General features: G+C 39.9%; 1 protein-coding gene across 1 annotated transcript; it reads right to left on the bottom strand.

Annotated features, from left to right (window-relative positions):
- Window positions 1-1,436: 1,436 nt before the first annotated feature.
- On the bottom strand, window positions 1,437-85,004 carry pdzd7a (PDZ domain containing 7a). The gene is made up of 17 exons (XM_069899475.1): window positions 84,927-85,004; window positions 80,861-81,344; window positions 74,382-74,531; window positions 73,934-74,108; window positions 67,686-67,859; window positions 65,100-65,247; window positions 61,190-61,250; window positions 59,016-59,513; window positions 56,013-56,192; window positions 50,633-50,674; window positions 49,125-49,288; window positions 45,274-45,365; window positions 43,186-43,277; window positions 33,594-33,665; window positions 32,139-32,801; window positions 29,439-29,539; window positions 1,437-3,554 (listed from the first exon to the last, which is right to left on the bottom strand). Exons 2-17 carry the CDS (start codon window positions 81,057-81,059, stop codon window positions 3,411-3,413), a joined length of 2,955 nt encoding a protein of 984 aa, XP_069755576.1. The 5' UTR covers window positions 81,060-81,344; window positions 84,927-85,004; the 3' UTR covers window positions 1,437-3,410.
- Window positions 85,005-111,560: the final 26,556 nt, after the last annotated feature.

Raw genomic sequence — 111,560 nt, 5'->3', positions numbered from 1 at the left:
ATCCATCTACCTTTGTATGATCTGCATATAAGATGTAGTTACCAGCTGCAGCATCTCACTATGGCATTGGTGAAGCTATTGGCTGAGAACTAGTAGTGGAAGGAGAAATATTGACATCCTTCGGGAGAACTGAGCTTTCACACTCCACCATCCTAGTGGAATTCTTTTTGTGATCTGGCTGACAAGGAATTGCAGCTTTGCTGTAATCCAGATCCACATCTGCCAATTGTGGATCCCACAATATAGTTTTCTGTTCACTGAGGGCTGCACTTTGCTCCTGATGGACAGTAACCTGTACCATAATACCATTTCTCTGGTCCCACTGACCCATTAGGAGTGGAGGTAATGGCATTTAAGTTGCAGGGACAACAATATCTAACTCTTTTCCTTAGTTGTGTGTCTTAACCATTGGGTTGATATAATTAATCATCAAGTCAACTTTTATGATCCTAACTACAGTCTAAACATCTTAGTTAATGCACTGAAATTCACAGCAATATCCATAGCAAACACCAGAGGAGATCTATACAAAGTTCAGGGAGGAAAGTTTAGAGGAGACATCTGGTTTTACATAGAGAGTTGAGGGTGCCTGAAATGGTTTGCCAGGGGTGGTGGTGGAGGCATGCAATAGGGACATTTAAGAGACATGCATATGGATGAAAGAAAAATAGAGGATTTCAAGTTAGAATAGTATTTTTTGGTAGGAATATATAGGTCGGCACAACATCGAGGGTTAAATGGCTTGTAATGTTCTATGTAATACAAAATGCAGTTAATACACAAAAGTGCTGAAGAAACTCAGCAGGTCTCGCAGGATCCATAAGAGGAAAAGATTATATAACCAACGTTTCAGGCCTGAGCCCTTCTTCAAGGTATGAACGAAAAACAGGCAGGTGCCGGAATACAAAAGCGAGAGTAGGAGGGGAGAGGGAGGAGCACAGGAAAACAGGCAAGAGGCCATGGATGGGTGTTGATGCCATCTGCTTGGAGGGTGCCCCGATGGAATATGAAGTGTTGTTCCAACAATTTGCGCGTGGTTTCAAGTTTGGCAATGCATGAGACCATGGACAGACATGTCAGCATGAGAATGGGGTGGGGAATTGAAATGAGTTGCCAGTGGGAGATCATCGCAGCAGACAGAGCGATGGTACTCACTGAAGCAGTCTAATCCTCCCAAAATTTATCCACTCACATTGCATCGGCCATGGATCTTCCCATCATGTAGTCTATTTTCCATTCTATGAACTTTGGTCATCATAGAGAACTTCTCCATAACTCTTGGACTACCAACTTTCATATAATCTGTGACTTACTAATCAGACTGACAGTCACAGTCAAATCATGTAATGATGTTTATTGCCTCATACATATGCACCAAAATTCTTATGTGCTGCAGACAAACACGTAGTTTTGTAAAAAAAAACTAATAGTGTATAACAAATTACTCCAATATAGAAAGGTTATAATAAATAAAAAAGATAGATAATAAATATCCAAATATAAGAGTTCCTGTCTATCACCTGCTTTCAATAGCTAGTGGTGTTTCCACAGGGGCCGGTGACGGGGCTGCTTTTTAAAAAAAAAGTTGGATATTAACGATTTGGATTATGTAATGAACGGCTTTGTAGCCCAGCTTGCAGACGATACGAAGGTAGGTGGAGGAGGAGGTAGTGTAGAGGAAGCATGACAGTTACAGAAGGACTTAGATTGGGATAATGGGCAGAGAAATGGGAAATGAAAGATGATGTCAGAAAGTGTACACTTCGATACAACAAAAAATAAACAGGGCAGACTATTTTTTTTTAAATGAGGAGAAAATTAAAAGTACCCAGATGCATAGGGGCCTGTAGATTAATATGCATGTTGAGATGGAGGTGAAGGCAGCAAATGTAATTCTGGCATTCAAGAGGAATAGAATATTACAGCAGGGATGTGATGTTGAGGCTTCCTAAAGTATTGGTGAGACCTTACTTGTGAGCAATTTTGGGCTCCTCATTTAAGATGGACTAATGTTGGAGTGAGTTCAAAGGAAGTTCACTAGGATGATTCCAGGAAAGGCGTGGACAGAGTAGATGTAGAAAGGCTGTTTCGCATGATGGAAGAGTCTAGGACAAGAGGGCACAACTTCAGGATTGATGTTAGAACAGAGATGGATAGGAATTTCTTCAACCAGGCGGTTGCCAGAGGTGGTTGTGGAGGCCAGGTCATTGGGTGTATTTAAGGCAGAAGTTGATAGATTCTTGATCAGCCAGGGCATCAAAGGCTATGGGGAGAAGGCTAGGCAGTGGGGCTATGTGAAAATAATCAGCTCATGATTAAATGGCAGGGCAGACTATGGGTTGAATAGCCTATTTCTGTTCCTATGTCTTATGGTCTTATGTAACAAGAGTAAGAGCCCCAGCATTGATCCCAGTGTTAACAGGTTTTCATTCACAAAAACACCACTTCCTTCCCCATCTACTATTATCAGGCTTATTTTGGCTCCAATGTGCCAACTTGCCTTGAATCTCTGGGCTTTTTCCTTTTGGACCAGTTTCCCACGAGGATTCTTGTCGAAGGCCTTTTTGAAGTCCATCCAGATCACATCAACCACACTTCCCTCATCAAGGAATTTCTTTTCTGCAACAATGTTGTCAAGTCTTCATTGAGGTCCAATGTGAACTGCAGGGGCAGGAACAATGTGGAGAGGGGGAGCTTCTACCAAGATCAACATTTCTCTGCCCAAAAGAGCATTTGGTAAATAGCATTGGCTCATGTTTCTCTACGAGTTCTGAATAGCTCAAGATGAGATCTTAACTGTATCCATACAAATGAAGTTTTTTTAAGTGCCACAGGCAAGTGGAATAGTTTTCAAAAATATGGGAGTTACTGCCAGAACTATCAGGCGGTCTTTTGTGTACACGAACTAAGTCCTAGACGGTAGATCAACAGTTCCCATAAACCATCCAAATTAAGCTAATCAATAAATCAATAGTTTGAGTCCAACCTTTAAACATTTTGGTGCTCTGTGATAGATGTTATACTCCATTATAACATTATACATAAACTATTTAGCCTTAATGGCGGAGCAGGCTTGATGGGCCATTTTTGGCCTACTCCTGTTCCTACTTCCTATTTACAAAAGTGTAATATATTTACCACAAAATGATTTAAAGACCGTGCACCTGTGAAGGATCTGTACTATGTATTTACAGAGTATTCCTTTACACAGTGTCCATCCAATGTATGGAATTTTAGCAAATTCTTTTAAATCCAGATGGTTCTTAATTGAAGGTTTCAGCATTTGAAGAGGCTCACAGATTCAAATAAATTGAAACTCTTATCAAAATATGACATTTTTCATTTCTGCACTGAGTGGCAGTCAGGAATTAGACTCCTAGAAATCTATCATGTCCTGACAGATTTAGTCTTCAACTGTTCTTGGGTACCTTAACCACAAACACCATTGGCTCCAGCGATTTGTTACTGTAGGATCGGCGAATTATATCCACTGCTTGTCGGTGTGTGACATTTTGTAGGCTTTCTTCATCCACTGAAACCAATTCATAACCAGCCTGCACCAAGGTAACAACAGATTGCAGTTAGTGTTCAATCTTATTTATTCAACTAGTTCCGCATAAACAGCACCTGGAACAAAAGCTTGAGGAATACTCTTTCATTGAAGAATCAGGTCAAAACCAATGAAGGCTTCAATAAGACAAGTAAACACACCAAAATGCTGCAGGAACTCAGCTGGTCTTTTCAGCATCTAAAGAAGTCAAAGATATATTGCTGAAGTTTCAGGCCTGAGCCCTTCTTGAGGAGAACTTCTTCAGGGCAGGCATCCCTTGAAGAGGGATGATCTTTGTCTCCTTTACATGCTAAAAAGACCAGCTGAGTTCCTGCAGCATTTTAGTGTATTAACAACAATCACAGCATTTGCAGCCTATTGTGTTTCAGTCACTTTAATAAAACTACCTGAAACAGAAGGAATTGAGCATTGGTGTCACTTTGATGGAAGCACAGGGAGCCCATAGCAGGAGGAGTAGACATCGTTCACCACCCCCCCACCCCCCACCCCCATTTGTGCTGCACTTACAGAGTAAGGATCACAGTCTAGAGTCCTTCCATCACCGGGCATTGAGAATGAGGAGAAGCCCACCAAACAATTGAGAGGGAGTAACAACAAGGTGCTCCAGTGGTGGCAATACTGCTAAATAGAAAATAAACGTAACAATGTACAGTAATGGAAATGTATGGACATGACAGCAGGCTGCAAAAGGACCTTGGACGGAGCTCTTTTTCTAAATAATTTATCGCGAATGGTCTACTTTTGATTTAAAAAGTCTGTGGATCCAGCACTGTCTCCACCAGCCACATCAGAGCAGCGCAGGTTAGTGCAGCGGTTAATGAAATGCTATTACAGTGCCAGCAACCCGGGTTGAAAACTGGAGTTTGTACGTTCTCCCATCTCTGTGTGAATTTCCTCTTATGCTTTGATTTCCTCCAAAAACATGCTGGGCTGTTGGTTCATTGGAGTTTTGGGGGGTTTGTGGTGGAAGAACCCGTTACCATGCTGCATGTCTAAATTAAAATTAAATCCCTCAGGACGAGAGCTGTAGTGGAAGCATGTGACCCTCCCCCAAAGGTCTGCCTACCAAGAGTAGGCAATGGTATTCTTTTTCAGGTTGGATTAGTGGGGTATAACATGGATCATTACTTTTAATCCCATTTTTAAATCAGGGATTTGATTTGGGGAACCAGATGTGTTTTTAAAAAAATTCCTGAGGACTATAAATGGGGAGGAGGATATAAAGAAGGTTCAAGAGGGCTGATTGAGTGGGTGAGAGCATGTCTGGTACGATATAATGTGGAAAAATATGAAGTTTCTTTTGCAGCAGAATATTTTCTAAATGGTGCGAGTGGGCAACTGGGACAATCAGATGATAAATGAACTCGACTCCCACTGCTGCTCAAAGGGACCTGGGTGTCCTTCTATACCAGTCATTGAAAGTGAACATTATGGTGAAGCAAGCAATTAGGAATGAGCAAACAATACACCGGTTTTTTAATCATATGACTGAAGTATTACAGCAAAGATGTCTTACATGGTCTTGTGAGAGCATTCCTGAAGTAGTGCGTGCGGGCTTAGAAGAGTACTGCACAGGAACAAGTCCTTTGGCGTACATCGTCCGCACCGAACATGATACCCAAATTAAACTCAAACTCTGCTACGTACGCATAATAGATATCCCTCCATTCCTCACATATTTATGGATCTATCTGGAAGCCTCTCAATTCTACTACTGCATCTGCTTCCACCACTACTCCAGGCATCTACCATTCTCTGCTTGAAAAACTTGCCCTGTACATCTCCTTTAAATGATCCCCCTCCCCCCCCCACCTTAAATGCAATGCATGTCCATAAGTATGTAAGGTTTGTATTTTGGGTTCCTTACCTTAAAAAATGAATACACTGGCAATAGAGGGAGTATAAAGACAGTGAATTAGATTTGTTCCATGGATGATAAGAAACTGAGTCGACTAGGCCCATGCCCCCTCCAGAATTATATAGAAAATATTGAAACTGTAATGATACACCACTAGCCTACTGCAGGGGGCGATCTCTGTTCCTGCAGGAAGACCACACCTGGCCGGCGGTCAATCAGCCAACCTGAATAGACCCCTAGGGGGCTAACTCCACCCAGCCGACTGTCAATCATCCAACCGAGCTATAGTCCTGAGCCATCCTCTCCTGAGCAGTCACTCGGGGAGCCACCATCACAGCCACTACTGTAGCAGAGACTTTAAGACAAATAAAGCCTGTTGTACAGTCTCCGAGTTTGTGTCTGCTTACTGTTGCCGCAGCACATCACAGAAACTAACAAAACTCTCACAAGGCTCAATGTGCTAGATACATGCAAGATATGAAATTAGCTTTTTTTTTAATGAAAATATGGTGAATCTTTGGAAGCTCAGTCATTGAGTTCATTCAGATCTAGATGGGTTTCTGGGGAATAATAAGGGAATTGACACAGATGGAGATTTTGTAGAAAATGGGTACAAAGTTACATGCTGCCACAATTTTAAGGAACTGTTAGATTGAAGGAACTCACTTCCAGTTTCAATTCCATACAGAATATTTTGGAGGATCAAGAACTGAGGGCCAAATGGCCTCCTGTTGCTGCTATAACTTTTAGAAAGGAAGGAACGTGAATAGATATTAAGGTCTCTTACTTTTTCTCTTTACTGGTTTTTTTCTCTGTATTGCAGTTTGTTTGCATTTCTATACGTTGAGTCAGTTTATTTTTCGCAAGCCAATAAGTTGTAATTCTGCCTCACCTGCAGGAAACACTATTTCAGGATTGTATGTGATGGCATGTAAAAAATCTGACAATAAATCTGACTCTGAATCTTGATGACACTGTTTGGAACTGGCTCTGGCAAAGCAGTTGTGGATCAGTCGTGTGAACAGGAGTGGGCTGAAAAGCCCTGAGGCATGCGAGTATTCAATGTGACAGTGCTAGACATTCTGCTACTGACCCAGGCAGACTGAGGTCTTCCTGTTAGGAAGTCCAGAATCCAGTTACAGAGAGGAGCATTGACTCCCATTGAGGACAACTTCTCCTGAAGTGATAGCATTAAATGCCAAGCTGAAGTCAATGAACAGCAGCCTGGCACATGAAGTGTCGTTTTCTAGATAGACCAGGACGGAGTGAAGGGATAAGGCTGTAGTATCGTGTGTGGAACGGTTTCTTCTAGAGGCGAATTGAAATGGGTCCAGCATCTCTGGGAGGTGTGCTTTGATGCGTTCCATCACCTGGCGCTTGAAACATTTCAGAATGGTGGAGACCAGTGGCATAGGACGGTAGTCATTGAGGCCAGTTATTGCCACCCTCTTGGGTACCTGGATGATGGTGGCTGTCTTGAACCCTGTGGGAACCACTGCAGTGAGGTATTGAAAATGGCTGTGACATCCTACACTCTAACGCAAATATGGCACTGCTTCCAATATAACATGGGCTAGCAGTTCTAACCGAAACCCTGGGAATCCATAAATCAACAGAATTGATTTCATCAGAATCTATTTTATGGTTAAAAATCAATTAATGGAACAGTAAACGAAAATAAGAACAAAATATCTTTTACAGAAGTTGTAAAACTTCATTTACTTAGAAGAAGGATAACAAAATTAAACAAGAAAGTCTGCAGATGATGGGGTTGACCGCTGTACACAAATGTGCTGAAGAAACTCAGCAGGACACACAGCATCCCCTGGAGGTAAAGGGTAACCAACATTTTGGGCCTGGGCCCTTTTTCATCTGTAAGCTAAAGCAGGGAGGCACCCGAATAAAAACATGGGGGGAAGGGGAGAGGAGAAGTGGAGGAGAGAGAAAGATGCAAGGGGAGGAGCACTGGATACAGGTAGGAGGGTAGAAACGAAATATGAACTTCTACTGGACTTGATAGTCATTGAAGGGATGGAAATTCAAGTATGATCCTCTTGGGAGAGATTCCCAATCTTTTGGTCAGAAATACAGGTACTGGAAAAATAGCTAAATATCTCTACAATATACATTGTGCATTCCTTTACCTTGAAGTACAGGGTCTCAATGAGACGTACAGTAAAACCTCATTAGAAAGCAGTAGTTGTGGTCCAAGATTTCAAACCGCATTACAGCCAAGTCGCGGAACAGATGCATTTACAGCTGGAGACCCACCAAAGTGGTTACCATCTTTACTGCCTCCTCAGTTCAGGAACAATTCATACCCAGTCTAGCCTCCATGTAGTAAAACTGCAGATATCGTGGTTGAAGTAAAAAACACAAAGGTGGTGAACATGAGCAGGTCAAGCACTTTCGTTTATAAAGTTTGGGGTCCACAGACACCCGCGCTATAAGCGATTCCATGGATTAACGAATCGCATTCTAACAAGGTCTCAGTGTACGGTTTAATTTGATAGAAAAGAGCTCTGGATATTTCAAAGGATAGAGAACAGATTCAACCCCCCCCCCCCCCCCCGCCCAATCATTCATATTTGTCAGCAGGATGTCCTTGAAAGTAGAGTGAATTATGGAAATTACTCATAATATTGAATGAACATTACTTCACCTACCACTCTTAAATCAATCCAAAAACCTAAATTGGAGCATGGCCCAAAGACTATTAATGCCTGGTTTCTTTCTCTATAAATCAGTGCCTCAACCATCATTGTAATTTTCAAAGTTAACAGAAATCCTATTTCCATCCATTTTATTTGTTAGTGATGCATTAAAACAAGGAATGCAAAAATGCATTAGCATCCATGGTGACAGATGGGCCAGGCTGTTAAGAACGGCTGGGTTAAAGTGCCAATTTCCATAATTTTTCTGATTTGGAAGTAAAATCTGTTCTGTGCAGTACTATCACTTCACCGGGGAGGCCTGTCAGGGGCAATTATGGTGGAATTATCAGATCTTCATCGAGTACCAATTACCCAAGAATATTTTGGCCCAAAATAAGTCTGCCTTTGCCAGACATTTTTACACCCGAGTGTTTAAAAAATCCAAATTAGGAGTATGTAATGACAAGAGTGCATTAATAAAAAGACTACCGCAATGTGACGCAGCGTGAAACCAGGGCCCTCTGTTAATCTATTGTCTACTGAATGATGGTTCCCAAATAAATAAAGGGGACAGCTGTTGACTTGAGCTTCAAAAAGAATCACGGCTGATTAAGCCTTGCTCTCAATGTGTCAGGCACCATCCTTCTGAGTGCTTCTGCTACCTCCCAGTCCACTTTGGGGCAAAAAAGGATTATGAAGCTGCTCTATGGGTCCAAAACAAGGTTCAAGATTCCTTTTATTGTCATTTAATAATACATTAAAAATATAATAGACTCTATAAACTTTTGTCTGCTCAAGGCAAACAAAGAGACTGCCAGGAGCATTGCCTGGCGCCCCTAACAATAAGCAGAAGCAAAAGACTGTGTCCATGGATTTATCTCCAATGCTCCTGCAGCCACACAGACTCCAGTTAAAATCCTGAACCCCAGATTTAAACCTCCGATACGATCAGGAAGCCTTCAGCGCTCGAAGTCCTTTGAGAGTGCTCCTTTTCCTCAGCACCCGCTTGAATCCCAGTTCTGATAACTGGTTCCCTCGAGCCTGTCTCCAGCAGCCCAGAGCCTGTGAGGATTCTTTGATCACAAGTCGCCAACAGACCACAGCCTCTGTGGGTCCTCCCGCTGCTGAGCCCCTCACTAGCCCACTGCCATGGTCACCTTCCTGTAAGGTTGTCTGCCATGCGTCTTCTGTGTTCTCCCCATTTCTGGTGCCCTGCGCCTGACCACTGCTCCACTGTGCCTGCAACTGCTTGTGGTATGCTGCACACCTTCAGCATTGATTTAAAAAAAACAGGATTTAAAAAAAAGCCAACTCCTTTAACAGGCCACTTAAAGCCTGTACTGATCTGTCAGCATAAGTACGAGGAGGCAGGACGCTGTGGAACAGTGCTCTCTGCTCCCTGCTCTCCCAAGTATCTACCAACACCAGCTGCCATTATAGCAGCTCCACTTTTTTTTTTACACGATGGATACAGAAGGGAGTTGTAGATTTCAATCTATGGGGGGTCCAGTTCCGTCTTAAAGCCAAAGTTATGGGAACTTGACATAAAATTGCCTGTGCGAAAGCTTTATTTAATGGACATTCCAGATTTTATTGACATGCTGTAGTCCTTTGTGACCCAGCAAAGGGAAACTTATTTCCAACTTGCAGGTGACCTGTTCTTGCACTTAAAACTGTTTATTTTCCCCACACAACAGAGGGTTGCAGAGTGGTGCAGCAAGTAGAGCTGCTGCCTCTGAGCTCCAGGTTCGATCCTGACCTCATGCACCCAGTTTGTGGAGTTTGTATGATATCCCTGTGGTTGGCCCTTGATTCTCTAGTTTCTATTCACATAAAAAAGACAAGAAAATTTATAGATTAATTGGCCAATGTTAATAACTCTATTTTGCAGGTGGATAATAGAATGTAGTGGAAGTTGATAGGGAATGAGAGAAAATAAAACTAGTCTAGGATTAGTGCACTCATTGACCAAAAGACTGGTCTGTCTTCTGGATGATACTATGAACTCTTCCTCATCAGTGCTTTGCCAGAGCAAAGAAGAAAGTGTTGCCACAGATAAGGGTGACACAGTTAGAGTAGCGGTTAGCACAACACTATTACAGCACCAACGACCTGGGTTCGAATCCCATGCTGTCTGCAAGGAGTTTGTACATTCTCCCCATGTCTGCATGGGTTTCCTCCAGGTTCTCCAGTTTCCTTCCACCCTTCAAAACATAAAGGGGAGGGGGCGGGGGTTGTAGGTCAATTGGGTGTATTTAGGCGGCAAGGGCTCGTAGATCAGAAGGGCCTGTTACTATGCTGTACGCAAGTCTATATAGCAAATCAATTCCTAAAGGTTATGCAACAATAGTAAGAGCCCCGGAACTTTATCCCCAAACCACCTTCCTGCTATTCTTGTACTTCAAGTGATGTAGTGACAAAGATCAAATACAAACTGGAAATATCTTAGGAAATGATGTTAGGTTTTGGCTGAACAAGAATATTCAGCAGTATCTTGCCTCCAAAGGAAAGCTTTAAGAAAAATATTTGATTAATCTGGGTTTACATTGCAATACTGAGATAAATTGATTAATGGCAGAGAAGGATTTTGCAGTGTGAGGGTAGAGGATGTGATCTCAGCCTATTTTTTAAAATCTGAAAGTAGAATGTTACAGATGGAACAGCAATCTCACAATAGCAATTTAAGGGGTACTATTCTTCTTGGATGTTGTAATTTAAACAGGATGTCAGGGTTAATAGGCTTCTTTACCCAGCACTAATGCTTGTTGATTTATCCCTGTTCTTCAAAAAACCTTGGGTCAGACAATCTCTAATAATAACAGAATGAAGTGCATGGAACCATTATCTACAGTTCTTAGAATGCACTGAGATATTGATAATTCAAGTCACAAATCTCTGGTCAGTTTTAACCACAGCTATTTCAAGCAGCTGCAGTGAGGTTATCAAATTAACTAAGTAACAGTCCTGCACATCAAACAATACCCCCAATGTAATTTTCTGCCTTCAGACAAATACATACAGGATAATGATTCTTCAAAGGGAGTTCAGGTTTCCTGACAGCCATAGATCCCCTTGGGATCTGCAGGGCTGTTATCTTCCTTTCCCAATAGTTATAATTAGCTAACATCCACAGGCATTATCATTTTAATCTAATCTTTTAATTGTGAGCAGAGAGGTAATTTTACCTCATTGAAACAGCTCTCAATTTGATTAAATTACTGAGTGTGGCTGCCAGTCCAGAGAATCCCTATTTATACAATGCGGTTACAAAATGTGCTATTTTTCATTCTTATTCTGCCCTTTTTGCTACCGCACTATTTAAATTATATTACAATTTAGATATTGCTGTTGCCCAGTTTAATTCAATGATTATTTTGGTTTATGTAGCTAACAAGTATTTGTGGATTGATCCCTGTCCTTCAAGACCTTAGTCAAGCAGACTCCAAATGTTAACACAGATTATATTCCTTCAAGGGGAGGTAACTGCATCCGCAAGCAAATGGGCCTGCAGTAATTAAACAATACATCTTCTACTCCCAACCTTTAAAATGGCACTGCCTGAAATTACCATCATGAATAATTGATAAATATTTAATCATTCTTCTTTTGTTAATAAATTGCAATCTGTCATATTTGCATGTAGAGTTCATAAAGCTGCAAAGACAATAGCCAAATGATTCAACCTCATTTCATTATTTGCAAAAATAAGGACATGTCTTGTTGTGGTCTGTATCTACTTCTGACTCCAGGACTGATGGTGATAATATGACCGATAATCTATACCAATCAGGAACGTCAACGGACTGCATTTTTCTGTTTCATTCACTCCATTTTTCTCCTTTGCAGCATCAGGTTTAAGATTTATTGTCAGAGACTAGTACATGTATGACATCAGAATTGCCACTTATTGGTAATGTAAAAAAAAACCAAACAAATCAACAAATGTAAACAGATAAAGAAATGTAAACAAACTCACTGTGTAATAAAAAAATCAATAAAGTACAAAATGAGTCCCTGATTGAGTTTGTGGTTGAGGAGTCTGATGATGGAGGGGTAGCAGCTGTTCCTGAACCTGATGGTGCGAGTCTTGTGGCCCCTATACCCCTTTCCTGATGGAAGCAGCAAGAACAGAGGATGTGATGAGTTGTGGTCATTGTTGCTGCTCTCCAACAGCAGCACTCACTGTAGATGTTGTTGATGGAGGGGAGGGTTTTTGCCTGTGATGTGCTGGGCTGTGTTCACTACCTTTTGAAGGACTTTACGCTCAGGGATATTGGTGTCCCTGTACCAGGGGGACATCAATATTGGGGGTATTGGTATCCCCATATCATCCACTTTAACTGCAAACTCTAATTCTAATTTTAAAGCTAATTATTTATCTTTTTGTTTTGCTGATGACATGTAATTAAATGGGAATGCAAGCAAAGAAGAGGACACAAAGAGGAGCTGGAAAAATGGAGACAAGGTGAACTATTGGTAACTATGTGGCAAGTGGAGTGAAATATTATCACTTAAGCAGAAATAAGAGTAACATGGAGTGTTTATTAAATACTGAAAGATTTGTTAAATGACGAGAACAGCTCAGGTTCATAGGAACCTGGGTTTCCTTGTGCACAAGTCACAGAACGCTAACAATACAGGTATTGTTACAGAAAGTTGAGAAAGAAAATGGAATGTGTCTTTGATTACTGGTGGATTTGAGTACAAGAGTAATTTCTATAATTATAATCAGGCTGTGGTGAATTCAAACCAAAATATTAGTACAATTTAGATTTCTGAGCTGAGAAGTATGTACTTGCAAAAAGAAAAAAAAAATCACATTGGTCTCTGAGAAGGCAGGTCTGCAATAGAAAAAAATAGTAGGCTAGGTCTCTTCTTTTGATTTAGAAAAATGACCTCTTTAATTCAGAGGGGTAGATGGAAGGAGGATGTTTCCTCAGCCAAGAATCACTGTCAGAATCAGGCCATTTTGGACTGAGGAGAAATTGGAGCGAATCATTGGAATTTTCCACTCCCTGGGGCTGGGGACGCACAGCAGTTCCTTGCTTTCAAAGTTGGGACTGATTGGCTTCTGCGTCCAAGTACAATCACAGGATATGGGACAGGATAACAAAATTATTTTGAAGTAGACGATCTGCCATGATCTTGTTGAATTGAGGTGGAGAATGACTCTGATCTCATTTTTTCTGTTCCCCCTATACATTAGATTTCTTTCAGATTGCTCAATAGTCCATGAAAATAATTTTTATGGATACCACTCACAAATCCTTGCACTAGAGAGGCATCAAAGTCCTCATCTTAATCTTTAAATATCTATCAGCTCACAGTATTATTTTCTTCATGTTCATATCTCAGTCTCCATGCTGTTTACTCCTTTAGCTGTTCTTTCAACCAAGCAGCAAGCCCAAGCATCTTCATAAAACTCCTGGTTTATAAAAGGCTACTACTAATTCTATTCTATCCGATTCTTCCCTCTATTTGATCTTCATCACTTTCTCCTTCCCTCTGAATAGCTGTTCAAATATGTCTTGAATTGAATAGTTTACTGCTATGTGTACTAAACTACAGTGAAATACTTTTTTAAAAATGTGCCGTGAAGCCAACTCACAAAACAGTGGCCACATTCTGGCACCACCTTGGATTTACAAAAGTTCAAGATTATTTTATTGACATGTAATAAAGCAGAAAATGCAATATTACATGAAATTTCCTTTGGTCTGCTGTAAGACAGACAAAGAGTCACCTTTAATATTCCCCAGTGCCCCTTACAGTAAGAGAAAGAGAAGCTCTTCACATAGGAAACCACAACCTTTGTTAGACCCCACTTAGAATACGGTGTTCAGTTCTGGTCACATTACAGCAAGGAAGTGGGTGCTATAGAGGGTGCAGTATAAGTAATAAGCCCAAACAGGCTTGGCTGAAGGAGAAAGATGTTTAATCGTAAAATAAATTGCTTTCCAACTGTAACAAAATTATATTCTTTCTCTGAATATTTTCTGTATTTTGTCATTTCTAATTTACGAGACCCTCATCCAATGTTGTGAGCATGGTTTTAGAGGTAATAACAGCTTATATATTGTTACATATAACAGAGGCAACTATTAAGCCAGATTCCCAGAGAATCTACTATTATTTTTAATTTAAATGTGATTTGCCTCTTCAAATTAAATGCAGCGCACATCCATCTCTTACCTCAGAAATCCACAGCCCAGTACAGGCCCTTCAGCCCAGTGTTGTGTCCACCAAAAACCTAGTCTAACAACTGTCTAGCATTTCCCTACTTTATAGCCCTGCATTTTTCTCAGTTCCATGTACCTATCTAAGGAGTCTCTTAAAAGATCCTATTGTACCTGCCTCCACCACTGTTGCTGGCAATGCATTCTATGCCCCCTCCACTCTCTGTGTGAAGAACTTAGCTCTCATACTCAAGCCTAAACATCCTAAATCTATCCCACCCCGCCCCATGTTAGCCATTTCAGTCTTGGGAAAAAGCCTCTAGCTTCCTGTCATCTTGTATATAAGATCACCCTTCATCCTTCTCCAAAGAGCACATTCACCAATGAGCAAACTTGTTATGCATGCAAATAACACCATACTGATTGCAGAATAATGACTAAATCATAAAGCAGATTGGTCTTGGTGTTACACTGGGATCTGATAATCTGAACATTTATTCCTCTAATTGTTCAGAGATGTTGAAAGGAGCTTGGCAAACAGAGTCCTCGCTGGTGAATTTAAAGAGGGTGCAGAAACTGGTGAGATAAAGGATCTGGGGGAAAAGTCCTGGTGAGTTTAAAAGGACAGTAAGTAGAGCCCCCAGCAAGTTGAAGCAAATATTTAGTTTAAATGCCAGATAATCTAAGTAGTAAGTGATCTAATAATAATAATTTAAATATATTCTTTGTTAGTCAAATCAAACTATAAGCACCTGCTGGCATTACTCATCTGAGAAACAACCTTATTCAAACATACAAGATCCAGGCAGAGTTTCATCTCCCGGCCAACTGCAAGTGACAGAAGTGCCATTAGCTGGAGGAGTTTGAGCGCTGTGTACAATAGCTGATGCCACAGTGGTTCACAAATCAGGTCATTTGTGGCGTGGACTGCACATTTCAGGACAAGGTCAACATATAAACTGAAGAGGGAACAGTCAGAGGGGAAATGGTTAACAACCAGATCAAGAAAACAACCAAGGAGATAGTTCAGGTGAGAAGGTTTACTATTACAAGACGTCAAGATCAGAGCACCATCAATGGGTATTACTGTTGCCTCACAGTTCCAGTGCAATGGATTTGATATTAAGCTTGGGTGCTGTCTGCTTGGAGTTTACCTGTTCTCCTTGGAATCCATGTCCCAGAGAGGTGTGAGTTGGCGTGGTTATGCACCCAGTAAGAGGAATTGATACAAAGATTATTATCTAAGTACAAGTTTCAGAGGGATGTTTGAGCAAGCCTTCCTGGAACAAATGCTGGAGGACTTCAGGCTCTTGCTCATGGACGCCGATTTCAGTGACCGACATCCTCTACCGCACCAAACGTGAGACCTCCGAGATGGTCAATCAGGTGACCAGGCCGCAGCACGAGTCCGCCCAGAAGACAAGCCTCCAAGATCAACATCTGTGTTTCTATCATCAATGTTGGGGGGCTGAGGCACGAAAATGTTGACAACCCTGCTTGTTTCAAGGAAATGAGCGGGACAGCTGCCGTTAGTGGCCGTGACGGATGGCCAGCAGAACAGCCTGGTTTATGTATGGGACAGCATCTCAGGCCGCAGGTTCTTTGTTGATACAGGAGCTGAGATAAGCGTCATTCCATAGACTTCACTGGAAAAGCGCCAGAGACCACACGTTCTCACTCTACAAGCAGCCAACAACTCGACCATTGGAGAGACAGTCTTTCAATGGCAGTTCACGCTAGCGGCAGTGGACAAACCCCTGCTGGACACAGATTTCCTTCAGGTGCACTCGCTACTGGTGGACCTGCACTGCAGACGCCTTGACCATGTGGAGACCTTTAAGATGGTACCCCTCGGAACATCTGATGAGCCAGCAACCCTGCTAGCTGCTGCGGAGACCTCAGGTAACCGCTACACCCACCTGCTCACTGACTACCTGACCATTCTGTGCCCACAGTTCACCGCCACACAACCACAGCGTCCAGCACCACATTGCGACCAACTCGAGAGCTCGCCAGCTGGGACTGGACAAACTCAGACTGGCCAAGGAGGAGTTCTCTCACATGGAGGAGCTTGGCATTGTCCATAGATCCAACACCCCGTGGGCTTCACCCCTTCACATGGTGCCTCAAGCCAAAGGCAGTTGGTGACCCTGCGGCGACTACTATCGTTTGAATGTGGCTATGGTTCTGGACCGCTACCCAGTGCCTCACATTCCGGACTTCACGGCCAACCTTCATGGCACCACCTGTTCTCCAAAGTCAACTTGATCCGGGGGTATCATCAGACCCTGGTCCACCCAGACGACATCACTCCATTTGGCCTTTTCAAGTTCCTGAGGATGTCATTTGGCCTGAAGAATGCCGCACAGACATTCCAAAGGTTGATGGATGTGGTAGGATGTTCGATCTCACCGTCAACCCCGCAAAATGTGAGTTTGGCCGCGGGGAGATTGATTTCTTTGGCAACTGTATCACCAAAGATGATGCGGTGCCACTCCCAGACAATGCCATCCACCAGTTCCCAAGGCCATCCATTCTCAAAGGCCTTCAGCAATTCATGGGGATGATGAATGTTTACAACAGATTCATCCCTGCAGCAGCTGCTATCATGCGCTCCCTCTTCAACCTGTTGACTGCCTCCACCAGAGACCTCGATTGGACAGATGAGGCGTCAGCCACTTTCACAGGTACTAAGGAGACTCTGCTGCGTTTGACTATGCTAGTGCGCCCACGGATGGATGCACCCAAAACACTCATGTTTGACGTATCTGGGACTGCTGTGGGTGCGGACCTCGAGCAGTTAGTGGATGACACGTGGACGCTACTCACAATCTTCATCCGCCATCTCCATCCACTGGAACGCAAGTACAGCACCTTCAACAGAGAGCTGTTTGCCCTTTACCTTGCAGTTCGCCATTTCTGCTATTTCCTGGAAGGCCGGCCCTTCACGGTCTACACCAACCACAAGCCGTTAACCTTCGCCTTCCACAAGGTTTAGAATTCATGGTCCGCCTGCCAACAGCGGAACCTGTCGTACATCTCACAGTTTATTACCTCCGTTTGCCATTGCTCCAGAAAACACAACATAGTTGCAGACGCCCTCGCCAGGCCAGCAGTGTGCGCCCTTTTGCATCTTTTACGAGCTGGCCCGGCCACAACAATTCAACCCCGACACAGAATGTTTCCGCACGGCCATCAGAGGCCTACAACTGCAGGACCTCCCCTTGGACGAATAATAATACCATCCTATGTGACGTTTCAACAGGAACCCTCTGACCAGTGGTTCCAGCTAAGTGCCAGAAAAACGTCTTCAACCTCATACACGGTTTGTCGCACTCCTCCATCTGTACAGAGTGGGCAAGAGCATGCGTGGACTTGCCAGATGAAGGTGCAGACGCACATGAGTACCTATCCAGCAGTAGAGCCTGCCTCACGCAGATTCAAACGTCCACGTGGACATTGTGGGCCACCTGCCTGTCTCAAGGGGATACTGCTACCTGTTCACCATGGTGGACATATTCACCCGGAGGCCAGAGGTGACCCACCTTCCCAACATAGCCACCGACACATGCGCCAGGGCTTTCTTGTCCACCTGAATCTCCTGTTTCAGTGTCCCAGTTCACATAACCACTGACTATGGTGCACAGTTCACATCCGCCTTATGGGGTGAACTTTCCAAACACCTGGGGACTCAGCTACACCACACAACTTCCTATCACCCCCAGTCCAATGGCCTGGAATCAGCCCTAATGACAAGACTCAAGGGTCTGAACTGAGCAGACGAACTCCCTTTGGTCCTCCTGGGTATCCATAGAATCCCCAAAGTCGACCAACACACCTCGACTGCCGAGTTACTTTATGGGGGAGCCCCTCACCATCCCAGGTCAGTTCCTGTCCCTGGCCCAATCCAGGACTCAGGGAGCACCCTAGAGTGCTTAAGGGAAAAGCTGAGGTCCCTGTCACTTACTGCACCGTCACAACACTAGCAACTTCCCTCTCATGTTCCCCGCAACCTAATAAATTGTGCTTATGTCTTTGTAAGAAGGGGTGGTCACAGACCACCTTTTCAGCCCCATCTTCAAGGGAACCTACATAGTGTTCCACAGAACAGGTTCCATTTTTGCCTTGGAAATTGGGGACAGAGAGGAGCTTTTCACTGTGGTTCACCTGAAGACTGCACACTTGGACATTTCCCAGGCGGTCAGAGTTCAGCAGCCAGCACGCAGAGGCAGGCTGTCGAAGCAGCCACACCTGCCATCTGCTGGTGCTGGGTGGGGTTTGTGTGGCAACATACAGATGTGCTGGGATCGAACCAGCCCTGCTTGTTACGCGTGGTCAGCGGGACAGCCATGGCAAAGATGGTGGAGCATATCCATCTCTTCTGGTCCAGGCCTGAAGTTGGAGTGCGCGCATGTGTCAGTGTGACGCAAGCGGTGAGACGTATGCGCGGTCTGATTCTTAGCCTGAAAAGCAAGCACGCGGGTTTTAAATAAACATTCCATTGTGATACCCGAGCTAGCAGCCTGCATCTCCAGTCTGTACAGCCACTCTCTCACAACTCATTACGTGATTACTTAAAACTGAGGTGTGTTGGAATTTACTCTCTCATAGGATAGTAACTCAAGAATTGCAGACATCAGATTTTTGGACATATTAGAAAGATTGAGGAGTTGAGAGTCATGGGGAAACTGGCATGAAGAGGAATTGAGATCAACATAGATCAGTCTTGATCATATTGAATGGCAGGGCAGGCTGGAGGGGTTTGCAGGACCACTCCTGCTCCTATTTTCTTGTATATTCTGACCTCCCATGCAACAAATTTAATTCCAATGCAAAATCAAATTGCAAAATGGTGAAGAAATCACTAATTCTTCCAGAGACAAAATATCATTGTGTAATTTAGATTTTACATCATTTATTATAATCTGATTCACCTTTGGAAATTAAAGGACAGAGATAAAAGTAGAAATGTGGTTCATTGGTAGAAAGAGCTCTTTAATACGAGCCCATATTTTCATTGTGCATTACTTTTCTATCAAAGTTCTTTGTTACTTTGCATTTTCCATCCGAAGAGATGCTCAGGCATCTCTACAAGTCTTTTTTTTCGTCTTGTACAATATAAAAAAATATTTTCTCTGAAAAACTGTTGATGTTTAGGTGCACAATTGAAACCAAAGTCACAGGCACACTTGGCATTGGTTAAATCATATGTAAAACAATCACTGATGTAAAAGTTGTCCAATTAACTAAGTATTTACTTTATCATCGACTGTGAATGTATTTTTTTTTGGCAAGCTTCAGGTTTCTTTCTGGTTTTGGCCAAGGTTGCTGGAGTCCTTACTGAATTTTTTTTCCTTTACTTTTGCCAATTTATATATATTGCATAAATTAATACAATAGATTTCAATGCCACAGTCAGGAGATTAATTCTATTTAAGAAAACAATGGGCTAATGTTAAATCAGCTTTTTTTCCCCCAATTGAGACTGAATGGAATTGGCCTTGATATCATTAAAAATGAAGAGTGGGAGATCAGTTAGGTAGTGTGATTAACAAACTGAATAGAATGAACACTCGAGTATTAAGAAAAAATACACAGTCATTCTGATTATACATAAAAATTTGTTCTTGTTCTTTTTCTTTAAATACATATTTCTAAACCAACCTTAATATACAACAATTTGGTGCAGTCATCCATGCAAATGTTGAGGAGAATCGGGACATGAAATGATTCATGATGAAAGCTGATAATGTTACTCATGTTGATTGTGGATCTGCTGGGTTTTCCCTGTGTGGTTTGGAAATTTACCACAAGCTGCCTTATTTTCTGTAAGTAAAACCCCTCTCGTTGATTGCTGGCCAATCTCATTAAATATAAAGCTTCAAGAGACTAATGGTATTAGGGTTGTGAAATATCTGCACTCTATGCCTTTCCCAGCTACCTCAGGAACTGTATCGTTACATCTTTGAAGAAAAAAAGAAAAGAAAAAAAAGAAATCCTTAAATTTTATTTTCTTAGGATCCTTTTGTTTTTATATTTTTTCATGATCATAATAAATTTCTTGATAAATGCTTTGTATCATGTCAAAGACTTTACATCAGCATACCACTTTACCCGAAGCAAAACTATCACTGTCAGACATATGTGACATTTGATTAATCCAGTGGAACAAAGACGTAAGGGCACTCCAATTAACTAAGTATTTGTTTTAAATGCCAAATTTGTGAATCTTTCTTCGACATAGATATATATTTTTTTAATTAGCTGAAAATAGTATTCTAAATTGGAGATTTCTTATTAAATTTGCATGCATCCTGCTATTCAATCCACCCTCATTGCTGATTCACTTCTTACCGAGCTTTCAGTGACTGTGAATTACATCCACTGTATTCTTAATTAAGTAACCATTCAATGTGTCAAGATAGCCAGTTAGATACTAATTATGTTGTATAAAATTTGAACAAAGGCTTCGCTATAGAACAATTATTAGACACACTGACTCCTCAGTTATTGAAAGAAAATTGAAGCTCGCAGAGAGCAATATTAACTAAGTTGTAGTCTCGTTTGAAGCCACATTCCTTTATTCATGGGAGTCATGTGATAGTTTAACAAACCATCACAGTGATCTCAAGTCACAGGTTTGACTCCAGACAGTGTCTCACCATGACTTCAACCAAAATTATTTTAGTTCTTTTCATCTAGTATAGAGTTTATTTATTAAAAAAATTGTGTAACTATCCAATGCAGTTTCTTGCCAAAGACTTAGTTCTTAGCTTATAGGATGTGCATAACCAGAAAGAGTGGCACTGTACTTAAACAGAATGCAAAAGAACTGTTTCAGTGCTGGCACAACTCCAATCAAAGGTCAAACACATTATACATACTGTACAATGCTAACCTAATGTCAGTGTCTGCTACACTGACATTCTCAGAATACTATCTTCAATAGTAGATGGCCACGATGTATTTACACAATACATGCATGTCCATCATGACCAGATATAATTTGATAAGCTTCCAGCATTCAATGAGCTTTCACAGGGAGTTTAATCAGGAAGAGCAATGGCCAAGAAAATTTCAGGTCAAAAAGGTAGAAATAGCTAATTCAGCTTGAGAGATTATTGGGAAGAGGACGAAATTGGTGGCAGGAGTTTTGTCCTTCCAATAGTTTTTGGTTTTCCAGAGATTTAAATGTCCAACCTAAACACGATATCTTTCCTTACAAAAGCTGTAGGTGAATTCAGCCAAGTTTTTCTGAATGTAGGAACATTAACTCTGATACTGGAAGGTAGACTTTAACATCATCTTTTCTTTCAGAGACTGGTGCCAGTTTTGGTGCCTCAGTGGGCTGTGGATACTGAAGGAAATGGCCTCCTCAGGTGAACTTTGAAGATGGGGAGGTTCCACCCTGCAGTAAATTTGGTGCAAAGAGAAGCTGAATGGAGACATCTCAACAAGAGGTGAAAGGAAATGTGGCATATTTTTAAAAATAATTTATGAAATTGCTTGATGGAAAAATTGGAGAAATATAGAGATTTTGGTGATGAAAATTTCTAGAAATCTTTTAGGATCTTTCAGGAGTGGCAGAAATGTTGTCAAAGGATAATAAGTTAGGAATGAATAGAACAAGTTGGGAGCTGGAGATAATATGCAGTAACTACTGTTGTTTGGATAAGAGCAGGGAGCCAATTTTGTTACAAGTTATAGCATAAAGATTAAGGTTAGTAGGATGGCCAGATGCTATGAACAAAGGAAACAGGAAATAATTGGTTAAATGTATAAAATGGTAAGGGTTGTAACAGAGTGGCAGTACGTATTGCCACTTTTGGAGAAATCTCAGTTTATGGGCGTGGGAAGGGGAAAAGCACCTTCATGATCATCATGGTGGCTCTAGCTAAAGAAAGCAGCACTGAGGAGATTGACAGTGGAACAGCAACATTCAGGGTTAAATGGAAGTGACATCATTTGATTTGGTTAATGCTGGGTAAATTTGATGCAAGAGTAAATTAATATCTGGGAAAATTGTTCCTGGATCCAACTCACTAATAGCATGATGAAGAAAGCATGTCAGTACCTCTACTTCCTCAGGAGTTTGCAGAGGTTTGGAATGAAATTGGAAACCTTGGCAAATTTCTATAGATATATGGTGTCAAATGTGCTGACCAGCTGTATCATAGTCTGGAAAGGGGACAACAATACCCTGGAGTAGAAAGCCCAGCACAAGGTAGTGGACACAACCTAGGACATCACAGGCAAAACCCTCCCCACCATTAAGACATCTACAGGGAATGCTGCCATTGGAGAGCAGCAAAAATCAATAATCACCCAGCACATACTTTTGTTCTCGCTGGTGCCATCAGGAAAGAGGTCTAGGTGCCACAAGACTCACACTACCAGGTCAGGAACAGCTGCTCCCCCTCCACCATCAGACTCCTCAATGACAAACTCAATCAGGGACTCATTTACTCTCTATTGATTTTTTTTTCCTGTCTATATTGCACTGTCAGTATGTTTACATTGTTAATCAACCTCCTACCTGGGCTAAAGTGGAATTAGCAGAGATTGCAGATTCTATTATACTCATATTTATATTTAGATGAACTCTTCATCTTTTGCAATATTATAACATGCCAGTACTATGACAACTAAGTGATATTTGGTATAAAAGAAATTTGGCAATTGGGACTGGAGATAAGGTTTCATTACAAACTCCATTATATCAGAATAAATTAATATCCTTTTTGATGAAAAATCAGCATTTAAAGATTTGGCAGTTGAAAGGTATTAAAGTATTAGTGGATTGTTTTAAAGATGGGATTTTTCTTTTGATAGGCTTCGGGAAAAATTTAAGATGAAGATCTACCGGGACCAATGCCTGAAGAGGGCGCACAAAATCAGTGAACTGGTGCGGACTCGAAAGGCCAACATGGCCTGTTTCCGCTCCGTAAATGGTTATATGGTTATTTGTTAACGTGTTCATCGAGTATAGTTTTTTTTGCACTACCGATAAGTGGTAATTCTGCCTCACCGACAGCTAAAAGAATCTCAGGGTTGTATGTGATGTCATGTCTGTTCTCTGACAATAAATCAAAAATTAATAGAACTGGTAGTGAAAAAAAGAGTCAGTATTGCTGATATGGGATACACTGATCTGGGAGACGAAGATAACGAAGGCTGGTTTCAGCATCATCTCACTTTGGATTAGGTCTGCCTTGTAGTTAAGATCTTGGACTTGGATGCACCGATTTGAGAATATTAACAAGTTGTGAATGGAAGAGACTCTTGACTGTCAAGAACGAGCAGTCCAGGATGCAAGTGATCAACAGTTTTCTGGTAGTTTTACCCAAGGTTTCCTTTTAGTGCAGCAAGTTTGGATGAATGAGCAGGCCGGAAGGGGGGATTAATAGTTGATGATCAGTGTACTGAGGAATTGAAAGCACAACTGAGGTACTTCCAAACATACTGCCGGTTATGTCTACCCTACTGAAGAGGGGAACTTTGTAAGCAGTTTACAACTGAAGTTTTCACCTACTCCAACCTAATTGAAAAGTTGGCATTTGCTGTTGGAAACCAAATTGCATTGGCAAAAAACAAGAGGATCAGTCAAGAAGGATGAAGATGTACAAGTGATTCTTATGCAATAACAAGCACTTGAAATCAAGCGAAGACAATATTTAAGTTACCTTCACTTTTTTTCATTTTCATGAATGCATTTTCATTACAAAATTCACAGGAAAGCAACATTTATCACACATCATAAAATCTTTGTGCTATCTATTAGAATTTAAACAAAAGAGCATGTGGATGCTCAGTGCAACTTGAATTCTATTTTAAGTCCAAGGTGCATACGGGCACAAGCTTGGAAGAAGCTATGTATAGCAACACCAAATAACATTAAATCCTTGTCTCAATGTCATTTGGATGATAACATATCACAGTGTATTGCAGGCCTGCAACTGGGTGTGCATTTTTCTAAGTGGCCCAATCTTGTGTTGGGAAAATCACAGGCATTCATCCTCTTTTGAGAAGGTCTTTTTAAACTGTTCTTCCTTGGTGATCGCTTCTGTCATCCACCTTGCTGAACTTTTTATTCTTGCACCACCTGTTCTACTGGCTATAGGCCAATTTGCTTGGATAGCATGCAACACAAAGCTTTTCCACTGTTTCTTGGTTCATGTGACAATAAGTAATTGAGCTGAGATTGTTCGCGATAATTTTTTTCAACTTTTTCTTCCATATTTTCTCCTCAAATGAACCACTTCTTCCATCAGCACTCCCTATCACCTCCATGATCAGCCAACTGTTTCTATTGATTATCTTCTTGAATGACCCCAAGCAAACCTCTTCCTGTTGATCAACTCTCTTTCCTTGTTCCTGTTACAGTTCAGGACTGTAACTTCAGCGCCACCTGAAATTCACTCTTTGCGAATTGGAGCCAAGAATTCATAGAAGACAGTTGATTTCTAAAGGTTCCATTATTGTCACATAATACTAGATATAAAATGCAACATACTGTAAGGAAGACAGAGTGTTGCCACTGCACCCAGCGCCCCTCACAGAAACCTACAGCACCTGGTGTTCCTAGGTCATCTCCCCTCGAAGTACTGACCAGGCCTGAACCTACTTAGCTTTGTGCCTGATGCCTTTTGCTTCCTAAACAAATCTGGCATGGATGCACCTAAACAGTAATACTTTATGCTTTGCAATTTCTAGCCCATTTTCTTTCTGCTTTTTTAAAAAAAGAAACTCTTATATTGATTCCACAAAAAAAGTCACCGGAAAACCATAAAATACATTTTGTGATCATGGGGCACAGAGAAAAAAAATCTTGAACCTTAAACTTTTGTTTAAAAAAAAAAATTTTTAGCATTTGAAAAATATTCCTTCTCTTTTGAAAATGTAACTGAATATATCTGCTCTCCTCAAAATATAAGGAAGGGTCAGTTAGTACAATAATTAATGTCTTTATTAAAAATACCTATTTAGAATCTTATATTTGTAAAGTATTTTTCTCCCTCTGAACAAACTTCAAATAAAAAATTCCCTGTTCCAATACAGAGCTGTAGCAGTTGGACCAACACTGTTACAGCGCCAGCGACCCAGGTTCTAACCCAGTGGTGTCTGAAAGGAGTTTGTTTGTTGTAGGTTAATTGGATGTAATTGGGTGGCATGAACTCGTGGGCCAAAAGGGCCTGTTACCTTGCTGTATGTTCCGTTAACTACCATCAATGCTTCCAGTTCTCAGTTACCCAAGAATTTTGTAGGAACAAAAGGATGAGTTTTCCTCGTTGAATGATGTAAGTGAGCAGGGTGAGGTAAAGTGATAATCAGAAAGTTGGGCTGTCACAAGTATGTCCTCTTCAATTATTATGTTATGGGCTTCATGGTTATTAATCAATAAGCTGCATCACAGGTTGGAAGATGCATGTGAACCTCACTTAGCCATAGATACAAGACCAGGCATAAATTCGAGAGCTCTTTGGAGATCCAGCATTCCGCAAGCTGGAGATGGAATTGGCCAAGAGCACATGGACTCCCATTGGAGCTGGGAAGTCAGCAGTTATTAGCCTGGAAATCTTTCGACCAGCTGTAAGAAGTCAACGCAAAGTCAGCTAGTTGGAGTCACAGAAAGAGGTGCACCCACTGTGCAAATTGATAGATCAAATGTTAGGCTGTCATTCTACATTACTGACAGATGCCACATAGATTGCAATTACAACATTGACATTTCAGAGCAACGAGGAGTTGAATTGGAATGCTTTTGTCTTGCCAGTTTCCATTACCAGTGAAAATTGCTCTGCTGAGGACCTGAACATCATAGGGGAAACAGTAACTTGAACATTTGCAGTGTTCCAGCCTTCCCTTGTGACTATGCTTGATGGTTTCAAACTCGTATAGTATTAATGGTCTGCGATAGAATGGTGTTAGCTCTAATTAAGAGCATCAATGCTTTGAAGTTCTTCACAGCAATGCAAAATTAAGTGAAGTAAGCAGTACAGCTAATACAATATTCTAAAAACTCCAGGATATGGAAACTAACATCTGTAAACAAAGCCTCTCTAAAAAAAAGGTCAGATTTTTGACAGGTTCGAAAGTAGAACAATCAATTTCCTTAACAAGCTCAATCTCTGACTGCATCAAATTAATACAACTTAGCACCCTTCATGTTTTATTGCATAACTGCAGAACACAAAGGAGAACCAAAATTAACAAGAGATTCAAGTTCTGGAACTTTCAGTGTCCCTGATTACAGTTTATTCATTTTAATTTTGTCTCCTAGAACAACTAAACTTCAGACCATGGTTAATAACTTCATTGCTTCCTTGACTGATGACTGATCGGCAGGCAGCTAAAGCTGAAAAAACATCAGAGATGGGAGATGCTGGAATTTGAAGCTAAACACAATCTGTGGCAGGGACTCGGTGGGTCGAGCACAGAAAAAAGCCCTGCAATTCGACTGTTCTCTTTCTCCCACTAATGATGTTCGACCCACCGTGTTCCTGCCTAAGCTTGCCACTGAAACCCAGTCTTAGCTAGGAAGCTGGGTACCAGCTGATCAGGAAGGCTACTGCTTTCAGAGCTGGTTAATTCCTACACTCAGACTTACTGATTGTAAAAGCCATGAAAGAGACTGAATGCTTGTTCATATCCAGATATTCACAAACATTTAAATACATCCAAAAATTAAAAACAGTAATTTGTTAAAACAAAATTGGAAATTTCAAACATATACAATATAAAAAAAGGAAACCATCGCTACTATATTCAAATCAGCTTACTGCAATTACATTTAAAAAACAATCCCTTTGGTCCATAACCATTTCTTCCTAATTGAAATGAATGGGCAGTGCAAGATTTGCACAGGCTCAGTGGGGGTCTTGGAAATTGTGCCAGGCAATCGAGAAAGTTTGTGCTCTTCTGCAAGATTAAACAGGGAGTCCAACAACAGAATGCAGTTGTACTGGGATCTGCAATCCTCCGAGTTAAAGCTTCGGATTTTTGCTTGTATAATTGGATGGAATACAGTGGGAGCATGTGGTCATGCACCTTTAGCAGAAGGAATAGATTATTTTCTACATGGGGAGATTCAGAAAGCAGAGGCCCAAAGGGGTGCAGCAGTCTCTTAAGGGTAACTTGTAGTCGGTAGTAAGGAAAGCAAATGCAAGGTTTGCACTCAGTTTGAGAGGACTAGAATATAAAAGCAAAGATGTAACGCTGAGGCATTATAGGATATTTGTTAGACCACATTTGGAGTTTTGTTAACAGATTGGCCCCATATTCAAGGAAGGATGGGCTGGTATTAGGAGAGTGTTCACAGGTTGTTTATGAGAATGATCCCAGGGATGAGAGGGTTAAGGTATGAGGACCGTTTGATGGCTCTGGGTCTGTACTTGCTGGAATTTAGAAGGATGTTGGTGGGGTGGGGAGCGGTCTTATTGAAACATGTTGAATATTGAAAGGCCAACATGGACTGGATGTGGAGAAAGCGTTTTCAGTAGTGGGATAGTCTGGAACCAGAGGGCATGGCCTCAGAATAAAAGGAATAATAGAACAGAAATGAGGAGCGATTTCTTCAGCCAGAGGATAGTAAATCTGTATAATTCATTGCCACAGACTGCTGTGGAGGCCAAGTCATTGAGTAGATTTAAAGCAGAGGTTGATTAGCAATAGCATCAAAAGTTATATAGAGAAGCCAGGAGTATGGGGTTGAGAGGAAGAAAACATCAGCCACGATTATTCAGTTCCGATCTCTAATGGTCCTAAGGACGTTGTAATTTTCTGCCCAGTTTCAAGTGGAACCGCCAGTCTTTAATTCCAAAATCTAGGCAATTTAACTCAGTACCATCTGGACTAATATCTGGAAAATAATTTTACTCGGTGGTATCCATAATCCAATCACATCACCAGTTAAAAATTGGCCACAAACTATTCTTGCATGTTGGAATCAGGACTGATTAAAATCTAAAATTGTCCCTTTTTGGTAAAACATCGTTCGGGATAGAAAGATTTTCACAATGTGTGATAATAGGTGTAAAGACATTTTATGTAACTGATTTATGTTACTTTAGAGTCTGATTTGTTAATTTAGAGGTTGACTGCTAGATAATTCTAATTTGCACTTATGTGACATTCAGTGATGGAGAATGAATTGCAAAGATCAATGAAATGGGGCTAAGTTTAAAGCTGGAGTTGTACAATATTTTTTTTTAAAGACAATTGAGGATGCAACAAATATTCACTTTGGTAGAAGAAATAGATGGGCAGACTATTCAAAATTTGGAGGTGCTAAAGGTAACCTCCAGGTGTAGAGATTGTGGGGTTCATGCTGTAGCAAGGAGGCTAACAATTCTCTACACAGGTTGCATCAGTGGTGAAGAGGGCAAATGCAATGTTGTCATTCATTTTTAGAGGAATATCATAAGAGCAGGGATGTAATGTTGAGACGCTACAAGGCACTGGTGAGACTTCACTTGAAGTACTGTATACTGTTTTTGGAACCTTATTTGAGAAAAGACATGATAGGGATAGGGTTCAGAGAAGATTTACTAGAATGATATCAGAAATGAAAAGGTTAGTATATTAGGAACGTTTGTCAGCTCTTGTACTGAACACGCTGGAATAGAGAAGAATGAGGGGGGCCTAATAGAGAAATTTTGAATATTGTAAGATGTGGCAAAGTTATTTCCCATGGTAGCGAGTCTAGGACAAGAGGGCACAACTTCAGGATAAATTAAAACAGAGATGTGGAAAAAAATTCTTTAGTCAGAGGGCTGCAAGTCTGTGGAATGCTGCCCCAGGCGGCTGTGGAAGCAAGGTCATCGGGTGTATTTAAGGCAGAGATCGATAGGCATTTGATTAGTTAGGGCATCGGTGGTTATAGGGTGAAGGCTGGGGAGTGGGGCTGTGGGAGGATGGATCAGCTCATAATAGAACAGCAAAGCAGACTTGATGGGCTTACTTCTGCTCCTATAATCATGTGATCTTGTGATTAATATTTTATCTTAAACCATTCATCCTTTAATGCAACACCAACACATGTAATACATGTTTTTTACTGTGGGAACAGATTCTACAAACCTTGTAGAATATCACTATAATTGTACAATGTATCATTAATCTTTCAAAGAACATTCTAACAGACATAGATTTGGTTTATCTCTGTGTAATGATTGTGTTACCTTAAGTGCTTCACTGACAGATGCAGCCCCTCCTGGGAAAATCTTTTCTATTTTCACCACAGGTTGAACTTTAGACTCAATGCCTCCTGAAATGCTGATTCCTAAAATTAAATGTCAAAACAGCAGAATTATTTTATATTCCAAATGTTGTATTCATGAAAATAAGCAAAATTGTTATAATTTTTGAACTCAGCCAAATGGAACATAAATCAGCTTGAATATTGTTCTAACCTCATTTACCTGTATTTTCTATGGCCCGAAGCAGAACTTTTCAGAAAAACAGAAAGAGGATGCCAAGGTTTTATAGAATAAGATAAAAATTAAACAATTACTATGTCAAATTTCTAACAAAGTGAGACAAGCAATATGGGAAGGATGTTTCCTCTGGATGCCACACAAATCTGTGGGGTTCATTTACTGAACCCCTTGTGTTCCCAATGGTTGAGGGAGATTGGATGCAAACTGGGAGATTATTTCATTGAACACCTTTGCTCTGTCCGCGGCAACAGCAAGAACCACTTTAATTCCACACACCAGTTACACACTGAAATATCTATCCATCGGCTCATGTACTGCCAAACTGAGGCCACCTGCAAGTTGGGGGAACACTGCCTTGTATTCCATCTTGGCAGTCTCCAATTAGGTGGCATCAATATCAACCTCCAATTTCTGTTAAACACTGCCCCCTGTTATGTGTTGATTGTGGAAAAACATGTGGCCATCCTGCATGTCTGGAATATTGTGGATCATGTGTGGTCACGTGTCCTCCCTTTCTGACACTTATTTGGAAGTCACATCACCTGTCAATCAAGGTAGGAATCCAGCCATCCACTAGTGCACTCCTTGCTGTTGGCTAATTTGAAACATCCAAGGTCATTATTGGCTAGACACCCAGATCAGAACTGTATAAAACATCGATGCATAGCACATTTCTTTCTCTCTGCTTCATGGTCCAAGCCCCAGACATCACTTCATGCCAGGTCGCTACTGTGGACATCCACTGAAGCTGAGCCATAGCACTGTGATCGATCAGGGAATGAGTGAGTGAGTGTGCGCATAGGCAGCCATTGGTATTAGAGTCCAACCTAGATCCGATGTGAATGTCTATATCATTATTTAGGTAATATAGTGAGCGAGTACTGTTTGACATTCTCCCTTTTGTCTCCTGTGCGTTCATTAAAGTTACGTGTGATTGTCACTCTGGTGTCCAGACTCATCTCCTTGTGAACCCAATGAACCTGATACTCTTCCAAACACAACAATTTTTATATCCTGCCTGGCAGTCTCCAACCAGACAGCATCAATATCAACCTCCAATTTCTGTTAAACACCCGCTCCCCACCCCAGCCTCTCTATTTCCCTAACCCTTTGTCTCCCTTCTTCCAGCTCCTCATCCCCATCCCTTCCTTCTCCTATCAGGAGTTATCCTTCTTTGACCTCTGCTTTCTCCCCCATCACTATTCAGCTTCTACCCTCCCAGCTGCATCCATCTACTATCCCTTTCCTCCCCCTTGCCCCACCTATTCAGACATCTTACTGATTTTCAACATTCCCGACAAAGGGCTCAAACCCGACACGTTGACTGCCTTTTTCTTGCTGCGTGACCGACTGAGTTTCTCCAGCACTTTTGTCCACAGTAATTATTTTCACCTCCTTGGACTTCCACACTTCACAAACATCTCCCTCAATTCACACAGCCAACAACAGAAAGAACAGACTGGTACTTGGATCATAGACACTGCATCAAGGTTTGTTTTAGCACATCAGCAGAATTGCAAATAGCAAACGACACCATCTTCCTGTAACGATAGCTAAGATTATGCTTTTAACTTTATAGAAATAAGTAGATCATGGAGCTGAGTTGCTGCTACTTGCCACTCCTCTCAGAATTCATTGGGCAAGCATTTAAAAATTAAATCTCTTTATAATTTATCTGGTACATCTATTCCCCAAGTAAAATGCACGACAGAAACTGCTGTAACAATTAGATATTAAAACGAGCCACGTCACTGTCAAATACCTCCACAAAGAAACAAGATTTTCTCCTAATTTCCATGAATTTAAATTTATAATTAAATTTATAATTGGAGCAAGAGTGGCTATCCTTAATCTTCATTAATATTTAGCCAAAGTCACAGTGCATTGCCAGAGGTGGTAGATGGGCACTCATCAGTCATAGGCTGAAAATCAAGCAGAAACTCTAGCCAAGAAACTACAAAAAAAAACTCACTGTTGAGCAAGCAGCCTTAAAATGACAAATAAGAGCTTAGTTTCTACTCATGCCATTCAGCAGGTGTATGAACAACAAACTCCAGATGATTGCGTCTCCTTTTGAATGGCAAGGTGTGGGTTTATTATATAGCAAACAAAGTCCTACAGTTAATTCCTGGTCCAAATTTCACTGGGACAGCAGTTGGTACATGACATTAGACCCAGAGGTAGGACAAGAAAATAAAATTGTGTGGTGCATTTGGTGTGTGGATCGGTGAGTGTGGTGTGCAATGCAAGAGAACAACTTATTTTTTTTTCACCATTTAATCCTATAGATTTGCCACAAGTACTTGGATAAGGCACATGCTAAGATGGACAGTGCTCGTGGAATGACATTCATCAGGATCAAGCTCTTGCAATGCAAAAATGTATAAAATGCAAAATGTAGAAGAAATGAGCAAAGAATAATTGAATCGCTTAAGTCCATACCTAATGATTGTTTCATCTTGGAGACTTTGACTGTCACCAGGTCATATTCTTGTATTTTATTTTCAGTACTTTTTTCTATTCTTGTTTCTGTTCCTTCATTGACACTTTTTCTTTCTTCATGACCATTTTCCAAGAATTCCTCAATCTCTGTTTTGACTAGTTCTTCCTTGAGATCATTTTGACCATCTATGGTTGTGTTCACTCCTTCTAAATTTCCACTGCAATTGGGCGGAACCTCTCTAAACAACTGATCCAAAACAGGCCTTGTTTTTTTAGGTTTATTCACCAGTGAATACAACTGTGAGTCTTTATTTTTCTCTTTTCCAGTTTTGCGATGGCTTGACATTGTCGCTCCTCCAGTTTTGCCCAACATCTCAGAATGGGTTGCATTGGCAACTTGCTTTGCAGTTGAAGCTAGTACTGCAGTCCTGTAGGACTCTGCCAGCAGCCAGTTTGACCTCACTGGACTGTGTGATACATGTTTAAATGAAGTATTGTCTATGTCACACCTATCCACGGGGACATCTTCCAAAGCTGTGAATGGTTTAGGATTAATTTCTATTTGGGTGGCAGTGGAGATCTTTAACCTCTCTATTTCCTCCATCATCATTCTTTCCTTTTCATAATCCTGATATGGCTTTAAGTGGAAGCCACCTCTGTAATCTATAGGAAGAAAATATTTTAGATAAAAAAAACATGAACAACTGTAACAGTTGAAGAATATGGGAGAGTAATTGTTTACTTCTAAACCATTGTTCAGTTAAAAAAAAATGGATAGTTATTATTAGAATTAGAAGCATATTATTTTTTTTCTCCTCAGCATGCCACGTACACTATACCACGTACACTATAGATGCCTGCAAAATATCTGACATCATTTTGACCTCAGCTAATTTTCAAACATCAAAGGGAAGTCACTGACAGCAAACTTAAGCCTACTGTCTGTAGTAACGAGTCTCACTGCACGACTCCAGCAGCCTTCTGAGAAATTGGCTTCCCTGAATGGAGCAGCTGTTGGACCTGTATTGTTCAGATAAATCAGGCGTCCATTTGGATGAAAAAGGAGCTACAACCAAAATGAGTAATTTTATTTTTGAATTTGATATGAAACCTGAGGAACACGAGTGGTGTGGCACAAGATTTCAATCACACCACTGCCAAAAGCAAACAAAATTTGTGGAAGTGTGCAGCAATTTTAACCCTATGGTCTCTGGCCATTTTTAACCTTTCATCATATATACTCCGGACTGGGTCAATGGTAAACCATTACAGTCACAACATACAATACGTGCTTGGGTATAAAACCAGTTCTTGAAAACCGTGACACGGAGTATATGCTCTCATTAGTAGCCCCGGAAAACCGGGACTTGGAGCCCAAAGCGTTAAATTAAGTAGCTGACATTAATGATGCAATCCTACAGATTGGACATTAATTAATCAGAAATTGTTACTAACCTGGAACTGGTGTAATCAGATGTCTCTTTGGGGTGAAGCCATAGTCAGCTTGCCTAAGCACTGGAGATCTCCCTGGAAGAATTTTAAAAATTGATCATTGACAATTAATCAACATCACAAAAATTTCATGAAGTGCAAAAGTTATTTCATGGGTGTTAAGAATGTGCTAAAACACTCAGTAATATTATGCGAGGATTATTTCAGCTCTTGAGTTCCCTTTATTATTCTGTTACAAATGCACTTTTATTCTAATAATCATATAATTAAAAAAAATTTAGACATGTTCCGGCCCATGAATGGCTGCCACCTAAATATCCAAATCAACCTACAAAACCCTGCACGCTTTGAACAATGGGAAGAAACTGGAGCACCTGGAGGAAACCCACGCAAAATACAGGAAAAGCATACAAACTCCTTACAGACAGCGCCAGATTCAAACCCGAGTTGCTAGCGCTGTAATAGTGTAAACACAGAGTGCAAAATTTAAAAACACAAACTTAACTTTAAAATTCACAGTGAATTGGAGCTAAAGTTATTAAAAAATTTAAAGAAAATAGATAAAAATTTCACAACATAGAATCTAACTCTTTGGTTGTTATTTCTTTTCATTCTTCACATATTTTTCTGATTTCCTCTTAGGATTTGCTTCTACTATTTCTTTGCCCTCTCCAATTGGCATTCTTCCCTTCTTTGGAAGTTGAATGTAATTTGTATTAGATCCTACAGCTTATGCATAATGTTAACAACACAATTTTAACTTAACTCAGAGAAAGTCATACTGGAGACACTTCCTGTTGCATTCTTCCAGCAATGAAACAGAATTAGCCAGCACTCACCCCTCCCCCACATATGTTTGGACCCTTATCTTGATTTGTTAGGTTTCAATTGATTTGGGACATTTTTTTCCAGCTGTTAGTTTTAAAACAATTGTTAGCTTCACCGTCTTGGTTGGTACCTTCTGGAAACACCCAGCAGATAAGTCAGCACTTGTCAAAGGTCGAGCTGACATGGTGACTGCCAGTTGGAGGAACGACATGCTATTTTTGTCTGGGCACTTTCCAACCAGACAGCAGTGACATAGACTTCTCCAATTTCTGTTAATCCCTCTTCTCCAAATCTCTCTCTTTCCTTGTGCTTGTCTCCTTTCCACTCCCCACCCCTTCCCCCTCCATTCGGAGAGCTACCCTCTTTCCCCCTTTCATTTCTCATCTATTTTCCCTCTTTCACCCTTCTCCCTGGATCCATCTACGTTGCCCTCTTAACTGCTAGTCTGTGCTGCTCCCCTTGCCCCTTCCTCCCTCCTCCTTTTTCATTCAGGAGCCTGCCTGCTTTTGCTTGTAGCTGATGAAGGGCCCAGGCCCAAAATGTGGGTCACCCTTTACTTCCTATGGATGCTGCGTGACCTGCTGAGTTTCTCCAGCATGTTTGTGAATTGAACTTGACCCTAGCATCTGAAGACCTTTTTGTATAATTTCATAGAGAATACTATGTTTATGGGAAGAACAGTCAGAATTCTTGGTATATGTTGGTCCCAATGACATCGGTAAGTCAAGTCAGGAGAACCTGAAGAGGGAATTAGGGAGGAAGCTGAGAAGCAGATCGTCCAGGGTGGCAATCTCAGGATTACTGCTTGTGCCACATGATAGTGAGATCAGGCAGAAAGATGTGTGGCTGAGAAATTGGTGGAGAAGGCAGGACTTCAGATTATTGGATTATTGGGATCTCTTTTGGGGAAGGTACGACCTTTACAAAAAGGATGATTAAAGCTGAACCCAGAGATACCAATATCCTGGCAGGCGGGTTTAATGTAGCTGTTTGGAAAGGTTTAAATAATTTGGCTGGGGGATGGGAAGCAGAGTGCTAGGATTGAAGAAGGGGGAAACATAGTCAAGTGAAGATAGTGTGCAGCAAGAATGACCGGCACGTGACGAAACAAAATAATAGCCAATGTATTCAAAAACTAGTCTAAAGGTATTCTACTTAAATGTGCACAGCATTAGAAACAAGGTGGATAATCTTGCTATACAGCTACAAGTTGGAGGGTACGATGCTGTTGCCATTACTGAGTCATTGCTAAAGTATGCATGTCATTGGGAGCTGAACGACAAAGGATATACAGTGTATAACTAGTCTAAAGGTATTCTACTTAAATGTGCACAGCATTAGAAACAAGGTGGATAATCTTGCTACACAGCTACAGGTTGGAGAGTACGATGCTGTTGCCATTACTGAGTCATTGCTAAAGTATGTATGTCATTGGGAGCTAAAAGACAAAGGATATACAGTGTATTGTAAGGATAGGCAAGGAGATGGAGGGCAGCGTGGCTCTGCTAGTAAGCAACAATATTAAATCATTGGAAAGAAGGGACTTAGGATCAGAAAAGGTAGAGTCCTTATGGGTTGAGTTAAGGAATGGTAAAGGCAAAAGGGCACTAATGGCAGTTATATAAGGGCCCCCCCAAACAATAGGCGGGATGTGGATTACAAAATACAACTGGAAATAAATAAGGCGGTCAAAAGTACAGCATTATGATAGTTATGGGTGATTTTAACATGAAAATAGATTGGGAGAGTAAGGTCAGTACCTGCAGGACCTCAGGAGAGAGTTTGTTGAATGCCTATGGGACAGCTTGTTGACGAGCCCATCAAAGGAATTAGCATTTCTGGATTGGTGCTGCATAATGAACTAGAGGTGATTAAGGATCTTAAGATTAAGGAAGGCTTAAGGAGGCAGTGATTACAATATGATTGGGTTTGAAATTTGAAAAGGAGGCTAGAGTCTGATGAGTCGGTATTTCAGTGGAGTAAAGGAAATTACAGTCGCATGGGAGAGGAACTGGCCAAAGTCGATGGGAAAAACTCTCAATGGGGAAGGCAGCAGATCACCAGTGGCTGGAGTTTCTGCGTGAAATGAGGGAAGTGCAGGGCAGGCACAGACCGAAAAGAAAGTTGTGAAAGGGAAAATGAGATAATTGTGGCTGACAAGGGAAGTTAAACCCAAAGTAAAAGGAAAAGAGAGAGCATACAAGGAAGCAAAGATAATAGAGAGGAATGGGAAACTTTTAAAGAAGGTGATTAGAAAGGAAAAGAAACAAGATCAAAGAGGACACTTAAAAAAAACTTTAAAAATAAACATATAAAAAGAGTAAAAGAGTGACCATACGAGAAATTGTAATGGGAGACAAGGAGATGGAAGAGGAACTGAATGAATGGATCAGTCTTCACTGTGGAAGACATTAGTAGCATACTGGATTCTCATGGCTCCTCTTGTAAGAGAAGTGAGTGCAGTTAAGATTATAAGAGAGAAGGTACTTGGAAAGCCGAATGGTCTAAGTCTCCTGGACTGGATGGAATGCACCCTTGTGTTCTGAAGAAGGTAGCTGCAGAGATTGTGGAAGCATTGGTAATAATCTTTCAGGAATCAATGGAGTCTAGCATCATTTCAGAGGACTGAAGGATCATGAATGTCACTCCGCTGTTTAAGAAAAGAGCGAGGCAGCAGAAAGGAAATGATAGAACCATTAGTCTGACATCAGTGGTTGGGAAGCTGTTGGAGTTTTTGTCAAGGATGACCTTACAGAATACCTGGAGGTGCATGGAAATATAGGTCCACGTCAGTATGGTTTCCTTAGAGGAAAATCATGCCTGATAAACTTCTCACAATTTTTTTTTAAGAGATCATAAGTAGAATAGACAGGAGATGTTGTGCATTTGAACTTTCAAAAGGCCTTTGACAAAGTGCCATACACAAGGCTTCTAAAAATGAGAGCCCATGGAATTATAGGAAGGATACTAGCATGGCTAGAGCTTTGGCTAGTCAGCAGGAAACATTGAGTAAGAATAAAGTTTGGTATTCTGGTTAGCTACCGGTTTCCAATGGTGTTCTGCAGGGGTTGCTTCTTCTCTTTACGTTGAATATAAATGATTTGGATTTATGGAATAGATGGCTTTGTGTCTATATTGGCAAATTATACCAAAATAGGTGGGAGATGAGGTGGTGCTGAGGATACTGAAAGGCTGCAGAGAGACTTGGATAGATTAGGAGAATGGGCAAAGAGGTGGTAGATTAAATATAATGTTGGAAAGTGAAGTCATGGACTTTGGTAGAAGAAATAGATGGGCAGACTATTATTTTGATGGGGGGGGGGTGGGAAGATTCAAAATTCCAAGGTGCAGAGGGACTTGGGATAGGATATACTAAAGGTTGACCTCTAGGATGAGTTGGTGGTGAAGAAGAGCAATGCAATGTTGCCATTCATTTCTAGAGGGATAGCATACAAGTGCAGGGATGTAATGAGACTCTATAAAGCACTGGTGAGACCTCACTTGGAGTAATGTGCACTTTATTTGAAAAAAGATGCATTGGAGAGGATTCAGAGAAGATTTACTAGAATGATACGAGGAATTAAAGGATTAGTACATGAGTAACGATTATCATCTCTTGGACTGTACTCGTTAGAGTGCAGAAGAATGAGGGGGGGATGTTATTGAGGCATTTTAAATGCTGAAAGGCCTGGACAGAGTAGATGTGGCAAGGATGCTTCCCATGGTAGGGGATTCTAGGACAAGAGAGCATAATTTCAGGATAAAAGGGCATCAATTTAGAACAGACACAGAAAAATTTCTTTAATCAGAGTGTTGTAGTCCGCGGAGCTTGTGGCCACAGGAGGCTATGGTAGTGAGGTCGTTGGGTGTATTTAAGGCAGAGATTGACAGATATTTGCTTAGTCAGAGTATCAAGGGTATTGGGGGAAAATGCTGTGGTGTTGGGCTTTGAGTGGATGGATTAGCTCATGATTAGAATGGTGTAGCAGACTTGATGGGCCAATGGGCCTACAATTGCTCCTCTCTCGTGATCTTGTGAACACAACTCCTCCAGGCTAAGGCAACTTTGCAGTTGGCAACTCAAATACAGTATGTTGGAATATGGGCGAAACCCAGAGTAACCAGGTGAAAACCCACATAGTCACAGGGAGAACATGCAAACTCCTTATAGACAGTACCAAGAGGTCAGTATTGAATATGCTCCCTGGTGGTCTAAGAGTTGTGCTACTGTTCTGCCCAGTTGATACATTTATCTGAACTCTTCAAAACTGATCCCACAGGCCTTTAGCTTTTTCACAATTCTTAAATTTCTATTCACTGCACTATTTCATTCTTTTCATTTGAAATTCTTTGGTTTATTTCATGTCCATAACTACTTGCAGTTACCTTTAGGTCTTGAAATGATTTACTATGCCACTGAATTTCAAATTAGGTATAACTCTGCCACAGAAAACTGTGAATATCTTGCAAGGTTTCAGATGGAGCGCTCCCTTGAGTTGGAAAGTTAAGAGTTCAAATCCAACTTCAGACACTTTAGCACAAATATCCAGGCCGACATTCTAGCCAACATTACACCAATGTTTTACGCCAGAGGTTCTATCTTTCAAAAATGATCCATTTTAGAAACATGAAAGATCCCTTTGCATTATTTTAGAGACAGACGTTATCTCCAGAATCTAGGCCAATATTTATCCCTCAATCAATATCCATAAACCAGATTGAAACTGGCTCCAGTCATGAGCACTAAATGGATGTAGAATGCCAGCTGCACATTGTATTCTGCTTCAGGAATTCAAACCCATCGACTTCACACATTGAGAATAAATTACCAGGCATCAAGTTCCACGAGTACCAGCTTTGCGCAAGGTAACCTGCCAGTGAAATTCTCTCCTATCAAAGTTCCAACAGTAAAAGCATCTTAAGACAGACAAGGCCTTTCTTCTGCTAACTTCCAATAGTGATTCAGACTGAATTTGCAGTTGGAAGGTGCATGCATGAAGCAGCCAGTAATAATTAGCACACATCTTTAGCTAAAATTAACACATGAAATCACAACATGAGAGTATTCCTAGTCCAACATTTTCTGAAAGTCACATAAGTCATCAAACAAATTAACTGCTTCATTATGCAACTTTTTCCAAATTTGTTAAGTATAGTTTTCATTTTGTGAAATCTGTATCACTGATTCTGAATCTTCTCCTAATTAATAATCATTTTATCTTTAATTAAATTTCCAACATTTTCCTCACCCTGACTATTAATATACCTGACAATTTAGGTTTATTTCCCTTTTTGAAATTGAGCATTCCTTCAGCTACTGTCAAAACATTTGATATACAAGGCACAATATAGTTCCCAAGTACAATTTTTAGGGCTTCCATTTCGTCCTCTATTCACTTAAGGATCTTTGAATTTACCTCATCAGATTCTAACACTGTGTTGTCAACTTGCTTAACTAAGGCCACATAAATTGGAGGAGCACACTTAATTTTCTGTCTGGGGATTCTGCAACAGGATGGTATTAACATAGATTTCTCCAATTTCCTGTTCTCCCTCTATCCCTGTCTCCTTTTCTTCAGCTCTCCACCCCCTTCCCTCTTCAATCACAGAGCCACCCCCCCCTCCCCTTGCTTGTTGTTGTGCCTTCCATCCCTTATCCACCTATTACCTTTTGCCTGTGGGCCTATGCTCCTATCCCTGCCCCTATCCCCACTATTTCATTCAGATGGCGAGGTTGGTGTAGCAGTTAGCATAATGCCTATACAGCGGCAGTGATTAGGACCAGGGTTTGAATCCTGTGCTGTCTGTAAGGAGTTTGTACGTTCTCCCCATGTCTGTGAGGGGTTTTCCCTGGGGACTCTGGTTTCCTCCCACCATTCGAAATGTACCAGGGGTGTATGTTAATTGGGCAGCACAGACTCATGGGCTAAAATGGCCTGTTACATTTGATCATTTGCAATTGTATAGAACGATTCTGAAACAAACATTTAAAATAAAATTAAAACTTTTACATGGTATTTTTTGGATGTTCTCCCTGTGACTATGTGGGATTTCACCTAGTTACTCTGGGTTTCGCCCATATTCCAACATACTGTATTTTTAATTAAAATATTGTGGTTTGCTTTTAACTGCATCCACTGGTTAGCAGCAAGAGCCAGATTTTTTTTTGTGGTGGGGGTGGGTCATCATACAAAGAATATTGCTCAAAACCTACATTTTAGGTGGAAATTTCAGGGTCATCCTATTCGCCAACCAAAACGGCATCTTGACAAGGGGATCAAGCCTGAAAGGTTAGTTATGTATCTTTTCCTACGCACGCTGTTTAACAGGCTGAGTTTCTCCATCATTTTGGTTTTTACTTCAATCAATGCACCTGCAGACTTTCGAGTTTTACTCCCTTCTTGCTTAACCTGTTTTTTGATCAATTATGTGAACTTTAGTCTGATTCACACTGGACTTCAGAAAGAAGCACGCAAAGAGAAACACAAACCAAAAGGGAAACTGTGACTTGACTGCATGTTTCCATTAGTTTCTAATGGAGGAAAAACTGTGACCTTGAGGATATGTTCATTTCTTTTTGCCTGCTTAATTCACAGATACATTTAAAGCATAATTTCTGAAATAGGCATAAAATCTCATGCTGTTTCAGTTGTTGGAAAGATAACCCTGCAGCACAGTAATATATAATATGCAAAATTCATGCAGCGTCATAATGAACATGTTCAAAACAACCCATTCACAATAAAGCAGTTAAGGTCAGAATTGGAATAATGGGTTTGTGTTGAAAACTATTTTGTTTCTTTTTATAATCAGGAATAGAAATTAATTGACCCAGAGAGATTAGTCTGGGTCCATTTTCAGCAAAACCCACAAAAGTCTGGTTGAAATTTGTCCCTGGGCTTGGGGAGTCAACACTCATCATACTTCTCAGATGAAGATATCAATGACAGGCCTTGGCTAAGTTAGCATAGACAGGCTGGGCCGAAGGACTTGTTCTGTGGTGTATGACTAAATCCTGAGAAAAGAATGGGGGAAATTGGCCAGATCCTGCTGACAAATATTAAAAAGTGTCATCGAGACAATCTGCACCTCTTCTTTAGTAGACTCTCCAAACTTTAAAACCCATAGCATGTCAGGAAACACTCCAAGGATCTAACCCCCAAATGTCTTGACCCTCCACCTGCATGTAATGACACAATTTTTCCCAACTTCAACTAGGATTCTGTTACAGGGCTTTGAGTTATAATCTCTTATCCTTCATGGTGTTCAATGCTGGACACTTCAGTGCCTGTCTAAGCACCAAGACACACAATTTAATATTCCAACCCCAAATCTGTTAGCTGAAACTGGATACAAGTATACAGTTCCCAGAAAGTGGGGGCATAGAGAAACAGTATGGAAAAGAGGAACTTGGCATACTTGCTTTCATCAGGCAAAGCATCAAATACAGGAGTTGGGCCATCATATTACAGTTGCACAAGATGTTGGTAAGGCCCCATTTGGAAGTAGTGTGTGCAGTTCCAGTAACCTTGCTATTAAAGGATGTGACTTAATTGGAAAGGGTGCAAAGAGAATTCAGAAGAACATTACCAGGACTGGAGGCTTGAGTTATAAGGCGAGACCAAGAAGCTGAAGACTTTTCTCCTGCAGTGTAGAGGCTGAGGGGTGACCTTATAGAGGTACTCAAAATAGCCAAGGCATAAATAAGGTGAATAGCACAGTCTTTTCCTCAGAGCATGAGAGTCTAAAACAAAAGGGTATAGATTTAAGATGAGAGATGAAAGATTTAAAAACAACCAGAAAGGCATCTTTTTCTTACAAGACAGTGAATAATTGAGGTAATGAATGAATGAACTGCCAGATGAAGTAGGACAATTGTAATGAATAAAAGTCATTTGGACAGGTAAATGGACAGAAAGCTCAAACAAAAAGATTTCATCTGCGAGCAGTCCAGCTGATCAACTCACATACATTTAGTAGTCTAAGAGCACGAACACATTACTGTGAAATGTTATAGTGAAAAGACTAATTGGTATATTGCAAAGGCAGGACGGAACATTATTCTGAGGTTCATTCAGAAGGCTGTTTGCTGTGGATCTGTTTTTGTCTTTGAACCATTTGGTATGTGATCTCACACTCTTGAATTTTCTTCCCAACAGTATCTGGAATGGATGAGTCCTCCAGAATATTGGTTTCCTTTCCGAGGCAGCGGAAAGTGTGAATGAAGCTGATGGAGGGGAGGGAGGTTTGCATGATGTTATAAGCAGCTTTTTCTGATCTTGGGCAGAGCAGATCTAGTGAGATGCATCCAAACAGAATGCTTTTGATGGTGCACTCATACAAATTATTAAGGTAGATAGGGGACATGCTGAACTGGCTTATCCTTCAATGAAAGTGGAGGTGTTGGTGCACTTTCTTGTTGATGTGATCAGTCCAGGTCACTGGAAATATTTACTCCCGAGAAATTGAAGCTCTTGGAAGAAGCTGTAGAAGATAGTTAATCATCCTATGGTTTAAAAAGATGTGTTAAACCCTCAATGTGGATGTATTGACTTCAACTTATGCACAATAGACTCAAAATATATTCAGCCACAGTCTTTTTTTTTTGTTTTTTTTTCTTTTTTTTTTATTCCATATGCAGGCTGCCCTTGGAGTCCCTCTGCCACATTCAAATATAAAATGAAACTATGTGCAATTCTGGAGAATTTCTAATTCTCCAAACTCATAATAGTGATCACTCTTTTGCAACTTATCACCACTGTCCCACCTGCTCGGATCTTCAGAATATCATACGCTTCAAGTTCATAAGGCATCACCATGCTGTCAAATCTCCCAAGGTCAGTGGGTCCGATGATAGTTCTTTGGAAACAAGACAATAAAATGCATACTTTACAAGAATCTGAAGGATATTTATTTAAAAACACATGCAGAATTAGAAGCTGTGATTAACAACACAAATCAAATCATATTTATGACAGATTCAAGCAATATTTGCATGGTGAGATAGTCTAGGACGGGGTGGCCAACCTTTTAATTTTTAATTTAGACATCCAACATGGTAACAGGCCATTTTAGCCCATGAGAACATACCGGGGGTGTAGGCTAATTGGGCATCACTCCTGGCAAGAGGGCACAACTTCAGGATTGAAAGGTGTCCATTTAGAACAGAGATGTGGAGGAATTTCTTTAAGCAAGAGGGTGGTAAACCTGTGGAATTTGCTGCCACTGCAGTTCTGTATTTAAGACAGAGATTGTTTGGCTCTTGATTAGCCAGGGCATCAAAGGCTATGGGGAGAATGCCAGGCAGTGGGGCTTAGTGGGAAAATGGATCAGCTCATGATTCAATGGTGGAGCAGACTCGATGGGTTGAATGGCCTATTTCTGCTCCTATGTCTTATATTTCTGGAGTGCTCCAAATTTTAAGATTGTACAATTGCTCCAGCCTGCCACACACTCTGCTAAATGTTTTTTTTTCCATCCAGACACAAACAGAATGTTGGACACAGCAAACTTAATAAATAATCTCTCTTTGACCCTTTTAAAATCTCACAGAGATCCTGGAAATGGTGTCTTAGGCTATTCAATTTTCTATCATTTCATTGACAATGGCATTAATCATTTACCCAATGAGTGGTGATATAAATTGGAGCAATTTCACACTGCATCAGTTTTCTAGTGGAGAGGACAAACCCTGCTGAAGAGGTAACACACCTATATTCCCTGCTGAATTACTTTCAACCATGGTTGACAAGTTTGAGTGACACACATCTCTTAGACACAAAGAATCAATCAGTGCTCTCTAAAATGGGTATCTTTATTAAGTGAAGCAAGATTTGCAGGCAAGGACCATCAAAAAATTCAAACAAAAAGAAATTTGCTTGGTTTAATAATGCACAGCAAGTTCTTGGAATCAAAGTCAAATATTTTCTTCAGTAATGAGGCAGCCTCAAAATTATTCAGTTGAAGAACACAGGCATTTTGTACATCTTGTCTCATGGAAAATGTATAATGCTAACATTATCAATGCTCTTTCATAAATTGGCCTTTAATTGATGAAAAGGTGCAGGTTTCATAATTAGATCGTCAAAATGACCAAGACCAAAAATGTTCACATATGAAAATTCAGGATATTTAAAATGAGCAATCAGACAAGGCATTTTGGTATGCGATATGCTTGAATAAATAAATACTGCCTTAAATTATTGGAAGAACTCACTGACTGCACTGTCAACTTTACCTGAGTGGTAAACACTTCTGCCTCTGGGCCACAAATTTAAGGTTCAAACCGAACCACATCTACACGGACACCATTGAGGAAAGTACATAGACTTTTTAATGATGCATTTAGGAAGAGAACATCTAATGAAAATGGCTAATGGAGTTTTTCATGAGCTGCTTTCTACATCTGTACTTAAAAACAAATAGACTGCATGTCTCACCACATTACTTATTTGTAAATTTATTACTCAGATAGGATCTTAAAAAAAAGCTTTCAGTTCGGAAAAAAATGAATCCCTGAAAGCATCAACCTGCAAAACTTATTCCTTTTTCAACTTATTACAGTTGTTACCTGTTTCTACACAAGAAAAACTCAAACCACTTCTGAGCAGGATGTAGCAAAATGACTAAGAATTTATCGTATTTGGAGTTATGAAGTTCAAATTTTGCATGGTCCACTGGTCGATGAGCATTCTGATGTGCATGCAACTTCTGATGATCATTAAGTCACAAACGTTTACATTCAGTATGGAGGTTATCCTCTTACAAATAAATATTATTCAAGACTTTGCCCTTTTTAAATACAAAGATGACATTTTTTGTAGAGCTGGATCTTACATTGCATTTTTCCTCTTACCTGATCTCCCTCAGGGTCAGCAGTTTCTCAGGTTTATCTAATATATACAGTAGAGGCCTCACCAGATCTTCCACCCCACCACCTGAAACATACTACACAGGGAATTAATGCAAATTTTTGTAACTTTGCACCAGCAACAAGAAGTACAGTACCACTCCAATTACCCAAAATCAGATTCTCCAAAACTGGCAGTTAACCCAAAAAATTTTTGAACTTCAGATAAATGAGGATATCTAAAACGAATCAGAAATCTTCATTTATCCAAATTTTTTTTGGAGCCAAACTGGCTGGGGTCCTTGGGCTGCTGGCGGCTGGAGTGTGGCCTCGGTGGGTAAGTGTTGGTGATTGGCAGCAGCCAGTAATTTATTTGGTGAGAATTAAACATTATTTTAATGCTTAAAAAGCCTTTTGTTGTTTGTTGTTGTTTAAACACTGTTGCGAGTGATTTGCTGTTCTTACTGGGCTGTTTTTTTTTAAAAATAGCCAAGGCATAAATAAGGTGAATAGCACAGTCTTTTCCTCAGAGCATGAGAGTCTAAAACAAAAGGGTATAGGATTAAGATGAGAGATGAAAGATTTAAAAACAACCAGAAAGGCATCTTTTTCTTACAAGACAGTGAATAATTGAGGTAATGAATGAATGAACTGCCAGATGAAGTAGGACAATTGTAATGAATAAAAGTCATTTGGACAGGTAAATGGACAGAAAGCTCCAATAAAAAGATTTCATCTGCAACCAGTCCAGCTGATTAAGGAGATAAAGTTAAAAACAACTTCCTAATGGAAGAGGTATTTGGGATAAGAATTCAAGAAAAAAAAACACTGTAGCGCGATCAATGACCACTCACAGACATGAAGTAAGGGCCAAAGGCCAAAGACTGGCTCAAGTCCAAGGGCAGGTATGAGGGAGGAGACTAGGGCCCTTGGCCTTTATTGAGGGTCTTAAGGGGAGGAATTACCAGTTCAGCAGGTGGGCCAACCTGCCCAGATCAGTGGAGAACATGCCCACAATACCACGTTCCACCACACACACTGAAATGCTAGAGGATCTCAGCTGGTCTTTGAGTGTCCAGAGGAGATAAAGGTATATTGCTGACATTTCGGGCCTGAGCCCTTCTTCAAGGAATAAGCAAAATAAAAACCCAGGAAATCTCATAATGCTGATCAAGAAAAATGTTAATTGGATGTGATAAGGGGAGAATTGATTATGTTTGTACTAGCATGGGGATAGGGAAAAGGGAGAGAGAGAGAGAGAATGAGCTGAGGGAAGGTGACAGGAAAAGAAGTGAGGGGGGTTTAAACGAAAGCCAGATATTAATGCCATCCATTTGGAGGGTGCCCAGTCAGAAGGTGAGATGTGGTTCCTCCAATTTGTGGGTGGTCTCAGTCTGGCAGTGCATGAGACCATGGACAGACATATTAGCAAAGGAATGGGATAGGGAATTAAAATTGGTGGCCACTGAGAGATCTACGCTATTGTGGTGGATGGATTCTGAGGTACTCAACAAAATGATTTCCCAGCTTGCGCTCAGTATCTCCAATGTAGAGGAGACCACAACGGGAGCACCGGATGCAGCAGATGACCCCTGCAGATTCACGTGAAATGTTGCTTCACTTGGAAGGAGTGTTTGGGGCCCAGATTGGTGGTGAGGGTGGAGGAGTGGGCGCAAGTGGAGCATGGGTAGGTTACAAGGTGATGATTGGTGGGGAGGGAAGACTGGACAAGGGACTTACGGAAGGATCTATCCCTGCGGAAGGTGGAGAAGAGAGGAGAATAAGTGTCCAGTGGTGGGATCACAAAGCAGGTGGAGGAAATGGCGAGGAGGATGAATTGGATGCAGAGGCTGGTGGGTGGAAGTTGTGAATGAGGAATCCTGTCCATGGAGGGTGGGAGAAAACCCATGCAGACACGGGGAGAATGTACAAACTCCTTACAGACAGGGCTGGACTCGAACCCTGGTACTGATTGCTGGTCCTGTGTCAGCTAATCACTACACTAACCATGCAACGGAGATGGAGGAATTCTGAGATTTCATTTTTTTTGCTCATTCTGCTTATTTGGGCTCAGGCCCGAAATGTCGGCAATATATTCTTTGTCTCCTAATGACACTGAAAGACTGGCTGAGCTCCTCCAGCATTTGAATCACAGCTTCTGCAGACTTCCATGTTTCACATAACAATTCAGGATTAAGGCCCTCAGAAGTTGAAAGCAAGGACACTAATGGTTGGGTAATTCAATCTGAGGGTGCATTGACCATAGTTCCCATTTTGACTGGGGTCAAACAATGCACAGGTCAAGATAGTTATAATCTAGCCCTATACATCGTGATAAATACAGCAAAAGCATTAACAAAATACTTGATTTGGTGCAGAGACAAAGGAGAAACTTTGCACTCTGCAATGTGGAACATACCATGGGATTAAGACATTCACATAGAAACGTCGAACGCACACTTGCCACTATCATGTTGCTGGAAGTGCAGTTGAAGTGATGTTTTTTGTGAAAAAATTGGCTTTTTACTTTGTAGCCTTTACAAGAAAATCTGTGCTCTGTCTGCTGCAACAGCAAGGACTTCCCAGTAGTTAACCATTTTAATTCCACACACCACTACAGCACTGACATGGTGGATGATGTACTACCAAACTGAGGCTGTCTGAAAATTGGAGGAACAACACCTTGTATTCCATCTTGGAAATCTCCAAACAGATGGTAATAATTTTTACTTTACATCCAGCTGTTAAGAATGACCCAGGAGCAACTATTTTCAGGTGTCATTCAAGAAAAGGGAGGGAGTTGTAAAAGGGGACATATTATTCTGGCACTGAATGCAGACTAATTCACAGCACAGTCGCTTTGACCTGAATGTCTATTTTATATTTTTTTCCCTATAATCCATGAAATATTATTTTAATGCCATCTAGTGGAAGATTAGACAATAATAGTAAATTTTTAATGTTAAGGTTTCAATGAAGTCCTCTCTATATTTGATACACACCTGAATAAAGAAGTTATGATTTTATTGCATGTCCATCAATGGCTCCGTCTATGGTACAATTTGAAGAGGAGAGCATGTCAAAATATTTGTGTGTGTTTAGCTGAATATTCAGGGTACTACAAGAGTACATTTTGCAGCAGATGGATTTCAGAGCTTTGATTAACTTTCTTCTGAAAATATTTGTAGCAATACTTCTCAGCATTTTATTCAACAGTGTGATACTACAATACTAAATTTGATATGTATGAATAAACAAAAATAGTCATTTGTTGCAATGTTCATCTGTGTTCTCTGTACATTATAGTAATGGAAAAATACAAATTTTTCAGCCCACTGAGCCAGCACCATAACCCATTTATGCTAATTCTAGATTAATCCGATTTTATTCTCCCCACATTCCATCACTCACCTCCCTGCTAGGGGCAATTTACACCTGCCAATGAATCTACCAACTCACAGGCCTTTGTGATGTGTAAGTAAATGCAAGAATATAGAGGAAACCTACATGGTCACACAAACTCCATGCAGGCAGCAAGCAAGGTCCAGATTGAACCTGGCTTTCTGACGCCATGGTACTGTGTGCCTGGAGAAATTTACGAGATAAAGAGTTTTCTATTTAAAATGATAGGTAATCAGCAAGGATAGGAAGATACAATTTAATTGGGATTGAATATAATTGGGATAGTTGCCCTTTGGGTATTTTGAACTTCAGAGGGTGCATGTGGGAGACCAGTACAGAATGAGAAGAGTGATAAAAGGTTAGGAGCTTGGTGGTGGGGACAGTGGAGGAAGAGGAAATAATGGACAAAAGTTGAATCTGTAGCTCATCTTAAGACTGACATTTAAAGGAATTACCTGCTTACAGTGACGCAAAATGGCATTGACTTCATCTTGATTCAACAGTTTCCTTGCAATGTCTTCAATCACTGCCAGGCAGTGACTATACATTTCTGTCATGGAGACTCCATTCTGATCTTTGTGAGAGCTCAAAATTTTAAAGCGATGGCCCCTTTCTTTATCTCAATTTAGAAAGAAAAAATAATCTAATTAGATTCACGAAGAAAAACTCATATGAAAGAAAGACTTAAATCACTTAATGATCCAAAAGGGATCCATGCATAGATTCACCCAACAGAGAATTTGCCAGATTGAGAAAAGCACAAAAAAACCATGTTGAGCAAAGTTGATGCTCATTCATTGTGAATTAATGAATAAACAATGGAGTAAAAACAGAATTCCTTCACAGACAATATTTCTAAAAATTATATACAGGTTATGCCCTCTTTTTAATGGAACCACTAGTGCTTTTATATTTTTGAAGAATAATGAGAAAACTGAACATACTTGGACATACTTTATGGTTACTTAAACAAACTAAGTTTGAAATTTTACTTAGAGGGTGGTAAGAAGGGATTTATATCTGAGATATATTCTTTATTATAGAATAAAATGATTAAGATGGATTTGCATAAATCTCAGTTGAAATGGGAAAAAGATTTAGGAATACTTATTTTTTTCAGGATGATTGGATGAGTTTATGTAGGGATAGTATGACTAAAATTATAAATGCAAGGTATCGGTTAGTTCATTATGATTTTATTCATCAATGACACTTAACCCCAGAAAAATTAAGGAGATATAATTTAACTCTTTCAGATTTATGTTTTAGATGTCATAAGGAAGTAGGATCTTTTTACATTCTACTTGGTTATGTGAAACAGTTAAATCTTTTTGGAATAGACTTAAAGGAACTCTTAGAAGTTATTTTGAAAGTGAAACTTTCATTAGATCCTTTATTATTTTTGTTGGGTAATATTAAGAGGTTGAGTTTAGAATTAAGATTAAATAGATTTCGTCGCATTTTTGAGATTACCATTAGCAGTAGCTAGAAAATATTTGGCAATTACTTGGAAAAATGAGACTGATTTGAGCATTCAGAGATGGCATATGGAATTGAGGTCTTGTATTTCGTTGGAGAAGATAACATATAATCTATGTGATCATTATTTTTTTCTATCGTAAAACTTGAAGCCCTTATTTGGATTATATGGGCTTGAGTTTTTGAACCCCATAGTTGCACAGTCTACCCTAATGTACTCTAATCCATGGTTATGTTCAATCTCTTCTTCTTTATTTCTTTATTTTTCCTTTTCTTGGGATAGGTTAGTGGGGGGAGGGGTTAGTTTAAATATATCATGAATGTATTATTTTAAGTTTTACCTATTAATTGTAGGTGTTTAGATCATATGCATCATGGTTTTAATAAACAAAATATTAAAAAAGAGAGAAAACCAAAGATTTCACAGAAATTCCAATGATTGTAAAAGCATTTTTTTGACACCAGGGATACTGCAAATATTTACCCCGCTTAAGACTTCTGATGACAAACTTCTGAACAGCAGTTACTGAAATGAAAAGAATAGCAAGTAAAAACAATTGTCACTTTGCACTGTAACAATAAATGAACAAGCAAGAATATTCATTTGGATTTCTAGTTCAAGAATTTACAGGAATGCAAAAGAGTAGAAGCTGGGGATTTTAGGAAAAGAAAGTGATGTCATTGATATGAGAAAAAATGGTGCTGGCGATATTGTGGCACATAAGGAAGGATAAATCTGCAGGGCTTAATCAAGTCTATCATAAGACATCGGGAAGCAGGGAATAAGGGCGAAACACAAAAATGCTCAAGGAACTCAGCCCATCTCACAGCATCCATCGAAGGTAAGGATATTTTAGTGACGTTTTGGGCCTGAGCTCTTCTTCAAGGTCTGCAGACTTTCATGTTTCACAAGAAATCATTGAGGCAGAGATTTTTGTACCTTCCTCAGCTAAGGGTGATATACCAGAGAGTGGCTAATGTTGTGTCTTCATTTAAGAAATACTGACAGGGAACTACAGGCCAGCGAGCCCGACATCAGTGGTGGACAAGTTAGTCGAAGGATTCTGAGAGGCAAGATCTATCTGATTTGGGAAAACAAGGACTGATTAGGGATATTCAGCTTAACATTGTGTAGGAAATCAAGGCTCATGAATTTGTGTTTTTTTTTTGAAGAGGTAACTAAAAGAATTGATGAGAATAAGGAGGTAGATGCTTTCTAATGGACTTTATCGAGATCCCATTTGGCAGTCTGTTCCAAAAGTTGAGATCACTTGGGGTCCTGGCTGAGATAGCCAACTGGATGCAAAGTTGGCTTGTTAGAAGGAATCAGAGGGTGGTAATGGGATATTGTTTTTCCAGAATAGAGGTGGATGACTTGTGGATCGGTGCTGGGTCCCCTGTTGTTCGTCAAACTGTGCACATTTGAACTCGTCTGCACCTCTAACATACTCAGAGGTCTTTCCTCTTTCACTGAGTGGAAGGAAACAAGAAGATGCTGAGGCTAGTTTTTTGGAGGGAGGGTGTGGGGGAAGGGCTCAGTGAGAAGCAGGGTCAATCTGGAGCTGCCATCACGAATAAATTTTCCCACTTGAAGCCTGTTTCCAGAATCCCTTTAAGTTGCTCCAAAGCAGGCTTCTGGTATCGCAGTCCTGTTTTGACATGTGTGGCTCATGCCATCCTTAAACCAAGCAAAAGCCAGTCGTGTTTACGGAAGCTAATCCAGGCATGTGTCGTTTGCACTATGAGAGCTCCAGATGTTTGTGCATCATACACTGCAAAAACCCAAAAAGAAAATTCTGGATTTTTGGACAGTACCTTCTAGCCAGTTTTCCAATGAAATCCCATGGTACAACTTACATAAATGTATCTGGGCATTTCAAGAAATTCCAAAAGCACTATATTCTTCTTGTGTCAAAATCTCAGAGGACTGGTGGCAGCATCTCCTTCACAATCACCCTTAACACCAGTGCCTCGCAAAGTTGCATACTCAGTCCCCTACTGCACTCCATGTACACCTACAATTGTGTGACCAAACACTACCCTGACTCTGCCTATAAGCTCGCAGATGACACTGTAGTTGAAGGCAGTATCCCTAACAATGATAAGTCAGAATATAGAAGGGAGACAGAGAGTCTAATGGCTTTGTGCTAGGACAACAACTTCTCCCTCAACATCACCAAGATTAAGGAGCTGGCCATTGACCTTTGGAAGAGGGGTGCAGCTTACTCCTTGTGACTGGTTTAATATGCTGAGGTAAAAATAGTAGAAAGCTTTAAGACCCTAGGAGTAAACATCTCCAATGACCTGTCCTGGTCCATCCTCAATGCAATAGCCAAGAAAATACACTAGTTGATGAAATTACACATCATCTGCATCCCTCAAAAATGTTTACAGATGCATGTATTCAAAGGGTCCTGTCATGATGCATCACTACGTGGTATGGGAAATGATCCACCCAAAACTGCAAGAAAGTGTAAAGAGTTATGAATGCAGCTCAGCTGATCACACAAGCAACCCCTCCCCTCTAGTGATTCCACCAACATTTCCCAATGGCTTGGAAAAGCAGTCAATGAATTAAACATATATAAAAGCTATATTAAAAGTATATATTCTCTTTTAAATGTTTTTATTGAGTTTAACATATAAACATATATAAAATTTTGAGAAAAACACATCATCTCATACAAGTACAAAAAAAATGGATGGATCTACATTTCTTCTTTGGCTTGGCTTCGCGGACGAAGATTTATGGAGGGGGTAAAAGTCCACGTCAGCTGCAGGCTCGATTGTGGCTGACAAGTCCGATGCGGGACAGGCAGACACGGTTGCAGGGGAAAATTGGTTGGTTGGGGTTGGGTGTTGGGTTTTTCCTCCTTTGTCTTTTGTCAGTGAGGTGGGTGGGCTCTGCGGTCTTCTTCAAAGGAGGTTGCTGCCCGCCGAACTGTGAGGCGCCAAGATGCACGGTTTGAGGCGATATCAGCCCACATTAGACAGTCTCTTAATCCACACATGAGAAACAAGTAACGACCCGCCGTTGTTGCAACTGCCGCCTGGCCGCTCTCTTTTTTGATGAGAGGTTGCCGGTGTGCGCGTCTCTTGCTGACCTGTGGAGCAGCTGGCTGCCAGAGTTCCGCAGTGCAGTGCTCCACCACTTGCTGGCCTGCTTCAAGCCCTGGACCCAGGAGCAGGTCACATTATATCTGATTTCAAGTTAAATTGGGTCATGTTAAATTGGGGTTTCATGTCCTCTATGAATGGGCCCCACATTTTTACAAATTGAAACTTTCTATCTTTAATGTTGTATCTAATTTTTTCCAAGCTTAAATAGGACACTACATCATACAACCATCGAGTATGGGTAAGTGAAGAGTCATCTTTCCATTTCAATAAAATTGCTCGTCTGGCTATCATTGTTAGTAAAGTCTAAAACTTAGATTTAAGATCAGCCTCAAAGGCTGGGATTAAGATCGATTGGGAACAAGATTTGAGCATAACATTTTCAGATGAAGATTGGTACTCTACTCTCAGCTTGACTAATGATTCCTCATTTTGTACAAGTCAATGCTTATTACAATTTAAGGTGGTACATAAAACACACATGTCCAAACTTAAATTATCTAATTTTTATGCAGATATTGATCCACTGTGTGAGAAGTGCAACATTTTTGAAGCTTCACTGATCCATATGTTTTAGGAGTGCCCAAATTTAGAGGGAATATAGAAAGACATTTTCCAAACTTTACCAATGATTTTTAAGATCAAAATAGAACAATGTCCATTAATTGCTTTGCTTGGTTTTTCATGTGAGCCATACTAAAATTATATATTAATATATTAAAAGTACCACCCTACACTGACCACATTCTTTACCCTCTTGCCATTCATGAAGATTCATGAATGGAAGATCCCACATCACCAGATTATAGTTTCTTTCCCATTATCATAATCTTATGAACCTCACACCAGTAAAATTATGTTTCTTTTGCTCTGTATGACCTGATCTCACTAAAACTCTGCTTTTATTACACCATAAGATGTAGGAGCAGAAATGGGCTATTCATTCCATAGAGTCTGCCCCACCATTTAATCATGAGCTGATCTTTTATCCCACTCAGCCCCACTGCCTAGCCTTCTCCCCATAACCTTTGATGCTGCAGTATGTATGGGTTGATGAACTGGATTACTTGCCAAACAAAATTTCTCACTGTTCCTTGGTACATACAACAATAAATTTTAAATGTCGACATTCAGAACAGTAACAGGCCCTTCAGACCTACAAGCCAAGTAGCCCAATTAACCGACAACCCACATGCATTTTGAAAGGTGGGAGAAAACCAGAGCACCAGAGGAAACCCACTCAGGCATAAGAAGAACGTATAAACTCCTTACAGACAGCTCTGGATTTGAACCTGGGTCACTGGTGCTGTAATAGTGTTGCCACTAACTTAAACATTTCAGGGGATACAAAATTCTTGATAACTTAAAGAGTTGCTGACAATACAAAACAATATCTTGAATTTAGCGGGTGCCCTTAACACATGAGTATATTTGCTGAACTTTGAGGGAAAAATAAACATTCAGCCAATGGTGCAAAAAAAACCTTAAAACAATAGAGCCGATGTTGTTGTGTGAATGAGTTTAGAATTTAAATCATAACACGTGAAATATGAGCTGGAGTTGGTAATCCTGACCATCGAACCTGCTCCACCATTGAACAAGATTGTGGCTGATCTAGCTGTGGACTCGCCTCCACTTACCCCTGTGCTCCCCATAACCCTTAATTCCCCTATTATTCAAAAATCTGTCTCTTAAATGCATTTAATGAGGCATCTTCCATTGCTTCATTGGGCAGAGTATTTCACAGATTCAACACTGTCTGGGAGAAGCATCTGTCTTTATTCTACTTCCCGAATCTTAAAGCTATAGCCTCTTGTTCTAGTCTCATCTGCTAGGGAAAACAACCTCCCTGTTTCTATCTTATCTATACCTTTCATAATGTTGTGTGCTTCTACAAGATCCCCATTCATTTTTCTAATCCTCAATCAGTATAGTCCCAGGTTACTCAATCTCTCCCCAAAAGATAACTCCATCATTTCTGAAATCAACCCGGTGACCTTTCTTTGCGAAGCTTTCATTGTCAGTCTATCGTCAAATCATTTCAGCAGAGGAGATCATTCAGCCCCGTTACTTTACTGTGAATTTAAAAATGTGGATGCTAGGTGACTGGAGTTAAATGCTGTAAGACAGCAAGGGGTGGGGGAGCGGGGGGGGGGGGGGGGGGTTGATCAATTAGTGCAATGTCACACAATTGTAGGACTGACAGTCGTTAGAGAGTTAGGGATGATTGCACCCGCAAAGCATTTAAATGCAAGAATGAAGATTACATTTTATATTCACTCAAATGTTTAGTGTCAAAAAGAGGCGTTTTCAGTTATTTATTTTGATGACTCATGATTCAATAATTTACAAAAGAGATACACAAAAATTGCAGGTCCTGGAATCGAGCAAACAATGAGAGGCTGGAGGAACTCAGAAAGTCAGGCAGTCTCCATGGTCAACATTTCAGGTCCAGATCCTTTATCAAGGGCAATATAGGAAGGGGTGATATCAAGTACATCAAGAGGGAAAATAGCAAAGGGGTACTTCCAAGAAATGACAGAGTACATTAGGTAGGTGGGAGAGCTGGAGACATTGTAAGAGGGCAGGGGGCAAGGTTAGAGAGAAAAGCGAGAATGAGAGGAGGTCGAAAAGAGATGAAAACAGTGAAACCGTACAGAGGCAGGGGCTACCTAAAATTAGAAAAATTGATGTCCTTGCCGACACGGTTTAGCTTCCTGGTGATGGTACATTAGTATTTTGCATACCTTTGTCTGATTCGGAGAGGGATGGAGATTTCGCTTTGTCCTTTTCTTTTGGATTTTGCTCAACTGATTGCTTTCCAGATCGACCGCTTCTAAAAAAGATGTTCATAAATGTTTTGGACCGCTCCAGTTTTGTTCCTTTCTCAGAAGACTTTTGTTTCTTCTTCTTTTTCTTCTTGTCCTCTAGAAAAGTGAAAGTGAGTTAAAGCAAAAGAAAGTGGAGACCTCAGATCAGCTGTAATTCATATTGGGAAGTTATCCTTTCCACAGTGATTGTCAGTGGGTGGTAGGTTGTCAAGTGATTGTCAAGCACTGGAGAGTTTCACATCAGTGAAACCAGAGAATGGGACTTCCAACACCCCAGTATGACATTCACTCTCTCAGTGCCAAGATCATCTAAGTAGATGGGAGAGTGAATTAAAAAAAGTAATTAGATAAAAGTAGGGCTAGTGCAAATGCTCCCATATTTACTCTCTTTCATGATCTCATTGCACCTTGAATCTATAACCTCTTGCACACATGCAACATTAGGGTGACTCGAATTCTGGCTTTTTAAATAAAATAAATACAAGTGACAGGTACAATGGCATCAGTGACAGGGATCTCCTAGAGGCCATTTTAATTCCGTGCCCCACACTCCCATGTTCCCATGGCTGTCCATGGGCTCATGTAATGTCCCACCAAGACCATTCATAAATTGGAGGAACCACACTGGGCACTCTCCAACATCGACTTCTCCTGCTTTGGTCACCTACTTTCCATTCTTCCTCCCTACCCTTTGTCTTCTTTCCTCTTAATCTCTACCCCCTTCCCTCTCCATTCACGGATCCATCCCCCCTCCCACTGTTTGCTGGTGTGACCTCCCTCCATTATCCACTGATTACCTCCTGCCTTTTGGACTGTGCTCCTCCTTGCCCCTCCCCACCCACCATTTTGTTCAGGCGCCCGCCAACATTTGTTCATACCTTGATGAACGGTTCAAGCCCAAAACGTTGGTTATATATTTTTACCTTTGCTACATTAAATACACTGTTTGACCAGCTGAGTTTCTCCAGCATTGTGTTTTTTTAAATAAACTCTCTTCAATCGCCTCTCCAATTCAAGTCAGACCTGTGTTCTTGAATTCTTCCTTAAATTCCTCCTCCTTCCTCAGTTTTTCTTTAAATCCTTGACCCTGTGTTCTTGAATTCTTCCTTAAATTCCTCCTCCTTCCTCAGTTTTTCTTTAAATCCTCTCATTAACCAAGCTTTGGCCCTCTCTGACTAATAGTTCCTTTTCTGACTTAGCATGTACTTTTCACAAGATCACAAGGCAAAGGAACAGAACCAGGCCACTAGGCCCATCGAGTCCATTCCATAAATCTACTCTAAGCTTCTCTACACTAGTTCCAATTTCCGGCCTTTTCCCCATATCCCTTGATGCCCTCACTAATGAGATACTTGTCTATTTCTTGTTTAAATACTCCTAGTGATCTGGCTTCTATATGGCAGTGAGTTCCACAGATCCACGACCCTCTGGCTAAGGGCCTTGTTACTCTTTTTAAGATGAAGGTGCCATATTAGTATAAATTGTTGCAAGTAGCCAGATCCTGCAAGGTTGTTAAGGTTCCATAATTATTATTATATATAGCACATTCAGAGTTTTTCCACTGATTTTCTTTTTTCATCTTTGCTACATTTTCTATTACTTTGCTAATGTGATGTCTTTTGGTTCATATACATTTTTATTTTCTACTTAATACTGCATTATCCACAATGTTATGTGTTCTCTGTTTAATCTCCTTTTCAAGGTCACCTACTTCAACTGTATTATATATTCTGAACTGATCTTGTGGGGAACCTACAAGTCATTGAATCCCAAAGAAAAATAAAGCTCTTTTACGTTTCTTTATTCTACAATTGGATTTACAAGCACTGGTTTTGGGTCAGTCAGAACACCTGACCACTAAGCTATCTGTGCTTGGGGTGACTTTGAAACAATACGATTAAAAAAAAATTACTTAATTGAACTATTTAAGTAGTAGAAAGAACAAAGAACAGCATACATTATAATCATCATTCATCATTTTATAACCAATCACTCTCCCATATCATCCTATGCAAATACCATGACCATTTCAAGGACATCAACTTTAACAATCAGTCATGAACTAAAATATCTCATTTGCAATTTTTAATTTGAATATGCAGTATTATTACAGATCATTATCGTCATTCAAAGCTCTAGATATTTAGCACAAATAAACTACAAATTTAACAGATTATCATTTGTAGAAATAAAAGTTAAAAGTTGAAAGAAATTTATCTGTAATTGAATCACTGCTTTATTTCATACTTTCAAAATATATTCTAGTTGTATTCAAGAGTAAAATATTGAAGTCTGCAGACACTGTGATTGAAGTAAAAACACAATGCTGGAGAAACTTAGCAGGTCACTAAAGACACATAATCAACATTTCGGATGAGCCTCTTCCTCAAGGTATCATACCTTGATTCACTTGATTCATCAGCTGATATCACAACAGTCGGATGCGTTTTTCAATTTAATCATTATGAAAGTCTCACCATTTTCTCCATTATTTCTTAGGTCATGTTGAAACAAATCAAGAGAATAGGTGCAGGAGCAGGCCACCGAGAAACCTGCCCCATGCTACAATCTGATTATGACTGATCTATGCTGGTTTCAACCCCTCGACTCTGTCAGTTTTCCATAACTCTCAATTCCCCTATCATTCAAAAGTGCATTCAGCTTAAATACCTCCAGTTATCATGCCTCCACAAAATTAAATCCTCTGTTGTAACAACTGCCCCCCCCTCTTATCTTGTAACTGTCCAGGACATTAGGTCTATTAATATACTGTAGATCACACAGAGATAGCATAAAAATGATTAGTCCATCTTAGTTTTCACAGACAGGTATATATATTTGAAAATAAACAGGACAAAGCAACCAATGAAAGCCAAAACAAACAAAAAAATCTGCTATTTAGTGCATTTAAAGACTCACCTCCTATAGTAATATAACTCTGTGATCGACTGATTGGTTTTCTTGGTTTGCTCAGGGCCATCAACACAGCTGTTTTTGGAGAATCCAAAATTTCATCAGCGGAATCTCCTGTGGAGTAGGTTCTTGGTCTATCACAAGTTTCCTTAAAACTATCTGACCTAATGGCTGTTTCCTTCAAGAGTACCGTGCGGCCAAGTGTCCTGCTTCGTTCTCTTGACGCCTTTCTTGTCCTTTGCTCACCTGAAACGTCAATATTTGAGGAGGGAGACAACTGGAGGTCTGTCTGTATAGCAGTCTCCATTGTTTCTAGGCCATTATACTGCAGAGATTTGGAGTCCTCTGTGGAAATACATACATCTACCATGTCAGTTGAACTGTGGGTAGTTGGAAGGAAGACCTGTAAAGAATCACTCATGGAGCTCAAAGGTGTCCCAGATGAATGAGATGAAGTGGAAGAATTTGTGTCTGAGCCAAAACGCTGAGAATTATTATTTGTCACTGAAAAAACAAAATGACACCGCAATTAAGGATGAGAAATAGTCACTGGAGACTCAAGGTTGTACATATCAGTTAAGATGGTATCTACAGAACAAAAGTTTTAATGATTTTCCTTCAATAATTCTTTTTCAGAATTTTAGAAAGATACCTGCACTGTCATCCTATTTCCAATAAAAGCATACAACTTCAATAAAAGCAAAACTACAGATTACTGTCAGTTTCTAGGATCATTGGATTATCTAGGTGCAGATCAGAAAATCAAGGCACGGGGAAGCAAGAAGTATGGGTGGAGGGGAATGTCACAAGTGGAAAGCTTTACATCACACTATTGATTTGAGACCAAGGTGTCTGGGGGTGGCAGAGTTTTCAACATGCAACCTGGTTTTGTAACCACAGAACAGTAAAACCCACAGTATCCAGCACCTATGGGGATTGATCGATGCTGGATAAGTGAATTTTCTAGTTGCTTGAGGCTGTGTGATTGGCGAACTGATGGTGAGGCATGCCAATTTTGAACATATTTTTACCTATTTATTTTCCTTGTCTTTTTGCTGGCTGCCTGAATTGTGGATAATGGGTGCTTTACTGAATTTGTGTGACTGGGTCCTAGTTCTGGCTGCATAGTGAAGGAAAGATTTGAAGCCGTTGAAGATTGATCTTATTTTGTAGGGAAGGAAAATAAAGTCATTTCCTTTCTTAGATACATTCAGACTCAGTTTATTTTCTAACAATTGCATTACCTTTACATCAAGGTAGTATTTTGCCAAGAGAAGTATCAAGGAATCCTAGCAAAACTGAAGTCAATGGGGATTGGTAAAAGTGCTTCATTGATCAGTCATACCAATAGTGAAGGAAGATAGCTATGCCTATTGATTGTCAGTCATCTCAAGACACAGGATGTTCAAGTAGTGTCAGTGGTATGATTTAAGATTAACAATCTTCAGATGATTTGTTACACCTATACTTCAAGAGCAAACCAGTCTCAAATACTGTGGCTTCAAGGGGCAGTGGGAAAATGAAACCTGGGCAGTTCCCTATTTCAACTATCGTAAGGAAAAAAAACTGGAATAACTATTCAAATAAAGATACTTTCCCAGTGACAAAGAGAAAGGAGGTACCCTGTATGTCTATCCATGGCATTCCCAATGACTGACTGACATGGAGACAGATTAACTTAACTAGGTCCTTCCAGTTCCAGATGGGAAAGATGCTTTAAAAAAGTGCACATCTTTTTAAATTATGGAAAGAGTCTAAGGTAGGAGTCTCCAAAATGGCCTATATTGACTCCTGGGAGGGTCAATGGGACTGTCCAAGGGGGTAAAAAAAATGCTTGGTGGGAGGGGTCGATCGAACTTCTGGGGTCGAAAGAATTGTAGAGCCCGGGTCCCCACTCCTGTCGGGAGCTGGGATCAAGGATTCCATGAAGGGGCTGATGACCCCTGGACTAAGGTTTGGTGGAACTAATTTCTTTCAAACGGTGATCAATAATGAACAATAAAATATGCAGCTTTTTTTCAGTATTATATTCTGGAAGGAAAATGTCTCACATTTCTTACGCCGTGTGGATAAGGAAATACAATGAAACAAAACAAATATAAAATATAATTATAAGCATTAGAAAATTGAGAAGCAACTTTGAATGGGAACACTCGGAGACTCTTCTGCATTGTACTTACATTTGGTGAGCCAGCTGTATTCAGCTAGCATTTCCTTGTACGCAGGATATCTGCCAACCTCCTATTTAGATACATGAAATACATCAATCATTTCACCAACTGGATTTAGAAGAGAACTTAATCTGAGAAGCTGTTAAATAATAAATTCCCTGAAGCACTCTTTCCAGGTGAAAAGTTAAATAGGGCACATTACATGACAACAGCACATAATGGAATACTACAATTACTAATAACCTATTATGCTAGGATTTTTAATTGGCCCCATTCTTGCAGACTATTCAATCATTTTGTAGCATATGGTAATGACCTGGACAAAAAAAAGTAGAAGCTGGAAAATTATCTAAAAATGTTTATGTGATTGATAAATGAGGAAGAATATTTCAGAATGTAGGAAGGTATAGATTATTCAGACTGATATAGAAGAACAGAGAGATGTCAGATGGAATTTAATCCAGAGAATATGAGAAAGTTAGGGAGCTGCAATAACTCAGAGAATATGCAATTGGATAGGAGGATGATGCAGATGTAGAGGAACAGGAGATCTTGAAGAAAATGTCCACTGATTGTTAAAGGTATCAGGGAGAGTCAATACAAGGCATACTGGATACTTTCCTTTATCAGTTAACATGTGAAATATGAAATCAGATATGTGAGAATTGCATCCATTGTAGACCATACTTGAGAGTTTTGTATACATTTCTGGTCATGTTACAAAAAAAATGTGATAAAACGAAAAAATATGTGGAAGAGCTCCGCAATGCTTTCGGACTGGAATTTTCTTAGCTACATGGTAAGATAGGATCAAGGGTTGTATTTTTTGGAATAGAGAAGGCTGAGGGGAGACTTGTTGAAGTGTATTAAACCATGAAATCCAATTGAAAATGACCAATTTCCTTCAGCAAAACTTAAAGGCACAGGTTCATAGTAATTAATTTACAGACAAGAAGAAGTGAGAAAAATCCCTTTTTCCACAGAAAAAAGTAGATGTTGGGACTCACTGCCTGAAAGCTTAGTAAATGCCTATCACATTTAAATAGTATTTAAAAGTGAATCTGAAGCCCAAGTACTTGCATCCAAGGGCTGGGATGGGTTTATTTGTCTTCTATTGTGATATTAATTCAGCAACTTTAATACTTCCCTCTATTTTAACAAGGAAACCAACATGCAGTTGTAAAACATAATGCTTGTGATGTTTCAAGGATAATGTTCTCATCTTAAGGACAAAAACTTAAACCTGTCTCTCCCAACCTTCTGTACTCTACCCCCTTCCCCCCCCACCCCACCAACTCCAAACAAAGCAGCAGGCCAGGAAACAGAAATTGCTGCTAAAAACTAAATCTAAGATACGTCCTGAAAATGCCACGTGGATGCTTGTTACTGTACTGACATCAACAGATTGCCCGGTATTCATGGGTGCTGTTCTCAAGAGCAGCATAAGAGCATACTCTCAGCTGTGTTTGGGAATTTGATTTAAAAACCCAACAGCAAAATGGAGACAGGAGCAAATTAATCAAGCAGATGGAATTTAGCTATCATAGTGGAACAGGTGTGCTCCACACCTCCAAGCAAGTCTGTACGTTTATGGGTCTTCTCATTCCCGTAACCATTAAACCCACTCCCCCATAAATCCTATTGCATTTAAGCCTCCAGTTTCTGACAGCCTTCCCCTCGATTGCCAACTTCTGCTCTTTCATCTCCAGTCTTAATTCCTTAATGAATCTGAGTAAATTTAACCAAGATTCCTAATCCATAATGCAATTTTGTTTTCCATAATGTCCAAAATAAAAAGAAATGCAAAAATTTCACAGCCCCACTGAATATATTATAATTTCATTGGAGTTGCAGTTTCAGTTAATCATTTTGGAGGCTGTGATTGAACTACAGCCATTATGTTTCAAGTTATATAAATTATATTAAAATATGTAAAGTATTCTTATGTATTGTTATAATATTGTTAAGAATACTGGATTGTCTAGATTTGGATGTGATAGAATACAGTTTTCCTGGTCTTGAACATTTTAGAAACTGCATAAATTACTCCTTTAGTTTCACTCAAAGACAGGAATGCTGAGAGAGTAGAAAACAGTTTTAGACCTAACCACAATCTTCCCATTTCCATCTTTAACAAAAGCAAAGAGAATGATCTACTCTCAGAGGACCTCCTGAGTATTTTTTACAACCTTACATATTTACTCATTTCCCAGCAGATAAAAGGAAAAGTTCACTATCTAGTGGAATTTAACAGGCTGGTCAGGAATGTTTCCTCCAAGCAAGAGTCATATTTCCCTCCCCACAACCAGCTACTGAGATTCTGTGGCCAGTAAGACTGTTTACCCACATCACACCACGACCATCTATTCTGAATTGCTACCAACTTTTCACAGACATCCATCCTAAGCTACAGCAATCTTTAATTGCTGACCTTAAGTTTTCTCCCACTTAACGTCATCTCTCCAGTGACCACAATCTTTTTTAACTATAACGTTTCTTCTCTGGGTATGTGATCTTTCGTCTGTCTTCCATCTGGGCACCCTCCAACCAAATGGCATTAAGATAGACTTCTCTGGCTTTTGTTAACCATCCCCCCCCCCCCAACTGCTTCAACCAGCTCTATCTCTCTTCCTTTTTCCCTTTGCCTCCATTCACACAGACAAAATAATTTCTCATCTCTCCCCTTATCATATCCGATTAACAATTTTTATTGTTCTGTACTCATCTCCCAGCCAACACGGTCTCTGAGATTTCCTTTTTCTTTGCTTATTCTTTGAAGAACGGGTCAGGCCCGAAAAATCACCAATATATCTTTATCTCCTATGGATGCTGCAAGACCAACTGAGTTCCTCCAGCATTTTGGTGTGTGTTTACCCTAAGATGATATTTTCTTTCCAACTAATTTTTAACTTCTTCCTATAACCTCCCAACCAGAATCACTGTCTTGAGGAGTGCACTCTTGCTATGATCTCATCACCCTCTGACCCAACATCAGTTCAGAGCTTGATCGCCTCTATTTGCCTGCTCTCCCTCCAACTTTACACTTCTGCCCCAGGGGACTTGCTATTCCTCCTCCAACTACACAAGCTTGACCATAGTCATCCTCTGAATGCAAACTCATCAACAATCACAAAAGATTGCTTCCTCATACCCAGTATCCTCCTCTTGTCTCTGGTTCTCAGATGGCTCTCCCACTTGATAATACCAGCCTGTTCAGGAAACTTAAAACAATTTTAAAAGGTGTCCTGGTATTAATTTCCACAAGAGGTTTACAAAACCCATACTTCCCGGTTTCCTGTCCTTCCCCCCTCCTTATTCACAATTTTGTGAATGCAGGGCCAGAACTGACATTCCAGTTGGAAGATATTCAGAGTTTCCACAGCTTCCAGATTTGTGTTTTTTTTAATTTACTTTGCCATCTGTTAATCTCTTCAGATGAAAGCACTGTCAATTGCTGTGATCTCAAGGGTATAATTACCTCCAGTAATACTTCACAGCAAAATGAATGAGCTGCAGGATTAATGAAAGAATGCTTTCATTTTGTTATTTGCCATACATTGTCAGCGTATTCAGTGTAGTGGGTATAATAATGATCATTTCAGTATAAGTCATAAACAAAGTACTCTTACACACCAGGTTTGTGGGACACTTTTTAAACCAGCTGTTTGTCAAGTTGTTTATAAACACATCTATTTAATGTCTCATTATCTGTTAAATATTGGCATTTAGCCAATGTACATGCCATTTGCCAAATTCCAATAATTTTAGGAGAAGGGAATATTTTCCATGTTGATCTTCTCGTACCGTAACTATTTCAGGAACAGCGGCAGTAAATCTGAGCTGCAGATTGCTTAAAAGTATCTTGGAAGTGTAAAATTCCATTCTCCACTCATATATTAATGTGGAAGGTGCTTCGTACCTTTATTGTCAACATAATGTGTGTGTAACTCTTGAGGATTTCTACTGCTTTGCTATGGGTGATTTTCTCAAAGCTTATTCCATTGGCTGCCAGGATTTGGTCTCCAACTTTGATGCCATTCTGCTCTGCAAGTCCTCCAGGATCAATTCTGCCATTAAATAATGATCTTTAATTAAATGGGATTCAATGAAATAAACACAAGCAATTAGAATATCTGTGATGTTACATTTGTTTTCCTAAAGTGCAAATGAGGTAATTTAGCTGTGCTAAATCTCTGTGCAGGGAAGCAGTGGGTACTTTTGGGTTGTGAAGGGTAGAGTAAAAATAGGATTCTGACAGTGATCCTTTATTGGTGCTGGGCATGGGAACATTATTTTGATCTGCATCCTTGCTACCTCAGTTTGCATATATAGAATATAGAACAGTACAGCAATGAATAGGCCCTTTGATCTACACTGAACATTATGCCAAATTGAGCTTAAAAAATCTTTTGCCTTTACATGATCTTCATCCCTCCATTTGGTATCTCATCGAAGACTTGCAAATTTCTACAGGCCACTCTGACGGGTGGCATCACTGTCTGGTATGGAGGTGCCAATGTGCAGGACAGGAAAAGGCCACAGATAGTTGGGAACAATGTCTTCACTCCATCAAAAACATCCACAAGAGGCGGTGTCTCAAGAAAGCAGCCTTTATCATCAAGGACCCTCTCCATCCAGGCCATGCCCTCTTCTCACTACTACCTTCAGGAAGGAGGTACAGGAGCCTGAAGACGAACACACAACAGGACAAAAACAGCTTCTGCCATCAGATTTCTGAACGGACAATGAACCGCAGACACCTGTGAAATTGCTGCAGACAACCAATTTCATGACACGTTTATAATAATAAATTCGGATCCTTAATTCATGCATATTTATATGCCCAAAAGCCTCTTAAACATGACTATCATATGTGCTTCCACCACTATCTATGGCAACCACTTACAAGCATCTACAATTATCCATGCAAAAACTAGCCCTGCACACATCTTTTCAACTTTCATGCTCTCGCCTTAAGTCCACATCCTCTTGTACTTGATGCTTTTTACTCTAAGAGAAACATTTTTACTGTTTACTCTATCAATCCATCTCATGAACTTCTATCAGGTCCTCCCACAGTCTTTGGTGCTCCAGAGAAAACAACCTAAAGTTTGTCCAACCTCTTCTTGTAATTCGTACCCTTTAAAAAGGGCTACTCGGGCAAGATACTGAACATGCCTGATGCGCATGCAACACTTTGTCTTCAAGAGGAAAGGAATAGGTTCAAAAGTTGTGCTTATAAAAAAATGTTGTCTGTTAAAAAAGTGTAAATGACTCATGACTTTATGATGTCGAGAAACTTTCCTAAAGCCACTATGCAAAGAAAAAAGGACCAATTGAAACGGTCAACGCCAGACACCCAAAATAGATTGAAGGCAACTCCGATGTGATTTATTTCTCACCAACTTGAAATATAACAAATTTGGGTAAAATGGCCGGCTTGAAGCCCATTTTGCACCATAGCTGTTGGCTAATTTAATCTCTGCAGTCTCTCCAGAATGGAGTAGAATGAATTTTGTGATGACAAACTGAGAAAATCTGCCTTGGATCCTAATAATCTTTATTTTTGATGGCATGCTCCACTGCATAAATAAAACCAGCCATGAAGTGATCATATTTACAATTCCACACTCCAACCAAGCACTTCATGTATATCTTACAAATTCCAATCTAATCACGATTAGTCACAACGATTAAGTTCGTTTGGTGGCATGAATGAAAATACTTCTGCTCAAAATCTTCAGAATGATGAATCTCAGATGCAGGAAGAGGAGAGTGAGAGTGTCAGGGATCACCCATATACTGATGCTTAACACACCCGCGCATGTGTGCTAATACTCCTGCGCGTCGCTGTTGGGCACTACCAGTTGCCCCAATAATTACAAAGACAAAGACTGAGGGGAACGATAGGCTTTATTACACACAAGACTTGCTGGCCCGGGTCCAAGCTAGGGAAGGAAGAGGTGACTCGATCTTTATGGTCTGGGTCACAGGGGAGGGAGGAGTCCAAGGTGGAGTCTAGGAGAGGATGTCATCAGGAGGGCGGACCAGCCCATGTCTGTACTGGCTAGTACATACAGTAAACCATATCATTGCAGTTGCATTGCTTACTTCATCAGCAACAGATGACACCGCTCCTGACAAAGGCAAGAACGCTACCGCAACAAACCAACCAAATTGCATGTCTTTGGAAATCAGGGGAAACTGGTGCACCTGGGGGGAAATCACATGCACAGGAAGAATGCAAATGATTCCAGCCAAGATTGGGACTGAATACTAGTCATTGGAGGTTTAACACAGTGGAACTAACTGTACATTAATGATTGTTGGCACCACAAATAAAAAAGAATTATAACCCTGACAGCATAGCATATGCCAGCAGTTGTGTTTGATGTTATTTCATTAAAGAAAAGCAATCAGATAACTTTTTAAAAACCTTAATACCCGGCAAAAATCGAAATGCCAATCAACTCTACATGCAACTTGAACAAAAACTGGATCTTACCTGGATACGTATATTCCCAAGCCAAATTCCTTTCCACCCCTAATGTTAAAACCTAGGCACACATCATCTGAACTGGTGTAAAGATGGATAATTCTCCTGGCTCCATTCTCAGATACAGTGTCTGCAGAACTTCGAGATTTCTCTGCTATTATCCTCCTTGTTGTAGTGTCAACCCTAATAGTCAAAAACAAAAGGCTTACTAGATCAGAAACAACTTATATGCAGTAAGCAAAATGTGCCAACATCCATGATCATTTAAAAATTACTGGAAGTTACATAGAAATAGGCCTTTCTGTCAAGTATTTGCTTGTGACACTTTTCTGCTGCACCCAGTTGTTTTCCCAATCCTATTTGCCAGCCATATTTTCACAACTTTTACTTATCATTTTTCCAAACACCTATCCAATCTCTATTTTGATCTTCAGCACCCCATCCTATTACCAGAAATCTTCTTTTAACACCCAATTATTGTACACCCCTGGTACGTTTTGAGCAGTGGGAGGAAACCGGAGCCTCAGGAAAACCCATGCAGAAACGGGGAGAACATACAAGCCCCTTACAGATGGCATGGATTTCAAACCCCAGTTCCCAACACTGGCGCTGTAAAAGTGTTGGGCTAACCGCTAAGCCAACCATGCCGCACTTTATGGGAATTGTTTCCAAAAGATGTCTATGTGTGACAGAAGTAAATTGTCAAAACATATTGAGACACAGACCATCTGGCAATCTGAAATATATTAATCATTTGAAAAAAGGTTTGCTACTTCCATACTCTCTTGGTTCTGTCATGGCCCCTCAACCTTCCATCCCACCAAACTCTGATTCCTACAATCAACCTTCCATCTTCTTTGTTCTAGGTTTTATTCCTTCTGATACCAGTGGTCAAAAACAGCAAGCTTCATCACAAGAACATCCTCAATGTGTGATTTAGGTGATCTTATCGGAAATATTTCTCTCAGACAGAGAAGTTTGAATGAATTTCTCCTAAAGCAGCAAAAGAAATCGTATTTTTGCCCACTAGGAAAAAAGTTTGAAACATATTTGATTTCAGAGTGAAAAAATTAAAACAGTTTCAATGGGATAATTAATAAATACTTTATTCATAAAAGGATTAGAACAAGAGTGTATCAAAATAATATTCTAGTACTTACAATGTCCATTATATTAACTAGGAAAATATTTAGCAAAAACATACTGATTTTTATTATAGATATGCAAAAACACATAACAGTTGTGAAATATTTCATTTGCACTTGATTCTAAGGGAATGAAAATTTGTTGGTTCAAGACCATCAATAAAATCTTTCATCTACATAAAATCAAACGGTCAACTTTTTTTCCTCAAAATTATTTTAGTCAATAGATCGTAATTAAATCATGCCAAATGGTATTGTGTAATTTATGGATTAAATTACTGGTGTATCACTTCAAAATGAAATACAACGCAATGCCAAGTCATGCAAATAGTCCCAATGTGCCTCCCCAGTAAATTAATTCTCCTCACATGAATTGAGTATTCATGATAATATTGCTCTTATGGCAGTGTAATTTTGAAAACAATTTTCTTATTCAGTGATTAACTTGTTTAAATAAATGGTTTGAGTTTAATAATTTTCTTATTCAGTGATTAACTTGTTTAAATAAATGGTTTGAGTTTAATAATTTTCTTATTCAGTGATTAACTTGTTTAAATAAATGGTTTGAGTTTAATAATTTTCTTATTCAGTGATTAACTTGTTTAAATAAATGGTTTGAGTTTAATTTTCTTATTCAGTGATTAACTTGTTTAAATAAATGGTTTGAGTTTAATTTTCTTATTCAGTGATTAACTTGTTTAAATAAATGGTTTGAGTTTAATTTTCTTATTCAGTGATTAACTTGTTTAAATAAATGGTTTGAGTTTAATTTTCTTATTCAGTGATTAACTTGTTTAAATAAATGGTTTGAGTTTAATTTTCTTATTCAGTGATTAACTTGTTTAAATAAATGGTTTGAGTTTAATTTTCTTATTCAGTGATTAACTTGTTTAAATAAATGGTTTGAGTTTAATTTTCTTATTCAGTGATTAACTTGTTTAAATAAATGGTTTGAGTTTAATTTTGTGCTCGAATCAAACCCTTGAGTTGTCAATTAATGTTCCAAAACTAGTCAGTTTTCATAATTGGTCATAATATTAAAATATAAATGTCTCCCTTGAATTGCAAGCACACCATACAAAAGTTTACTAGAAGAACAGAAAGTCACCCTAAAAGTTAGAGATGCACCTAGCACAACTTTTGCAATTCCTCACAGTGAGATTAACAGAATTCTATAGAAAATGGTAATTCTTTGCACAGCCAAATAGTTAAACAATACTTCTCACACAAGATTTTATGTAGAACAGTAACTACTCCGAAGCATTTGGACGTTAACAATGGAATACATCAAGGAGGAAACAAAGAATTAGTGGAGAAACTTGGCTGATCAGACAGCATCCATGGGTAGAAATTTTCTATCAATGTTTTGGTGTGATCCCTTTATCAATAGGTAAAATTGTGTATATAATGGAGTCCATCATTGATTGTATTGGACAGAAGGTGTTAGAGGAGTGTAGGGGCAGAAATAAATTGGAGGGAGCAGGAGAATATACAATACAGGAGCAGGCAAAGAACAGTAGGAACAGTGGAATCTGATGGGGTTAGGGGTTACCTACAATTAGTAAAATAAATGTTCATGCTATTTGGCTTAAGACTGTCTAGGAATAATATGATGTTTTATTACTTAAGTTTACATTTAGCCTTGCCCTGGACGTGGATGAGGCTAGGGACAGACATGGAATGGTTTGGAGAGTTAAAATGGTTGGTTGCAGGAAGTTCAAATTTAGATCCGCAGAGAGTAGTTGTTCAAACACGTAACACTTGGCTCCATTTCAGGAAAGTAAAGAAGGAACAATAATAAATCCAGAGGTGATTCTCATTCTTTCCTAATCAATTCCCTCCAGGGTGGCACAGTTGGCGTATCTGTTAGCGCAATGCCTTTACAGTGCCAGTGTTCGAGACGATGGTTCGAATCCTGCACTATGTTCTCCCGGTGTCTGTGTGGGGTTTTCCTATGGGCTCCAGTTTCCTCCCACTGTTTGAAATGTACCAGGGATGTAGGTTAATTGAGAGTAAAATGTAAAATTTTCTCCCTTTCTATCCTTGAAGGGATTGACTCCTTTTGGGGAGGGCATGTTTTCCTCCAGTTGCTCTCTAAAATTATACTAGTTGCCAAGCATTGATCCCAACTTTTGTAGCTATTCACTATGAAATCTTTGCAGCCAGATCAGTTTTCAGTGAAATCCACTTGCAAGGATTTTCTGCATGATTCAGTGACAAGCAAAAAGGGGCAAAGATTCACATTTTCATTTTGTAAATTTCATTTGATTTTCAACTTTTAGACCCAATGATAATGAAGGACCAGCAATAGATATTTCCATATCAGTATGGTGTATCATTGGTAGGGGAATTTACAGATGGTGGTCATCAGAATGAGAATTTATTGCCATGAGCAGGTCACGACATTCATTGTTTTACAGCAGTATCACAGTGCAATCATTCACGTCGACCACCTGACTAAATAAATAAAAGTAATGTACAAAAAGTCATTCAGGAATCTGATGGCAGCGGGGAAGAAGCTGTCCTTGTGCCACTGAATGCACGTCTTTAGGCCCCTGTACCATTTTCCTGATGGTAGCAGAGTGAAGAGGGCTTGGCCTAGGTGGTGGGGGGTCCTCAAGGATAGAGGCTGCTTTCTACCTTTTGTAGATGTCCTGATAGGTACGAAGTCTGGTGCCTGTGATGTCGCAGGCCGAACTAACAACCCTCTGGAATTTTTTTCTTGTCCTGAGCATTGGGACCTCTATACCAGAGAGTGATGCAACCAACCAAAATGTTCTCCACAGTACACCTGTAGAAGTTTTCAAGAGTCTTCAGTGATATACCAAACGTTCTCAAACACCTCACAAAGTATAGTCGCTGATGAGCCTTTTTCATGGTTGCATTGACATGGAGGATCCACGACAGATCCTCGGAGATGTTGATACCCAGCAATTTGAAGTTCGCAACCCTCTCCACCACTGAGCCCTCGATAAGGTCTGGTTCATATTCTCCTGACTTCCATGTAGCTGCTGCCTTTTACTTCCTGGAAGCAGAGGTCACACAATCAAGATGTGCTGTCCAAGTCGCCTGAGCAACAGATTGCAGATTGTAGGGGAAAGTGTGCTGACTGGCTGCATCATGGCCTGATATATAGAAAGCCCTGCAAAAGGTAGTGGACACAGCCCAACATATCACAAGCAAAACTCTCTTCACATCAAGAAAACCTACATGGAACACGACCGTCAGAGAGCAGCAGCAATCGCAGGGAATAGACATCATGAGGACATGTTCTATTCTTGTTGCTGCCACAAGACTCATACCACCAGGTTCAGGAACAGTTGCTAAACCCTCCACCATCAGACTCCTGAACAACAAACCCAATCAGAGACTCATTTAAGGCCCCTTAGACTGCACATTATTTATGACTGAATTTTTTTTGTTGCATAAGCATGTTTTCTTCAGTACAGTTTTTTTGCACTTCCGACAAGTAGAAACTCTGCCTAGCCTGCAGGAAAAAAGAATCTTCGGGCTGCACGATACATATGTACTCTAACAATAAATCTGAACTTTGAACATTTTGTAGATAATACACACTAAAGCCCCTGTGCATCAGTCCCAAAAAGCATGAATGTTATACATATTGCCAATTTATGTAGGCAAGTAGAGAGTATTCCATCTTTAGAGAAAAATCAGAGTACCTGGCAGAAATCCATTGGGTCACAGGGAGAACATACAAACTCTATAGATGCAGCAGTCATGGTCAATCCCCAGGTTCCTGGAACAGGGAGGCAGCAGCACTAACTGCCACTCTTTCAGGGAGGAGCTGTCCATTAGGAATCATTCGACTAACAAAGAAGGGGAAATGAGTCTGGCTTTACCTCCATTGATAGACTGCCTTTCCAGTTGTACAAAGAATGGTTATACAAGAATTCACAGGATTGAACAGTTCATCTTGTTCCCAATTGCATGACCAGGCACTTACAAGGAGAATCTCAGAGATCTAGGAAGAAACATTACCACTCCTCCTGAAGAGCTAAACACTGTGTATCCATCAACTTGCCTTCTCCCTGTCCTTTTTTCATCTCACTTCAGCTGGCAGATTTCAACCTGACAGGCCATAAACATACAAGATGTTTCCAAACTACTTAATACATTTAAAATTCCAATCTGATTCCTAGAAGCAGCTTGACTGCCCACCATAGCCCCATTTACTGAAACCTATAAAGTCGTATCCCATGATTTGTAGCTCCCAACATACTTTGAATTTCCCCATTAACACTTTTATCACACATTTCCCCATATTAAATTTATCTCCCGTATGCTTTTGACTGACGCAAGAGATTCATAACAACTCTGTAATCTTCTCCCTCTGACCAAATCATCAAGGATCCACTAATAGCTTCATCAAATTTCAAATGCTGTGCAGTCCTTCTCTTCGTCCTCCAACACCATGTATACAAAATTAGAATACATTGACAGATATTGGAAGTGATATAATTTATGCATTAGTGCTAAGTGAACAATATTGCTTGGAACTTTTACACAAGTGCTTGTAGTTAGTTAGGACTGGCATTAATAATAAATGCACAGGGAGGCTTAATTTGTGCTTTGGATTAGTACAAATTGTGAAGAAGATCAAATGAAATAATGGCATTCTGTTCCTCTATTCACAGATACCACATGCCTTCAGATGATTCCAATCACTTCTGATTTTCATTCCAGATTACCAGTTTCTTCAAGTTTTCTTTTTGGTGAGGGAAATTGTCTGATTAAATTAATATTTTGGAATGAAATGGAAAAAAAATGGTCTCCTCTACATTTTCAAGGGACAATGAAATAATTTAAAGGCAATGCCGTGACACATTGGATGTTGAAAGCCTCACCAATTCATTTCTGGTAGATGATATTCCTTCAATTCACAACTTTGAGAACAAAATCTTGAATTCTTTTAGGACAGTCATCATAAATTTAAACCAAGGATTTCTGACAATTCATTAATATAAATCCTCTGTTCAATTTAAAATTTTCAGGTATGTCACTTGAAGCCACCTCAAAGAGCTTGTGAGAACATCTGCCCACATCAAAGCAAATTACACTCCTTCTGGCGGTTTAAGCATACTGCCTACTTACCATGTGGTCAGTTCTTTAGAATATTTGATCCCTGGCACTTTTCCCAAGCGTCTTACTACCAAATGTAAACAATGGCTCCCAGTGAGTACATTGACAGCACTTCCCATTGTGATGTTTTCGAAGCTGATTCCATTAACCTCCATGATTTTATCACCCAAGCAGAGGCCACTTTGGTCTACACAGAAAAACAAAACAAAAAAAACGTCTCACAGCTTAACACTTGTATTATATTATTTCCTCATTCACATGGTTCATTCCTTTACACACAAGCTTGGTACTAATATCTTAAAGATAACTTAAAGAAGGCAAAGAATGGTAACAAATAATAATTTTAAAGTAAAAGGTAGCAATTTCTAGGGTCAACTTGACCTCAAGCCAAAAAAAAATCATATAGTACATTTCTCAATTCTTAACTTATTAAGATATAATTTAGTAAGACACCACTTACCAGCTGCACTTCCTCCTTCTACTTTGCTAACAAATATTCCAAGACCATGCTCAGAGCCTCCACGGACACTAAATCCCAGCTTTCCATCGAGGCTTTTTCCCACCGTGATGTTGTGGATCGCTTCAGCAGAATCACAGTCTTCAGTGCCAGCTGTGGAGAGAGAAAAAAAAATCACTTCATTGCATTATTCTAATCTTAGATCAAATTTAACATAACAATGAAGAACTGGCATTTCCATGTGAAATGCAGATTGGACGATTGCCTGCCAAGCACCCATGTTCAGTCCACAAGTGTGAACTTGAGCTTTCAGTTGCCTGCTGCATTAATTCTTCACCAGTCTGACCAATTCTCTGTGGGCTGCTGTTACAACAGGGTCCAATGTAAGCTTGAGGAACACCACTCCATTTTCTGTACAGGCTTATTGTAACCTTCTCGACTCTATATCAAGTTCTCCAACTCCTTGATTCTTTTTGTTTCAGAGCTCACAGTTTCTACCCATCATCATTTTGCTTCAGTGTTCTGTTTATATTAGTATAGTCTGACCTTCAGGCACGACCCATTTCCTGGATATTAACACATTGCACAGACAAAGAAGCATGATGTACTTGCATTCCACCGGTAATCCATTTGGTCCAGCCCCTTCAGAAGTATTCATTTTGATGGAAAAAAAAATCGCGTATGTTTTACATGATAATTATTCTTTTTTTCTTAATAAGTGGTCTTTATATTCAGAATATTAACATTTAAATTTACTTTGATTAGATTTTAGTAAATATATTTCAGGTTTTTTTTCTCTTTGGCTCTCCTAAAGAGAGCTGGCTGAGAGGGGTGGGGGGGGGAGGTGGGGTTCTTTCTTTTGTTTCTCTTCTTTTTTTTATATATAAAATTTTTTTATTGTTCACAATATGAACTTTTTTTTACTGTATGTAATAACCTTGTTGAACGAATAAATAAATTTGTGAAAAAAATATTCATTTTGTTATACCCTTTCCTCACCACCTTCTTTGCTACTGAACACTAATTTTTTCCTCTCTTTCCTGTCTATGAGGGGTATTGGACCCAAAATATTTACCATTTCTCTTTTCACAGATGTTACTTGACCTGCTGAGTATTTCAGCATTTTCTGTTTTTGTTGTAGATTTGCTGCATCTCTGTAGAGATTTGCTATAGCCTTCTATCTATCTCCCTTATGAGAATGAGACGACAGACCCAGCTCACAGTTCTATTGAGTGATCTTCAATCCCGACTTCCACTCCTGTCTGTGGAGTTTGTATCTTCTCCCTATAGTTGTGTGGGTTTACTGGCTTTTCTCCCACATCCAAAGGATATGGAACCAAAGAAAATAGGTTCAGATGGCCATTCAGGCCATTGAGGCTGCACCACTATTCAATATACCATAATCATAGCTGATTATGTGAATTCAGTAATTCAGTATCCTTTTCCAGTTTTATCTTCATACCCTTTGATCCCCCTTTTTAATACAGCTAATAAACTGGCCTAACAACTTTCTGTGGCAGGAGGTTCTACAAGTTCCCAACTCTGAGTTCTACTCACCTCAGCTCTAAATGGCTTACCCTTAGACTGTGGCACGCCCCCCCCCCCCCCCCCCCCCCCCCGTTCTGGACTTGCCCAACATCAGGAACATTCTTCCTGCATCTCCTGTCTAATCATCAGAATGTTAAATGTGTCAATGAGATCCCCTCTCATTCTTCTAAATTCCAGTGCGCTTTCCTACCCTGTCGAGTGTTTGTTTATGTGTCAGTCCTGCCATCCCAGGAATCAGTCTGGAGAAACTTCACTGCATTTCCTCAATAGCAAAAATATCCTTCCTTAGATTCAGAAACTAAGACTGTACGTAATACAGATTGGTAGGTTAAATGGCTATTGTAAACTGCCCCATGTATATAGGGGAGTGGTAAAATGTGGGGGAGTTGATGGAAAGGTAGGAAGAATAAAGTGTGATTTTGAAAGGCTTGGTGTAAATGGGTGCTTCATTTCTGGGCTGTGGATTCTAACTTCATGTCTATGATTGCAGAGAGCAGTGAAAACACCTCTTAACTCTCACACCCTTTATTTAGGAGCTAATTGTAAAGGAACAAAACTATTCTTCAAACATGCTGAAAAAATACACTGTACTCCTCATGGAGTGCAGTTTGCTTCTCAGACCATTCCCATCAATCCCATTCCCCTCACTTATTTCCCAATAAACTAATTACATCCTCCTTCCACCCAACAACACTCAGATTACTTGTATTGAGAAAGGGATAGGCATAAAATTAACTACAAATCAAAAACACAAGGTTTTAACCTTTACAACCTCTCGTTTGATGGCCTGAGCTAATATTTGAGGATACATTCCTGTAAACTCCTTTTATACAAAATTTGAGTACAGTCAGGAGTGTCCAAAAAGGAAAGAGATTTGCAGAATGGATTTTGCTAGTTTTTCCATTATGTGAGCATTTGAAATATGAGGTATTACGGTACTGTAGAATTGGCATTTTTCTAGATTTTGTAAGTAGCATCAGTTTGACCTTGGAGCATCTATTCAGTGTTTTTCTCTTGCAATTTCAATATCAGGACTAATAATGAAGTCATGGATTTTTGAAAGCAAAAGGAAATGTTGAATCAAGCCAGAGAACTTCTCAGAAATCTGTGTTTTTTTTTTCAAGCTTTCCCATCGTGAATGCAGCAAGCAATTACAGAGTCTTTTGCAAGTTGACAGGATGTTTTTTGGAACGTGACGGAATCAAAATACCATTAGCATGATGAAAGCACTCGGATACAGGACAAACCATGTTGAAGGCTTCTATTTCTATTTAGTGTGGCTGTGAACAAACACGAGGATGCTGTAAGGTCAGTAAAGAAATGACATAAGGGTGCAAGTTCCTGTCTTCAGCCACGTTGCTTGAAATCTTTCAAGTAATCCGAGTGTTGTTGGGTGGAAGGAGGATGTAATTAGTTTATTGGGAAATAAGTGAGGGGAATGGGATTGATGGGAATGATCCGAGAAGCAACTGCACTCCTTGAGGGCAAAAGACCTTCTATTTTAAGAAAATATGAAAACCGCAAAATGCTTAGATGAAATATTACTGTTTTGGATAAATGCAACTAATTCTTTGACTTAAAGAAAGGCATAAAATACTAGCCATAATTCCTCCTCCTACTTTGATAAATATTCCAAAGTTATGTTCAGAGCCTACACAGATCCTAAATTCCAACTTTACAATGAGGCATTTCCCCACATTAAGGAAGAGTCTTCCTGATTAAAAGTTTAATCTTTAACAGTTTTTTCTTGAGTTAGTATAGAGTCACTTCATGGAATACATATCACTCCAGAGTTACTAATGATGTCATAATATCTGAGCGGACTGAGAGTTTATATCTCATTCTTCAAAGAATTATGACAGAGGTGCAAGTTCTCGAGATATTTTTCTTTGATTTCATCTAATTTCATCTTTTATTTCATCCTGTATTTCTTTAATATCTGTTTAAAGTTGAATATCTTATCATTGCACAGTTTGCTTTGTTACTTATTGTTATGTAAATCTCACTGTGAAGTTATGCAAAATATTCATCCATTTTTAATCAATGAATTAAAGCTTCTTACAGCTTCAACTACGAAGTTTGATTTATTAAATTAATAAGATGGTATTTCTAGAATATTTTGTACTCCAAATTGAGGGTCCAAAACCAGGATTATTCTGGTCGAGGGAGAAATAGGAGTCAGACTTGGGTACAATGATTAATGAAAATTGGTGGGAAGACTTGTGTCCATTCTGTCATTTAAGAGAAGGTTGGATGTGTACGTGGAGGTGAGGGGTTGGAGGGTTATTGGCGGAGAGCGAGAGGTTTGAGCTAGTGGAGTTGTTCTAGTGAACCGGTGCAGACTCGAAAGGCCGACATGGCCTGTTTCCGCTCCATAAATAGTTACATGGTAATTCAGAATACCGTCGCTTATGTTTCTGTGAAGATGACAGGTTTTGAAATTGGGAAATACTAGAACTTGGAAAATGTCGACTATACAAGCCTCCCCTTATCGTCTCAATATGCAGCCTCAGGAAAGGAGCCAATATGTTATAAAACTCACTACTTCCTGATCGCATTTTCTTCTATCCTCCCCTATTGGGCAGAAGATGCAGGAGTTTGAAAACGTCCAATACCAGATTCAATGACAGTTTCACCCTGTTATGAGACTAACAGACAGTAAACTCTGATTTTGACTAATGAAATGCCAAGTCATTTATTCTCATCTGATTGCACGAGTACAACCCGATGAAACAGCAGTCACCGGCCCTCAGCGTAAAACCGCAGACACATAGCCAGACATAGAACATGAAGACAAACATTCATATAGTACGATAAATAAATATTGTTTTGTAAATATGAAAGTCATGGATGATTAATGTGAGCGGTTCCTTTGGTCATTCAGCATTCTTACTGTCCCTGGTGGAAGAGGTTTCTCAGCCTTGTGGTGCTGGACCTGATATTCCTGCATCTCTTTCCTGACAGGTGCAGTTGGTAGGGGTCCTCAATGAATTTTTGCACCCTCTTCAGACAATGATCTTGGTAGAATATGTTGATTGGATGGGGGTGTTTTGGAAGGGAGACTCCAGTGATCCTGTTTGCCACTCTTATGGTCCTGTGGATCGAGCTCCAATCCATTTATCTCCAGCAACTGTACCACACTGTGATATAGTCAGCAGGATGTTCTCGATAGGCATGATGGTGGCTGATAGCCTTGCCCGCTTCAGTTTTCTCAAGAAGTCCAGTTGCTGTTGTGCCTTCATAACGAGTGAGATGTGGGTCAACAATAGGTCACTAGTTAAGTGGACACCAGCAGTGTGAACATAAGCAGGCTAAGTAGAGAGCCCTGAGGTGTGCCAGTGCTCAGCTTGACGATGCTTGACATGCTGACCAACCCAGATATACTGTGGTCTTTCTGTTGGGAAGTCCAGAATCCAGTTACAGAGAAGGATGTTGAATCCCAGCGACCTCTTGTTTGTGAAATTATGTTGGCCTTTCTGTGTTATTAATTGAATTTCTTTCTCCGCAGCATTACTCTGTATTCAAGTATAGCTCGACTTGACCAGATAGTGTGCAAAAACAAAGATTTTTCACTGCATCTCGGTACACATGACAATAATCAATTCAATAATCACAAATATCTTTTATATTTTTGCCCCTTTTCACCAGTGCTTTTATTCTTCATCTTTTGTTTCCCAAGGGTACAATTACCGCATCACTGATCAGCATTCCATAATCAGTGAACTTGGTTAGTCGTCTATATTCCTGATGTCCACATTTTAAAAAAGAATTTTTAAAACAAACTGAAAGTGTAAATTCTGCAGAGAATTTTTTTTGTTCCTGGCATACAGACATTTACAAGTGCCATTGAAATGAGGTGATAAGTACGAGTCCACCGCATTGACCAAGTCTTCATTACACCTTATTTCAGTGGCACTTGTAAATCTGCTCCTTTAATCCACAAACGGTTCTATCCAAGCACAATATTTTATTGTTGAAATTGTAATGAATTTGGAATTAGTCATGGAGTCGGAATGTGGAAACAGGCCTTAAGGCCCAACATGCTTTTGCCGGCCCAAATTTCCCATCTGCTTGCGTTTGGCTGATATCACTCTAAACTCATTGTATTCAGGTATTTCCACAAATTTTTCTTAAATGTTGCAATAGTACTCACCTCAACCACCTCCCTGGCAGTCCAGTCCAAAAATTCACCACCCTCTGTGTAAAAGAAAGTTACCTCTCAGGTTCCTGTTAAATTTCTCACCCCTTCCTTAAATCTACATCCTCTAGTTATCGATTCTCATTCTCTCTGCTTTATCCTGATCTATTCCTCTCATAATTTGTATACCTTTATAAGATCAACCCCCATCCTCCTACATTGCAAGGAATGAAGTCCTCTCCCTATAGCTCAAGCAACAATCTCATAAATCTTCTTATAAAATTCTCCACCTAAAAGCTAGTTAATGCTCAGTCTCTGAGTATTTTCATGTGCAAGGTCAGTTGACTTTTGGATTCTTAAGGGAATTATGGGTTATATGTTATTTGTAAACTTTGAATAATATTACTAATTTTTCTTGCAATTAATATCAAATGGTAGGCAGCTTGGTCCTTAGCTTCACTAAAAAGTGAAGCAGCTAAAATACATCCTGCAAAAGGGTAATTCATCTGGATTCATCCCAGAACTTAAAAATAAAGGACACAGGCTAAGATTGAGGTAATGTGATAACAGAATTTGTCTCTATAGCTCATTTCCAGAGGGTATGGAAAGATGGGCTGAATCGTCCTGTGTTGAAAATGTACATGGTTCAATTTCAAATGGCAGGCCCCACACATTGGACTAATGTCAAAAGGCATTAAGGTAGCGAAGATACTAATTAACTATGTAACCAGATCCAATTTAAAACGGAATGTGAAGTGCATATTATTGTAATGTTAATTGGCACATATGGTCTTACCATCAATTGGAGAAGTACCAGTGATAAGGATCACCCTGCCCATGGGTGAATTAGATCGGGTTGCTCTGGGCTGTCCATTCAATTGTTTGTGTTGCTTCTTCAACAGGTACCGCGTTGCTGAGTTTGTACTACCAATATGATTGCTGACGTGTATCGTATCTGTAAATTCTCTTCTTGCCGAGTCAAATGAGTGAGCCATGCTGGTGTAGTCCACCAACAATTCATCAATAATCAGGAATGCATAAATTCATGTTATGTTACCAGGCATGGGAGATGAATATGCCAACTTCTTTCATTTTGAAGTCTGAAACAGTACGACGGAATCTTTACCTTACATCTTTTTCCCCCAAGGTACTGGTGATGGTTCCATGTAGAATATAGAGACCAGGAATGTGTTTATTGAGATAACAAATACTTGCCAAATTTGCAGCCATTTTGCCTCAGTTTTCAGTGGAAAGTTATTTTGAAATAAATTCAAGAATTCCTGCAAATCAAATTAAACAATCCATTACTCATAATATCAAAGGTAAGGCAGAACTATAGTTTTACATACACCGAATAAAACTCAAAAAGGATAAGTTAACATTTCTTGTTTATTCAAGTTCAGATTTCATAAACTGAAGAAAATTCTTTTAGGAATAAAACAACACAATTCTGTACCTAAACTGGAAATCAATTCTTAATGTGGAAAAAAACAAATATTCATAAAGAAGGCAATGGTCTTGATGATATAACATTGATTAAAATGATCTTTTATAGAGGAAAAAAAAGGTGAATGTAAAGACAGATTCTCCACCTTTACATTGCTGCACTTTCCTCTTTCAAAGGTCCAAAGGCAAATGGACTGCTGGAATAAGCTCCACCTTCCATCCGCCCAGCGTGATACACTTAAAGGTGGAGTGTAGTCACTCCATAAAAGGCTGCAAAGGGGAGTGCTGATGACATCATCAGCCCACAACTCAAGCACAATTTTCAAAGTGAAAACACAATGCTGGAGAAACTCAGTAGGTCAATAGTGTAAAAACATAATGCTGGACCCATCTGCAAACTCGGCACTTTCACTTCCCGGTGCACATGTTTGATGTCACAGTGGCGGGCAATGCTACTGCACCACTCGTTCCACCTCCCTCAACTCTAGAAGACAGTTCCCGACTCTGCTCTTCATTACAGTAACATTGGATTGCATTATAGGTTATTATCATAAAAGGTAAAGATCACCTTTTTTTTACTTGACCATAAAAAGGCCTAAAGACTTGTTTAATAAATGGCGAAACATTGCAAAGCGCAATCATATATTGTTCATTGATACACCAGATTATTTTGCAGATTGCAATTACAGGAAATACATTATGTAAACTATATGAAAATTAGATTTGTGGAAGAATTGTTATTCACATTCAACCAATTGTACTTCTCATTTAAATCTGCACAGACCTAACTTGTCCTTTACCTTGATGAAGGGCTTAAGCCTTAAACATTGGTTATGTATCTTTATCTTTGCTTATATAAAGTATGCTGAGTTTCTCCAGCACTGTACTGTGTTTTCACTTTTGTTCTTTACTGCCTCGTTATCCCACTGGGTTGCACTGCCTGAGGTGAGCAGTTTGAGGGTGCTGACGTTAGAAGGGAGAGGGGGAAAGATAGAATATCTAATTCAGAGAATGGGTCTAGTGCAGTGGTTCTCAACCTTTTGCTTTGCACTCACATACCACTTTAAGTATTTCCTATGCCATAGATGCTCTGTGATTAGAAAGGGATTGCTTAAGGTGGTATGTGGGTGGGGAAACCACTGTTTTAATTGTACCTGATTGACTTGTTATGTGCACGGTTTCATAACTCCAAAGGAAATGGGCCAATGACAATTTTTCTTAAGCAAAGTATTTCAGTAACAATTGGGTCTAGAGGAGTGATTCTCAACCTTCAATTCCCACTGACGTACCACCTTAAGCAATCCCTTACTAATCAGAGCACCGATGGCATAGGGATTACTTAGTTATGTGAGTGGAAAGAAAAAGGTTGAGAACCACTGCACTAGACTTATTCTCTGTATCAGATATTCTGTCTTCCCCCACCCCCCTGCCCCCACCTCCCTTCTAATGTCAGCACCCTTAAACTGTTCACCTCAGGCAGTGCAACCCAGTGGGATAACCAGGCAGTTGCTGGTGGCAAAAACTTACGTTTCCTTAAAGTGGGGCAGTTTTCTGAGAAGCTGTGTTCTGTAGATCACGACACACTATGCAACTACCAGTATTTGTAGTTACCAGTGATTTACAGTCTTAGAACTACAGAGCAAAGGAACAAGGCATTCAGGCCAGAAAATTTGTGCCAACTATACCTTCTCTTTGATGCTAAGGAGAAAGTCCCACCTATCCCTTGACCATACTTCCTGTAGAAATAGTTCAGCCACAATAGGAAGTTGAGGGGATGGAAGGGACCAGAATAGATCAATGTGCTGTGCTTGGTAGATATTAAATAAAAAATGTTAAAAATGTTTATTTAATAATTTATGTATTTTTAAAGTTTCAGCGTTAGTTTAAACATCGTGCTTTAACTATAATTTCACTTGAATAATGATCTCATTTTGTACTTGAGCTACATTTTCAAAATGATGAAAAATTACTTAAAATAGATAATGAATGAAACTCAGTCGAACCAAACTTGTGTCAGTGAGTGTAGCCAGTGGATGTTCCTGTTCTTGTTAAATGTGTGAATGCAGAGAGGGGTTTCTGCCTCTACTGCTAAATTCAAGGCCATTGGGAGATTAGGGAGTCAACATAATTAGGAGTGGAGCTTAAATGTTCAGTTTGACTGTGAATGATTGAAAAAAAGCTAGTGCAATTCATCTTCACTTCTAAAGTGTTGGGCAACCCTTCTGTGATAGCTTGTTACTGCAGCAACCTGGTAATTCATCTTCAACATTTTCCAGTAGGATATGAGGTCCTTATTCCCTGGGGAGATGAAGAATGAGGGGGGGGGTATGACATTATAGAGGTATAAAATCATGAGGGGCATGGACAAAGTGAATGCTCAGTTTTTCCCCCCCATGGTTGATGATTCTAGAGCCATAGAACATTACAGCAAATAAACAGGCCCTTTAGTCTGTGTCAAATTATTGTTCTGCCTAGTTCCACTGACCTGCACCCACACAATATCCATTCCATCATGCACCTGCCCAATTTTTTTGTTAAAATTGAGTCCACATTTGCCATTTTAGCTGGCAGCTCATACCACATTCCCACCATAACCCATATTCTCCGGTTTGTATCTCATCTAACCTTAAAGGGAAAACTTATTAGCCTTTATCTATACCTCTCGTGATTTTTGTACGCCTCTATCAAATCTCCACTCATTCTTCTGTGCTCCATGAAATCAAGTCCGAGCCTGTTTTAACTTTTCCCTGTGACAGAGTTCCTCAAGTCCCAGCAACATCCTAGTAAATCTTCTCTGCACTCTTTCAATCTTATGGATATCTTTCCTATCGTTTGGTGATGTTGATTCAAGGTGAGAGAGAGAGAGAGATCTGAAATGGATCCAAGAGGCAACTTTATCATTCAGAGGGTCATTGACAACCAGAGGAAGCAGGTACAATGTTGACATTCAAAGGCCATTATGGACTGATCATGGCCTCGAAGGCACAATACCAAGTGGGTCAGTTTAGGTCGAAGAGCCTGCTGTCCCTTACTCTTTGACTGTGAATCAGTGGGCAACCCTTCAGTGGCATCCCCAGGGCAGTGGCTCTTGTGCGCATGCGCCCACGAGCAGCCGGCGCGGTGCCACCCGTCCCAGGGCTGTCAGGGGGTAAACTTGTCCCTCCCACGCCCGTCGTCTGACTGGGGAAAACTCCCGAAGCTCATCCGGATTCATCAAGAACAAGCCGGCGAGGTAAAATGTTAAGGTAACCAGGGTGGTTGCGGTATTTCCCTCCCTGGGCCCTGAAATCCTCCGGAGGATGGGAGACTCGTAGAGGGGAGTGTGGGGGGGTCAAGCATCCGAAGGACTCCCCTTCCCACCCCCTCCCCAACACAATCCCCCCCCCCAAAAAAAAACACAATTCCCATCCACTCACCGGCCGAGGAGATGATGCCTGAGGTTCGAGAGAAGACGACAGGTCCCTGCCTCCCTCAGCAGCCCTCCACCCCGCCCCTCTTCTTCATTGGAGCGCATCGCCGTCGGTGCAGCGGGTGCCCATTGGTCCATACATCCGTCAATCATTCAAGCCCCCCCCCCCCGGCCACCAGTGCGGGTCTGAATTCGAGATGAGCTCCATTGATACGTTCTGAGTGTCACCGGCTTGGTCGGGAAGAAGACACTGAGTGGCGGCTGTTTGCCGTAAATTCTTTGCCATGCGCAGCAAAACTAAATGAAAAAAGAGGAATCACGTTAAATGTGCAGATGCCCCCTTATTTCAAGAGCACTGAACATTAATGCTGACATTTCTGGCCGTGAACAATGACAAATGATTGAATAAATCGTTGACTTGTTGGGAACCCATCGCTAATGACTTATTGGCGTTGCTTGAATTGGCAAATTCATTGGATTGTGTTCCTGGGAACTAGAAATGAAGGTATTGTGTTGCAACTCGTACATATATTTTATGAAGTTATTCTGTATTAAAGTATCAGAAACTCCATCAGAAAATACGAATCCAAATAGAATTCGGACTGCTTTAGTTTTAAAACTTCACAAGAACACTCTACTTTCTTACGAGTTTGGTTCTTTTGGGGATAAGGCAACAGGTTCTTCATATTACAGTGGAGCATTTTTGTTTGTCTAAATGATTTTTTTGGGGGGGTGTCAAAGTTTTTGATGTCTTGATTTGGCGATGTGACATGTCAGGGAAAGTGATGATGTCGTTTTGCTCCATTTTGGAGAGAAAGGGTGACCTCGAACTCGTTGTCTATGAAGGTGGTGGAAAGGGAACCCATCAATGACTTCGAATGGATAGAGGGCAGGCACTTGAGGCAAACAGACTTGCAAGGACCAAGGGAATCGAGAGTGAATTCAGCACCATGGACAGTTCACGGGCGAGGAAATCGCAGTTGCAGTGCACTCCAATCACAGACTTGTCCTGTTTAACTCAGATGATGGATTGTCCAAAGTCGGCACTCACGACAAGTAATGAAGACAAAATTAATGTTGTGCACCACTGTTACAGCCCAGAGGACTCCAAACCCCAGCAGCAAATGAAATTCACCGAGACAATGGTTACTTATACAAAAGTTGCTTTTAATTTTCTTTTAACATAAAAACAGGATCAAACTTTAATTTATTACTATTAACTGAACCTAACTTAACTCCCTTCTAATTCTAAGCGCATGTGTTTTTGTTCAGGAAAGTTCTTTGTTTCACAGTCCAATCATTAATTCTTAAATCAAGTTCACCGGTATCAGTCAATTCTTATACTGTGCACAGAATTTAACATTTATGAATCTTCACCAGGGTCTGGTGTTTAAAATTAAATGGTTACCACTCAGGAAGGTTCTTGTTGGTTTCAGAGAGGTATTTGTTGCTCGTTGGACACGCACAAACTGATTTCCTCCGATCAGTCACTTCAGTCTCTTACCAAAGAAACTTGCCCCATCGTGGGTTTTCCAAATGATCATCACAGAGTTCCTCTTGTTACCCTTTCTTCAGAAGAAACACTCCAGCCAGCCATTTTCTCTTGCAAGGACTACAAGGGTTTTGAACGGGCTGAACTCAGAACTCACAACTTGTCTTCAAAATAGGGTTTTTCATCAAGCTTGCCAGCTTGCCATTTTGCAGCCTCAACTGCTACTGGAGAACTCACCTCTCTCTCTCTAAGAGAAGAATCCTGTTTGTTTTTTCCTCTCTCTGCTTGTAAAAACCTTTGAAAGATTTTATCAGTATCTTTGAGCTTGGATTTTATTGCCCATTTGTACCTCCTTTTGAAGTTCTTTCCAAAGCAGTTCCATTGTCTCTACAAAGTCACTCAGAGCCTTAATGTCTAGCTTCAGCAAAGCTCTTGCATTTTAAATGATATGTCTTTTGTGAAGTGTTACTCTGTTTGTGAAGTGACCTACACTAAACCCCCACAATCTATCTCTTTTAAAGTCATATTTATCCATAACCATAATAATATATCCAGTAACAACCACTGATACATCTCAATGTGAAATGTGAGCATTCAGTCAAATTCTTCCGTATAAAAGAGCGGCACAGTAAGCGCAATCCTGCATCATCTGTAAAGAGTTTGTACATTCTCCCCGTCCACTGTTCAAAATGTACCGGGGTAGTAGGTGAATTGGATAGCACAGGCACATGGGCCGAAAGGGCCTGTTACTGTGCTGCATGTCTAAATTTAAATTTATATAAAAAATAAATTTAAATACATTTTTAAAAAATCAGTGTCTGGATGCATCACTTTGCAAAAGGATCAATGTACAACGAGTCAGTTACATGAGAACTAAACAGTGCGTCATTGTGAGAGGCCAGGTATTCTTATTGCTATGGTAAATGTCCTGAAGAAGGAAGCCCAGATCAAATTCCAGTGTAAGGTGGCAGTGGGAAGAATGTATTGGATTATGTTGTGATACAAAGGGAAGCTAGCAGAACTCTGTTGTTTTCTGCAAAAATATAGAGAAAGTTATCACTATGGAATATATTGTAATTAAAGGTTGAATTTAAAAAAAATCTTTAAGATCTTAATCAGTGGAGCAGGTCGATAAAGGAACGTTTGGTGGAATTTAATAGAGAAATGTCGGGTGTTGCATCTTGGGACGTCTAACATGGGTAGGCCTACACAATTAATGGTAGGGATCTAGGGAATGTTGTGGAGCAGAGAGGGCTTGGACTGTTGGTACATTAGAACCTTGAAAAGGAGTCACAGGTAGATCAGGTGATCAAAAATGGATCTTGGCACATTGGCCTTCAGAAGTTAGAGTATGACAGAAATTGAGAGGTCATGTTACAGTTGTATAAGATGTTGGTGAGGCCCTATTTGGAATACGTGTTTTGTTTTTGGACATTATGCAACAGCAAGGATGTTATCAAGCTGGAGAGGATGCAGAGAAGATTTAAAAAGGGGTTGCTGTGACTCAGGGGCCTGAGCAAAAGGGAGAAGATGAGGGATGATTTTGAGTTATAAAAAAAATCACGAGAGGAATAGATTGGGTGAATGCACAAAGTTTTTTGCCCAGAGTAGGGCCCAGAGGACTTTGTTTTAAAGTTGGGTGGGGGGGAGTTGAGATATTTAAATACAAAGGGTTAATGCTGTTCACACAGAGGGTGGTGAGTGTATGGAATGGGCTGCCTGAGGAGGTGGTTGAGGGAGGTATTATTGCAACATTTCAGAAAAATTTGGATGGATACATGGCTACAATGTGCTTTGAGGGATATGGGTCAAACACAGGTGGGATTAATGTGAAAGGGACATTAATCAATCAGGATACTCTTTATCGACCACAGATCAGCATTTAGCCCCGTCATCCCCACAAAACTGATCAGCAAACTCCAAGACTTAGAAATTAACACTAGATGAAATTTCCTCATCTTCAGACTACAATCAGTGAAGAATGGTAAGAACATCTCCTTCGCAATCACCATCGGTACAGGAGCACCATAGGGCTCCCTGGTCTACTCACATTACACCTACAACTGTGTGGTTTAGTACAACAATAATACAACCTACAAATTTGCCAACAATACCACAGTAGAGGGTTGTATAAAGGAAGGTGATGAGTCACCTTACATGATGGAGATTGAAAACTTGGCTGAATGGTGCACCAACAACAACCTTGCACTCAATGTCACCAAAACTAAGGAGTTGATTGATGACTTCAGGAAAGGAAAGCTAGAGATATACAATCAAGTGATCATTGGGGAAATAGAGGTGGAGAGGGTGAGCAAATTTAAGTTCTTGGGAGTCACTATCTTGAAGGATCTTTCATGGACCCAACACACCAATGGCATTGTGAAGAAAGCACGTCAGCACCTCTACTTCCTCAGGAGTTGGTGAAACTTGGTTTGACACCAGAAACCCTGTCAAATTTCTACGGAGATGTGGCCGAAAGTGTTGTGACTGGTTGCTCATGGTATGGTATGAAAACACCAATACCTCTGAGTGTAAAACCCTCCAAAAGGTAGTGGACACAGTCCAGAACAACACAGAATCCTTCCCACTAAGACCCACATCATCCAGCACATGCTCTGTTCTCACCGCAGCCATCAGGAAAGAGGTATTGGTGCCACAAGACTCGCACCACCAGGCTCAGGAACAGCTGCTCCCCTTCCACCATCAGACTTCTCAATGACAAACTCAATCAGAGACTCATTTAAGGACTCTTATTTGTCCACTTTATTGATCTTCTTTTCTTTTTTATTCTCTCTGTGTTGCACAGTCAATTTGTTGACATTCGTTATCTGTTTACAGTTCTTTATTTGTTTACATGTATATGCTGTGTACAGATTCTTTTTTTGTATTGTGCTACCAATTAGTGGTAATTCTGCTGTGTCCACAGGAAAAAGAATTTCAGGATTTATGTATGTTCTCTGACAATAAATCTGAAATCTGAATTTTGGTTGGCCTGGGTAGGTTGGGCCAAAGGCTTGTTTCCATGCTGTCTGCCTCTCTGACCCCATGTCTCCAATTCTGAACATAGATTGAATTTTAAAAAGTTGGTATCAAGACCTATGATCATTTAAATGCAACTTGTGTCAATGACCAAATGCCATTATTTGAATATATTGTTCTGATATTTCCCTTAAAAGGTCTGCTGATTTTTGGGTATGGCTGTGTGATAGTACAGATCTATCACCAATGTACATAGTGTATATAGTTACTGTATCTAGACTGTGCTTACAGCGATTGGCTGAGAGCTAAGCCACACCTATTGTTTGGGCCTTAAAGGGTTGTGTCCCTAGCCAGGTCGGATCATTCCGGACTGGTCGGCCACCTGTGAAGAGCTCCGGTCTTTTGCTAATAAAAGCCTTGGTTTGGATCAACAAGTCTTTGGTTCTTTCGACGAGCTCTACAGGCTGGCATAACCGCCTCTAGTTACACCTTGTGCCTCACTCTCTTGAACTTCTGAGATTAATATAGTGGAGGTACATCACAGAACTACAGTGTAAGATGAACATTTTTTATTTGGCAATGATGGAGAGGTGACAAATATCCTTATTAGGACCGATTCCTGGGAATTTGGAAATGTTAGTGTTTTCAAGTGCATTCTCTGTATTTTTTTAAACATGCTAGAAGTTCCAGTTTTTGGTGATATAAGGTAGCCACCATATGGAAGTGATGGAATGATGGTGGGTAGATTATTAATCAACTCAACTGCTTTGGCCTGGGTGACATTGAGTTTCGTGTGTTGGTAGTGCTGTGTTCATCTTAACATATGCATTACACTACTAATGTTTATCTTATAGACTTCGAACTGTGTTGGGAAATCGAATAGTGAATTCTTACACTATCCATGATATTTATGTAGTATTGTATGTCATTTAAAATTCTAGCCGACATTGATGTGATCGATTCAATTATAGCAATGCCATTTATCATGTAAAAATGCCATTTATTAAGTGGAAATAACAAGGCTCTTGGTGTAGATGCTCATTGCTCAGCAATGAGTCACCCAAATATTATTTATTACTTTTCAGTCCTTTTGTACCAAGTGTTTACAAAATACTTAAGATGAATATTTATCATGCATCTGACCACAGGGCACATTTATTTAGCGCAACGTTTTTACCACACCAGTGATCGGGATCCGGGTTCAAATCTGGAATTTGTATGTTCTCCCCATGTTTGCATGGGGTTTCTCTGGGGGCTCCAGTCCTCCCACCATTCAAAACATACCAGGGGTTGTTGGTCAATTGGGTATAATTGGGCGGCACAGGCTCATGGGCTGAAAGGGCCTGTTACTGTGCTTTATGTCTAAATTTAGATTTTAAAAAACTTAATTTAAAATTCAAATTTAAAAGCAACCATTTCTTACAATTCAGTTTTTGTTGCTTCAGAACTGAAAAACACATCATTATTTTTCATTTGGCAGTGAGCCTATATATCTGTGATCAGAAAAGCAAAGATTCTGTCATTTAAGAGAGGGTTGGATGTGTACATGGAGGTGAAGGGGTTGGAGGGTTATGGGCAGAGAGAGGAAGGGGGGAGCTAGTGGAGTTATTCAAGTGAACCGGCGTGGAGTTGAAGGGCCAACATGGCCTGTTTCTGTGCTGTAAATGGTTATATGATTATATGGTTATATGGAACAAATGTTTTGCATGTCATTATTTGCATATCATAATTTATTTTTATTTGATGTACTTCAAAACAGTCATTTTTTAGAAACTTGTTATCTTCTCTACTCTTCATATCTGCAAGTAATTTCGAGCCTGGCTCCATCCATGGAGAAAAATCTGCACTTTAGAGTAGCCCTAAAAGGCAGCTCCAATATCCCTTTTATGCAGAGCCGTGCCTCGTTGTGTCCTCCAGAACCACAGTAGGCGGGACGACTGTTGCCATGCCACCATCCATCATAAATAGGTGGAGACCAATGGCTATCTTCATTACCCATAATCCCCCACACAGCTGGAACTGCTCTTAGGGTCCAGGACTGGCAGGAGAGGAGAACTAGTGAACTAGCACACCCTCCCACCGACCCCTGACTGCAGAACTGTCGCTTGGGGATGGGGGAGGGAGGAAGGCACCTTCAACAAGAGTTAGGCTGGTTGGTTGGAGGGAGGGAGGGAGAGGGGAGGGGAGGCAGATTTATCCATGAGTGTGAGGGAAGGCCATTTACTGCATCTCACCTCCCACCTACCGCACCCCAGCTGACAGGTGAAATGTTGCTGATGGGAATGTTGAATCTTGACCACATGATTTAGGTTGGTTCATTGGAGGGAGGGGAAGGGGGTGAAGCAGGTTCATAGTTCAACCACCACCAACCAGAGCAGGAGAGCAGAGTGCCTGTGGTCCTTGGGGATGCGTGCCAGCTCTACCCTGTGTCCAGTGCACCCTCTCAGCACCACCTCTCAAGCATGTGAAGCTGACAGGGTGCTCCTCCTCGGACTTGCCTTCCATTTCCTACTCTGGCCCCCGACTGCCGAGTTCTCTCTTGGGTGACTGGTGGAGGAGGGAGAGAATCGAGGGAGGGAGATCATTAGAGACCAGGACCGTGGCACGATCGGCCCAAAACTGGAGCCAGCTATGCATCCTCGAGAGGAGACAAACTCCCCCTTGTGCATGGGTGGGGGCGAGGGGGGAGAACTAGCACAGACAGCTGCGAGAGCACAACCTCAGGAAGGCTCATTAGACAAATGCTGCAGGAATTACCCAGGGCTCTGCCTGACACGAACTGTTTGGAATAGATTCATTAAACAGCTTTGATAGGTCCTGGGTCGTGGGCTGACCCCATCATTGCAATGTCATCAGCCCGCCCCTAGCCAGCCACTATACATTTATGAAGCGAGGTGGATCCCTCCACTCCTCCGCTGGGACTACCGCCTGGAAAGATCGATATCAGTATCTTTGAGCTTGTCCCAGAACATTTATGATGGTAGGGTCAGCAATGTGAGGGCGGAGTATCTCCGATTTTACAGTTGTATTTTTTTACTATGTTAAAAGGCTTAAGGTTTTTCGAGCATTGAAGTTGTTCTTACCACTTTGGTAGCTCATTCAATATATTCACCACCCTCTGTGTGAAGAAGATACCCCTCAGGTCCATTTTAAATCTCTCATCTGAACTTAATGCCATTTAATTTTAGATTTGTCTATCCTCAGAAAAAACTTTTGATTATTTATTTATGGTCCTCATGACTATGTATATCTCTGTAATGTTCCCCTCCCCCTTAGATTCTGACATTTGAGGGAGAAGAGTCCCAGCCATTCCTTATTATTCAAGCCTATTAGTCCTCTTGAATGTTTTCTGAACCTTTTCTTTTTTGTATACTCCTCTTCGTACAGGTGGGTAACCAAAACTGCACACAATACTCTCAAGTATGATTATCGTCAGTGACTCGTACAGTTGTAATGTGCCATCTTTGCTCCTGCACTCAATGCTTCAATGCAGCCATTCTCAATGGAGGTCCTATGCCCCACCCCAACCCCTTTGGTGGGGGAGGCACATATTATAAATATGTATATATATTTTGTTTTTTATGTAGTCGGTAGGAGAGAAATGTGGAGGAAACTTAAACTTGACTGTTTCACAGTGAAGGGGGCCCATGAACTTTGAGCAGAATCCAGTGGGGAAGGGGGGTGGGGGGAAGGGGTGGCTGTAGCCAGTAAAAAGGTTGAGAATGGTTGCTCTAATCAATGAAGGTAAGCATATCAAATGCCTTATTCACCATCCTGTCAGCCTGCTTTGCCACTTTCATGGATCTATGCTCCTGTACCCCCAAGTCACTTTGTCCTACAACACTCCCAAGGCCTTTGCCACTCGTTGTGCGAGTCCAGCACTGGTTCAACCTATGAAACTGTAATGCCTCACCCTTCTCTGAGATAAATTCCAACTGCCATTCCAAGGTTCACTTTTCCAGTTCATCTAGATCAGCCATTCTCAACAGGGGTCCTATGGCCACCCTGGGGACCACAGCCATTTCAGAAAAAAGTCTTGTTTTCACCTTGCACAACAAAAATATTTTTATGTAGTTGGTAAGGGAAGGGGGCCCATGAACTTTGAGCAGATTCCTGGGTGGGGGAAGGGGGGGTGGGAGGAAAGAGGGGGGCCATAGTCAAAAAAAGGTTGAGAATAGCTGATCTTTTATATCTTTTATAATCTAAGATATCCGTCTTCACTGTCCATCGTTGTTTTTAATGTAATGACTTGGTCACCTAGATTATTGCACTACTTTTTCAAAACAAAGCTTGGGATTTAATTGTATTCCGTGTGAGAGAGAAAAACTACAAAACATAAAAATCATTTTAGATGCACTACTTGTCTTCATTTGCAGAACTAATCAACTGACAGTCATCACAAAATAGAAGCAGCACCTGTTATTATGATTTAAAAATTTTATGGAATACATAATATATTTAATCTGATTTGTATAGGATGCTGAAGGAGTCTTTGAGGGTGAGGGACCCTATAGAGCATTTTTAAATTACACAAAACAATTTTGCTAGAAAGAGTTCTAAAATAACCCATAACTTCTGGAGAAAACTACATTTCCTCTCACAGTCAGCATTTTGAAATGAACAGAAGAATCTTATTTTGGAAGAAGATGAGATTTTTTTTTGTTATCACTGGATTTGAGAAATATGCCAAGCCCGCACTGTTCCTTTCAAACATGCCTTATTTAAAATACTCTTGTACACAACCAACTGAAGTTATCATAGTCTATTGAATGTATGCAAGCAGATAAGATTTGGAATTCAAAAGATGGGAATTTCAATGTTAGTAATAACATTTTACAATGACATTGATCATCACAGGAGTAGTTTAACATTGAAACATTTGCTTAAGTATTGACCATTTTGTCTGAAATATGGGAAAAGCTCTGCTCCGGAACTATGAGAAATACAATAAACACGAGGTTACGCATGATACAATATAATTGGTTACACAGGCTATACACCACACCCCAAAAGTTAAATAAATGGGACCCAACAGTATCAGATAGATGTTTTCACTGTAAGTAGGAAACGGGAACAACAGTACATGCAATTTGGGCATGTGAGAAATTGGAAAAGTTTTGGGAAGATCTAAATCTAAATAAAATCACAAAAAGCAACATACCAAAAAAATCCAGAGATCTTTCTTTTAAGTAATATAAGAAGTAAAGAATTAGGCCTCAAACTGGATGAACACAAAAAAGATTTATTATGATAGCCTTAGCTGTAGCAAAAAAATGTATAATGTCAACCTGGAAATCAGAAGAGACCCTGAGAGTACAGCAATGGTACATAGAAATGAATAAATGTATTCCATTGGAAAAAATAACATATAATTAAAAAAATAAAGTCACATTATTCAAACAAATTTGGGAACCATACATGGAACACAACAGAGAGGGCCTACCGCAGACCTCCACCCACTAAAATGACAGAATGAGAAGAAGACGAAATTATCTTTTAAGCAGGAGAATCAGTGCTGAAAGAAATATGGTCACCTTGATGTATATTGAATTAATATAGTAGTGCCTTTGCTGTCATCAACTACATGATTGAAACAAGTTGTCAAATTTGACATGCTCTTCTTACCTCAGTTCTGGCACACAAATTCAATAGCTTGAGCATTGCTTTTGGGTAAGCTACCATCATGAAATGGTTAAAGTTTAGTTCTTTTTGATGTTTCCTTATGTTTGTAACTGAGACAATAAGCTCTTCTCTAACTCAGTTCTCAAAAGACTGCAAGTAATTAAGGGTCCTTTTACATGACACATATGTTGGATTTCTTATTGCTGTTGTAACACGACATTCCTTTCTTCTGTACTCAATGGTTTGATTGATGAAAGCAAGCATGCACAAATCTCCTTCACCACTCTGTCCTCTTGTATCACCACTTTCAAGGGACTATGTACCTGTATTCCCAATTCTCCCTGTTCTACAATGCTCTCCAAGTCCCTTCCATTCACCATGCAAGTGCTGCCCTTGTTTAAGTGCATCACCCCGCTCTTGTCCAAGGGAGGTTTATTTTTGTTCTTGTTTTTCTTGCTGCATGTGTCAACCTTGCTCACCTCGTGTTCTCACTGCAAATTAGAGAATTGTTGGCTTGCAGTCAGCTCCAGAGACTTGAATATAAAATAAACCTAAGCTTGTCTTAATAATGTAGTACAGACCTTATGAAATGCTAGCAAGAGATAATGTCTTTCAGATAATGTTTACAGTAACTTTTCTGTCTGTTTACTTAAATGGTCTTTAAAAATCCCATGGATTTTTGGAAAAACTGAAGACATTCTTACTGTTTTTGGATTCAACATTCACCTTTCAATTGACATCATTAAAATAAATGGTCACTTTGCTCTTTGGGAGACATTTATATGTGTATCACAATGGACAGGTTGTGCTGAAGGGCCTGACTCCACACTACTTGTGCCAAAAAAGTTTAATTTTACTGCCATTTAAAATAAAGGACAAAACTCTCCCCATCACAAGGTATTTCAGTCAGGGAGAGTGAAAAATTTAAAAAAATGAAGAAATTTGATTAAAATGTACACACTCCCATCCAAGGAATATCCACCAACTCTAAAGGATGGAAAATGTCAGATTAGCCATGTACAGTTTGGGATGGACACCAATTTGACCTTTTATTCTCTTGGAAAATTCTTCAGCTCTAATCAGTGGCTATTGAGAAAAATTGGGTTCCTTGGGAGTGAAGTTGGTTCTTTGATTGTATGCCTCAATGAGTTAGAGAGAATTGCAAGTATATTTTACATCCATTGGGATTAATGTCAAGCTGAACACAAAGATAATTTCAGATATGATGTATCGCATAGGAAGTTGGAGAAATATTAAATGAACTTATATTGAATTTAGCATGTTTCATTGCATAATGATGCTGACACATGGCATTAATACAACTGACCTAAAATGTTTTGCCACTGATTTTCATTTGTACTTAGCATCTGATGCCTCTCATGTCATTGTCCAACAATATTTGGCCAGCATTGATGGATTCCAGTTGTCCTGATACCACTTTTCCGTGGTCACAAGGTTCTGGTGAAACCTTTTACCATGTTTGTCATTTACTTCACCAAGATCAGCAGGGAAGAAGTCCAACTGTGAATGTAGAAAATGAATTTTCATTGACATGTTTTGCCTCATGGTTTTGTATGCTTGAAGTAGACTTAAAATATGAAAAAATGCAGCATCAGTGACCAGTGTTTTGATGATGTCACTGCTCAAGACCATCGTTACTCACTCTAATCAGAAGCCATGGATGTCTGCAGAGATATATGTGCTACTCAGGAACTGAGACACTGCCTTCAGAGTGGATGTCAAGGTAGCCCTAGCTATTGCAAGAGCCAGGCTGTCTAAGGTCATCAGGGAAGCAAAGCGTGCACATGCCCAGTGCATTCATAGTCACTTCCTAGACAGGAAGGACACACGACACATGTGGAAGGGCATCCAAGATACCACCAATCACAAGACTATGCCATCTGTCTGTGCTGGTGATGCCTCCCTGCCAGATGCACTGAACAACTTCTATGCATGTTTTGAGGTGAAAGACAATGTGGCGGTGAAGAAGACCACCTCTCCTCCAAATGATCAGGTGCTGTGTCTTGCAGTGGCCGATGTGAAGAGAGTGTCCGGCAAGGTCAACCCACGGAAAGCTGCTGGTCCGGATAACATTCCCAGCAGAGTGCTCAGGGGATGTGCAGCTCAACTGGCAGCTGTTCTCTCCGACATCTTTAACATCTCCCTGAGAAGTGTCATGGTTTCCTATGTGCTTCGAAGCTGCCACCAATGTCCCTGTGCCGAAGAAAGTAATCTATGTCCTGCCTCAATAACTACCATCCTGTTGCACTCATGTTCTTAGTCATGAAGTGCTTTGAGAGGCTCATCATGGGGCACCTCAAGCTCCTGCTGCCCCGTCACTTGACTCCCTGCAGTTTGCATACAGATCCAACCACTCTATGGACAATACCATTGCCTCTGTCCTCTATCTAGCCCTCACTCATCTGGAAAATAAGGGCTCATTTGTTCAAATGCTGTTTATTGACCAGTTCGGCCTTTAATACAATCATACCCAGTGCCTGATTCTTGACTATCGGGAAGACCTCAAGCAGTCTGGATCGGTAACAGCATTTCCAAGACCATGGGGGTCCCCCAGAACAGTCTGCTTAGTCCACTGCTGTTTATTTTGCTGACCCACAACTGTGTAGCTAAACACATCTCTAACCACATCATCAAGTGACGACATGACCGTGGTGGGTCTTATTAGTAAGAATGAGGAGTTAGTGTACAGAGATGAGATGCAGTCGCTAATAGACTGGTGTGGAGCCAACAACCTGTATCTGAATGTTAATAAAGCAAAAGAGATGATGGTCGACTTCAGGAGGCCCCAGGGAGATCTCACTCCACTGACCATTGTTGGCTCAACCATTGCGATTGTCAAGAATATCAAGTTTCTTGTCAAGAATATCAAGTTTCTTGGAGGGAATCTCACCTGGTCCCTTAACACAAGCTCCATAGCCATGAAAGCCCAGCAGCACCTCTAGTTCCTGCAAAGGCAGAGGAAAGTTAATCTCCCACCCTCCATCCTCACTACATTTTACAGAGGATGTATTGAGAGCATCCTGTACAACTGCAACACCGTCTGTTTTGGAAGCTGTACCACCTCAGACCGCAAGACCCGATGGTGTAGTCAGTGGGAAAGATCATTGGGGGGCTCTCTTTCTACAACGAAGGACATCTGCAACACTCCATTCTGGCAAAAGGCAATAAACATTGTGAAGGACTCCACAACACACCCCTCATGTAATCTGTTCTCCCTTCTGCCATCTGGTAGGAGGTACCATAGTGCTCGGGCCCTTACATCTAGATTGAGCAACAGCTTTTTCCCTCAAGCCATCAGGGTCCTGAATTCCCAGAACATATGTGGATAATGTACCATGGACTTTTATTGTGTACGCTTTAATATTTAAATGAATTTAACTTATATTCTAACTTGTATTTATGTAAATATGCTCTGTGGTCTTGGAGAAACACTTTCTTGTCTACCATGCAAGCATGGTATGAATGATAAATGAAGGTGACTTGACTCATAAGGAGACAAAACAATGATTTCAGGGTTGTTAGTGATATGTGTAAAGTCAAATGGAATTTAACTCCGAGAAGTGCGAGGTGTTGCACTTTATTATAAACCAGTGCAGGACTTGCACGGTGAATGGAAGGCCACTGGAGAACAATGTAGAAAATGGATGAAAGTGGTGACATAGGTAGACAGATTGGTGAACAATTTGGTATGATTGCCTTCATTAGCTAAGGCAATGAGTAAGGAGTAGGGACATCATGTTACCAAAGTACAAGACATTGTTGAGATCACACGCAAAGCATTTGGTCATCAGCTATAGAGATGATATTAAGACGGAAAGTTTGCAGAAGAGTTTCAAGATGCAGGGAGTGTTGTTTGGACTGATAGGTTTGAATTATAAGGAAAGGAAAGGCTGGATAGACAAGGACATCTTCCCCTGGAGTGTTGGAGGATAAGGGAGAGGATCTTGTTGAAGTTTATTTGTCACAAAATATTTAGTGCACTGAGAAGGGCTCTTCTACTAACAGATTAATGGTTTTCTCCAACAATTCATAAAGCCATATAAAGAGTACAATTTATAGTGTATAGGATTATAATTCACATCAAGCAAGGGCAGCATTATGTTATGGAGTAAATATTCAGGAGCCTCATGGGTGCAGGCAAGAAACTGTTTTCAAGCTGTGGATAAGTGGTTTCACACCCTTGTCCCCAATGATGTGATGGGTCTTTCATTACATTAGCTGCCTTTCCTAAGCAGTATGAGATATAGACCCATGAAGGGGAGAGGTTTTCTAATTGCATTCACTACCTTCTTTCAATCTTGAGTAAAGTCGCTCCATACCAGTAAGTTTGCTTTCTCTGGTGCACCTGTAGAAATTGTTGAGGGATAAGGGGATATGCTGAGCTTTGTTTGCTAAGAATGTAGAGGCATTGGCGCACTTCATTGACAGTCACATCCCAGGTCAGGTCTTTGGAGATGTTTATTCCTAAGAACTTGAAGCTCTATCTATTTTTTTTTAATCTTCAGTGTCATTAGTGTGATCAGGGGTGTAAATTCTGCCCTCTCTCCTGAAGTCAATAATAATTTCCTTCCTCTTATTGACGTTGAGCGAGGGGTTGTTATCTTGGCTCTATGTCCCAGGAATTTCAATCTCTTTCCCATTTTGTGTCTCGGTGTTATTTGATATTTGGCCCACCACTGCAGTGTTATCAGCAAATTTGAAAATGAAATTGAAATGATATTTAGCTATACAGCTGTGGGTATAGAGGGAATATGGTAGGGGACTGAATATGAATCCTTGAGTAGAACCAGTGTTGAGTGTGATCGTGGGGGACCTGTTTGTTGCCCATCTTCACAGACTGAGGAGGGTTGGGAAGGAAGTCAAGGATCCAGCTGCAAACTGAAAATAATTCTAACAAAGGAAAAAGAGATAAAAAAATAATTATTATATTATATATAAAAACTCCCAACTAATCTACTAACAAAACAATTTAAAAAGTAAAAAAAAAACAACTGTGGATAAGTGGTTTCACACCCTTGTCCCCAATGATGTGATGGGTTGAATAGTTTAAAACATAGCTCTGGTCCACACCTACAGATAACAAAAACGGCAGGAATTATATTACATCTGGAAAGGAAGGGTTCATTCATAGAATAGTGCCAGTTATATCCCATGAAAGTCATCAATAAATGATTTCCTTGTTTCTTCAGGTTTAGTAGTTCTATCTAAAGTATGACTTCTAATTTTTGTTATAGATTTAAGAAAGACATAACATGAGAAAGCCATTGAAATATGTAGGAGAATCAGAGTCTTTCCATTTAAGAAAAATAGCTCTTCCAGCTAACAGTGTAGAAAAAGCTATAACCTACATCTGTAGTTCCAAAAAGAGCAGTTAAAGGGGTTAGTTTGTAATTGAATGACCAGCATCATTGATAAGAGTTTTAAAAATAGCTTTCTAAAATCTTTCTAACATGGGGACATGACCAAAACATATGAGCATTAGGAAGATGCGAGTTAGTTTATTTTCAAAACCAGTATGATCTCTTTGTTGATAGTAAATGCAACTACTTGTGATTGTTGTAAAAATGTATAATGTTTTCAGAAAATAATTGATAAATACATGCAATATTATTCAGGGCCTGTGACATTCTAAGTTGAAATATAAAATCAATTAAAAGATGCAAATGAGCATATTTCACTGTTTATGTTTTCTACATGATAAAAAGATGGAATTTATTTTGAGGGCCTTTATATGATCATAGAATTAATGTCGCCTCAAACACTGCTTTTATATGTTTAAACTGACACCAATGCATCTACTTTCATATCCTGTTTCTTCTTCATGCTGTCTGTCCATTCCTATTCATAATATTAATGAAGTTATCTTGTATTCTAGTGATTTCATCTGATGCATGCTGACCACAGTATTCTATTACATCCAGACCCCTCGGGTTGTTGAAGCACAATTATAAACATTTAAAGCTGATAAACATTTAAAGTCAACATTTTAGCCTGAAATTGTAGCTGAAAAACTCTCCATTCATTTTTCAGATGTTTTATGAAGTGCTGTATTTTTCAGTCCTTCAATTTAGATTTCCAGCAAGTCATGATTTGTTTCTGTTGCTTATCACTGTAAAAATTACTTCACTTCCTCTCCTTAGGTAGGCATTTTAAACTTTGATTTAAGGTATTTAAATTTTTAATTTTGACATGCAGCACAGTGACAAGCCCTTTCAGCCCACGAGCCCCTGCCGTCCAATTACACCCAATTAACCTACACCCCTGGTACGTTTCGAACGGTGGGAGGAAACTGAAGCCACCGGGAAAACCCACGCAGACATGGGGAGAACATACAAACTCCTTATACACAGCATGGGATTCTAACCCCAGTCCCGATTGCTGGGACAGTAATAGTGTTGTGTTAACTGCTACGCCAACCATGTTGTATTCTGTCCTCTATATTGCCTTATGAACATTAGGATCTAATTCTACCTGATAGCATACCTATTGAGAAAATACTCTGACAGCATATAAAAGCAAATTGTTGATGAAGCAACGTTTTAAAATTTTCATGACACCTTACAGTCCTGGTCCGACATTACATGATGTGTTTTGCTAATTAAAAACAGATCTGTCCAATTCATTTTCTTAATCCATGTTAGCTGTTTAATAGAAACTTTCTTCACTCTTTCAGAGTTCTACTGCTTTGTGCCCAATCTATTCTTCAACTGTTACCATTTACATCTTCCCGAATCTCTCTTTTATTACATATGTTCCTCCCATTAATTTGTACATCATCAGATTAATCATCAAATACTCCATTCCATTTTATTATATCTTTACTTCAATTTTCCCTTCTAATTATTCCATAACATAAAAAGTTCTGTTAAATATAAATTCTGTTTCTCTTTCCATCAGCTGCTCTGATTATTGACAAGATTACAGATTTTATTTCAGATTTACTGCACCTGCAGTATTTTGCCATGTCTTATTGAATAGAAATTTTGGAATGTTATGATAATGAGAATTGAAGGAATCTATCAGACACTGAAGTTTTTTGATGAAAATACAAGATGGCCCCAACTAAAGCAGAATTAGAATGTATACTAATAATAAGTAATCCAGTTTTTATTTCAGAGTTTGAATTCAGGAAGTAATTCCATTTGGACCCAAATCCCTTCATTTTTAATGGAAAGTGAGGGATTCAATGAAATAGAAGTTTAAAAATTAAAATATCTGTTAAAGTTACTAGCTGATAAATTATCTTGAAGGCACACACAAAGGACTTAACAATAATGTTTAGTGTTAATTTTATGGGCATTCCTACAACTGCAGCTGAGTGTGACATCTTTCTGATAAAATTTTGGATCGGAAGCATAGATGAAACATTTGGCCTTCCAAAATGAAACCTTTAACATGGTAACAAACCCATTAAATTCCCGAACATTTTATTATCTAGTACAGCCATTCTCACCCTTTTTTGTTTGGGTATGGCGCCCTTAGGAGTCTGTTCAAAGTTTATATTGACCCTTCCCTGTGAAGCAGTCAAGTTTAGTTTCTTCCATACTTCTCTCCTACCACTAGATAAAAACCATATTTCTTATGATTTCAGTCCATGGCCCCCCCTTAAATGAGCCTTCGCCTCCCCCCCCGCTGTTAGGTGGGGAAGGGGTGGGCTGTTGAGAATGGGTGATCTAGTGTACCATACACAATTTACTTACTTGCAGTCATGGATATGATAATCCTCTACTGATCTACATTGAAGGATGTTGATATAATTTAGTTTTAAAGTGATGCATTCTGCATCATTCTTAATGGATTCTTAGAATAACGTATTCTTAATGCAGGTACATTAGTTAGGCATTCTCAGTCAACTGAAAAATTTGCAAATCCAACCTCCACGATCCCCATATGTGCCAGATAATGGGGATTTTACTGTAAAACATTGCAAAGTTATTGCTTCTACCTGCTATGCCCACACAGTTGAATGTGGGCACAATTTTTTTTTAGTGTAGGAAATTGTCCTAAATGTATGTTATAATGGCTGCTACATGTTGTAGTTAATTATCTCAATGAAATCCATTGGGATCATTCCTGTTTTTGCTTATGAAATCCTTTCTTATTTTAGAAATTGCTGTAGTTTCAGAACAGGGGTTAAAACAACTCCGGCAGGGTGAACAGAAGACAGACAAGTGCTTTAATGTGAAGAGTTCCGCAAGGAAAGAGTCAGACCTGGTGGGGAGTGAATCATGTGATGTCACTGTTGGAGGTTGGGGAATAGTAATTGTAAAATCTGTGCTGCACAGTGCCGCTTTAATAGGAGAGCACGGTCAGACACAGGAGCGATTCTACAACCCTCAATCACTCCCACTAAAATTGTAAAACAGAAGCAGAGCAATGACCCTTTAACTCCTTGAATGGGAGGCTTGGTCTGCTTTCTGACATTAAAGCTTACTTCTATATGATTGGATCCTTTGTGATATAAATCTGGAAAGAATTTAAAACTCCTGGTGACACATGAGCTGTTGAGTTAATGTGGGAGGAGACGGACCTGTGATCTCCACTTTGAATCAAATAGGGGAATGGAAAGTGAAACATTATTTAATATTAGAATAAATTTTGCTTAAATCAAATATATATTAAATATAAATATATGTTTGTGGAATGTAAATGATTCCTAAAATTGTCACAGAACATCCTAGGATATATTTTAATCATTTTTAGATTAAATAATTTTTAAAGCCAATGGTGCTCTTAAGATTATGAAGAACTTTGATTAGTTATGCTAAATTTGCCATAGATAATGGTGACTGAATGTTTATTTTGATTCCAAGATTCCACAATGAAAACAAATTTTGGAAGCAGGATAAAACATATAGTAGCCATTGTATCTTTAGCCATTGTAAAATTTGCACACTTTCTACCCTGTGGCAAGTCAAAGCAGTTGCTTTGAAATATTCATCCAGAACAAATAAAATTTTAATTCAATTTAATTTTGTGTTAATATGTGCTGTTTTTATTGGGCCACTTTATATTTAAGAAACAATGTAGAAGTCTTGAAGTGGAAAATTGTTCCATATTTTCTGACTCCTAAAGTTTATTCCATTTCACAATAAATTCTCATTCCATTTTCCCAAATGGCTAAATTCTTAAAAACTTAGCAAATGAACAAATTCCATGTTTCCATGTAAAGATTTCTTGTTCGAGGCGTACAGCAGCAGCAGTCAATTTTATTAACTTGTAGTGGTGTTAGCCTTTATGCTGAGCAATGGACTGTCTGAGCTGGGAAAACAAGAATTGTAGAGTTTACCTCCTCCACACAAAATATCTGACTTGCAAAGCGAATTTCTTCAACAACTGATTAAAAATAAAACATCTCAATGGAAAGTTTGTTGGAGTGTGTGACTTCATCAGTATAAATTTTCATTTTGCTAAAAGTAATTAATGCTGCAGATCAAACCAGAGAAAGAGAGATCTGGTTGTTGATAGTTGTCTGCAAACAGCCACTTGACACGGACACATTTGCTGTGAAAGTTTTTAAATAAGAAGGACTGAAAGATCGCTGTGATTTCTGAGTAAAAACACAGAAATGCTGGAAGAACTTAGCAGGTCCCATAGGAGGTAAAGATATATAACCAACGTTTCGGGCCTGAGCCCTTCTTCAAGGTATCAATACCTGCTGAGTTCCACCAGCTTCTCTGTTATTTATCATCTTTGAGGGTTCAGAATAGCGTGAAGATGATTATCCTATTTCTTGGACAGCGACGGGAAGAATTTTGTTGAATTTTGAGGCATAGATATACATAGTTTCCTTTGCAACCAAGTGCTCAAGACTTGCCAAACACTCTTAACAGGCCTTGTGTCAAACTATTTGTGTTGTGCCAGTAAACTGAGCTATCTTTCAGAAAATAGGAAAGGCTGTTGAGAAAACTGATTTGTTTTTAAGTCATCCAGAAATGATAATTATTAAGGAAAAGAACCACTGATTTATCTTTATTAATACAGGATTCCTTAGCCTTGCTGATTTTTAAAAAATTGACATAAACAAACCACAGTTCATGTTTACTGAAACCAGACTTGTTAGCCTTTTCAGACAGCTAAATTCACATTTATATTAACAGAAAGAGTCCACTTCCAATTGTGTATTGATAAGAAGTCTTTCAGAACTTGTTTCCATCATAAACGACTGACTGAAAGTGATCTGTCAGAATTACATGTACAGAAGGCAGAAACGTCACACAGCAGTGTCAAACACTAAAGGGAAGCTTCCTTTGCTATGTGTGTGTTTCCAAACTGATAATTAGTATTTATTAATTAAATCTTTAACCCAAAAATATACAGAACATAAAGACAAACCCTCGAGATGTTGCCTCAAATGTTGTAAAGACCTGAAACTTAAAATGGGATTAACCGTTAATGTGTGTCACTGTTTGATGTCAGTAATTTACATAAAAAAGAACTACAACAACAAATGTTAATAAGGAACTGGAACAATTTACCTCAAACAACTTCGAAGAAACTTGTTGAGCAATTTGTGAGAAATGTGCTGCCAAAATATACCATAAATACTGTACCAAATCACTGTGATCTTGGAGCGAGGGTCGATATTGACAAATGTGACATTGTCTACCTGACTTGGTCTTTCTCACTCCCACTATCGTGAGGTAATAAATCTGTTTGTATACTCCATGGCTCTGCCGTGTACTTTCTGTCTTGACAACGCAGGCTATCACAACTGAAGGTATCTTGCAAATCCATGCACATGTCACATTCGACATAAAGATACAGTTAACAGCATTTGATTGGGGAAGGTGAATTGAGGGAATTCTATCATCAGTGAAGACAAATTTCTCTGGACACTGATTGTAGTCAAAATACAAAACTGCTGAAACTTTTTTATCAAGAGTGAGGAAATGTAATGTAGAAATTACTGTGAAGAGGACAAGGTGGGAGAGGTGGGACAGGGACCCTGCATGGGATTGGTGACACCAGGTAGTGGTAAAACATGACTGACAGAGGCATAGGATTGGAAGATTTCAAACAAAAGGAGAGGGTCCAAAAGAGCAGGTCAGGTTCAAGTTCAAGTTTATTTGCACAAGTGCAACCTGATGAAATATCATTTTCAGATGGAGGAAGGTAAGTCATACAGGGTGATGAGAAGACAAATGCTTATGCCTCCTCACTCACCTCTCCATCACCCCTGGGTACTTCCTGCTGCAACTGTGGAAAGTGTTACACTTGCTCTCACACCGCCATACAGGGTCCTAAACAGCCGTTCGATATGAAGCAAAGGTTCACGTGCATCTCTCTTAACCTCATCTCTACTACAATCAGTGCGCCTCATGTAGCCTCCCCTACATCAGGGCGAACAAACGCAGACTTGGGGACTGTGGTGCAGAACTGTTTTTGTCACGTGTGCCAAGAGACAGTGTAAAACATCTTGCATGATACCTAGTCAAGTCCATCCAAACCAAAGTACAGCAGGTAGTACAATAATAGGATAAAAGTGCTGGGTAAAATGTTACTATAGGACCAAGTGCAGGAGACGGGGGTAAAAACAGTTAAACAGTGCAGAGGCATTATCAAAAGTTTGATAATGGCAGGATAAAAACTGTCCTCAAATCTGAAAGTTTGTGTTTTCAAGCTTCCCCCTTCGACTCGACAGAAGGGGGAAGAAGGAAGTGTGAATAGAGGGGGATGGGTCCTTTAATACATAGGCAGCTTTTAAGGACAGTGGGAGTCAAAGGAGGGCAGGTTAATTTACTTGATGGCCTGAGATGCTTTCGCAATTGTTGGGCAGAGCAGTTCCTGTACCAAGCTGCAATGCATCCAGACAGGTTAATTTCTATTCTGGTTCTTGGTTGGTAATCTTCTATGCCCAGACTATTCAAGTTTCCATCTAGACCTGTGGTTTTCAACCTTTTTCTTTCCACTCACATACCACTTTAAGTTTTCCCTATGCCATTGGTGCTCTGTGATTAGTTAGGGATTGCTTAAGGTGGTATGTGAGTGGGAAGGGAAGGTTGAGAACCACTGCTCTAGACCTAATTGTTACTGAAATATTTTGCTTGAGAAAAATTGTCATTGGCCCATTTCCTTTGGAGTTCTGAAACCGTGCACATAATAAAATGGTGGTTTTCAAACTTTTTCTTTCCACCCACATACCAACTTAAGTAATCTGTAGATATTCAATTGTAGAATTGGCTTTGGTGTTTTTCATATGTGAAACTACTGGCCATTTGGAATGTGTGTCTACTGCTATAAGGAAAGTCTCTCCCGTGAATGGCCCCGCGAAGTCTACATGAATCCGATGCCAGGGTCTGGAAGGCCATTTTCATGGATTGCCCTCAGCCTGGGCCTATGGCAATTTTGGCTGTATTGACTGATATATTTTTCATTCTCTCACTGTCATTTCAATGTCTCTGTCTATTGATGGCCACCAAACATGCATCCAGGCCAGCACTTTCATTCGTACCATTCCTGGATGGTTGTGGTGCAGCTCTGATAATATGGTGTTTTGCCATTTGGCCAGGATAATTGTATGGGTACCCCAAAGTAAACAACCTTCTTCAACTGATAGTTCATGGTAGCGTGTGAAGTAAGTTTTTAGGTCTTCTGGTATGACCTCAGATTCTGGCCATCCAATAAGGGTGAAGTATAAGATTTTGCTTAATGTTGTCTCCTTTTGGATTTCTTTGATGACTGTCTATGCTCTCTCTCTATTAGAGATTTGACCTCAGCTGGGTGGTCATCACAATTTTGAGTTCTCCTGCTTTTTACTGTTTCTTTAATTGGACATTTTCCTTTGATATGTCCTTTTTTGTTGAATGGTGGCATTTAGAATTTTTGAAGAAACAGTTTTCTGGGTGATGGTTATACCTCCTGACCAGAAGGTCTTGTTGGCCCACTTCCAAATTTTTGTCTGCCATTTCAGAGGTGCAGGCAGTTCTATAAGCGATTTTTGAGAATTACTTTGTCGTCCATTGCCAGTAATTTCTGCTTTGCCTGGTGATCTGCCAACCCAATCTGTGCTTGGGTCAGAAACTGCTCGAAGTGACAGTGCTTGGACAGTTTACGCAACGCTGCCAGGTATTCACTTACTGCCTCCCCTGGCATTTCACTCCTTTCGTAGAACTGTTGCCTTTCTGCCATAACTGGTGGTCTGGGGTTTAAGTGGTTCCCCAGTGCTGAGCGCAACTTGGTGTATGTCTCAGTCTGTGGGTCCTCCGGGGACAGCAAAGTTTTAAGGAGATCAAATGTTTTGCTGCCCATTATACTGAGGAAAAGGGCATGTTTTCAGTTCACCGGGGCTTCAATCATTATGAGCTATGCACTAGTGGTTAAACTGTTCTACGTAATTACCCCAACTTCCATCTGCTTCGTTGAATTCTCCAAACTTTCCCTCCACCACCTTGGTGCGCTTTCGCTTTGATTTTTTTGGCGGGAACTTGTGGAGCTTGTTAGGTAGTCACCTTTTACCTTTATCCTTTTGCTTCTTTCCCCCGGTTGGTGCATGGAGCACGCGTAGGGTTCGTTTCATTCCTTGTCACCACTGTTGTGTAGGCACTGACATAATGAGGACTCGGAGACATGGTGCTTTTCTCATTCTTTATTACCATCAGACTAACATGGCTACTGAAATACAGAGAGATATATGTGGGCGGCATGATTTACACAACAGCTGCCATCTTCAAAGATTTTTAATACATCCACAAATTCACTGTATTTCTCCATATTTGCCTTGGCCCTATTATTCATATCAAATGCCCTTGCCTCTTTAGAATGCAATTCAGGTAATCAAGTCCTCCATTTATTTATGAAGATCAAACTCCATGTGCCATTTCTCAGCTCATTTCACTAACACATCAATATCACTGTATTATCAACAACCATCACTCTTCCTGTCACCTGGAAAATTACATCAATATCAGGGAGGAGTCACGCGATGGAGTAGTGGCCGGACGGTGAACTCCAGCCCTCTCCAGAAAAGTCGGGAAAAACAAGAGAAAACACAAAGGCACAGAAATAAAAGTTACAGAAAAGTGAGTATAAAGGTGGAAAGAAGATGGCGACAAAAAAAGAAAAGTCGAAAGCAACGGTAAGAAGAGAGGAAGAGAAGACAAAGGAGGAAAAAGGTGAAGGCCTTACCTGTCCGAAGAGGCCCGCTGCGGAGAGAGAAACCCGCTCCCTCAGGTCGGTAAATAATGGACTACAAAAATGGCTCGCAGAGCCGAGCAAAAGTGAGCAACCGCGCATGCGCGAAGTTTCGCGCATGCGCGATGCGAATGAAAAAAAACACACCGACGGGAGGGGGGACCAGCTGGGGAGTCGATCTCCACAGCCGGCAACGACAGCTGCAGAACACCTGCAGCAAGAAGAGACCACAGAAGACAATAGAAACAAGAAAGAAGAGGAGGAAAGGGCAACAAAGAAACAACAGATGGTCAACCCAGAGGAAGAAGAAGAGGAAGAGTATGGTGAAATAGAAGAAGAAAAGATAGGCAAGGTAAAGGATATACTTGCTCTTATTAAAGGATACATGGAGTCATTTAAAGAATGGCAAACACAGGAATTTAAGGATTTAAGAAAAAGAATAAACAACACAGAGGAGAAAATAGTTAAAATGGAGATGACCTTAACAGAAATGGGAAAAAAAATGGACAAGATGGAAGAGCGGGCAGTAGCAGCAGAAATGGAGGTAGAAGACTTAAAAAAGAAATTGGAGAAATCTAATAAAAAAACTAAAGAGACACAAGAACTACTAGCCCAAAAAATAGATACAATGGAAAACCATAACAGAAGAAATAACATAAAGATAGTGGGCCTTAAGGAAGATGAAGAAGGCAAGAATATGAGGGAGTTTATAAAAGAGTGGATCCCTAAGACCCTAGGATGTCCAGAACTACAGCATGAAATGGAAATAGAAAGGGCACATAGAGTATTGGCCTCTAAACCACAACCACAACAAAAACCAAGATCTATTGTAGTAAAATTCCTAAGATATACTACAAGAGAAAAGGTACTGGAGAAGACAATGGAAAAAGTAAGAGAGGGCAACAAACCACTGGAGTATAAAGGGCAAAAAATCTTCATTTATCCAGATATAAGTTTTGAACTCCTAAAGAAGAGAAAAGAGTTCAATACAGCAAAGGCGATTTTATGGAAGAAAGGGTATAAATTTATACTAAAGCATCCAGCGGTATTGAAAATATTTATTCCAGGACAACAAAACAGACTATTCTCGGATCCAGAAGAAGCACGAAAATTTGCAGAACAATTACAAAAATAGACTGAGGGAGGAAGACGGGTAATGAGAGTTAAAATGATCACGACTGATATGTATGTGGGTAAAGACAAAAATAGACTGAGGGATGAAGACGGGTAATGAGAGTAAAAATGATCACGATTGATATGTATGCAGGTAAAGAGGTATAAGAGTGAATAGAGACAATGAGCATACATGAATGTATCTGTACTTAGAGGAAAATATAGATAGTATAGACAAGAATTAATAAGGGAAGGTAATGGAATAGAGAGAATAAGGAGGGAATTAAAAGAGGGACCTTTGTGACATATGAAAAGTGAAATCTTTTCTGGGGGAGGCGGGGTGGGGGGAAATAGCGGTCACTGCAAAATCAGTTGACGCTTGCGAGTGGATTCGCAAATCCAAATGGAGAGGGGAGATGTGGTTGTCCGACAAGGGATAAAGGACAACTCAGGAGGTGAAGGGGAGATTGGGGATAAATAAGATAGAAATAGGAGAATAAGGAAAATGTTAGATGTTGTAGGAATGTTGTCTTATAAAGAGTTGAAAATAAGAAAACAGAAATGGAAAAGGAGGAAAGGTAATGATGGAAAAACGGAAAGAGAAGATAAACAAAATATAAAAGGGCTACGCTGAACTATATGTCTTTAAATATTAATGGTATACATAACCAAATTAAAAGGAAGAAACTACCAAATTTAAATGAATAAATGTATTCCATTAGAAAAAATAACATATTGGTTAAGAAATAATATTGAAATATTCGAACAAGTATAGGAGCCTTACATTAAATACAATAGCGAAAACCTACCGGGGACAAACATTACCTAAGTTGATGGAAGGAGAAGGAAAGAAAAGAATGGACTCAGTAGAATTTCTGGTGTAATTTTGTTGAATGACAACATTGTCTGACTGGCTTAATGCAACCTAGATTGTATACCTAAAATGGATGAGAGGGGGGGGTGGGGGGGTGGTTTGGGAGGAAAGGGGGGGGGGAGAAAAAGTAACTGTATATGTGTGAAAAGAAATAGTGTATATCATGGCTAATGTGATTTATGGTGTGAAAAATAAAAAAAAATTTAAAAAAAAAAAAAAAAAGAAAATTACATCAATATCCTCAATCATATATCACATTCCAGCAAGATAGACGAAAACCCAACAATGTGAACATTAAATTTTCCAGTTTCAGCTAACTCTGGTTCCACTGTTACCATCTACCTTTGGCCTACTCCCGTTATCACATCTTTCTCAATCCTCCCCACCCCTCTCCCCATGGTCTCCTT

Source organism: Narcine bancroftii, chromosome 10 (assembly GCF_036971445.1).
Source record: "Narcine bancroftii isolate sNarBan1 chromosome 10, sNarBan1.hap1, whole genome shotgun sequence".
Lineage (NCBI taxonomy): Eukaryota > Metazoa > Chordata > Chondrichthyes > Torpediniformes > Narcinidae > Narcine > Narcine bancroftii.
This window is presented reverse-complemented; position numbering and strand designations above follow the sequence as displayed.

Bases quoted from the DNA above. Each gene is read 5' to 3' on its own strand.
- pdzd7a (XM_069899475.1), bottom strand. From the start codon at position 81,059: ATGGCTCACTCATTTGACTCGGCAAGAAGAGAATTTACAGATACGATA. The intron at 74,532-80,860 runs GTAAGACCATAT...CTCTCTCCACAG, and splicing joins TGGTACTTCTCCAATTGATG to CTGGCACTGAAGACTGTGAT. The intron at 67,860-73,933 runs GTAAGTAGGCAG...TTTGACTATTAG, and splicing joins TCTAAAGAACTGACCACATG to GGTTGACACTACAACAAGGA.